Genomic DNA, 120347 nt, shown 5'->3' with positions numbered 1-120347 from the left:
AAGTAAATATATTAGCAAATTCCACAATTTTAGATATACTTCATAGACATTAAATATTTACATTACATTCATTTTCAATATTGACAAAAATTTTAAAGTATTTCAAATTAATACTATTTAATGCTCATTATGAATTATTACGTCAATTCGCAACCAAACTTTTCAAGAGGAATCTATATGAAATAAGTTTAAGAGGGAGAATATGAACCGAAGCTGATTTTCCGAAAACCAGTTTTCGCGTCTTGAAAGGAAAGACTCAAAGGCTTAACAATTACCGATTTTACTTCGTTACTTTTTTAGTTTTTTAGATTTATGTGAGTGTTGAGAGTATTTTATTAACAAATGGACGTGACAGATGTAGGAAAATCAATTATGTGCTGAAAAAAGTAACTTACAGGTGTAACTTTGGCCTAGTAGAGGATAATTGATTATTACGTAACAAATGGCAAATTTTAGCAGAATATAAATAAATACCTGTATTTTCATAATTGGGGATGGTTTCGAAATCGTTTGTTTAGAAATGAGAAGAACACAACCAAATTTTTAATTTTATTACCCAGGTCTTTGGCGATTTTAGGAAAAAGGTGTAATCGAACAGAATTTTAAAAACATTGTTGAAACAATAAACTTGCAGCATTAAAAACCAATTAATCAATAGATTTAATAGTAAACATGTACGGGAACATGTCGAGAGCGCCTTTTTTCGTCCTAAAATTTAACGCGTCTTCGAAATATGGAGTCGCGGTTTCGTTTCCCCCACATTCACTATTTTTGATGCGACGCTCGCGCCACCTATTGAAACTTTTGGTTGCGAATACGGTATTATTATTTATAACAATTATTATTATTACTATTTATTTATTTAAATTGAGTTAAGTTACGATTTTATGAAAACAAATTTATTTAAAAAAATACTAAACGTACAAGTACTTAAATTAAATTAACGCCTAAGCTTTAAATGTAATTAAAATGATTTAAAATATAGAATATTTGTTTCGCGTTTGGTTTGAAAAATGTCCTGGAATCATTTGGCATGTAGGATTAGGAACGGGGGAAAATACGCGTGTTGATTCTGAAGAAAAAGAAAAAAGTATTTTAATAAAACTGTGAGCGCTTAAACCTCCCCATATAGATGACGCTGCCATCTAGCGCTGCGCAATAGAAACAAAATGTCGGGATTAAAATGCCTTATTGTAATTTTGTAAAAGTGGAATAATAAAACACGCGGTCGAAATCTCAAATCCTAGATTCACGGTGTTCAAACCCGTATTAATATTTACATCTTTACACACGAAATGCACCGAGTATCTTTCTCATTTCACCTCAATATTGTGATCCAGGCTTGAAATAATATCTCTAATATTAATGTTTCACTACAACTATATATTATTAATATTATATTAATGTAAAGACATTGTGTTCAATAAATTAATAAAGATATTCAGGTAGTTTCTCTTAATTTTTGGTTTTCTTAAATCGATGCTTAAATACACTTCAGGAGGAAATTTAATATTAGAGAGGTTAGGCAGAGCGCTCTAGAAGTTTGAACGATAACGTCGAGAGTCAAGTGATAGTTCTACACGGTTTTCTTTTCGGCTTTTTCGCGTTTATACTTCGGAGGTGCAACCTTTATGACTTGAGGACTACGCCATATTTTTGTCGAGCTAATGTGAAAATTACAATATCTATAGCGTTTAAATCAAAATACTTTACAATACAACAAATCGAGAGTAGGCAGGTTGTTCCTTTTCTAGCAACTTGTGTTTTAGCAAATTAGCAAACGTAAATACTGCTTTAAATCGAAATACTTCTAAGCCTTTGATATTTTAGGCGAAATTGGATTTAAAGTAAAGCAGGGTACACGAAAACAAATGTTTGTGTTTAGGCAATGCTCCCAACCATACATAAGGCGTGTTTTAGTATTGGTTAATCACGATCTCATTTTCGTCATGTACCCGGGTTAGAAAATATTTTTAAAATGTGTTAAAATGTTATTGTAATTGTACATGTTTTTCTTGCTCAGTCAAAATGAAAGAGCGCTTAACTGAGTTAAAAATAAATTAATTTCACGAACGTCTAGATACTCCAGACGTTGTCGTTCAAACTTCTAGAGTGTCCTGCTTAATGTCTCTATTAGGTTTTCGTCTTAATTATTTAGATTGAATCAAAAATGTTCTTATCGTGGTTTAATAGGTGATTATGAAAAAGAATTGCGCGCAGAGGCTCACGGGAGTTGGTTATTTTTTGACAAAGCGTCGGCTGCTTAAATTCGTCTGCACCTACCGAGGCCCGCGGTCGTCCGCGTTTAGTAAAAAGCGCCAACCATGGATTGATTGTTTGAAAAGTTAGTATTTTTCTAAAATTATTAAAAATACATAAAGTTAACAAATTTATTATATATTTTTTTATTTCTTATAGTTCGAGACCAAGTATTGATAAGAAACAAGCCCAATTTTAATAGAAGACTCAAGGTTATATTTACATACATGTTTCCATTATTCCTGAAAAAGAATTAAAATCAATTTGTATAGAATTTAAAAATATTTCATTTAATAAATCAATTACCTTAATTTAACGACTTTGCGTACTTCTCTCAAAACGAAAAACGAAAAATCCTTTCGATTGAACAATGAAATAATGGAAATCTCGCTAACCCTTCCCCAACTAGCCAGACGAATTTACAAAAAGGGCCAATTTTGATACTTTCAACTTGGTAGTACTTAACCAAATCACGTGACCACCGATATTTTTCATAATCACCTATTGGAATTACAATTTTCCGTTTCAGTCTCTATAAAGCGGCCTTTTTACATGTACATTTAAATCAACCTCATTAAGGTCATTAATATAATTAAACCTATGGGCCAAATTATAATCATAATCAGTTAGGCTAATACCCAAGGCTCTACCTTAGGCCCAAGTCATCTAGTGACTTTTAATACCTTTAAACAGGTGGCCGGGTTACAATGCGTAGGAGTGTGGTGACAAGCCCTTCATGCCACGCGAGCCAACAGCTCCCTACACTCACTCTTATGAGGAAAATTGTAATACCAATAGAGTAATTTCACTTCGTAGCTTTGACTATGGCCACCATTTTGTATGTTTTTTTTTTCTCTATGCGAAAAAGCATGGATGACGTCGTGTCACGTGAGACTGAAATCACTGAATAGGAACATTTTTTTCGATTAATCTTGTAAATTTATTGAAACTTTAAAATAGATGGATCCAGAATGTTCCGTCTGGGATGTCACTAACAAGTAAGTATCCTCTAGAATTTCGACACACGGTTACCTCTACAGGGTATTTCAAAAGGTTATGTAAACATTTTAAGGAGTTGTAGGGGTGAGTTGAGAAGTATGCCTGTTTTTGTCTCATTTTCCTTGGATGAGTTAAAAGAGAGCTTCAAAGTGTGGCCCCTGGAAGTAGGCTGCAACAAACCCCAAAACCAACTGAACATTGCTGGCAACTCGTGGTCGACCTTCTTCGTTCCTGTTCTGTAAAACGAACAATACGTTTGTAACGAACCAGTAGCAGAGAAGTTCAAGTAAAAAATTAAGTAACGTACCCAGAATGCAAGGGCGTATCCAGGATTTTTTTTAGGGGGGGTTTTGAGGGAAAATTTCAAGGGGGGGTGCGGACGGAAGTTTAACTATTTTTATTAGGCACCCCCCTAGTCATCATCATTTCGGGGGGGTTTGAACCCCCAAACCCCCCCCCCCCCCCTTAAATACGCCCTTGCCAGAATGTGCCTGTTTCACGTAATCGACGATGGACATTGGTAAAGGTCCGTGAGACGGGGATGCGCCGATTCGGGTACCTTTCCTGGTAGAGACGTTGAGCAGCCAAAGCATTGCCATCCGCTAGTCCATACACGAAATGAATATCCGCCAGTTCTTCCGAAGTTAACTCCGTTGTTGCAGTTTGAAAGTGATGAGAATTTGCGGTCCATCACGACTTTAAATACTGTTTAAGTTTACTTTTTACACTGGTTTTATCGATTTTTACTTATCACACGAACCCAAACCTCAATGTTAGCGTTTCCCTGCTGCTTGGTTTCGCGCTTGTTGCAGACTATTTCCAGGGGCTAGTACGCCATACTTTGAAGCTCTCTGGCGCTTTTTGAACTCATCGTAGGAAAATGGGAAAAAAACATACTTCTTAACTCACCCCCTACAACTCCTTAAAATTTTGCATAACCTTTTGAAACGCCCTGTATATCCGCTTTAAATGTATTTTCAAGCTACGCCTTTTTTTAACTAAAAACTAATTATATGTAAGTAATACTTTACACGAGTGGTTTCGAACGCATGATTTTCCTCACCGAGATTAACAAATTAGCGGCCGTACCTACCAAGCCAAGCCCTTTCATTACAGCCCTCCAATTAAGTAGTACACATAATTTTTTTTAATAACTCGAGCTTAGGTCGGCTATTTTATTTATAATTATTGATTGTTGATGGACTAAGAAATAAAACCAATCAGTTCAGAACAAGTTCGCTAAAGATTTTAGCAGTGGTAGAAGTATCGCCATCTGGTATATTTTATTTACAATAATTATCTTTAAATTTCATTTTCAGTGCCTTAATTAATTTTATTTAAAATTCATATAATTATCAAAAGGCACACCCCAATACTCTAAAGAATATCTATGGAAAATTTCAAGCTTGATTGAATCTATAAATTTCGATCCAAATTGTCTAATTGGAAATTTGATTCAGATTGTGGTAAAAACTTAAATACCAGAAGTGTTACCAGATGGCGCCAACAGTCTGTAACGTAGAATTTTTAAAGATAAAAATGCTTTCTTGTTTCTTTTTTATGCTGAATCTTTTTTGAGTTGAGTTTTTGTTCATAAGACCCAAAAGTGTGCTAGGAGCCTAAGATTACGTTATCCAAAGCTTCAGGGGCGTAGGAACGTTCTAGAAGTTGGAGGGGCAAAGAGAAACGAAAAGGGGTCTAAAGAATGGTTTTGAATTTTTAAGGGAGTGTAGCTTCTCCGAGTGCATGTGTAATTTTTACTTCTATGTGAATTGGTGGGAAAAGACTGAAAATTAAACACAGTTGTGGTTCTATAAGTTTTATATGCGTTTAAAATTAGCATTTGAGCCTTTTGAAGATTTCAACAGACCAAAACGTTGGAGGGGGCAATAACATTAGTTGCCCCTCCCAGCAAAATTCTAGGGAGGGACATTGCCCCCCCTGCCCCCCTGGTTCCTACGCCCCTGCAAAGCTTAATATTTTCTAAACTTCAGCGCATCATCGAATTTAACATTTGTACCACCAGGTTAAAAGGAAGTGGTAGCGCGTGTTGGCAGTTTGTTTTTCTTATGAAGTTGATACTCCCTTTAAGCATCTATACCTTTGGGAGACTGGGATAAATAATAGTAGCCTCCCTGTTCCCCAATTTCCACCTTGGCCCCGTACAATTATTTAGTTTAGCAGGCCCGTAGCCAGTATTTTTCAGTTGAGGGGGCTGGAAAATTCTTAGGGGGCACCCTTATAAATCAATTTCAAGACCAAAAGTAACATAATTACCAAAAGTGTGTCAATCGGACCTATTTCTTAATGAATGCTACGAGTGAAATACAAGTTGGGAGGAGAGAAGGGTAAGCATGCCTTGGAGAGGGAAGGAAGTTAAAACCAACAAATAACGCCTCGTAGTGAGGCAGTGGCGTAGCCAGAAATTCGTCAAGGGGGGGTCGAAGTAGGTGAATGTTAAGAGGGGGGTCGAGAAGGGGATGGAAATTTAGTACAGTCAAAGGTAGGCCCAGGGGTGGGTGGACACGGAACCCCCCTTGTCTACGCCACTGTAGTGAGGAACGGAGGAACCAAGTAGCACTGGTCAAAGTTAATGTATTTTTGTATTTTTCGTCGTTCTGTGAAGATGCTATCGCCATCTACCGACGATATAATAAAAAAGATCCAGAAAGGCGACAACAAATAGTCTTTTATGTGGTCGATCTCGAGTCGAGCATTAATTAAACCTTAGCATACGAAAGTACAGGGATTGTCACACTTTTGGTAATTATGTCACTTTTGCTAAGACCTATGAGTCTATGATTATTTTAAAATGAGCTTATAGGTTCACACGGACCACAAATTTATCCATACTTAGACTTACAATGATTTGATTAATCTCACGCGAGCCGATAAAGAAACTAAAATGGTGCAAGCTGAGAACAAATTGAGAACGTTCTATTGTTGTGAACCATAGAACGTCACTAAACGGAGGGAATAAAGTGAAATAAGCTTTAAATACATTTAATAAAGACAATTTAGATTTAAATATCTTTAAAAACATATATTAAACATTTAACTGAAATATAATAGTAGGATCAAAGATAATTTAAACTCGTACCTTAGATTTGAATACTGAGAGCTTTACCATTGACGGTTTCGTTACGAAGCGTTTACCCTTTTCCGGCACGTGACCTCAGAAAAATCGGGCTCCATCGGTTGCGGTAAGGCGCAAACCATGGAGCGAATTTTTTCTGAGTTCCGGCGGGAAGTGGGTAAACGCTATCGGCAACGCGCGAGAGAGTGATTTCGAATCTAGGGTACGAGTTTAAATTATCTTTGGTAGGATCCTACTAATTAGTTTCAAAGCTCCTATATCGTGATAATAGGAACAACTATCAATTAAACCCAAGATAATTTAAACTCGTACGAGTTTAAATTATCTTTGATTAAACTACCCGAGCTGTTAATCTCCGATTTGGTTAAAATTCGGGGCGTTAGTAGAGAGGTTAAGCAGAGCACTCTAGAAGTTTGAACGACAACGTTGGGAGTATCTAGACGTTCGTGAAATTAATTTCTTTAAAATCAGTTAAGTGTGCTATATAATAATAATAATCAGCTAGGCTAATACCCAAAGCAACACCTTAGGCCTAAGTCATCAAGCGACTTTTAAAGCCATTAATTCAGGCTAAAGAAAACAGTTACAAAATTACAATAGAAATTGAACACATTTTAGAAATATTTGCTGAACCCGGGTACATGACGAAAATAAAAAAGTGTTTAACTAATACTAGGGAAATATAAATAAATATGGGAAATTTCAGGCAATTTGATAAAATTATTAAAAGCCGGGGACCATCTCTCAAAAATCATATATTTTAGGTTTATTGCTTTTAAATAGAAATTTTTGCAAAGAAAAGTACTTCTTTTTGAATTTATTTTTTAAAACTTTTTTTAATTTTTGGGTAAAATCCGAGCAAATATTTGGTTAATTTAAACAAACCTGCATTCATATGAGAAAATTTGCGTAAATATGATAATATTTCCGGATATGCGATAAATTCTTGTGTATGTGTCAGGTCTAATTTTCATTCTATTTATATAGTTATAAAAAAGTCTAGGTTTCCGACATTCTCGAATTCAATTATTCGCGTGTGCCGACTGTTTTCCAACGTTTTCCTTTTGGAGTCCGCAATTCCGACCTAGCTAGGTTTTAATTTTTATTCCCATTTTCCAACTGTTTTCCGTCGGTAAATAAATTAAAAGAGTCAGGGTTTGCGACATCCTCGAATTAAATTACAGGGTTGTTCAAAATGCATATTGAAAATGCAAATTGGCATTTTGCATTTTGAGTTTCTAGGAAACTATTTTGCATTTTGTCGGTTTGATATGTAGAAAAACATTTTCAAAATGCTTTTTCCAAATGTGTTTACTCTTGTAGATAAAGTTCGTCTGTTATTTACTCCCATGTAATCTTATAGCGTTTTCCATTTGACTGCTCTCGAGTGCTCTAGATCGCTCTGATCAACATTTTATGTTCCATTTGCGTGCTCGGATCTGCTCCGATCAAGTTTCGCGTGTTCCATTTCTAGCTCTCGTGTGCTCCGATATCGCCCAAAACCGATTTTACCGATCTGCCGATTTCGACAGATCAACGGATCGAGATCGAGATTGGAGCAAATTTATGCGTGTTCCTTTTAGATTCTTTGGCAAAATGGCAGACCAAGACGCGAAAATTAATATTACTAGCAGATGAAAAACAACAAAGCGCGGGGATATGTTAATGTTATGTTCCATTTGCTGTTTTACTCTAGTTGAATGGGGCGAGATCTATGACACCAGAGACAGATTCGGAGTGAATCTCGAGCAATCAAATGAAAAACGCTAATAGATGGCGATACAGAAGCAGACGAACATTCGTGCAGCGCCAACGCTTTATTTCCCACGCTGGCTGCGAGGGTTTCAATTACTATTTACTAATTAATAATAATTATTATTTAGTATTTAAGAAATGTTTTCCGCGTGTACAAAAAAGTCATTCTAAATGTATGCGACTAATAACAAGTTGGCAAACTTGCCAAAATATACCTCTCCTGGAAGAGTTTTTAATTTTCAATAAAGCGTAATTGTATCCGTGGTTCTGCGGTAGAACGCTCACCTGTCATTAAAAAAAAACCGCTCACCTGTCGTTCAAGAGGGCTCGGGTTCGAATCCCGGCCGATTAAAAAATTATACTTCACCCAATGACCAAAAGAGGTACTTAAATTTAACTAGTAAAACGGAATAAACCTATGTTATACGAGGTTACCGAATTTCATCGATTTTCCAAATTTACGTAAATTGCCTGTTAATATTTATAATGAAACCTGGACTAACCCAAATTTTTAAAGTTTACACAAATTTATCCTATTTACCCAATATTTTATGGATTTTACCTGAAATTTACTATAATGCTTGAAATTTTCTAATTTTTATTAAAAAAAAATAGTTAAATCATAATAAACACAAATTTTGTGAGTTTACCCAATTTTTCCAAAGCAGCTTTCTTTCATTTTATCTAAAATGCTTGAAATATTTATTTGAATTTATAAAATTTTCCTTTGATAAACTCAAATTTTAATAGTTCATCCAATTTCATAATTTTATTGGATTTCACCCAATTTAACCAAAATGCTTGAAATTTTGCATCTCAATTTAAATAATTTAACATGAAAAACATGAAATTGTTAACATTTACCAATTTTACCCAATTTTATCTGTTTTCCCTAATTTTATCCAATGTATCCAAACTAAATCAATATAATTTAACATTCCAATATTTTTAAGAGCCTATAAATACGTTTACAAATTTTACTTTTATAAACTCAAATTTTAAAAGTTCATCCAATTTCATAATTTTATTGGAATTCACCCAATTTAATCAAAATTCTTGAAATTTTACATCTCAATTTAAATAATTTAACATGAAAAACATGAAATTGTTAACATTTACCAATTTTACCCAATTTTATCTGTTTTCCCTAGTTTTATCCAATGTATACAAATTAAATCAATATAATTTAACATTCCAAAATTTTTAAGAGCATATAAATACGTTCCTGACATGGATGAGGGTTATTAGTCACGTTACCTGTAATAAGTGTTATAGTTTTGATGAAATTTCAATTTTAAATATTTAATATCTATTAAATGGTTATACTATATTAAACGTTTTTATAATTCACCAACTCACAATTTTTTACAAAGAAACAATTTAAACAAACATTTATAGCGAAGCCATTAGAGGTTCAATTTTTATTTTAATTACACTAGATGGCGCCAATTTAAAACGTTTGGCGAAAAAAGCAATAAATATTTATTGGTTTATTCCAAACACCACTTTATTTTGAGCGATGTGTCAACAAAAATTAACTCCAACAGAAATTATTCATAAAAGAAACTCGAAAAAATTGAATTTCTGCGTTTCAGACTGTTGGCGCCATCTGGTAACATTTCGGTTATTTAAAAATGGACCTCTAATGGTGATTTCTTAATAGTCTTCTCCCTTATCAATTATGTAATGGCCTACTCAAAACCGTGGATTGAGACATATCTATCATTAATTTTTTTACATTGTTCCCATCTACGGTAAATATAAGAACGTAAAAATTGAACCTGGAATGTTTGTTTCCCTGTAAGAATTAATGAATTTGTCTACTGAACAAATCTTTATTATTTAATTGAAGCGAATGGTTTTGTGTAAGGCGTATTTGCCAGTTTTCTGAAACAATTCCCATCTGAGTGGTAATAATAATAATATAATGGAACTCCAAAGACCGGAACACGATTTGAGAAATATTTCGTACGTTTTTAAATAATTATTTTCTATTTTTCAACGGGGAATAATTTAATTTCTACTCTTTGGAGTCTTTGTTCCGTTTTGGACTAATCTCTTTAAGTACCAGCATATTTTTATCTATCTCTTAAATGGCACGAACCATAACGTTGAAAAATAACAATACCTTATTGAGCGCTAGATTACGTCACGAAAAATAGAGGACGGGGGGAAATTTATTGCGAAGTTAAAGAGAGGGGGGAAGAACTTTTTCTTTCTACGCGCGTATGCCCGTAAATTTTCGGTTTTTGGGAATCAGCCGAGCGACCGCGTACCTCGGCGAATTTCGTCTTCTGCGAAACAGTTTTGGCCGCGATTTATTTACTTTTCCCCGAGTTGGTAGTCTTCCGATTTCGGTGTATCAATGACCGTTGACTGACCGTCGGTTATAACCTTTTAAAGGACGTACATTGACAACCAGTAACCGGGAAGACGCCTTCGCCCAAAAATTCCTTCGTAGAAAGTGAAAAAAAAGTAATTTCGGTTAAAATAAGATCCGTAGGCGAAGATGTAGGAAATATTCCCGACTTTTTCGCCGTCGTCAATGTCCACCTACGTTTTTTTCCTCGAGACATTTGGCGTTCGTTCGATACCAGGTACGTAGGTCGGACTATTTATTCGGCAGTGAACGGCGCGTGGGATTTGAAAAGAAAAACCCGGGAAGGGAGACTGCAGCAGCGCCACGCCAAGATAAAGCGGCCTTTTTCGCGTCGTCTCGCATCAAATTACTGTTCGTCGGCGACTCCGGGAAACCTCGAAACACGGTTTTAATTTTGCGTCCGCGGGCCTGAAGAGGTACCGCGAATGAAAGTAAAATTAATAATAAGGACCACGGATTTTTTGGTAGTCGAGTAGGTGTTGTATACGTTATTGAGGCCATTTCTGGTGGGTTTACTGCCTTCAACTTTGACGGGAAAGACGCGAAAAAAGCATTCACGTAGGAGAGAGTAGAGAAGGCGATTTGAATATTCAACATGCATATTCATTAGTAACTCCACCGTTAATCGCGCCAACTATCTGTTACTCGGGTGTAAAGTCAACGGAAAAGAACTAATTACAGGTATGTGCTATTTTTTTCTTGTACCGGAAAGGGGTGAAATTTTAACGGATGGGGGAGTGGTGACATCAATAGAGATGGCTATTGTTTCGATGATTGTCATTATCTATAGGGTTTTGAAAACATTTCGACAAACTAACTTCTCACTGCTGTCAACTTTGGGGCTGTTAAATCTTTCCTTATTGAATATTCATATAGGAACAGGGGATTTTTAATGTGCTTTGAATATTGACGAATTTAAATTGGTTTTAACGCCGATAAATTTCACTTTTCACGTCATGAGTAAAATCGTTACATATAAGTGTGACACTTCCTATTGTTTAATGCTTATTTTCTTACCGGGTGAAAACTCTTCGCAACTTTTTCCGCGTTGAGTTTGCAAGTTCTCTCTCCACTGATTAAATTGGGTTTTCCCCCGAATTCTAAACAATAAACAGCTAGGCTAATACCCAAGGCACCACCTTAGGCCTAAGTCATCATGCGACTTTTGAAGCCCTTAATTCAGGTGGCCGGGTTACAATGCGTAGGAGGGTGGTGGCAAGCCCTGCATGCCACGAGATCGAGCCAACAGCTCCCTACACTAACTTTTACCGTTAACCTAGACAAGTTTTTATGGAAGGGGAAACCGAAGAACTCGGGGGAAAACCCCTTAAACCATTTCCATAAAAACTTGTTTAAGTTAAAGGTAATAATAATTATAGTAAGTGTAGGGAGCTGTTGGCTCGCGTGGCATAAAGGGCTTGGTACCACCCTCCTACGCTCTGTAATCCGTGTACCTGAATTAAAGGCATTAAAAGTTTCTGGCTAACTTGGGCTAGTTTTGGATATTAAAACTAGCTGATTATTGATTAGTAATAGTTCGGTTATAATTTTTGCTGATTGGCATACTTATAGTTTATATGTTACTTATGGCACGCGAATATCATTTTATTATTTCGATATAGGTAATTTCGAATCGGCTATTGCAATATCGAAATAAAGGCCGATGCGGTGGGCCACGGTTTGTCGAATTTCCCGAAAAATCCGGTTTTGTTCCACTCACACTTTCATCGTAAACATTTTTTTAATGAGACGGAAAGAAAACTAGGCTAAATATTTGTTGTGAGGTTTTAATTTTGATAGATTCGTTAAATTGTTGACCGAGTCGCCCAAAGAAACTGAATCTTATTCAGTTATAATTGTAATTTATAATCCTGCGAAAGAACTCGAATTGATCCCGAATAAACCGGTTTTAATTGAATGCGCGTGGAGAGGTTAAACGACCGATGTTGGCAAACAACGTATTTTCATTTTGGTTTTTCGTCAATCTAGTGATGTTAATTTCAATAGACATACGCTTTTCCGTTACCCGAAGACGAAAACGACCCTGAATCAGATCCAGTTTTTTCCCACATTGTTAAAATGGAACAATGCGCGGGTTTTCGTTACTGCAGCGGCTCAATTTCCAAACTAGATTCGAATTTGAATGTACACGTACAGGTAGTTTTATGAAAAGACAATCTTCGAACCTTTGTCGCGTATTTAAAAGAGAATGGTTTATTTATTTTACAGTTTTTATAAAACAGCGATACACTTTGCACATTCCTATTTAAAACGGAGATCATACAGACTTGGAAATATCAGGGAAATTACATAAGATTGTCGACAGAAAAGGCATGGAAATTTATGAGGGTTCAGAAATTTTGCCCTAAACTTAAAGAGTGCAAATTTACATAAATAATTTTTTTTTCAAGATATAATTATATGGAATAAATTTAATTTGAATGTTAATCATGAAATGAGTAACCTTATACCTCTTCACGAAAAGATTAAGTTTGTAATGACACGTAGAGTTACACATTGGATGTTCTGGCACCTGGAAAAAACAGGGAAAGACCAGTGAAAAAACAGGTGAAAATCAGTTAAATACCAGGAAAATTGGGTTTGCCAATAGTGGTATGAACCTTGTATAATAGGAAACTGGCAGCAACAAGAAATTTTTGTGGACCATTAAGTCAACTAAATTAAAAACGTTAGATCTGGAACAATTTGTCGAAAGATATATTGTTCTCTTATTTTCCGCTCTCTTGATGGTACAGACGGAAATGAGGAAGTAAAGGCTAGACCACATGTTTGTTTACACATCAAGAAGTTCGTGGAAACCAAACCAAACACTTGTATTACATGTGAAAAGTTACTGTTACAACACGTGTGTATCTTTCCAACACGTGTCCACCATATATGCACGTGAAACGTTACACGAAACACACGTTTACAACCAGTGTGTATTTTTCCAACACGTGTCCATTCTATATGCAAGTGAAACGTTACACGAAACACACGTTCACAACAAATGTGTATTTTTCCAACACGTGTCCATCTTATATGCAAGTGAAACGTTACACGAAACTCATGTTTACAACAAATGTGTATTTTTCCAACACGTGTCCAACCTATATGCACGTGAAACGTTACACGAAACTCACGTTTCTATTAACACATGAATTTTCCTATACATAAAAAACGCACCCAAAATAACGTCAATAGGCAAAGCTACGAAGTGGTAAAATAAATAAATAAATTGATATAGTTGGTTTTTAATAAGGATTTTCAAACGAAAATAAAAAGCTCAATGCCGTGACTATAAATTACATGCTCAAGGTCAAAAATCTTTCTCGTCGATAATTTATTCAAATTTGGGAAAGGTAATAAAGCTCACGCTGCCTCTTCCTCTAATTAAACGCGCGCATGCCGCCAGTCGCTCCAGGAAAGCTTAATCAGTTAATGCACTTTGCAGTAAGTCGAATGTCCTCTGGTTAGTTCTATCTGTTGGCATCACCCCTCCCGAGAGATTCCCATATATTTGTTGTCGTGGTGGTGCTGGTGCAATGATGCGTGATATCGTTCACGACTATTACCAACGTTGACAGCTATACCCTATGAGGAAAGTGAATCATTTTCGAAGTCATCATTTTCGTTTCATTGACACACTATTTAGTATTTACTTTTACTTACTGACATGGTTCTGACAATCTCGCGTTTTAGATACCGTCCCTTTCACTGTTAAAGTTACTTTGTGTTTGAATTTTTTGGCAGTTGATTTTTGACGCTCATTATTTGGGGAAATGTTACAGAATTGTCTAAGATATTTGACGCTCATTATTTGGACGAAATTGTACAGAATTGTCTAAGATATTTGACGCTTATTATTTGGACGAAATTGTACAGAATTGTCTAAGATATTTGACCGATATTGTACAGAATTGCTTAAGATATTTGACGCTCATTATTTGACCGAAATTGTACAGAATTGTCTAAGATATTTGACCGATATTGTACAGAATTGCTTAAGACATTTGACGCTCATTATTTGACCGAAATTGTACAGAATTGTCTAAGATATTTGACCAATATTGTACAGAATTGCTTAAGATATTTGACGTTCATTATTTGGGGAAATTGTTCAGAATTGCTTAAGATATTTGACGTTCATTATTTGGGGAAATTGTTCAGAATTGTCTAATTTATTTGACGTTCATTATTTGGACGAAATTGTACAGAATTGTCTTAGATATTTGACACTCATTATTTGACCGAAATTGTACAGAATTGTCTAAGATATTTGACCGATATTGTACAGAATTACTTAAGATATTTGACGCTCAATATTTGACCGAAATTGTACAGAATTGTTTAAGATATTTGACCGATATTGTACAGATTTGCTTAAGATATTGGACGTTCATTATTTGACCGGAATTGTACAGAATTGTCTAACATATTTGACCGATATTGTACAGAATTGCTTAAGATATTTGACGCTCATTGTTTGACCGAAATTGTACAGAATTGTCTAAGATATTTGACGCTCATTATTTGGGGAAATTGTTCAGAATTGTCTAATATATTTGACGCTCATTATTTGGACGATATTGTACAGAATTATCTAAGATATTTGATGCACATTATTATGCTGAAAGTGTTATTACGAGCAGTATTTTCATGAAATTTACTAAAAGTATTGACCAGCTTGATTTTTCCAAATTGTACAGAATTGGTTAATATATTTTATATAATAACAAAATTTTCCAACAGTAAACAACATTTACCGAACATTACAAATAATTTTTATAATTAGATAGCAAATCTTTTTTAAGTTTTGTGACATTTCACTAGATCATGTATAAATATCAGATGACACAAAAATATAAACTGTCAATTTTATTTTGCAATTGTGAATTTTAATTACCAATATGTCAACAATTTAACTTGTTTGAACTTGAAGATCGGGCCAGTATTGAATGAAAAATTTCTAATTTTCCGCTTTTCAAAAGAAATGGAAATTATTGATCTCTTTCAATATTAAAATTGTTTACTCAAAAAATTTAAACAATTTCTTAAAAAAAACGAGTGAAACCGAAAGTCAAGTTGGCATTCGCGCAAAACGGAGAATATTTTTTCCATTTTCAATCTAGTACTTCCTGAAATTTCGTAGTACCGGGTAATTACTTCCTACTTGGAAATTTCTCTTTTATTTCTCGGAATTTTCTTTTTTGATCTTTCGGGTAACAAAAGAACCCGGGTGGGGCGCGTGCTGGCGTCGGTAGAAGTAGAAAAAACGAGAGGCGCTCTGTTCGGGTCAAAAGACACCCCTTCGCAAAATCGGCTGCCCCGATGCGATTATCCTTTAACGCGATCACGATCCTTAAACGAAAAACAATCAATCCTTATAAAGAGGAGCTTCGTAACCTCGCCGACCAAAGAATTCAATTCTTTTTCAAGCAGAAAGGATATTTAATTCTCCAAACCAAGCGAAGAACTTGTTGCTGGTCGGTGTATCGGGCTGTAGTGTAATGCTCGAACTGTTAACTACAATGGGAGAACGGAGTGCGCGTTGTGTTTGCCCGTACGGCGGCTATACTTTTACGAATTTGCCCGTAAAATCGCTCTTCCTCGAAAGCGGAAGAAGACAAGTTGACCCTGACACGCTCGCTTCCGACGCTTTCAATTCAATCAAGGAGACCGACCTGACCTCTTTCATTGTTAGCGTCGCTTAACCCGCCCCTTCGCGTGTTCGTCCGCACTCGAACAGAATTCTACTTATTATTCTATATTTTTTTCACAACTCTGTTTTCTAATTTCGAGGTTATTTTTGATTGCTACCGGTACTAAATTTAATCGAAGGATTTTATTTTTTTAAATTTCAACGGGGTTTTTATTTGGAAGCACGCATTTCGGAAACACCTGGCCGGTAGTTATTCACGCTCGTCGGGATCGATTCGCATTGTGTGGTCTCTGGGAAAGGCGTTATTTGACCCTTTGTTTGTTATCGCGGATGAAAGTAACGTCTGCTTAATGAGGGTGACGAATTATCCACGTTTATGAGTTGTTTGAACCTTGGATTTACGAATTGGATTTGTTAATATTGTACAATAGTCTCAATGAGAAAGTTTAACGGTGGTCATCCAAAATGCACTTGTCGCCTTGAAGCTGTTACTAATATTTATTCCAGCGCACGTTTTGTGATTCGAAGAATCTTTTACTCTTGGAATTATTACTACACTTTTGTAATGATGATTCTCGTTTTCATGAAATAAATTTAACGATTTCTAAATTATTCCTTAAAGGATCGTGCACGTATTCATGTTTAATTTAAGTTATTTATATATATACATATTTATTTATACAAATATTTGCTGAAAATTTATCTACGCAACACTTCTCACTTATATTTAATGACGGCGTGCGACGCACGCTCGTTGTCAAGTTTTAATAGTTGATTTTATAAAATGTCTTTACGCTTGCCCAACTTGTTGAAATGTTGCCCTGGAATAGTTCAGCCAATGCCTAAGAATGAGTTCATAAGCTCTTTAGTGGGAGAGAAAACGGATCCACAGCTGAAGCGGGGAGGCAACATTTCAACAAGATGGCCAAGGTTATTTTATAAAAATAACTATTGGAATGCAAAGCGAGAAAGCCACCTATAATGTTGTGTCAGGGTATATAAAGGTATATAATAATCAGCTAGGCTAATACCCAAGGCACCACCTTAGGCCTAAGTCATCAAGCGACGTTTAAAGCCATTAATTCAGGTGGCCGGGTTACAATGCGTAGGAGGATGGTGACAAGCCCTGCATGCCACGCGAGCCAATAGCTCCCTACACTAATTATTACCTGGAAAAGTCAGGGAATTTTAAGAACTAGTGAAAATGGCGTGGAAAAGTGAGGCAATTTAATTTTGTTGCAAGTCGAAAACGTTTACTAAAATATAGATAAAAATTGTCATATTTTTTCAGGGAAAATCTCTGAAAAGGTCAGGGAATTTTAACCTGAAAAATCTGTGGTAAACCCGGATGTAGCGCCAGCTTAGGCATAGTCCTCTTAATTTAATTGTTGGTGTTACCAATAATCTCGAACCTTTTCAAATACTTGAGATACCAGCATAAATTAAGTGTTTTATTTATGGGCTGAATGTAATATAGGTGGAGATGAATAATATATTTTGTGACGTCAAAATAAAATTTAAAAAATCAGATCTGATATTTATGGGCTAACTAGCAACGTGAAAACTATAATCGTTAAGTTTCGGGGAACAGCTAATCTCTTAAATTCTAGCCCGTAGACGGGATATTAGGAACCTATTACGAATATTCGCGAGCATTTCCTCATAGAGTAAACTAAGTTGATTCTTTATGATCGCGTCGGGAGATAAGCTTCGAACGAATATATCCATCCCTTATTCCGGACACACCCTGCCTGCCTTACCAGCTCATGTCCGAGAACTTATTATTCGCCGAGCGGCTCCGATATTTTATGGCATAATGCTATCAAGCCATATCTAACCATCTTATTCTCTGCCGCTGCTGTACAGGGTGGATGGATGCCACTTGATTCACGTCTCAAGTTTACACATTTTCCAAATATATTCAAAATTAATATTAATTCGTTTATTAACAATGAATATTAATTCATTTAATATTAATTAATTTATTAAAAGTGAATATTAATTCATTTAATATTAATTAATTTATTAAAAGTTAATATTAATTCATTTAATATTAATTAATTTATTAAAAATGAATATTAATTCATTTAATATTAACTAAGTTATTAAAAATGAATATTAATTCATTTATTCAAATATAATATTAATTCATTTATTAAAAATGAATATTAATTCATTTATTCAAAATGAATATCATTTCGTTTATTAAAAATCATAAAAAATGGATATTAATTAGTTGATTAAAAATGATTAAAAATGGATATTAATTAGTTGATTAAAAATGATAAAAAATGGATATTAATTCGTTTATTAAAAATGAATATTTATTCGTTTATTAAAATTGAATAATAATTCTTTTATTAAAAATGAATATTAATTCGTTTATTAAAAATGAATATTCATTTATTAAAAATGAATAATAATTTATGTATTAAAAATGAATAATAATTTATGTATTTAAAATGAATAATAATTTATGTATTAAAAATGAATAATAATTTATGTATTAAAAATAAATAATAATTTATGTATTAAAAATGAATAATAATGCGTGTATTAAAACTTAATATTAATGCGTGTATTAAAAATTAATATTAATGCGTGTATTAAAAATGAATATTAATTCGGTATTAAAACTTAATAGTAATTTATAAATAAAATTGAATTAAACAAATTTTGTGTAAACATAAATCAGTGGCGTAGCTAGCTAAATTGTTCCTGAATTCTTAATTTTTGGAAAACAATGAAGGTGCTACCCTAAAAGTATTAATACATGATTTCTATTTATCACAGGAAATCTTTAAAAAAATGTTTGTTGCATTTTAAAGGGCCACTGAATCAATTGGAAAATTCTGCCCGAAATTCATGTAGCTCCTCCTCGCCCGTATACTCGTGATAGCAGATACGACCAATCAGAATTTGGGTTATTTAGCGCGGGAAACAAGTTAGCTTATAAATATTTTGTGGTCCTTTTATGTATTTCCATTTTAGCAAAAAAAAAATCCGATTTAATTTCTTATTTAAGGACAATAATACATTTTATTAATTCAGTTGGCCTCTTCAGTTTATAAAGAGCTACGTGGTGGCCAATGTCTTAGCTGCCAAACACCGGACGGTTTTTTTTTAATAAAATCCTGCATAGAGCTCGAGGAAACGGATAAAATAAACGCCAAAATTTCAATTAAACATAAAAAATTCGATTAACTGTTTATTTATGAATATTTTCCACGACTATTATACGATTTAATATGCAACAAATAAGTTTTTATTCGGATAATTTTCGGATATGGATATAATCCGAACGCCGAGCCCTAATCCTGCACAACTAAGAGAGCTTCTTGCGCTGACCGCTTGGTGGCTCTATAGAATTGAAAAAAGGCTTAATTTATCGTAAAAAGGATTTAATGTAGGAGCTAGCTGTGTGTTTAGATGAAAAATGGTTCTTGTTGAAAATACTTTTCCCAGATTTTCCACCGTGTTCTACAATTTACTCCTTGAAATCTGTTAATAATAATAATCAGCCATGCTAATACCCAAGGCACCACCTTAGGTCCAATTCATCTAGCGACCTTTAATGCCCGTAAACAGGTGACCGGGTTACAATGCGTAGGAGGGTGGTGGCAAGCCCTTCATGCCACGCGAGCCAACAGCTCCCTACACTCACTATTACCGTTAACCTCGACAAGTTTTTATGGAAAGGGGAAACCGAAGAACTCGGGAAAAGCTCTCGGTACCGATGGGGTGTGGGCAGGGGGGGGGGGTGGGGGAGAGAACTTGCGAACTCAACGCTGAAGGAGTTGTTCCGAGTTTCCACTCAGTGCCACAAGTTGGGATCGAACCCGGCTCCTCTCGCTGCGAGGCGAAAAATATATGATTTTATCTAGGGGTCGCACATTTGGTCAATTCCGGAACAAAATTTGGAAAAAAAAACCACAAATCCAAGAATTTCGCTCCCATAGACTTTGCATGATAAAGCCACAATAAAAAATCCTGGATTTTTAAAAAATCCAAAATCCCGTCCACAAAAGAGGCAAATGTCCGGCCCGTCAAATTTTTGGGTTGTCGGAAATTGCAACACCCTGTACGTGTGTGTTATAGCATCGTTTGTATCCGGCTCCACGTTTAATCTTATTTCACGAAGACCGGTATGATATACCGTCGACGAGGGAAATGGTGCCCTTTCATTTCAAGCTGTGAAAGGAATCTTACGCACCCGTTCTGGTCGTGCTTCCGCAAACGTTTTTGCTCGAAATCTCCATTTAAAAAGAGTTCATATCAAAGTCCCTTTTACAGCGTTTATTTCAAAGTGAACCCGTGCTTTTAACGGTATTATCTTCAGGAGAGATATTCACATACGGCTTTCTCCGTTAAAGTTATTGCCTTGAATTGATCTGATTGGTATAAATATTGCTTATAAAGTTTTAAATTGATCTTCGTGCAATAAATATTGTTTATGAATAATATTGATATTCTTGGTATAAATATTGTTTATAATGTTTTAAATTGATCTTTGTGCAATAAATATTGTTTATAATGTTTTAAATTGATCTTTGTGCAATAAATATTGTTTATGATTAATATTGATCTTCGTGCAATAAATATTGTTTATGATTAATATTGATCTTCGTGCAATAAATATTGTTTATGATTAATATTGATCTGCTTGGTATAAATATTGTTATTAATGATAATATTAATCTTCATGAAATAAATATTGTTTATATAGCTTTAAATTGGTCCGCTTAGCATGAATATTGTTTATACTGCTTTAAATTGATCCGCTTGGCATGAATATTGTTTATACTGCTTTAAATTGATCCGCTTAGCATGAATATTGTTTATACTGCTTTAAATTGATCCGCTTGGCATGAATATTGTTTATACTGCTTTAAATTGATCCGCTTAGCATGAATATTGTTTATACTGCTTTAAATTGATCCGCTTGGCATTAATATTGTTAATACTGCTTTAAATTGATCCGCTTGGCATGAATATTGTTTATACTGCTTTAAATTGATCTGCTTGGTTAGAATATTGTTTACAATGATAAATATTGGTTTGTTTGGTTCAAATATAGTTTATAATGATTTTATATTGATATCCTGGTATAAACATTCTTTGCAATCTAAATATTCATTATGAGATTACATTTTAGATTGAAATATTTTAAGGGAAATTTATTTTTCTACTTTATTCTGATCGAAATTAATATTTTTTTTATTTAAATTTTTACAGGCATTTTTATCTGAAATGTTTGTTAAAATTGTAGTTAAAGTTTATCCATAGACACCGTTCTTAAAGTTTCTTATGGTGAATCTGAAACGAACCTCGGGTATTTTGAAGTCCATTTTGAAAGAGATTCCTGACTGTCGTTACCATGAAGTTACATACAGCGACAATTTGGTTCGCGGCGTATGTGTGAACTTGAAAACCCCGTCGCTATTTTTTCAAATGTCAAGGAGATTTATTACCCCTTTAATCTCTCTATATTAATAAAATTAATATTAATTAATACACTGTTTAATATACCACGCGAAATCTTATTGTTATATCCTTTCTTTAAACATCTCGCTAATAAATGTTTGATAGATATTTCCCACGCCCAAACATTAATTTTGGAGGCAAATTGGAAAATAAGCGAGACAATGTTTTTTACCGAATCGTTTGGTATTTCACAAAGGAGAGTACCTGGTAATAACTGCGCTACAAGAACCGCAGGTGGGCTGCCAGCCATCTTCCTTTTTTGCCCGAGTGAAAATACAATAGATTTGATGGTGGCGAGAGCAAATGGTTCTAGATCTGACGGTGGTATTTCGGTGGGGGTACTGGCGCGTAGGGGCTCGAGGAACCGGATTGAGCCTCTTCGTGATCTCTAATTTGCAATTGAGGCCATCTAACTCCTCTGCTGAAAATACCATTCTAAAAAATAGAAATATTTTCGCAAAGTGGTGCCTCTACCGACTTGGCCGTTTCGTAAATCAGCTGGCGATTATTTTTTCTTCCATTTTCAAACTTATAAACATAATGTTATTTAAATGCGAAATTATTCTGCCTATTTACAGGAGAGTCTGGTCTGTCTGGAAATACAAGAAATAAACAATAAATAATACATTATAGGCTTAAGAAAAGGTATTCTTTATGGATATTTCTTACCAGCTTTAAGACACTCCCGAGTTCTTTTGAACGATTTTTAGGAAATTTTAATTCCCAATTATTTTAACTTTATTCGAAACTAGTTAACAAAATGAAAATATTATTTAATAGTTAAATATTGAAATATCTGGTGATTATAAACTTTTTGATATTTTGAAATTTCGTAATTTTCTTTTACTTGAACAGAGTTGCCACACGTCAGGGGAAATCAGGGAATATAAAAATGGGCGTTAAAAGTCAGGGAATTTTAAGGATTTGTAAAAGGTTATGGAATTCAGTTTTATCTTGACATTTTTTTAAAGTAATTTTACTCTAGATCTATGGCAAATTTTGATATTATTTAGATCTATGAAATTTTTTTTAACGTTGAAATAACATTTGTTCTGAAATATAAGATGATTAAATTTATTAACTTCTGATAAATGTAATCTAATTTTGGCCTTAAAAAGTCAGGGAATTTGAATCTGATAATATTGTGGCAACCCTGTTGAAATAATACCAAATTTTTATTTAATTTTAACATTTGTGAGTATATTTGAAGTATTTTTTTATATTATTGAAAAACATCGAGTGATAAATTTTACATGAAATTTCGTGATTAACATCATGTAAAATTATTTTATTTTGAAAAATACGAAATTTATATTTATTTGTAAAATTTGTAAATGTATTTTTAGGTTTATTGTAAGATGAAATAAAAAATAACGAGTGAGAAGTTTAACTTGAAAGTGTACTAAATTTAAATTTCATTTTAAAATTTAAATTATTTTTAGATTAATAATCGTTCGGTCCTCATAATTTAAATTAAAAAATGTAAACTTTGTTGTGTTTTAAAAACAATATTTAAAATACAAATATTTAAATGGGAAAGTCAACATCGACAAATAATAAAATTTACTGAAAATAAATCAAATCAGATTTACTTTAATCTCATTCTTAAGTAAGCGTTTCTATGACTCAAAAAAAATTATTTAAAATTAGCGTTGTAGGATAATTTTCCGTATTTTTCCGCAAAAAATAAAAAAGTTTTCATTCCGTGATTAGTCTAATATATTGTTTGCAAATTTAAATAAAGCGGTATTTTCGCCTCAATTTTTCGAATCTGAAAGTAAAAATAAGCCTCTAGACTAGTTTTAACTGATTAACTATGTAACACTATTAATATTTTGTAGTATGTTTAATGATATTAAACATGTTATATCGATAAAAAGTTAAAAACATTAAAAACCCTTAAAAAGTAATTTATGTTTCAATTTTTTATTTTTCCGATTTGCGGAAAATTTTCCACATTTTATTTTTCCGGAAAATTAACAGCACTATTTAAAATACAAATATTTAAATGGGGAAGGCAACATCGACAAATAATAAAAATTAATTAAAATAAATCAAATCAGATTTACTTTAATCTCATTCTTAAGTAAGCGTTTCTATGACCCAAAGATCTTTATTCATTATTCATAACGAAGAAACTGTTGAGTTTCGTGTAGACGGCGCTGCTGTCTCTATTTGAAGTGGCGTATTCAAAGAAATCGGAGGGCGGTCAAGGCCCCCTCCCGCGCGATTGTCCACTACCATCGTAACCTATTTCAGTTCTTTCAAAGCAGTCGTACCGCCTTGAAAAATGACCGGTAAAAATAGCATTGTGGAGTTGCGTAATGTATTTTTGTCCACATTGGTGGTCGGCCGAAGCTCGAGTTCCTCTTGGCCAGTCATCCACCCCCGACTTCTTTCTCTCGAGGCGTTCCGCTTGACCAGCCAGCGTCAACACTTCTTCTACCTGTAGCTGAGAGTCGGTTTAGTGTCTCGTTAAAGTACTTCGCAAAAAGGTTTTCTTTTCGATTCGACTACGCGCTCGATCTTTTGTTTATAATTAGACAGCGTGTATTTGTACCTCTACCGCAAAAAACCACTAACCCGCCTTTTAAAATACATCAGTGGATGTTCTCGGCTAATTTCCTCTATTTAATATTTTTAGAATTATTATTTTATGACTTTTTTACAATTTATTATCTCTTTTAGAAAATAATTTACCGTATTTGTTGAACTGTGCATTTATTTTTGCGCGTTGTTAGATATACCAAAACGGAATGATTCATTCTTTTTCCGGTTAAAAATAATTTTAAAATGAGACTTAAACACATAAATGAAAAATTAAACAAACAGCTAATCGCTTGGTTTATTTCTACAGGAATGATATTGGAAGGTTTTATTAGTACTGTTAAGGTTATCCAGGTCGTAATTTTCAGATAGCACATTAATTTTTTAAAATTAAATATAATATAATATAATATAATATAATTTAAAAAAATATAAAATAATATAAATTAATAAAAAATAATATAATATATAATAATATAAAATAATATAATATATAATGTATAAAATATTTGTTAAAGGCCTTATGAAGCATTTTACACCCGAATTTGTTAAATAAATTATAATTTGACAATCCACGCGCTTCTTCTTTTAAAGTATTTAATACCACGACCCTTTTAATTAAATTAAATTACATTTTATATTAACTTTATTTAATTTGGTATTAACTTTATTTAATTTTGTATTAACTTTATTTAATAATGTATTAACTTTATTTAATTTTGTATTAACTTTATTTAATTTTGTATTAACTTTATTTAATTTTTATTAACTTTATTTAATTTTGTATTAACTTTATTTAATTTTGCAATAATTTTTTTAATTTGGTTTTAATTTATTTTAATTTAATTTTATGTTTTAATTTTATATTATTTTATGTTTTAATTTAATTTTATGTTTTAATTTTATTTTATTTTGTTTTAATTTTATTTTATTTTATTTTATTTTATGTTTTAATTTTATTTTATTTTATTTTATTTTATGTTTTAATTTAATTTTATTTTATGTTTTAATTTTATTTTATTTTATTTTATTTTATGTTTTAATTTTATTTTATTTTATGTTTTAATTTTATTTTATTTTATGTTTTAATTTTATTTAATTTTATGTTTTAATTTAATTTTATTTTACGTTTTAATTTAGTTTTATTTTATGTTTTAATTTAAAATTTATTTAATTTAATTTAATTTTATGTTTCAGTTTTATTTTATTTTTGTATTTTATTTTTAATTTTTTAGCATCTCTCTCAAAACAATTAATACAAATATGTCTTGGAGTAGAATCGTGATTATAATGCTGTACTCAAGATTTATAATTTTTCGGCAGGTTTTTTTTTGTTACAGAAACGGGCTAAATGAGATTATAATATCAGGTTCAAAAGCATCTATTATAATCTTGAATTAAATTTATGCTTTCACTATAAAAAAACCTTCGTTTGAAACAAGAAACCAGAATAATATTTGAAAGGTTACGGAGATCCTTACCGCAAATTGAAGGACACAGACCCCAGCAAACGAAACGCGGCCAGAGAGAACTGGTGGTGTATTCTGTACGGGTACTCTCGCTTAATCTTACAACGTCTGGGTCATGAACCTCCCCAAAAATACTTTTTTCGAAGATCTCCCCGAAATCCGTAGGCGGATCATTTACACTGAGGTTTTTAAAGATTTCCCCGTATGTGCTATCCATGAGGTATTATCTTTAAAACCAGACGTAAATAATATATCTCTTACGTGCGAAATAGCCATCTGAACTTTAAAATTGTGAACTATGTATCTTCGCAGAGGGGTTCGACATTCGTATAAAAAAAATGATTTCTGAAATCTTGAAATCTGGGCGAAAATTGGTTCCAAAATTGAATATCATTTATAGTATAGAGAGATCAGAAAGTGTATATACTTCTGTTAAAACCAAAACTACGAAATACTGCGTCTAGTTCCTACTCCCCTTTAACCAAGAATGACTATAAAATAAAATATAAAAGGTATTGTTGTCCATGGTTTAATATAGTGTTGTTAATTTTCCGGAAAAATAAAATGCGGAAAATTTTCCAGAAAATTTCCCGCAAATCGGTAAAATAAAAAATTGAAACATAAATTTTTTTAAACTTTTTATCGGTATAAAATGTCTAATATTAATAGTGTTACATTGTTAATCCATTAAAAACTAGTCTAGAGGTTTAGTTTTACTTTCAGATTCGAAAAAATGAGGCGAAAATGCCGCTTTATTTAAATTTGCGAACAATATTAGACTAATCATGGAATGAAAATATTCCGACTTACTACGCTAATGTACACTCTAGAGCAGCGGTTCCCAAAAGGTGTTCCGCGGAACCCTAGGGTTCCGTGGAAAGATCACAGGGGTTCCGAGAATTCGCAGCGCGGCCATCTTTGTTTATGTCAAGAGTCTTTTAAGATAAGTAAAAAAATTAGTTGGGGTTCCACCAGAATTAGGTGGATAATTTAGGGTTCCATAGCAAAATAAATTTGGGAACCGCTGCTCTAGAGAAACATTATTTTAGAAATCTTGAAATCAACTTGAAAATTCCGAAATCTGGGTGAAAGTCGGTTTCAAAATCTCGAAATATGCCTAAGAAACCCGAAAATTGTGCTTTGAAATCTCAAAATCAGTTTTTGATTCCTGAGATCACTTTAAGACTCAAATTCCTGTACGTAAAACTTGCAAATGTCGGAACCTCTATCTGCGCCGGCTTCGTGAAGTTTAAATTTAAGCTAATTCAGCGGGAAATTGAGTATGTTTACATCGCATCATGTCTTAAAGGCCTAGTATTTCTTCTGCCTGTTTTCCTTTAAGTTTACTTCCCGCCGCGCAAATATCCTGGTGGTAGGCCAACGTGTTCTGCGGTTGGCCTACCACCAGGATATTTGCGCGGCGGGAAGTAAACTTAAAGGAAAACAGGCAGAAGAAATACTAGGCCTTTAAATTTACCGTCATTATTACTGCTTTATACCCTATTCAGACGGGGCTAATAAAACTGGGTTCAGTAAACCAAAGTTAAATTTTTATAGCACATTTCAGTATAGCTAAATAAGCTCTGGTTTCAAAAACGGGATCTAAACCCGGGTTTACAAGCCTCGTCTGTAAAGAGTATAAGGATGTAAAAAATTGAAAATAAGTGTCGAACTTATTGTTATTATATTACTTACGCTATAAATACATTCTTGCTTCAACGAAATGTTCAAAAACTTGTCACTTCGAATAAATTATTTCTAAACAGGAAATACGAAGTATAACGATCAAAATAAGTAATTAAGAGTGATCGTACTTCAGCAATAATTAAGTCCGTTACAAATTAACACCTTTTTCCTGACGCGTTTCAAATCCCAATATAGCATTTTGAAGGGAATTGTTTTACGAGAACAATTTGTTTGACTTCCTGATTTTCTCGAGAAAGAATGTGGTTTTGTCGAGGCCCGTTTTAGAGACGTAGTCGTTTTTATCGAGGAGAAGAGCTAAAGACGCGCGCTTCGGCACAAAAGAACAACTACAAAGCGAAAGCCCGTTTCAAAGAAAATAGCTCGAAAAAAAGATTAAAGTAGAGAATCGGCGAAAATAATGAAAGAATGAGAGAGAACTCAACTCGTTCTTTGTTACATATTCTTCCCATCTGCTCAACCAAGAACACATTAAGGTTAACGGAGAATACAGGCCTGATTCCGAGTAACTTTTCTCACTTCAAATCACCTTTTTTATAATCTTTCATTAAAAGTCACTTTTCCAAAAATTAGTTACTATCAGTGTTCCTAAAATGTCACTTTTTTCGAATATAGGCCATGTCACTGGTAAATAGTGACAAATAATGGCATATAATGACAAATAGGGGAAACAAATAATTTTCTACTCTTAGAACACTTTATTTGCTATAACTTTTAGCAATGAATAAAATAAAATAAATATAAAAAATAGCCCAATTCTTGGCAACCCCGCGTAGGATAATTACAAAAATAGCCTAAAAATGCTTTTATGGTATTTCATACGAAAACTTTATTAGTATTTTTACTTTTTCTAATATTTGCCACTATATGTCAATTTGTCACTAAAAATCATTATTTGCCATGTCACTTTTTGCCACTATTTGCCACAATAAATGTCAGGTGGTATTTACCACCCGGGAACACTGGTTACTATTTATCACTTTTTTCGAATTTTTAGATTTCCTTAACAATGAACGTTAGAAATAATAATAATAAAGCAAAATCAAACTTCGTTCGCTTTCAATTTTTTAATTAGCAAATAAAAGCTATTAGTGATAAAAACTTTGTATAAGTGGAATTAGCCCAAGCCATACTTGTGCTTTAGTCCCATTCGACCGAAATCCCATTCAACCGAAGGCGGTTTTTGAGGTGTCCCATTCGACCGAATTCCGCCGAAACGTGCGGTTTTTATGTGTCCCATTCGACCGAACGCTTTTATGTGTCCCATTCGACCGAACGCTGCTATATAAATTGGCTTTTGCTATGTTTTCAATTTAGTTACTGAAGTCGTTTGCAATGGAGCGGATAGCTAATAAAGGAGGGTATTTATACATCAATAATAATTATTTATTCCGTCTTAATAAAAAGAAAGATACAAATTGCTATTTTTAACCTAACCTAACCTAAGCTAACCTAACCTAACCTAACCTAACCTAAACATGGATCTTCGATAGTACATACCTTATAAATAAAATACCAAATCACTCCGCCAATTGGGCTACATTTTAAAATTCTTTCGGTCGAATGGGATTCGGTCGAATGGGATTTCGGTCGAATGGGAATAAACGATACTTGTAGGTGTTATGAAAGTTGAAGAAGTTGAAAAGAAATACTCTGATGCCATTCAAAAGAAAATAGATTAAAAAAATCTAGTCTAATTTCGTCTTTTCTAAAATTAAATGAAAGGAATTGATCCCGAGTCATATTTATAGCAGGCGGATTGTTAACCGCTTAGCCACTGACTTTCATATGGCTGTGTAGAAAATAAAAATATCACCGGCCAATTCTTACGAGGAGAGGTGTATTTTTGGTTGCCAACTTGTTTTTAGTACTTCAAGTGAGGCATACCAAAATAAAATTCCTTTCGTCGGGGTCAGGGTAAGTATAGAACGGGTAATGCCGAGATTACCACGTGCGATTTGATGATTGTTTCGGAGCATAATATTAAAAATTCGCTATAATGAAGCTTAAAAATAATTACCTTAAATATTTATTGATCACTTTGAAATTTACGCAATTGACATTTCTAAAATGGGTTTAAATAACATTCGCAGGAACATGTCGGAATTGAACCGAAAATCGAAATTCCCGCCGCCGATTTACCGGAAATTCATGCTAGTATCTTTCCGCCAAATGTATTAGATATTTTGCATTTCTTAACCTGCAACTGAGTATATATAGCCTCTGTTTTCGTGTTTCCTGGAAGCTATTAAAGTTTCCTAGAACAATCTCTTTTATGGATATTCTCCACCTACGCGCAGAGAGAGGCTGCGATTGTACCGGGAAGATTTCGACGCCGCCGCCGCCGCCACCGATGTTTTCCCGGCACATCACTGAGGGTTTAACATATTTTTTAACAGGGCTACCACATTTTCCGTTGATATCAGTCTCTTTGTAGCTTTAACAAAAATGTAGTTCTTTCTTTATCACATTTCAATTATTACTTTGGTGGTGCAAATATAAGACAGTTTATTTTCTACGAAATTTCATATAAACGCCGCGCCGCCGCCACCGTTAAAGGCCTAGGTATTCTAATAATAATAATAATAATAATAATAATAATCAGCTAGGCTAATACCCAAGGCGCCACCTTAGGCCTAAGTCATCAAGCGACTTTTGAAGCCTTTAAATTTACTTTCCTTCCAATCAAATACCCTGGTGGTAGGCCAACATGTTCTGCGGTTGGCCTACCACCAGGGTATTTGTTTGGTGGGAAGTAAACTTAAAGGGTGACCTTACAGAAGAAAACCTAGGCATTTAAATTTTTGTTCGCCTACAAAAAAGTGGGCGCACGCCGATCGCGCTACCGCCGCCGATGTCAAATCACCGGATCGTCGCCACAGGTCAAAATTTCGCGGCGTTGGGGTCTAAGAAGATTACGCGGGCGAAGGTAGAGGGGCGTGGTTTTCCTTCCGGGATTCACGACGCGACCACATTATCTCTGTTTACCTGAATACGTTCTTGGGTCAACTTTTTTTTCCTTTTGGGGAAAAAACGCCGGCGAAATTGGAAAAACGGACATCTGTCTAATAAATACAATTAGGTTATTACCAAAAATAATTCTACGCCGGGGAGTGGTATTTGCAATATTGGTATTTTTAACATTACCCGTACAAACATTTCCTGATGAAAAAATTAGTATACTATAAAGTTATGTCTTAGTTATTTTTATAAAGAAACATCGTAAAAATAACGATCGATCTAAATATCATTGATAGGTCATAGCTCCATAGCAATTAAATAACTTAAGGATTATACATAGGCCATTGAAATGAAACATGTAATTTCGCCGGCTCGAAGTACTTACCTTTCAATATTAGCAAATTGGCTATAATATAGTAAGAATAATAATAATCAGCTAGGCTAATACCCAAGGCTCCACGTTAGGCCCAAGTTATCTAGCGACCTTTAATGCCTTTAAATATGTGGCTGGGTTACAATGCGTAGGAGGGTGGTGGCAAGCCCTTCATGCCACGCGAGCCAACAGCTCCCTATACTAACTTTTACCATTAACAGGGTTACCAGATCGAAATTTTAACGCCCACCCAATAAGTATATGAAAACCGCCCAAAAAATAATAATTTGTCTGAAACAAGCCTAATTTCCGTCCAAAAAATATAGAAAAAATAGTATTGTAAGTCGGAAAATTTTCCGGGAAATGACTGAGTCCTTTTTTCCGTAAAATTTCCGTATTTTTCCGAAAAACATAAAAAAGTTTTCATTCCATGACTAGTCTAATATTATTTGCAAATTTAAATAAAGCGGCATTTTCGCCTCATTTTTTCGAATCTAAAAGTAAAACTAAACCTCTAGATTAGTTTAAACTGATTAACAATGTAACACTATTAATGTTTTGTAGTATGTTTACTGATATTAGACATTTTATATCGGTAAAAAGTTAAAAACATTAAACACCCTTAAAAATAATTTATGGTCCATTAACATCGGCAAGTATTTATGGAAAGAGGAAACCGAAGAACTGGTGGGAATACCCCTTTAACCAGAGGGGAGAGAACTTGCAAACTCTACGCAGTAGGAGTAGTTCTGAGTTTTCACCCAGTGCCACAAGCTGGGATCGAACCCGGCTCCTCCTGCTGCGAGGCGAAAGCGCTAACTCCAATGATATAAAATTACATAAAAATTACAAACTACCTATATTAAACTTGATATTTACTGTACGAGGTTTTTAGCCAAAAACGTATTTTGTAAATTTCTAGCAAATAAACATTATTTATTATAAACATTATTTTACTAAACATTATAAAGTTAGTTAGATGGGCATAAGAGATATATTGTATACTTTTGGTACAGAAACACAAGGGAACCCTTTCAGAATAACTTCCTGTATAAAATGTCTCTACGCTTGCCCATGATGTATATATATTACCTCTAGGACTGAGGTTAGCACTTATTACTTGGCTGCTGTAAATGGAATCTGATTTTTCAAATAAACCAAAACAATAATTTTTTTTCACACTTGACAAAGGACTTCGTTAATTCCGAAACGTTGTGTCTTAACGCTGATGTCTTTTTCATCACGTTTCGTATTTTGTATGTTTATTTTTAAAATGTTTTAAAATTATTAAAGTATTTTCTAAATAGTACAATCAATCTCATGAGTTGTCCGTAATAAATTCATATATTTTTATTTATTTTTTTTCCTTTTTTTAATTTTTAAACCCGTTTTAAGTAAATATTGAAGAAATATTAAATGTGATAGAAAAAATTAAAGTTTTAAAGTATTTGACTTTTGTTAAAAGGGTTTTTATGGGGAAGATGTTCCTATATAATCCTAGTTTTTCCAGAGATTTGTACCTATAAATTCCTATAATTCCCATAATTTAAGAAAAAATAATCTCCGGGAGCCCTGAACTTCCTATAAAGCTTTTTTTTTATAGAAATTTCTATAAAATATTCTAAAAGCGATAGAAAACCATAAAACCAAACTTGTACCCCTTGGAAAAGACAATCTATTTGGTATTTTAAATTTATTTCATTTTTCTTTTATAATTAGGATTAATAAGTAACTTTCATATTGATAACGGGAGTAGCTGGAAAATTATAAATTATTTATACAAATTATGTACTAAATCTACATTCTAATGAAGCAAAATATGAAATTTCACAAATAATCTAATACATCAAAGCCCGCGAGGGGTCGGATACTTGCCATTATTTTGTACGGGATTTCGGGATTTAGTAGAGATTTTGGCAATTTTATCATTTCTTTTTGAAGTGATTTTGGGATTTCAATGTTAATTTACCATAGAGAGAGTTAAAAGATTTTGCGATTTTAGACAAAGTGTACGGGATTTTGGTAAGTGTCCGACCCCTCGTCAAAGACTGTCGATACGCAAAATCCAGAGAAGCGTATCTTCCATAGTAGCGTTTTATTTAATTTCAGCCATGACCACCCATTCATAGCGGCTTCGCGCTACAACGACTCTCATATTGAAAGTTTTCGCCTAATTTCGTCTTTAAAATGTATCGGGTATCTTCGCTTTAACGATACGTAAGTTACCCGAAACGTTAACAACCTGCCCCCCCCCCCCTCAGCGTACCTGCGCGGCATGAAACAAAAAGGACCTAATTTAAGGTCTTAAACACATATTACTTTTTTCTAAAAAGTCAATGGAATTTTAATCTTTTCACGCGACGTAAGATCGGGTAATTTGGAAACCGTTTAAAATCGGGAATCTATTGAACCCAACGAGATTATTGTAAGGCGGGTATTTCGGTAACGAAGTATGGCCCACATAGAGGTATGGGGGTACGTTTGGAAGATTCTCGCCCACCAATTTGTCGGGATTGGAATGAGACCACGCTCCAAATAAGAGGAACTTTCCCTCGGGGACTTCTAATGACACTGACGCTCTTTTTAATTATAAATTGTATCCATATAGTCCATGCACGTGCGCGGGATTACACTCGCATTTTATAAAGCGGTTATGCAAAGTTTATAAATTTTACGAGTGGACCAGCTTTTTAATATATTTCGGTAAGTACCGTTTTGTAAATTTTTTAATTCACTTAACTCGAATTAATAGAAATTTTATTACATTGATGAGAGTTTTTGAATATTAATTATGAATTATGTTTTTTTATTCAGTAGTGTTATTGGGTGAACGTTTTTAAAGCTTTACGATTGCTTCATTATCACGAGATAATTAGAACTATGATTTGGTTGGACATGATTTTAATTATATTGGTTTAAAAATTAAAATTCATCACGAATATTAAATATTTATAAAATATTTTTAAACTCAATTTATACTGTGTAGAAATTTTCATTTAGTATAATTTTCATAATTTAAATTCTTCTTTAACTCATGGCGAATATCAAATATATTTTAAGTAAATTTATACTTTGTAGAAATTTTCTTTTAGTACAATTTTCTAAGTTGAAATATTTCATTAATTCATATTGATTATAAAATATTTTTAAACTCAATTTATGCTGTGTAGAAATTTTCAGTTAGTACAATTTTCATAATTTAAATTCTTCTTTAACTCATGTCGAATATCAAATATATTTTAAGTAAATTTATACTTTATAGAAATTTTATTTTGGTACAATTTTCTAAATTGAAATATTTCATTAATTCATAGAATATAAAATATTTTTAAAGTTAATTTTACTTTATAGAAATTTTATTTTGGTACAATTTTCTAAATTGAAATATTTCATTAATTTATATTGATTATAAAATATTTTTAAAGTAAATTTATACTACATAGAAATTTTCTTTTTGTACATTTTTTAATTCGTGTTAAATGTCGTTTTTAACTAAATTTATACTTCATAAAAAGTTGCATTTAATACAACTTTTTTAACAAATTTGATACTTTCTATAAAGATAAATTTAAATGTTTCTTTAATTCAGGTCGAAAATAAAATATATTTTCACCATATTTACACTTTATAAAAAGTAAAGTTCAGTACAATTATGCTTCAGACGGTAGTTTTATTTTGAATGAAGTAGTGAAAATAAAATATTTAGGGGGGAAAACGGAGATGTAGTGGAATTCGAGGCGTAGATCCTATCTATTTGGTTCAAATTATCATCGAAATAAAGCGAAAATTTATTGGTTTGTAACTGACGCGAGTGGTACGCGCAGATTTTCGAATAAAAATAAATCTCGCGATATAAAAGATCGATTTTTATAGAAAAAAAATATAAAATGAAACGAGTTTTGGGCCAGAAGAGAGGTTCCATTAAAAGCCCTCAAAACCCTCTTTTTCTGGGCGAAAGAAAGAATCGCGGGGGATTAGCAACAAGTGGCCTCTTTTTCGAGAAACCCGGCTCGCGGTTGGGGAGCGAAAATATCAAAGAAATAAAATGAAACGAAAAAAATCAACTCGTTTGATAGAAGTCGAAAGCTGCAGCCGGCGTGTCCTTTTAAAGCGACTCCGTCTCATTAGATCAGAAAGTATCTCGCGCTCTCTCTCGCCAAACAAGACGGCTCCGACACACTATTGACACATTCCTCAATGTTTAGAGAATTAGAGCTATTCTGAGGTAGGCTGTAGATATTTTTTGAGCGGGTCGAAATAGTTCTAGCAGGGGTCTTAATTAATCGGTTTTAAAATGTCATAAAACTACCTCAATATATTCTAAAAATAGCTTCAAAATATTCTAAAAATGGGTTAAAATATTCTAAAAATGGCTTCAAAATATTTTAAAAATGGGTTCAAAATATTCTAAACATGGGTTCAAAATATTCTCAAAATGGCTTCAAGATATTCTCAAAATGGCTTCAAAATATTCTCAAACATGGCCACAAAATATTCTAACATGACCACCGAATATTCTAAAAATAGGTTCAAAACATTCTCAAACATGACCACCGAATATTCTAAAAATGGGTTCAAAATATTCTCAAACATGACCACCGAATATTCTAAAAATGGGTTCAAAATATTATCAAACATGACCACCGAATATTCTAAAAATGGGTTCAAAATATTCTAAAAATGGTTTCAAAATATTTTAAAAATGGTTTCAAAATATTCTCAAAATGGCTTCAAAATATTCTCAAAATGGCTTCAAAATATTCTCAAACATGGCCACAAAATATTCTAACATGACCACCGAATATTCTAAAAATGAGTTCAAAACATTCTCAAACATGACCACCGAATATTCTAAAAATGGGTTCAAAATATTCTCAAACATGACCACCGAATATTCTAAAAATGGGTTCAAAATATTCTCAAACATGACCACCGAATATTCTAAAAATGGTTTCAAAATATTCTAAAAATGTGTTCAAAACATTCTCAAACATGGTCAAATAATATTCTCAAACATGGCTACAAAATATCATAAACAACATGGCCAGAAAACATTCTAAGTAAATGGTTAGATAATATTTAAAAATGGCCAGAAAATATTTCTAAAAAAGGGCCCTCGTAATGAATATTTTTCATAAAAAAATTTAAGATTCTAAAATAATTGGGCTTCTAATTTCGGAAAATCCCTAGTGGCGCCACCGAAAAAGAACACTTTTCCTGCATAATTAATTCTTTTTTAAGGGCTCTGTAGAATTTTTATTGTTGTCACAGATGAAGTAATGCGGATTTAATATATAGAAAGTTAAGGTAAAATACACTTAAATATTTTGTTTTATGTAAATTTAAAAAAATAGTTTTTAGTTTATTTATTTTTGTGTTGTGCTCTTATAAAAAAGGGGTAGATGCTTAAGGTGACATTCCATTAAAGCCCTGGAAGGTAACATTTACATAACTACATTTACATAGGAGGCCGTAGGGTATGTACCACGATGTATTTTAATTTTATGCAATTTTTTTTTAGAAAAAACGAGGTTGTAAAACAAGTTTTTACGTCTAAAATGTTAGTATCCCGAAGACCCGATTTCATGTAATATTTCAATGCCACAATTGTTAACATTGATATTGAAAATTAATAAAATAAGATAATAAATAAAATAAAAGAATAAAATAATAAATAAAATAAATTAATAAATAAAATAAAATAATAAATAAAATAAAATAATAAAATAATAAATAAAATAAATTAATAAATAAAATAAAATAAAAGAATAAATAAAATAAAATAAATTAATAAACAAAATAAAAGAATAAATTAAATTAAATAAATTAATAAATAAAATAAAAGAGTAAATAAAATAAAAGAATAAATAAAATAAAAGAATAAATAAAATAAAAGAATAAATAAAATAAAAGAATAAATAAAATAAAATAAAAGAATAAATAAAATAAAATAAAAGAATAAATAAAATAAAACAATAAATGAATTAAAAGAAATAAAAATTAATAAATAAAATAATAAATAAAATAATAAATAAAATAATAAATAAAATAATAAATAAAAAAAATAAATAAAAATAATAATACAAATAATAAATACAAATAATAAATAAAAATGATAAATAAAAATAATAAATACAAATAATAAAAAAATAATAAATATAATAATAAATAAAATAAATTAAAAAGTTTATAACTGTAGACAACCATAGTTAATGGCTGTACCAACTGCAAAAATATGGTTATAATAAAACAAATACAGTTCAAAAACAACTTTAAATAAATCACGCTTGCTTTATAAGATCGTCCTACGTCTACCGTAAAAAAGGCGTATTGTATGAGTTTCTCCGAGACCTTGGCCAAGTGGTAGGTTGAAAAAGTAAAGGCGCGTAGGCGAGCGCGGCTGCAGTTCGGATTTTCGAACCACCCACCACGCGACATCTTACGACACTGACTGCGGAGAGCGCGTATCCAGCAATGATAAAATGTACTATATCAACCCTAGTTTGGGGAAGAGGTGAGCCCACGTCTAATGGCACGCGGGGGGAGAGAGAGGGGTGTGGTCGGATTTAGGAGAGTTGAGATTGAAGGGGGGAATTCAATAGGGGGATGCCAAGGTAATTTTCGGCGAAACAATTTTCCCAGAGTGAAGTCGCCGAGAGTGACTGTTTAGTGGCCCGCGAGTGCGTTGCGTTCGGACAGTCGCCGTGTGTTATTCTAACTTCCAAATTTGTCAAATTTACGTGAACAAAGATGCTCCTATATTAAGTGATTATTTGTGGATATACCGTTTGAACTCTCATTGGATATTTCGTCGATGTCATTGACAATTATTGAGTAAGTTTTATCTCCCTTCGCAACCACGCTGAGTGTCGACATTATTACGGTTTAAATGTTAATCTGACATAATTCAAACGTTTGGGAATCAAGGGAATTTAAAAGATACGAACTAATTTGGGAAATCGCCTAACAAATTTATGATATTTTAAATTATTAAAATTCAGTGTTTTCGTTATAACAAGATAATAGTAAATATTAAGTATAATATTATATATAATATTAAATAAACTAATTTGTGAAACCGCAAAGTATCAAATTTATGATATTTTAAATTATTATAATTCAGTGTTTTCGTTATAACAAGATAATAGTAAATATTAAGTATAATATTAAATATAATATTAAATAAACTAATTTGTGAAACCGCAAAGTATCAAATTTATGATATTTTATATTATTAAAATTCAGTGTTTTCGTTATAACAAGACAAATAATTAGAAGTTTCTTTTAAAAATAGTAAATATTAAATAGAATATGAAATAAACTAATATGAAGGGTTTTTATAATAATAAAATGACAGTAAATATTTTATCGTTATAACAAGATAATAGTAAATAATAAAGATAATATTAAATAAATTAATTTGATAAACCGCATTGTCAAATTTATGATATTTTAAAATATGAAGGGTTTTTATAATAATAAAATGACAGTAAATATTAAATAAAATATTAAATATTAAACTAATTTGTGAAACCGCCTAACAAATTTATGGTATTTTAAAATATTAAAATTAAGGGTTTTGGTTACGAGATAATACCAAATATTAAATAGGATATTAAACTAGTTTCTGAAATCGCCTAATTAGAAATTTATGGTATTTAAAATATAAAAAATTAGTTTTCGTGATAATGAGAAATATAACGTATTATCGTCTAATTAAATATCCTATAATATTGTTATATTATTGAATACGGTGTAGCAAAATACGAATAATACTATGTAAGTTTTTGTTAATCTCAAAATCTTGACATTACGTTAACTAATACCATAAGTGAATAATATTGCGTATAATTGCAATAGTATATCATCGTCAATAACAACTAACCAGATCGAAATAGAATTTAAAATTGTTTTAACGCACGCAGCGACTTATAACGGTTGTAGTAATTGGTGGAATGTTTATTTAAAACTCTAAACAAGGAATACTGGTATTGGCGATTTCAAAGATTTCCTCCGCATCAACGATGCAAATTTATTAAGTGGCAAGTATTTCAGGAAGGTCATTTAAAACCTGTAACGCATAGGGAAGTTTTAACAGACCTTAAAACGCTATAGATATTAGCAAAGACTTTTATAGCGATAACCTAGTTGCGCGAAGTCGCACCCTCCTGTAAAAAGCTGCGGTAGAAAAGTTACTTGAAATACCCCTCGAAATAGGCCACTTTAACTTTCGGCGGAGCTTTCTTGCCTTGGATATTTCCTCTTCTTAAGATTGACCGAGAATCAGAACGTATTATTATTGAATTGACGTAAATAAGCTTGTAAATGACTGAATTTTTTGTTGGATAATTAAGGGAGACTAAATTTTATTTATAAATTAGGCAGAATTTGATTTTTTGTGGATAATTAAGGGAGACTAAATTTGATTTATAAACTAGATGGAATTTGATGTATGGTGAATTAAGACAGAATTTGATTTATAGTAAATTAAGACAGAATTTGATATATGGTAAATTAAAACCGAATTTGATTTATGGTAATTTAAGACAGAATTTGATTTCTGGTAAATTAAGACAAAATTTGATTTATTGTAAATTAAGACAGAATTTGATTTATGGTAATTTAAGACAGAATTTGATTTATGGTAATTTAAGACAGAATTTGATTATTGTTAAATTAAGACAATTTGATTTATGGTAAATTAAGACAATTTGATTTATGGTAAATTAAAACAATTTGATTTATTATAAATTAAGACAGAATTTGTTTTATGGTAAATTAAAACAATTTGATTTATGGTAAATTAAGACAGAATTTGATTTATGGTAAATTAAGACAGAATTGGATTTATGGTAAATTAAGACAGAATTGGATTTATGGTAAATTAAGACAGAATTTGATTTATGGTAATTTAAGACAGAATTGGATTTATGGTAAATTAAGACAGAATTTGATTTATGGTAATTTAAGACAGAATTTTATTTATGGTAATTTAAGACAGAATTTGATGTATGGTAAATTAAGACAGAATTCGATATATAAATTAGTCATGATTTTATTTATAATAAATTAAGACAGAACTTGATTTATGGTAAATTAAAACCGAATTTGATTTATGGTAATTTAAGACAGAATTTGATTTCTGGTAAATTAAGACAGAATTTGATTTATGGTAATTTAAGACAAAATTTGATTTATGGTAATTTAAGACAAAATTTTATTTATGGAAAATTAAGACAGAATTGGATTTACGGTAAATAAAGACAAAATTTTATTTATGGTAATTTAAGACAGAATTTGATTTATGGTAATTTAAGACAGAATTTGATTTATGGTATATTTACTGCCATATGTATTTTAACATTAACTTATCTTATTTCGAATTATAATTTAAATTTCGGTAATATAATTCCTGTTTTCGTTTTTAATTTAATTTAATTTAATCACATATAAAGCTTAATTAGTGTATTATCTAAGTTATTTGCCTCTACCGCGTAATACAAATACGGACGCTAAACAAAGGTTTTTAATATAATATAAACACCTTTTTAAAATAGAGTAACAGTAAATCACAATTTTGGACAGTGACTATAAATATTATTTAGACACTACACAGTACAAATCGTGTGAAATATTAATTCTAATCAAGTCAGTTCTTGCGTCTAAGGAAAAGCTAAAGAAAATGTAGTGATTGAAGCCAGTATACCAGTTTTTGCTACTATTCGCAAACCACTCTATTAGTTCAATTTGGCAGATCTGAACTTTCGCCTCAACGTATAAAAAATTTCCGCGAAAATCAAAAACTAGCAAACAAACACGTTAACCCGGTGATACTCGATATAAACTCGTTGGAAACCTGTCGTTTTAATATAAATAGCTTTGGAAGAAATCCGTTTTCTCGTGTTGACTTGGAAGGAATTTCATTCCCTTCGGAATTGAATAAAACATCACGTTGAAAAATGTCTAAACGCTCTTTGCCGCCAATGTTTCGAGGAAAATTACCGTCGCACGAAATAACAGCGAAATTACTTTCGAAGCCATTACCGCTCGCTCGCGGCTTTTCTTTACCGGTATATTCATTTATAGTTTCGTAATTTTAGCATCAGGACGTTAGCCATTGATTTTCTAGCCGACATTGCTCGTAGGCAAGTGACGTCAACGCCAGCTAAATGTTCGATTGAAATAATTACGTACAATATTTCAAAAAGGATTAAATAATTCACTGAAAAATTTATAAATACTAATTTATAATATTAGCGTTTCTTTAATTTAAAATTGATTAAAATATAAACTTGGTTTCCAACGGAAATTTTTTTAAATACTATTTTATAATTTAATAATATTAAAGTTTCTTTCATTTCAAATTTGTTAAAATATAAACTTGGTTACCATCTATAATTATAGAGTATTTTATTTAATAATATTAGCGTTTCTTTCATTTCAAATTTGTTAAAATATAAACTTGTTTACAAAACAAATTTCTAAATACTGTTTTATAATTTTATAATATTAGCGTTTCTTTCATTTCAAATTGGGTAAAATATAAACTTGGTTTATATAGAGTATTTAACTGTGAAATTTGTTTTTGAAATTTAACACATTGTAATTTTAATTGGTAAAATACTAAAAACTAACTGAAATTTCTGCTTATTTTACTAGTAAAACGAGGGTTTAGTTATCTTATGTTATTGGTAATTTTTTAGTAAATTATTAATTGAAATTACCGCGTATTTTACTTGTATTCCGATTATTGGTTTGTAATTTACCATATCAAATTTGTTTTTGAAAATTTTACAAACAGAAATTACCGCGTACTTATTGCACTAGTATTTTTTTTTACCAATCTAAGTAACCGCTTATTTTACTGTTAAAATAGTTGTTATAAAACTTAATACATTAGTAATTTTAATTGGTAAATTTCAAACTGAAATTTCCGCGTAATTTTTTGTTGAATTATGATTTAGTAAAAACATGTAATTAGCCAGTAATTAAATTTAGATTTTTTAATTTACCAGAACGGAAGTTTAACGTTTTTGGTTTTCGTTGGAATTTATTACGTGATTTTTCGACTAATTTAAAAGTGAACTTTGAAAATAAAGTATCTGAACTTTTCCGAGTACATTAATCTAATGACTATTTTGAAATTTAATTAAATTTTTATTTAGAAGATAAAATGGTTTGACATTGATGTTATACACGCGGAATGAAACTGGTTTATCGTTTCTATCACTGGGGTTTTCATGGCGTTGTTCTGTTATGTTTTATAACGCGTACGTTTCATTTCTCGACGAAAGAACTCCGTTAGCTGGGAATTCGTGGTCCTTCGTAAAAATGGTCAGCCTAAGGCGGAAAACCAGAGTATATTTAAGAAGTAATTAACTTCGCGTAGAATACTTTTCCCGAGTTTTGCCCTTTGGCGGTTTCGAATCTTGATGGTAATATTGCCCGGGACAAAAATGTGTCTTGTATGGCCGTTTACGGTTTGCCAGATTCACGAAAACAAAATTGAAAGTTATCATCAATTTTCGTCTCTCACTCAAACCAGGAAAATTGGTCAATCTTGGGAAATAGAGCTTGAAATATATTAAGCGTTTTGGAATGTAAAGGAATTCGTGTAACGTTCGTTTTCTAGGAAATATTTTGACGTTAGCGATCATGTTTTTTGGCAGATTTTTTTGCATATTTGTTGTTCAAATTCTATTAGTCGATAAAGCGATTTTCTACTCGATTTATTGAATCGTTATTTTTTGCTCCTCTTAAAAATACTGACAATGAAATTTTCGAAACTAGTCGATTTCGTCAGCAATATTTAAAATAATTTATTCGTTTCAATTGTTCGATTTATATCAAAATAATCAAGACAAATTGTTCGATTTATATAAAAATAATCAAGACATAAATTGTTCGATTTATATAAAAATAATCAAGACATAAATTGTTCGATTTATATAAAAATAATCAAGACATAAATTGTTCGATTTATATCAAAATAATCAAGACATAAATTGTTCGATTTATATCAAAATAATCAAGATATAAATTGTTCGATTTATATCAAAATAATCAAGACATAAATTGTTCGATTTATATCAAAGTAATCGACACATATATTGTTCGATTTATATCAAAATAATCAAGACATAAATTGTTCGATTTATATCAAAATAATCAAGACATAAATTGTTCGATTTATATCAAAATAATCAAGACATAAATTGTTCGATTTATATAAAAATAATCTAGACATAAATTGTTTGATTTATATCAAAATAATCAAGACATGAAGTATTAGAGTTATAAAATAATCGGATCAAATAATTTCGAGCTATAATAAAATAGCGGAGTGGTTAGCACTTTCGCCTCGCAGCAAGAGGAGCCGGGTTCGATCCCAGCTTGTGGCACTGGGTGAAAACTCGGAACAACTCTTTCCGCGTAGAGTTTGCAAGTTCTCTCCCCACTGGTTTAAGGGGTTTTCCCCCGAGTTCTTCGGTTTCCCCTTCTATAAAAACTTGTCTAGGTTAACGGTAATAGTTAGTGTAGGGAGCTGTTGGCTCGATCTCGTGGCATGCAGGGCTTGCCACCACCCTCCTACGCATTGTAACCCGGCCACCTGAATTAAGGGCTTCAAAAGTCGCATGATGACTTAGGCCTAAGGTGGTGCCTTGGGTATTAGCCTAGCTGATTATTATTATTATTATTATTTTTTAAATATTAATTCGAGACAAAAATGCTTCGACTAATACCAAAGTAATTGATCGACACAAATTTTCCGAGCTACACCGAAATAATCGAATATTTTTTTCGAAGTAGAACAAAATAATCGAGGCACAAATTAATTCAGAAATATCTTGTGTAAAATTGAAAATAAATCACTAAAAACAGTTTAATCAATGTATTTTCTGTTAAATATAAAAAAGTTGTAAGGCAATTTAAGTAAATAACGTGCGTTTTAAGATTCAACAACAGATTTTCTAAGCAAGACAAAAATAATATTTCGTAAAATGCGATTTCTTAGAAAAATTGGTTGTATGAAGGTTTGATCATCTACTTAAAATTGGGTTTTTATAGAAATGAGGGTAAACCACGTTGTTTAAGGAACACATTTTATTTGTTGAAAATCCGCTTCTTAAGGGCAGAATACGCATCTTTCCTCAAACAAAAGTGAAAAATTGTCTTCGGGGAGAGTACGAAACGGATTAGGATCCATCGGGACATCCTGATCCCCTGCCCACGTGCGTGCCCATTTCGAGTGTCTAATTGGACGCCCGACATACCAGGATATTCAGTGTCGTGTACAGTGTACTTTATCCTCATTTAAAGCCCACAATCCCCATTTTTTTAAATTTTACTAATTTAGCTTGATATCTACATTTTTTAATATACAATAAATTTAACCTAAAATACTTATTGCTATACATTAAAATCTTTATAAATTTAGTTAACTTTAACTAACCAAATCATTGAATTCCTCAATTTCAAGTTATTTTAAAAATACCTATTATTTAAACAAATACAATTTTATCAAATTATAATCAAATGCTATTGGTTAAATTAATTTTTTTTTAAATTTTGATTAAATGCTATTTGATAAATCAAGATTTTATCAAATTCTGGTCAAATGTTATTTGATCAAAATAAATGGGTTCCAATTTCGATCAAATTATATTTTATCAAATACCTTTTGATAAAATTATAATAAAATTTAATTAAAAAGACCATTTTATTTAGTTCATTTAATTAATTTTCCAAATTTTTTTCAAGATACCCGTTGACTTTAGAAAATTGAACGGGCTTCCCACATCGCCCAAATTGTTTCTTGTGTTTAGAAATAGGTCACAACGTTAGTTAGAGAAATAATTCATTATTTCATTCTTGTACGAATGCGCAACGGAAAATACTTCGCTACCATAGTTCCAAACCCAGCTATCTCAAAATAATTCACTCAAAAATTATCAAATATAAATGTAATTTAAAAATTATGAAATATCAATGTAATTTAAAAATTATAAAATATAAATATAATTTAAAAATTATAAAATATAAATGTAATTTAAAAATTATAAAATATAAATGTAATTTAAAAATTATAAAATATAAATGTAATTTAAAAATTATAAAATATAAATGTAATTTAAAAATTATAAAATATAAATGTAATTTAAAAATATTAATGTAATTTAAATTTATAAAATATAAATATAATTTAAAAATTTTAAAATATAAATGTAATTTAAAATTTATAAAATATAAATGTAATTTAAAATTTATAAAATATAAATGTAATTTAAAAATTATAAAATATAAATGTAATTTAAAAATTATAAAATATAAATGTAATTTAAAAATTATAAAATATAAATGTAATTTAAAAATTATAAAATATAAATGTAATTTAAAAATATTAATGTAATTTAAATTTTTAAAATATAAATATAATTTAAAAATTATAAAATATAAATGTAATTTAAAAATTATAAAATATAAATGTAATTTAAAAATATTAATGTAATTTAAATTTTTAAAATATAAATATAATTTAAAAATTATAAAATATAAATGTAATTTAAAAATTATAAAATATAAATGTAATTTAAAAATTATAAAATATAAATGTAATTTAAAAATTATAAAATATAAATGTAATTTAAAAATTATAAAATATAAATGTAATTTAAAAATTATAAAATATAAATGTAATTTAAAAATTATAAAATATAAATGTAATTTAAAAATTATAAAATATAAATGTAATTTAAAAATTATAAAATATAAATGTAATTTAAAAATTATAAAATATAAATGTAATTTAAAAATTATAAAATATAAATTAATTCAAAAATTATAAAATATGAATATAATTTAAAAATTATAAAATATGAATATAATTTAAAAATTATAAAATATAAATGTAATTTAAAAATTATAAAATATAAATGTAATTTAAAAATAATAAAATATCAATGTAATTTAGAAATTATAAAATATAAATGTAATTTAAAAATTATGATATATAAATGTAATTTAAAAATTATAAAATATAAATGTAATATTGGAAATATACGGGCACTATTAAGATGCGGATGTTAAAAAGTTATTCTTTGCAAACGAAATTGAAGGTTAGCATTAAGAAATTGCGATATGCGAAGGATTAGATATTGATAAATGCTTGTATTTTAAGAGACATTTCGGGAATTTTTCTAGAACAATTTTAATAAACAACATATATATTAAAATATATATTGAATGTTCAAAAATAATTGCCATGATTTTCCTTAAATTTTAAAGATATATAAATGTGAAAACAAAAATAAATTACGCTATGCTTTTAAAAAAAAATACAGAATTTATAATTTTGGAAATTGTATGGGCACTATTTTGAAATTTTTCAGTTGAAACGAAGGTTGTAAAACTCTTTCGCAAAACGCCACAAAAAAGCAAATTCGCGTAAGTCGAGTTACGCGGTTTTGGAACTGAGTTAGTAAAGTTGATGTTCCATAAGCCGTATTACCTTTTTGAACCTTCGCCAAATTGGAGAAACGTACGTTAACGAATAACGAGTTCGCATGCCAAGAAAACATAAATAATACATGAACGTAAAAATTATAATTTAACGAATCGAAAAATTATAACGTTTTGAGTTCTGCGGGGCGTATTACTCGAGGAACTTCAAGGCAATCAGTTGTTCTCGACAAATGTAAACTTGCTCACATCCTGTGTGTCATTTCTCAAATATTTCCCCAAAAATCTAAAAGGAATCGGTGGGTGTCCGATAACTACAGCTACGAGTCATTTTTTTCGATATTTTTAAGTAATATTTGTAGTTACACATTTCAAATATTTTCTACTTTATTTCGCAGAAATATCTCGATGAACTTGTGAATTCTGTCAATTGAAGTGGAGACGGCTGAGAAAAGCCTCTTCAGTCAATCATTCTGAAATTCGAATCGCAAAGATGACCGCTTTATTCCGAAGAAATGAACAGGTGTCCACGACAGTCCTGCTGGTGACACTTCTAGCTCAAGCCATTACGGTAAAAAATCATTTTATTCTAACTTTATAAGCGCAATGAAAATTGCAATATTGCTCATCGTGGTAAAATTATCCATGAATAAAAAGTATGGTTTGTCTTGGGTCTATGTAAATTAATAATAATAAATAATAATCAGCTAAGCTAATACCCAAGGCACCACCTTAGGCCCAAGTCATCTTGCCACTTATAATGCCTTAAACAGGTGGCCGGGTTACAATGCGTAGGACGGTGGTGGCAACTAACTATTACCGTTAACCTCTACCAATCTGGTTTCACTTCACCCGACCCTGGATTTAAAAAAATATATACAAACGCCTAGAAATCCTTTAAAAAGTAAAATCTAAAATAATGCAGGGCCTAAAATAGTGGGCAGTTTTGGGCCATGCTAAAACTCGGATTTTATCGTGAAATTATCGCAATTATTATGTTACTATTGTTAGTATTTAAAAAGATATTAAACATAAAATAATTCCAAGGCTAAAACTGCTTTTATAGCTCATAGAGTAATATCGGAAAAACTGCCCTCAAAATGGCGGCCATAGCCCAAAGCTACAGAGCGATACTACTCTATTGAAATCATGTTTTTCGGGGTTTAGTATGTTATTTTTTTAGGAAGTTCTAAAAAATCCTTATTTTAGCCCCTGAAATAATGTAAGCGAGTATGTATGGAATATATGGCTCAAATTGTAATTTTTGACAAGATGTATTTAACAGCTGATTCGAAAACGATACTACACTTTGATCTTCGTGAAAAGACAAAGAGGCGTATTAAATTTTATTTTATTTTGCACGAAACCGAAATATTTTACAAGTTGTCTATCAAAACATAAATTGGTTACATACGTTTTTCAAATAGTTTGTTATGCAAAACTATGCTGCAAAGGAAGTACGTTTATAAGCTGATGTACGCTAGCATTAGTTAAGACACCACTTGGGCTATCACAGTACTTGGAATTCCTGGAAAAGTCAGGGAATTTGAATATGGTCTTTAAAACTCAGGGAAATGTCAGGGTATTTTAAAAATTAGTCTAAAACTCAGGGAAATGTCAGGGTATTTTAAAAATTAGTCTAAAAATCAGTGAATTTTAGAAATTAGTTTGAAAATCAGGGAATTGTGAAGGAATTTTAGAAATTAGTCTAAAACTCAAGGAAAAGTCAGGGTATTTTAAAGGCCTTTTCACACGAGCCAACTTTTCAAATCAAAATGCTGAGTCAGCAAAAATGGATCAGTGATCCATTTTTTTCTCGCGTACTTTTTTGGTGGATCAACTCATCGAACTTTTATTCACACGAACCAACTAGTTTACTCAACTCAATTTGACTCATCTAGTTGGATCAAAAAGTTGGCTCGTGTGAAAAGGCCTTAAGAAGTAGTCTAAAACTCTGGGAAATGTCAGAGTATTTTAAAAATTAGTCTAAAAATCAGGGAATTTTAGAAATTAGTTTGAAAATCAGGGAATTGTGAAGGAATTTTAGAAATTAGTTTGAAAATCAGGGAATTGTGAATTAATTTTAGAAATTAGTCTAAAACGCAGGGAAAAGTCAGGGTATTTTAAAATTAGTCTAAAACTCTGGGAAATGTCAGGGTATTTTAAAAATTGGTCTAAAACTCAGGGAAAAGTCAGGGAATTTTAAAATTAGTCTAAAACTCTGGGAAATGTCAGGGTATTTAAAAAAATTGTCTACAAATCAGGGAAATGTCTTGTAATTTTTAAAAAAAAGTCTAAAAATCAGGGAAATGTCATGGAATTTTTAAAATTAGGCTAAAACTCTGGGAAATGTCATGGAATTTCAAACATTAGTCTAAAGTCAGGGAAATGTCAGTAAATTTAATTTCGGTTCCAATTAGGAAACATTAACTAAAAATAAAGGTTAAAAAATACAAAATTTGGTCATAAAATACGTCAGGGAAAATCTCCGGAAATGGTAAATAAAAACCCGGAAAATTTAGGGAATTTGAATCTGGAAAAACTGGCAACGCTTTCACGCGGATTTCGAGCTTCCTTTGATCTGGCAAGCAATGATTTTATATTATTATCGTACAGAGTAGTTATTTTCGCCATACCTACTAATACAGTTAAAGGAAGGGTATTACTATATAAAGAAATACTAACAATTGTGACGTGAAATTAAATCATTGAACTTCTGAGGAATACAGTTAATAAGAGTTCATCAACCCCTTTTAAAATCGTAAGCTAAAGCTTCTACCAAGTGTATTTTTATCGGAAGATCGCCAAGTGGCGGTTCGATAAGATCGTTAATTTAACGGGGAATCTTTTCAATTTTAACGACTGCCGATACAATAAGGCCCAGATAAAAAACTCTTTTTACGGGTCTCCGTTGGCCCACTTTCGCGGAGAGATACCGTCGCGCCGCCTACCGACAATGAAAATAAACGCAAGCGGCGGTATTTCGAGCAGTAGGACGAAAGTAATTTAATTTTGAACAATACGGGAAATGACAACTGCATTATTTCGCGAAGGCGTTCGGCAATATGGTTCTACCGTATTTCAAAGTCACTGGAGCATCCTAAACGAGTCATTCCCGCGTCCATGAATGAACATCTTTAACAATTCTGGGAAAATTCGCCAGTAGCGCTGACTCGGGTTGTTAAACCTCTTCTAGGTGCCGTTAAAATTAATTATTTTGTTTCTTTTTTCAATTGGGTAAAAATAAGGGTCGCGTTAGACTCTTTATTCGGGTTGTACCTCTATCCGTTGCGCTATTGCCCAAATAAGGGGGCGGGGGTCAGCCCTTCGTGAGAAAAAATGTATAAGACGGCAAGGTGCCACATTTGACCCACATTCTAAGTACTGGCTCTTTCGCCATTTGCCAGGTAAAGAGGACCACGACTTTTCATGCCGTTTTTAAAGGATTTAAAAACCTCGTTGTTGTCCCTCGAGTAAAAAAGAAAACGCAACGGGTATATCATTTGAATAAAATGATAAACAAATAGCGTTTCAGTTACGCCTTGGTGCCTTACATTTTTATCTTTGTAACCGGTCGTTTCGCTTGAAACGTGTTTTTGACATTTTTACAATACGTTCGAGTCCGAACATTTCGAAGAGTTGCGCCGTGTTTGTTTGCAATTGCTAATGTGTTTAGATTTGGAACATTTTTCGCTGTATATTTTTAAACTTTTAGATAGGATAAGTTGTTAAAAGTCACGATATTTCGCTTTACAAAGTTTCAGGGTTGTCCGATTTAAATTAGTGATTTAAATCACGTATTATACTTGAATGTATTTATGAAAATGTACGAAATTAGGTTCTTTAGAAATTTCAATTCATAGGAAATGCAATTAAATTTTATTATTAATTAATAATTCAATTTAATTAAGATTAATTTAAACTATAGTTTACGTTATCGCTGCAGTCAAATTATTTATCAAATTGTCAAGAAAAACATGCATAAAACCTTAACAAATTAATAAAACAATCCATTAAAATAAAAATCAGATTTAAATCAAATAACTCACAAGGAGACTACCCGAGGTGATAATCACCGATTTGGTTGAAACTAGGTGGGTATGTAGACCTTAGGGTAAAATGAAATTTCACCAAGGGAAAAATTGCAATGGGCTTTAGTTTTGCCATGGCAACCGAAAATGTTTTTGACAATACAGTATGTATATTTTATCATTGAAAATAACATGGGAATCTGAGCACTTCTAAGGGTACCTACCCCCTGTGAAAAATTTAAAAAAAATTTCAAATTTCAAAACCAAAAAAAAATAGATCAAAATTAACAAATGAAATGAATTTTATGATATTTTGATGAATTTTGGTCAATTTGATCAAAATATGTAAAAATTGATCAATTGTTATTTTCAATGGGACATTATACAGACTGTGTTGTCAAAAACATTTTCGGTTGCCATGGTAATACTAAAGCCTATTGCAATTTTTCCCTTGGTGAAATTTCATGTTACCATAAGGTCTACATGCCCACCTAGTTTCAACCAAATCGGTGATTATCACCTCGGGTAGTCTCCTTGTCAGTGAAGTTTAACCTAAAACGTTAGACAGGTTTAGGCAGACCTCGAAAACGTGTACGGGAAACTTGTAGGAGTGTAGACACCTACCTTGGTGTGTACAGCCTGCACTTCTTTTCCTGGCATGTCTAATACAATTAGCCCTTTTTAATTTACGTACAGTCCCTTTACGGTCAATACAATAATTTCTTGAACTGCTGACTTTTGGCCTGTTAAACAGCCGCAAATACTTCAGTGGGTGGCGAAGTGGTTAGCACTCTTGCCTCGCAGTAAGAGGAGCCGGCTTCGATCCCAGCTTGAGGTATTGGGTGAAAACTCGGAACCACTCCTTCTGCGTTGAGTTGGCAAGTTTTATCCCCACTGATTAAAGGGGTATTCTGAGGTTAACCGAAATAGTGAGTGTAGGGAGTTGTTGGCTCGCGTGGCATGAAGGGCTTGCACCACCCAAGGGGGTCTCGATCAAGAAGATGTTTGAGAAAATATCTGTACGAGTTAAAATTGATGACGTCATCCAGATGAGCCTCCGTTGATTTTCAATACGATCTCATCTGGGTGACGTCACGATTTTACATAGCAACGCAAAACCCGTAATATTTTGATACAAAACCACGCGATCGAGGCAACCTTATAGTTCCCTTTTTTACGAACCTTGACCACCACCCTCCTTAGCAATTTAACCCGGCTTCACTAGTCGCCAGTTGACTTAGGCCTTTGGTGGTGCCTTGGGTATTAGCATAAGTGTATAATATTGTTCCATAAGTTTGTCACTTTGGGGAATATTTTACTGAGAGCTAGTAACGGAGTGACGTCATCACAAGGAGAAAATCTCCCCCTGGCGAGGCGCTGTCAAAGGCTACGTGTGACGCGTTAGCGAGCGGACGCAAAACGGCGACGAAGTCCGTAATGCAGTCTGTCTTGTGAATAGCTCTCAGTAAAACTTTTGCATGTGAAGAATAGGAAGCGTCACACTTATGTAACAATATTATACACTTATGGTATTAGTTAAGTTGATTATTATTAATTAGCCTTCAAATAAACTTAAGATTTAACTATTTAATTTAAAATGTATCTACCGTAAAAATTATAATTTGATTGGTATTTCAGTTTGGTGTAATAGGTGTGTTTCCATAAAACAAAAGAATAAAAAAATTAAAAGTATAAAATGTTTTTCTCCGCGAGCTTAAGCTTTTTAGTACTTTATTGGCACGAGCGTTTCGCACGTGGTCTTCAAATGGCAAAATTTTTATCGACTCGAGCGCGCGCTCTCTATCTTCAATGACTATAGCTAGTGACGTAGCAAAAACATTTACACGTGACTTCCCGTATTTTATAGAAACACCTATTGCTAGACCCGGCAGAGATTTTTCAACGTATTGGCTTTGATTATGAAAGTGTAACGGAATCCAGACAAGCTGCTATTTGTTTCGCACGAAATTTTCGTTGTTTGAACAAAATAATTATATATTCTTTTTAAAATGTCGATGAATCGTCGAATTTCGCAGGTGTTTCATTGTTTTCATCGAAGCGAGGTTCGAAATGGTCCATCGCTCTCATTATTACCTCGTTGTAGATTCGCTTTTTTCGCGGTAGCATTGGCCGTCAGCTCTGGGTCGTGGCCCTCTGCCGGCAATTACTGTCATTACGAACGATTTTCACTTCCACGTCGGGTCATCAGCGTCGCGTACTCCTTTGTGGGAAATTCCTGCCGACCATATTTCTGCGTCTGTCGACTCCGACGAATTAACCTACATATTATACCTTTATTGTTTTGTCGCTATTAGTACCTATTGTTACTCGGGGTTGGACCCACTAATTTCCCTGGTGGCTGGCCCCGAACACGTGTCACGTCTGATATTTTTTGCCCATTTGCGTAATACCCCAATAAACAGTCGTACAACTTTGCTCGAAATGCGTAGTGCATATTTAATCATAATGACCCCTGTTGTTCTAAATATTTAGGTTTTCGGGGTTTCGGTCTTTGCGCTTAGCCCAAGTGGAAACTCCGCAAGGAGAGCTTACCCCTTTTTTGAAAATGAACTCGTACTGTCAGGCAAAGGCCCAACAAACAGAGAAAAGTAGTAAAACTGTAGTACAATAAATATTTGAAACTGTAAAACAGCGAGAGAACTTAAATCTTTGTTAAAAGAACACATGGTTTCAAAGAACACATGGTGTCAAGCAAAAGTAGCAAAGCAGAGTAGTACAATATATATATATGTTAAGACATAAATGTAAAACAATAATAGTTCTAATTAAAATCAAGATAACTTTACCCATTGTTAAATGAACACATAGTGTACGGCAAGGCTTTAAACACCAAACCAACAAAATTATAGCAGGGTTGCCACGGTACCTGGAAAACCTGGACTTCTTGGAAAAGTCAGGGAATTTGAATATGGGTATAAAAATCAGGGAAAAGTCAGGGAATTTAATTTTGGTTGCTTTTACTAAAATATAGGTTAAAAAAACACAAAATCTTGGCACAAAATAAGGCATGGAAAATCTCCGGAGATGGTCAGGGAAAACTCAGGGAATTTGATTGTGAAAAACTGTGACAACCCTGTATAGTTAAATAAGCGAAAAGGTAGAAAAGTCCATAATAAAAAGGGTGCAAAAAAAGCTAAACACGAACAAATTTATAGTAATGATAATCTTACGAAATACTCGGAAGAATAAGTCTACGAGAATAAAATTAAAACGCGAACCTCGGACCAAATAGATCTTCGAGTGAAAAACAAATTGAAATGGAATAGTTGATTTTATAAAATGTCTTTACGCTTGCCCAACTTGTTGAAATGTTGCCCTGGAATAGTTCAGCCAATGCCCAAGAATGAGTTCATAAACTCTTTAGTGGGAGAGAAAACGGATCCACAGCTGAAGCGGGGAGGCAACATTTCAACAAGATGGCCAAGGTTATTTTATAAAAAGAACTATTGAAATAGCCAGAATTTCCACCACCCTCCTACGAATTGTAGCCCGGCCACCTGAATTAAAGGCTTTAAACGTTGCTTGATGACTTAGGCCTAAGGTGGTGTCCTGGGTATTACCTAGGAGCAACAAACACAAGGAGAACGCAGCTAGCCTTTAAACGCGCTAACGCAGTGTTGCGTACAAATTTCATTGGGCGAACCTTTACGCTGAAAGTTTTACGGAAAGGGGGAAGACAATTTCCGAATTTTCCCCTTCCGACGGCAGCAGGCGCTAAAGCGTCTAACCAAGGACAGTAAACTAAACGCAAGGAGAGTTAGTTGTAAACCAAAAAAATGGCGGTCACGTAATTTTAGCGGTTCTTGACGAGGCTTATTTTTTTACGCTTGTAGTTTTATTTTTAATTTAACATCAAAATGGTAAAAACTAACTATAATAATACTGTCCATGGTGAACCACGTCCAGGGCCGGCGCTAGGATTTTCGGGCCCCGGGTAATTTTTACTACAAAATTTGGTTTTTTGGAAATAGTCAGAAAAATTTAGTTAGGCACCAGTTCCGGCGGGCCCCTTTTGGAGACCCGGGCCCGGGGTACTTTTGCCCCGCTTACCCCCACCTAACGCCGGCCCTGACCACGTCTTAACAATGGCCGCGGTTTGTTTGAATATGAAGACGTGTAAAATCGAAATTTTTTTTCCTGCTTTCTCGTCCCTGTATCTACTGTCCTTGGTCTAACCCATGAAAACTGTACACCAGAAAATGCACGACTTTTGACGGGTTGCGTTCTCCTTGTGTGGGGTGTTGTGTTTGTTGCTCCTAGGAATTAGCCTAGCTAATTATTATTATTATTATTATTAACCTCTACAAGTGTTTATGGTGTCTCTAGCAAGACTGCGTCTTAACCAAAATTCTGTTTTCGATGATGTATAGATTGTGTGTGGTCAACACGCGGCTCAAGCCCCGAGTCCGAAAGTAGAGTCGTCGCTGGCTCAAGCCTTCCAGCCCAGGAGGGACGACAGCCACGTGGAGAATGTCGTCAAGCAAGCCGTGGCCGACGAATTTAGCAGCGAGATCAACACCAACAGAACCAAAGGTAAGAGCTAGACTAAAGCGCGAACTCCCTCGAATAGTTGGAGATCGAAACACATTTCATATAGATTCTTTTACGCGCGTATTTCATGGGAGTCGCCATTACCGTGCTACACGCGAGAGAACGGGTTTTGGGGGAAAGAACTTTCCACGGTAGAGCTACGTGCAGTGCTTTAGTCCCATTCGACCGAAATCCCATTCGACCGAAGGCGGTTTTTGAAGTGTCCCATTCGACCGAATTCCGCCGAAACGTGCGGTTTTTATGTGTCCCATTCGACCGAACGCTGCTATATAAATGAATTATATTTTTATCTTCACCTAGTCAAGAAAAGTAACTGAACCAAAACTGAAATAGTAAACTTAACCAACTCTAACCTAACCTAACCTAACCTAACCTAACCTAAACATGGATCTTCGATAGTACATACCTTATAAATAAAATACCAAATCACCCCACCAATTGGGCTACATTTAAAAATTCTTTCGGTCGAATGGGATTTCGGTCGAATGAGAATAAACGACGTGCAGTACGTCTATGGCAGCTAGGAGCAACAAACACAAGGAGAACGCAGCTAGCCTTTAAACACGCTAACGAACGGTTGTGTACGAATTTCATTGGACGAGCGTCACGAGCCTTTACGCTGCACGTTTTACGGGCGGGGGGGGAGACAATTTCCGAATTTTCTCCTTCCGACGGCAGCAGGCGCTAAAGCGTCTAGCCAATGAAAAATGTACGCGAGAAAATCCACGACTTTTGACGGGTTGCGTTCTCCTTGTGTGGGGTGTTGTGTTTGTGGCTCCTGGATGGCAGCCAGTGGCGTCGCTAGGGTGTTTTAGGCGGCGCTTGAGCCACCTGAAAAATTTCTGAAGCGCCACCTAAAATTTCTGAAAAGCGCCTCCTAAAATTAAGACTTTTTCCAATTCACTTTGCGAAATGTTTCTTTAAACTTAAAAATGGTCATCAAAATTTCATTTTTCCTAGTCGGTATAAATGCCTCAAACCTTTTTCGGAGCCCCCCCCCCTCCCCCATATCACTCAATGGGACGCCCCTGACCAGTGCTTATGGCTTAAGCGCCACCAGTTTTGAAATCCTGGTGACGCCACTGATGGCAGCTACCTGTGGAGCAAATCGTGGGAGGGTCATTGATGGGGGAAAGACGCGCGTAAAAGAGTGTATAGGATTATTGCACCGGAGCTAGCGCCATTAAAGGCCGATTTTTAAATAACCAAAGACCTACCAGATGGCGCCCACAGTCTTAAACGTACAAAGTTTAAAAATCCATAAACCGCCAATTTTTAATATTGATTTTCTTCTTTCACGTTCTTATTCCAGTTTATTTTTGGTTGATATACTTTCGATTAAAATAGTGTTAAAAGTGGTTTTTGTAATAAATCAATATTCATTACCTTATCGCCAAGAAGTTTAATTGGCGCCATTTAGTATAAATAAAAGTATTGAAATCGACCCTCCTGTAAGCAGTAACGACTGAGGTAGGCTATAGCCAAGCCAACCTGTAATTTAAAAAGGGTTTGATGAAATGCGGTCATATTTTAATGAACTTTATATGGGCAAAACATTATAAATTGAAAATAAAAGCAAACACTCAATGAAAGTACCGTAACCAAATCAACATTTAAAGTTTAATTGCCTCTCTTTAAGTCAAAAATAAGCTTATAAAATATTATAGGGACCACAAAATAACCCTAGCGCCTCTACTTCCTATAGACAATTACTTTTAATTCAGTTTACGTAGAGCCACATAGCAGCCAAAACGAGAAACTGCTGGTTTTCGTCAACCAGGGCTGGAAAAAAATACGTTTTTTTTTGTTTAAATCAGGTTTTTTTAAACACAGTTTTATTTTACTTTTAATCTATTTTTCGCTTTTGTTTAACCGTGCATACATATTACCAATCAACTAAAAATTAATATTTGTAGTAAAAAATATTCCTATTGCACAATCTCTTTGAAAACAATTGTTTTATTTTCTTTGTTTTTGTTTTAGTTTCATTTTGGGTTTTGGGATTTTGTATAAATGCAGGGTGATCAGGAAAATGCCTCGAGTATTTAATAGGAAAAATAGGAAATTTTCTAGCGAATTAAAGGAAAATATATAGGAAAAACCATGAGCAAAAATAAGGATTATTATCGAAAAACAGTAGATAAAATAAAGTGAAATATAGGATGAAGAAGGGTACACGACGACGGAATGTTTTCGTGTTACATACTACTTGAGAAAACCTTAGGAATTTATAGGAAGGTATTGAAAATATAGGAAATGTGGTCCCCTTGTAAATGTTTTAGAAATATATTTATTTCGGTAAGAAAATATACAAACATTTTGGAATAATTTTTAGTTAATTAAAAAATCTAAATTATTAAAAAAACCATTGGTTTTTTGAAAAATAACTTGGTTTAAACCAGCGAACCCTGTCGTCAACTAGGCACATTCTTTGTGTTTTAAAAATGGCTAATCGCCCTTTTAGCAAATGAAAATCTTATATTTTCCTATATTTTTAATGCCCCCTATAAATTCCTTTATTTTCACCTATTTTCCTATAGTTCCCTATAATTTAACGGTCTTTGGAAAATGAAAGAACTTTTTGGTACGTGTCATAGAACATCTGGTGAAAACACGGCCACTTTCGAACAAAATCTTAAAATGTACGGGCTTTGTAAATCCGCTAAGTGATCCAATAATACCAGACAGCGGTGTACAGTACAAGAAATTATCAATATTCTATGTGATTCGAGTCAAAGTATATCGATATGCAATAATTACCTTATTAATTTTCCATATATCTTTCTATTTAGTGTCCTATATTTTCCTATAATTCGCCTATTTTATTTCCTATATTTTCCTATAATTTGCCTCTCAAATTCCTATTTTCGTATAAAATTTTCAAAGCCTTTCCCTGGTCACCCTGATTACGTAAATAGTCCATTGGAAAAGGCGCGAACAACCACGTGTTGAACAAGTTATATTCGGGGAATTGGCGTCAAAGCGCCTCCCTTACGGTAACATTTCTTCGCCGCGAGTAATTAGGGTTAATTGCGTGTCTCTGTAATACTCTAAATGAGCATCAGCGTGTGTGACATCCCGCGTAATTAACGTTACTTTCACTTTACCCAGTAATTACGCGCGTCTCGCTATTTATACCTGCATTACGTGCTTCCCATTTGTGCCACGATAGAGTTTCACTAGACTCTATAATAATACCTTCATCAAATTGCTCGCTTTAAATATAGAGCTCCAATATTTTAATAACTTACAAGGAGACTACCCGAGGTGTAACACACTGATTTTGATCAAACTCGGATGTTTGGTAGACCTTCATGTAACTTGAAAAACCCTGAAGCGAAATGTCTCCATAGGCAACCGTTTTGCCATGGCAACCAAAAATGTTTTTGACAACACAAATAGGAAATTTTCCCATTGAATATAACATGCGAATCTGACCAATTTTAAGGGTACCCCGTGTAAAAAAATAAAAAAATTTAAAATGCTAAAAATAGAAAATATAAATAAAAAAATAATGCAAAAGTTCGAAATTGATTAACATTTTTACAGAGGGTACCCTTAAAATTGGTCAGATTCCCATGTTATATTAAATTGGAAAATTTCCTATTTGTTTTGTCAAAAACATTTTTGGTGGCCATGGCAAAACGGTTGCTTATGGAGACATTTCCCTTTTAGGGTGTTTCAAGTAACATGAAGGTCTACCAAACCCCCGAGTTTGAACAAAATCGGTGTGTTACACCTCGGGTCGTCTCCTTAGTTGTAGCATGGCTGATTTTGAAATTTCAGGGCACGATTTTCGTGTTGATTTTTGGTTTTTTGGCTGATTTTGAAATACCAGGGCACGATTTTCGTGTTGATTTCTGGTTTTTTGGCTGATTTTGAAATATCAGGGCACGATTTTCGTGTTGATTTCTGGTTTTTAGGCTGATTTTGAAATATCAGGGCACGATTTTCGTGTTGATTTCTGGTTTTTTGGCTGATTTTGAAATATCAGGGCACGATTTTCGTGTTGATTTCTGGTTTTTAGGCTGATTTTGAAATTTCAGGGCACGATTTTCGTGTTGATTTCTGGTTTTTTGGCTGATTTTGAAATTTCAGGGCACGATTTTCGTGTTGATTTTTGGTTTTTTGGCTGATTTTGAAATTTCAGGGCACGATTTTCGTGTTGATTTTTGGTTTTTTGGCTGATTTTGAAATTTCAGGGCACGATTTTCGTGTTGATTTTTGGTTTTTTGGCTGATTTTGAAATTTCAGAGCACGATTTTCGTGTTTATTTCTGGTTTTTTGGCTGATTTTGAAATATCAGGGCACGATTTTCGTGTTGATTTCTGGTTTTTAGGCTGCTTTTGAAATTTCAGAGCACGATTTTCGTGTTGATTTCTGGTTTTTAGGCTGATTTTGAAATTTCAGAGCACGATTTTCGTGTTGATTTCTGGTTTTTAGGCTGATTTTGAAATTTCAGAGCACGATTTTCGTGTTGATTTCTGGTTTTTTGGCTGATTTTGAAATTTCAGAGCACGATTTTCGTGTTGATTTCTGGTTTTTAGGCTGATTTTGAAATTTCAGAGCACGATTTTCGTGTTGATTTCTGGTTTTTTGGCTGATTTTGAAATTTCAGAGCACGATTTTCGTGTTGATTTCTGGTTTTTTGGCTGATTTTGAAATTTCAGGGCACGATTTTCGTGTTTATTTCTGGTTTTTTGGCTGATTTTGAAATTTCAGGGCACGATTTTCGTGTTGATTTCTGGTTTTTTGGCTGATTTTGAAATTTCAGGGCACGATTTTCGTGTTTATTTTTGGTTTTTTGGCTGATTTTGAAATTTCAGGGCACGATTTTCGTGTTGATTTCTGGTTTTTAGGCTGATTTTCCTACAGATTTCAGGATTTTCAAGTTGATTTTAAGATTCCTAAAATCATTTTCTCTAGAGTGTACGGGGTTGTTCAATCGCGTCGAAAAGCGTCAGTTTTAGGAAACCAATGAGATTCTCTGCTGGTTTTATTTTTTTGAGGGGAATAACTTACTATTTGTGGGAGGCACTATTGGGAGTCCCGCTAAAAATCATATCGACATAGTCACGCTCCCTAAACACAAATAAATAAATTATTGTTAAAAGTTTTCAATGTAGCGGCTTTAATGTCAAGAAATTAAACTATGACGTAGGCTGGAACTTTACGGTATTTGCAAATAACTTAAATTGTCCACGTTAATACAAAGTCTTTCTTAAAACTAAGTCGATCAGAAACGAGTTTGTCTTTTATTGAAATGAATTAGCTCACGTTTCGTAAATAAAGCCTAGCATCCCGCCGTGGGCATATGCAAATCTAGATCGTGTTTTGCCAAGAAAAGGATTTGGAAGCCTTATAACAACGAAAAAAACTCTCGACTAAGCCCTACTTCAAAACGAGCTTTCTCTCAAATGGAACGAGCGAGAAATTTTCTCAAACAAGGTCATCAACTCGCGCGTCGGTGTTTTAAAACTGCCTGCTGCTGGCTGGATTTATTTTCTCGAGCCTCAGAGTCGGAATTCAAGCATTTACCCCCTTCCAAAGCCGAAATACACAGACACACCAGAGACTATCTTGTCCTACGCTTTTAAATCGACGTTTTTTAGCTTTTCCTTTTCTTTCCATTTTAGCGCGTTAGAAAGTCTTACAATCGGTACTGTACTTGCCGTTGACGTCGTATAAGAATGAATGTTACTCGCTTTAAGGACAATTAGGAACTGAACGTTGGTTGGCGTTGTAACGCGATTGAACTAACGCTCGTGAAAGCTGGTCATTTGATTTAATCAGCAGATGTCGTAATGAAATTGAACTATAGTCAGTTGCAGGCTAAGAAAGACAAAATATGTAGTACAGTCGGCGCAAGGATACCTCAGACCATTAACGGCCAGTCGACCGCGCGTAATTTAAATTTGACCACTTTACGGTCAATTTCAAATTTCGTGAGTTTCATCGTTTTTTCGCGCCATCTAGGAACCGAAATTGGAATCTATTTTTAATTTCATGTTGTCATGAGTTTAATTACTGAATGCAGCTAAAGAAGGTTCGATAATTGAAGCTCCAAATATTTTAAATAGCCCAAGAGGTTACTATAAAAAGCATGATTAAGGTTTATTGTTAACAAGTAAAGATAAAAATATAATTTTAAACGTCTATAGCTCATTAAGACAACGTTACCCCCAAGAAAGCGTGGAAACTATTTTTAAAAAACTGCCGATTTAACTGGTAAGACGTAGAAATAAATTTACAAAAATAAATAATTATTCATACTATTTTAAATTTAAGAATGATAGGAATGCCTTATCTTTTAAATTTGCTCGCCACCAAAATTATGAAATTAAAAAATAAAGATTCCAATTTCGGTCTCTAGATGGCGCTAAAAGACGACAAAAAGAGCAAAATTCGAATTGTACTATATATTTTGTCTTTCTTAGCCTGCAACTCACTATAGCCAGGGAAGAATTTCTAAAAAGTCAGGGAATTAAATTTTATCTTGGCACTTTCTGCAGGTAATTTTACTCTAGTTCTCTGACAAATTCTCTGATTATTATTTTTTTTCGTAAAACATAACCTTTATACTGGAATATAGGTTGATTTAAAATTTTTAACTTCTGATAAGAGTAAAATATAAAGTTACAGGATTCGTACTACCTGGAAAACCTGGAAAAGTCAGGGAATTTGAAAATGTTTCCAAAAGGTCAGGGAATTTGAAATTAATTCCAAAATGTAAGGGAAAAGTCAGGGAATTTGAAATTAATTCCAAAATGTAAGGGAAAAGTCAGGGAATTTGAAATTAATTCCAAAATGTAAGGGAAAAGTCAGGGAATTTGAAATTAATTCCAAAATATAAGGGAAAAGTCAGGGAATTTGAAATTAATTCCAAAATGTAAGGGAAAAGTCAGGGAATTTGAAATTAATTCCAAAATGTAAGGGAAAAGTCAGGGAATTTGAAATTAATTCCAAAATGTAAGGGAAAAGTCTAGGAATTTGAAAATGGTCCCAAAAGTAAGGGAATTTTAAAATGATCCAAAAAAAATTAGACCAATAAATTTTTGAAAGAAAATATTTTTCAAGATTTTTACCTCAAACCATTCATTTATTCTACAAAAATGGCCAGGAAATATTGGGCAATTTGGTCAGGGAAAACCTGTAAATGTCAGGGAATTTAACACCGGAAATTTTGTACGAACCCTGAGTTAAAAACTTTCTAAAATTTCTTAAAATCGTCAGGGAAAACAGTCATGGAATTTGAATCTCAAAATATTGTGGCAACACTGGTCGAGATACTCTTGACGTTGTCGTTGAAACTTCTAACTCCTACTTAACCTCTCTATGAACGATACGTCCCGTCAACGTGAAACGCTAAGCTGTTTTCACACTCGACGGAAAATATGCCGGAAAGACGATAATAAACGCCGAGCTGAAAATTGATTCCCATTCGATATACCGCTAACGTTCAACTTTACGCAGCTAATTTTCCGTCGAGTGTGAAACCAGCTCAAGCCGACTTGGTGAACTTGTTATTTTTTTGTCCAAGTGCCGATGCCCACGCTGACGGTATTTTTTCTGCTCTTTAAGAGAGACGTGTTTGCGCCCGTTCGTTTTTCCTCGGAACCTCTCAAGGCTTTTTCTCGGCAGATATTTGAGCCCACGTCTTCCAAAAACGGGCGTTGCTTAGAACAGATATGGCCAACGAACGTTGGCCAGTTTTTTACCCTCATTCCATTTATTTCGATGAATAGCCAATCTGCCAGGCCTTTTAATAACCACGCAACCTCATTTCGAGCAAATATTAATGTTCTATTTCGTTGCCGTAGCGACGGAAATGTGTTACCAAAAGTAAATGAACTAAAGTGTGGACATTTTCCATAGAAATGAGAGTTTGGTCTCAATAATACCTTTAATAGGTACTATAATAATTAGGGGTAGGTACATTTGTTCGAATTTCATTCGTCCGAACCGCCGAAATAACAGATGTTTCAATTGTTCGAATTGGACAACTTGTTTGTTTCATTCGTCCGAATCGGTAGCATTACTTGTCCGAATTCTGTCGCTAAATTAGTATTTCTTATTGCTGTTTTTTTGGTCCGAATTTTCTATATATATTGAAATATAATATATTTCAATAATAAACGGATATAAGCATAGTTAGTGTAGGGAGTTGTTGGCTCGCGTGGCTTGCAGGGCTTGCCACCACCCTACTACGCATTGTAACCCGGCCACCTGAATTAAAAGGCTTTAAAAGTCGCTCGCCTAGGGTGGTGCCTTGGGTATTAGCCTAGCATTATAATGTCTAATCATTTTATCCTATTATGTCCATTTTTCCTTTGGCCGATATAGTAAGTGGGAATTGCGTTGAATGTTGTGGATATTTTAGGTTAGGTTCACGTTAATGTTACTATTTTCTTATATTAACAATATTAAAAAAAAAACAACCAATTCCTACTGTTCGAAAAAACGGACAAATGAAATTCGCCAGTAAAGTTAACATAAATTGAACGACTAAATCACCAACAAAAGTTGTGATAAATTTTTCGGGCAAATGAAATACGTTTTCGGACATACGATCCTGTTTTCCGGCATTCGTACAAATGATCATTCGGACATTTGTACCACCGTTCGGACGAATGAAATTCGAACAAATGTACCCAAATCAATAATTAGCTTGGCTAATACCCAAGATACCTCCTTAGGCCCAAGTCATCTAGCGAATTTTATTCACCTTTATTAAGTGGTTATTTGATTTTATACGGATACGAATTTCCTGTCTAGCGTAGTTTCGTATTTTCGGTTTAAAATCGACTTTTAACGAAATAGCAGTTATTGGTCGGTCATATAAATTTAAATTTTGCTGGGTGGGTCGGCATTTTTACCCACCTTTTAATATAGGATTTCCTGCTTGTCTTTTTAAATCCACCAGATGGCGACGTCGGGCAACAATCAAGACGTCACTTTAGTTCCTTCAGAAAGACATCTGGAGTTTTCGTTTATTATATCTTATTCAAACGATCTATCATAATATTGTTTGGTTTGGTTTATCATTAGCTAAAAAATCAATGGCGCAGACAAAGGGGGATTCCGTGTTATCCCCCCCCCCATTGGGCGTAGCTTTAACCGTCCATAATTTACACCCCTCTGAAATGTTTTATAGTTTGACGATTTCTTGACTACGTTTCTGTAAGAAATTATATAGTTATAGTATATTATTATTATACCTGGTTTAAAAATTAGGGTCTGATCACTATCATCACTAGAGCTCGGCGGAACAGATAAATTAACCGCCAAAATTTCGATTATTCCTAAACATTTCGGTTAACTGTTTATTTATGGATATTATTCCCGGTTTTAAAACGATTTTATATGCCAAAAACAACTTTTAATGGATAAAAACAAATAAAACGGATATTTCTTATCCAAATCCCGAGCTCTAATACATCACTTACATTGTTAGTTGTTCTGTACACCGATTACATCGAGATTACGCGAAGTACACAGATTACGCCAAGATTACGTACTCTTTGGAGGAATCTTGTGCACCGATTACACCGAGATTACGCGAAGTACACAGATTACGTCAAGATTATGTACTCTTTGCAGGAAGCTTGTAGACCGATTACACCGATATTACGTGAAGTACACAGATTACGCCCAAATTACGTACTCTTTGCAGGAAGCTTGTACACCGATTACACGGAGATTACGTGAAGTACACAGATTACGCCAAGATTACGTATTCTTTGCAGGAAGCTGGTACACCGATTACACGGAGATTACGTGAAGTACACAGATTACGCCAAGATTACGTACTCTTTGCAGGAAGCTTGTACACCGATTACGCCAAGATTACGTACTCTTTGCAGGAAGCTTATACACCGATTACACGGAGATTACGCGAAGTACACAGATTACGCCCAAATTACGTACTCTTTGCAGGAAGCTTGTACACAGATTACGCCCAAATTACGTACTCTTTGAGAGGAACCTTGTACACAGATTACGCCCAAATTACGTACTCTTTGAGAGGAACCTTGTACACAGATTACGCCAAGATTACGTACTCTTTGCAGGAAGCTTGTACACCGATTACATCGAGATTACGCGAAGTACACAGATTGCGTCAAGATTACCTACTCTTTTCAGGAAGCTTGTAGACCGATTACACGGAGATTACGCGAAGTACACAGATTACGCCCAAATTACGTACTCTTTGCAGGAAGCTTGTACACAGATTACGCCAAGATTACGTACTCTTTGCAGGAAGCTTGTACACCGATTACATCGAGATTACGCGAAGTACACAGATTACGTCAAGATTACCTACTCTTTTCAGGAATCTTGTAGACCGATTACACGGAGATTACGCGAAGTACACAGATTACGTCAAGATTACGTATTATCTGGAGGAATCTTGTACACCGATTACATCGAGATTACGCGAAGTACACAGATTACGTCAAGATTACGTATTCTCTGGAGGAATCTTCTACACCGATTACATCGAGATTACGCGAAGTACACAGATTACGTCAAGATTCCGTACTCTTTTGCAGGAAGCTTGTAGACCGATTACGCACAGTAAAATTAACTTTTGTTCAGATGCCATTAGAAGTGGAATTATGATTCTTTACTTCGATTTATTTACTTTTGGTGATATTGTTTGGAAAGGAAGTGCGAGTTCAGGCGCTGGACGCGCGTTGGTGTCCTTTTACGGGCGCGTTTGGTCTCGCTAATTTCATTACATTTGTGTCTGAAGTTTTGTTTTATCGTCGGATGCAAATGAGGACGCGCCTGTTTTTGGGTGTGTCGCCGACTCGGAAAAGTATTCAAAATAAGCAAACGCAGATGGGATCTTGCGCGGGTAATAAATGTAGAAGTCTACTTTTGGAGAGATGATTCCCAGCGCGGCTCGGTGGGCGTTAATAGACTCTCCTTTTGATAAATGACGCCAGAGATGTTGTATGCAAAACGACAGCGAAGGTGCGAACGAGTTGAAGCCTATTCGCACAACATGATTCGCAAACCAGGTTTGCCACAGTACCTAGAATTCCTGGAAAAGTCAAGGAATTTTAGAAATTAGTCTAAATATCAGGGAAATGTCAGGGAATTTTAGAAATTAGTCTAAAAATCAGGGAAATGTCAGGGAATTTTATAAATTACTCTAAAAATCAGGGAAAAGTCAAGGAATTTTAGAAATTAGTCTAAAAATCAGGGAAATATCAAGCAATTTTAGAAATTAATCTAAAAATCAGGGAAATATCAAGCAATTTTAGAAATTAGTCTAAAAGTTCGGGAATTTAACTTCGGTTGCAAACAGTAAACATTTACTAAAATATAGGTAAATTCTAAATTTTATTACAAAATAAGTCAGGGAAGATCTCCGGAGATGGTCAGGAAAAACTTGGAAATGTCAGGGAATTTGAATCAGAAAAAAACTGTGGCCACCCTGGTATTTGTGATTTTTGAAACCAATTTAAACAACTTGTTAAGATACAACATTTTAGGCCAACTTTGTTTCATTTTTGTTCACACGTTCCACGAAAAGTTGCTGAGATGTTTCGCGTGAACCTTGAAAGAAAATGACCCTTAATTCTTAAAATACTACCTCTACTATTACAAAATATGTAAATTTCAATCAATAAAGGTATTTTATGTTAGTATTATCATTTAGTTTTGTTCAATCATAAGGATGTGTACGCAAATTATTAGATTTAAAAGTTTGAAGCTAAGCCTCGGTTAGAAAAACTGGGCGTTCTGCAAAATTTAGCCAACAAAAATGTGTGTGGCTAACACATTGCGGAATTTTTATTCTAACATTCACACTTAGCAACTCGTGTTGAACAACAATGTTTTGAAAAAATGTTACCTCGTGTGAATTATTTAGGCCTATTGTACTTTGTGACCGAGGCTTAGCTATAAAATTTTTAAATGAAAATTGACATTATTTTAGAGGTATTTTTTTAAGATTTACTAGCTATTTTCTTCGTTGGTTAACGCGTGAAATATTCACCAACAAAGTTGTTAAAAAGTGTAGTCCCGTGTGAATAGGGCCTTAAAGGAAGGCCCAAATAAACCAGTCCTTCAATTTTGTTTCGTTTTGTAATCAAAAAGAAAAAGTCGTGGCTTTTAATGTTTCCCAGACCGCGTGGGAAGACCCGCGATTTTAGCTTTTAATGGTCTCGTCTCATAAATCCTGTATATTTTACCTCGCAAATTCTAAAGCTATAAACAAAATTCTATAGCTATAAACAATGTCTACAACGAGGGCAAGCGAACACCAAGTATTTAAAATTTAACAAAATATTGTGACGGAAACAATTTCATTTTGTACACCTAATTATTGATTTTCGACAAACATTTAGTGATTTTAAGTGATTTCCAATGATTTATGGTGGATCATCTAATTTCAGGTTTCTGCCACCAGGTGTAGGTGGGAAGGAGTTTTTTAAAATCTAAATGTTACAAGGGGGAAGTCGCTCAAATGTTACGTCACCGAAACCTTATTTGTCAATTATTTAAACTTACAGTCGCAATTTAGTACTTGTTTTTCTCGTATTATTAATTTGCTAGAGTTAAAACAATAAATAAATATAGCTTAATATTGAAATAAAATTAATAATTTTATTGTTTATTGTGATATTACAACTGAAGGCGTTTGAATGTTTTTCACGTAAATAATTATAATTGTTACTTTTCGAAAAAGGAAATATTTTGCGTTACGCAGTGGTAGGCCAGGTAGGCCATGGTCTAGTTTGAAATTTTAAACGGGCGGAAACCTTTAAATTCCTTAAAATTTATTATATTAAAATTTTGAATATAAAAACATGGGGGAAATTCCCATTATTTAGCAAAAATCGGGGAAATCAAGGAAATTGATGGGGGTTCAGAAAGTTTGCCCTGAAGAGCACGAATTTACTTGAATAAATTATTCTTAATTAAGATTTTCCCTTTTTAATTATCTTAAGTATAATAATATGGAACCAGTTTAGTTTAGTATACACGGAAAGTTACATTAGGTAAGTGTTAAGTTAAAACACAGGGTGCTGTTGCATCTGGAAAAATCAGGGAAATATCAATGAAAAAACTCAGTTTGCCAATAGTTGTATGAACCCTGTTCTAAGGGGTCACAAAAACATAGTGGACCCAAAGAACCAGACCTACCTGACAGGATATTCCTGGCGCTACGTAATTTGTGAACCGCCATTACCCCCTCTTAACTGGCTCTAGTTACGTCGTTGCGCTTTTTTAAGATGCCCAGAAATGAAAAAGGAAGTATATATCTTTTCCGACAATAGATGGCGAATCTTTCTACGCGCTTGCAACAACGGGTACTTGCTGACGTTGCTTGTCAATACAGATCGATCAAAACAGGCCTTATTTGAAAAAATACAGAAATCGTAAACAGTTAAAATAATTAGTTGCCTTGGAATTATATACTTTGAAACAAGGCGTTACTAAGAAATTATTTGTATCTAATAAGGGATAATGACTATTTTGTAGTGTATACGATAAAATCATTGTAAAAGACGGTTCAGTACACTGTCATACCATTTTATTCTAATTTTTCATTAAATAAAGTTTGCGAGAGCATATCCGAATATGTTTCTTTTCATTTTACGTGATACATATTTTCTATCACAAATCGAATATCGTTGTTTTTTATTCGTTTAGACTCGTAACCCCGTGTCTAAAAAAGGTATGATCTAGCTTCTGAAGTCTGGCGTACGTGGCGCGGACAATCAAATTAAATATTATCATTCGTTAATCGATAATTTTCTTATTTTTAAATGTTTTTCTGAAAATATTTTTTTGAAATCGCTATCGGCCAATATCTGCTTCAATTAAGCCGATATTGGCTGATACCGATTTTAAAAAAATATTTTCAGAAAAACATTTAAAAATAAGAAAATTATCGATTAACTAATGATATAGGTCGATATATCGGTACATCCCTAATCGCTATTCATTCTATATCTGCTTTGCATGGTTAAATAATTTTACCTTATCGTTGTAGATTTTTGATATATACTAACCAATAATACAACCACAAATATAGTCTTTGTAAAATTGTAACGCCGGTTTAGAATTTGAGTGTCTTTAAAGTGGTGATTTTCCAATTGCAGCGTATCTGTCGTGCGAATCTGGAGAAATGCTGGTGAAGATCAATTTCTCGGAGCCATTTCGCGGAGTCGGTTACGCCGATTACGACCGCTCTAGTCCTTGTCGCTTTTACGGCGATGGTAGCAAGTACTACGAGCTGCATATCCCGCTGAAGGGCTGCGGAACCAAGCAGGAGGCGCCGAGGCTGTTCATCAACAACATCATCGTCCGCTTCCATCGCTCGTTGGAACTCGAGGAGGACGAGATCAAAACTATCATCTGCAGATATCCTCCACCCTTCGCTCCTCTGCCCAATAATGTCGTGGCCCCTATGTAAGTGTCTCATTATGTTCTGTAAGCCGTGTTCCGAAGTGGTAAATGTCAGGTGTCAAATAATGTGGCAAAAAGTGGTAAAGACCGACATGGCGAATAATACTTTTACTGGCTAAAATGCCAAATAGTGGCAAATAATATATTTTAATAAAAAAAAACATACCAAAGAAAAAATATATTTGTGCTATTTTAGCCAAATATACTGGATTAGTTGCCAGGTTTTGGGCTAGAAACTCAATTATAGCCCAATCTAGTTATTTCTTTTGGCTATTTTTCAAAGAATTTTCCTGAGTTTGAATTCGTCTGCTATATATCTTTTAGAAATTAGTTGTTTTTAATGGTTCTTTTGTGAAAAATTGAAACACTATAATAATCAACTAGGCTAATACCCAAGGCACCACCTTAGGCCTAAGTCGTCAAGCGACTTTTGAAGCCTTTAATTCAGGTGGCCGGGTTACAATGCGTAGGAAGGTGGTGGCAAGCCCTGCATGTAAGTGATGCTACATAGCTGAAAGATATTATTTACATCATTTAAAGGCATTTACTGATTATTAGTCAATATTTGTCACTTTTTGCCACTTTTTGCCACTGATATGGACTTTATTCTAAAAAAGTTACATTTAGGTAACACTGTCTGTAAGTGTGTCAGTTATTACTGATTGCTGCGTGAAGTGACTTCGAGTTGGCGTCATAAACCAGAGATAAAAATACAATAATAACCATAATAACAGAAATACATGTATTTCTGATAATAATAATCAGCTAAGCTAATAGTCAAGGCACCACCTTAGGTCAAAGCCAGCCGAGTGACTTTTAATGCCTTTAATTCAGGTGACCGGGTTATACTTAAAGGGAACAAGTGGCCAACAATTACAGGTGGCCGGGTTATACTTAAAGGGAACAAGTGGCCAACAATTACAGGTGGCCGGGTTATACTTAAAGGGAACAAGTGGCCAACAATTACAGGTGGCCGGGTTATACTTAAAGGGAACAAGTGGTCAACAATTACAGGTGGCCGGGTTATACTTAAAGGGAACAAGTGGCCAACAATTACAGGTGGCCGGGTTATACTTAAAGGGAACAAGTGGCCAACAATTACAGGTGGCCGGGTTATACTTAAAGGGAACAAGTGGCCAACAATTACAGGTGGCCGGGTTATACTTAAAGGGAACAAGTGGCCAACAATTACAGGTGGCCGGGTTATACTTAAAGGGAACAAGTGGCCAACAATTACAGGTGGCCGGGTTATACTTAAAGGGAACAAGTGGCCAACAATTACAGGTGGCCGGGTTATACTTAAAGGGAACATAACCACCAACGAGATCTTTACGGAAGTGTCCAACAAACCACTAAGCAGCGCTGAAAATGTTAAAAGGCATATGGGAAAGAGTTAACAATATTGGAAACCTTTTGGCTGGGTGACATAAATACAAGAGGTTATATTCGATTTAAAACAAATAATTACGCAGCACCTCTACGAGTAATCATGGACTGATGCTTGCGCTCATTCTAACGGAAGAGCCTAATGACTTGGTCCACCAAAACCACGTGGTCATTCTAGAAATGCTTCTAAGTAAAAAGGTGGGGTGGCGGAGTGCTTAGCACTTTCGCCTCGCAGCCAGAGAAGCCGGATTCGATTTCAGCTTGTGGCACTGGGTACTCTACTCACTGGATAAAGGGGATTTCTACCGAGTTTTTCACTTTCCGCCTCCATAAAAAACTTGAGATTAACCGTTGGCTCGCGTGGTATGAATAACAACAACAATCAGCGAGGGGTAAGTCACTCTCGGATGACCTGTACACCGAGTTCGCGTACTTAGTACTGTTAAAGGTACGGATTTTAAAGAGTTCACGAACTCTTATTAGCACAGTCAGAGGTATGACAGTGTACACCGAGTTCGCGAAGTGACCAACGGCTCGACAATCAGCTAGGCTAATACCCAAGGCACCACCTTAGTCCTAAGTCATCAAGCGACTTTTAAAGCCATTAATTCAGGTGGCCGGGTTACAATGCGTAGGAGGGTGGTGGCAAGCCCTGCATGCCACAGCTCCCTACACTAACTAACCACCCCCATCCTATACAGACCATCGTAACTAAAGGCTTTAAAAGTAGCTAGATGACTCGGGCCTATAGTGGGGCCTTGTCTGATTATTATTATTATTATTATTAAAATTGAACTCGTGGAAAATAAGGAACTGACACACTTATGTGAAACAAACTTGTGAACTGACGCTAATACGTGACCGATTTTGTCCTCCATAGATTGGCCCCACTGCCGCCAGTGCCCGCACTCCTGCCCGCGAAATTGTCAGAAATAGAACTCCTGCTGATCATTTGCGCCCTTCTGTTCCTGACGTTGCTCTTGCTGGGTATCGGAATCGCCTATTATTGTCTGAAGAAGCGAAATATCAAGGTGGTCAAGAAGAAGAAGGCTTTTTCTTCGGCTCCTGGCAGCGAGATCACCAAGCTGAGCGGCTCCACGCTCGGGGCCCCGGCGCTGTCCATCTTCGAGCCCATCCGAATCCCGCGAGCCCAAGCCGCCCTTTCGACCTCGGGCTCCGAGGCGGCCCTCTTGACGCCTTCCAGGTCGGTGTCGCAACAGGAAACCATTCCTTCCGACTACCCCAGCGAATCGCCGTCTTCCGTCAGTTCGGACGTCGAAGAAATGGTCGTGGACAGCAGGAGAGCTCTGGTTGTAAACGATGTGGCGACCATGAGACAGGATAGGTAAGATGTCTTTTTGCACCCATTCCTCTCGCGTCAAAGGGTGTATGAAGTGTGATGTTTGATGGTGGATAAAGGTTTTTGCCTTTAAGGGGGAATGTATCCGTGGTTCTGTGGTAGAATGCTCACCTGACGTGCTGGAGGGCTCGGGTTCGAATCCCGCCCGGTACTAACGCAAATTGAAAAATATTTATACTACACCCAATGACAACCAAAACGGGCCCTTTTGGAAAAACATTTTCCCTAATTCTAAGAAACTGCGAACGCAGCGATTACCCTTTGCCCCGAAAATGCGAACGCGTTCGCAGGCCTGACAGACGGACCCACAGACGGACCCACAGACAGACAGACAGACACGGTGGTTGTATAACCCCTCCTAGGGTACAAAGTCCCCTCGGAGAGGTAAAAACTTATTTTTCGTTCAAGCTGAACGTTTTAGTTTTATCAATTACACAATCGAATTATATTTTTAGTTGGAAGTTGATTCTTTCAAGGAATATTCAGCATATACACTGCGTATCATAAGACAAAAACTCCTGTAGTACTATAGACTTTGTTTCGAGGGTACAAGCTATGACTAGTAATTTAGTATCAGTTTTTATAGGTAAGCAGTATATTTTCTTCGCTTCTAGGTACAGCGAGAAAAGTATTATTTAATTGGGTATTTTCCAAATGACCAGTTGGAAGGTCGATTTCTTGTACGTAGCTAAGGTGACCTGCGGACGAAGCTAGCGGTAATGACGCGTCCCATGTTTTTGCCTCGAAACAGTCTATACCCAAAAGTGACATAATTACCAAAAGTGTGTCAATCGAACCTATTTTTTAATGAATGTTACGAGCGAAATACAAGTTGGGAGGGGAGAAGGGAAAGTATGTCTTGGGGAGGGAAGGAAGTTAAAACCAACAAATAACGCCTCGTAGTGAGGAACGGAGGAACTAAGTTGCACTGGTCAAAGTTAGTGTATTTTTTTTCCGTCGTTCTGTGGAGATGCTATCGCCATCTACCGACGATATAATAAACGAGATCTAGAAAGGCGACAATAAATAGTCTTTTATGTGGTCGATCTCGAGTCGAGCATTCATTAAACCTTTAGCATACGAAAGTACAGGGATTGTCACACTTTTGGTAATTACGTCACTTTTGCTATACCTCCGTGCTAATTTTAATTGAGTGTGAAATGGGTTAATGACATTAAGTCAGTAGCCCCGCCATTACTCCCCAATTGTCGATTCACTAAAATATTTAAATTAAAGTCAGTGTGAAGCAAACACAGCACCCCACACAAGGAGAACGCAACCCGTCCAAAGTCGTGTATTTTTCATTGGTTAGACGCTTTAGCGCCTGCTGGCGTCGGAAGGGGAAAATTCAAAAATTGTCTTCCCCCTTTCCGTAAAACGTGCAGCGAAAAAGCTCGTCCAATGAAATTCGTACACAACCCTTCGTTAGCGTGTTTAAAGGCTAGCTGCGTTCTCCTTGTGTTTGTTGCTCCTAAGCTAACACGATCTATTTATCAACGTAACTGGACCTAATCACTCCAAGCTTCTGTTAAACCCGTTGTCAGAAATGCGAAACTCGTGGATCCGCCATACATATCGAAGCTCATACTACCTTTAAGTGTTCGCGAAGAATAAAATGATAATCTAAATTAAATTTGATTTTCGTAGATACCGATTCGAAAACCTGGCCTTCATTCCGGATGAAGCCAGCATTCGTTCCGGATATCCGGTCGACCAAGAACGCGCCGAGAGCGTGTCCTCGATGCCCATCTTCACCGTCCCCAAACCACCGACCAAAATCGAGATGCCGAAACCGAGATTGGCCAAAGAACAAACGCTGACCACGATACACGAAAGAGAAGACTCCTTGATGTCCGACAAATGGGCCGCCAGGTAAAACTTGTTGAGGTTAACGGTAATAGTTAGCGTGGCATGAAGGGCTTGCCACCACCCTCTTACGCATTGTAACCCAGCCACCTGTTTAAGGCATTAGGTGGTTTCTTTTCGCCTGTTCTCGGACTAAAAGTGTACTCTTTTTAGCCTAAAACGTTTTATTGGCCAGTTCCGGGAATGATAATTACTCCGGCCCATAAACTATTCGTTTGTTTCTGAGTATCAGGGCTACTCTTTTTACTCCTTCTGAAAAGGAGGTGTAAAGAGACTAAATCGGATTTGGTCGTCTGCTAGCCAGAATGTATCTGCTAAAAAGGCCACAGGCAGCCATTTTGGAAAAACTTTTTTACCCCAACTCAAACTATTCGCCACCACAGAATCGGAGTAAAATGACGTCATAGCCTTACTGTTCTTACCCTACTCCGAAATCCCGGAACAAGCAAAAAGAAACCACCTATAAAAAGTCAGTAGATGACTTGTGCCTAAGGTGGTGCCTGCCTTGGGTGTTAGCCTAGCTGATTATTATTATTAGAACCTTTTGACGTTAGTCAAATGTCCCACATAACGAATTATTTTCCGTTTAAAGCCACGCCCACACGACGATAATCGAGCGCGACTTGCTTCCTCCGGTTCACATCCAGAGGACGAAAGTGAAGCACAAGAAGCCTCCACCAGCTCCCAGTGTGTCGTCGTACGCGCCTTCGCTCTACGGCAGTATCCCGGACAACAACAGCCGGGCCGTGTCCGACATCATGGAAGTCACCGCCGAGACCACCCAGGCCGCTTTCGCTCCGCCCAGCGTCTCGTCTTACGCGCCATCCCTCTACGGTAGCATTCCCGATAATGATATTTGCTCGCGATCCGAAGTGATGGACATTGTGGCCGTCGTGCCCAAGGCCCATACGCCCAAAGTGCAGGTACGTCATCTTCAACGCTGAAGAAATGGCCGTTCACAAATTACGTCACGTAATAAAGGGGGGAAGGCAGGGCTCGCTGGAACGCTTAAGTCAAATCATATGATAAATAACTGAAAAACGTTTTTTTTTTAAATGTCAAATTAGTGCAAAATTGAATCACCTTGAACCTTGTCTTCAAGGTCATTCAAAAACTCTAGAACCGTTGGGTTTACGGATTTGGTTCCAATTAGAAAGTTGATTGGTCAAATTTGGTCAAATCAAAGTTATTTGGACTAATAACAGTAGCGGCGCTAAGGGTGGGCTGAAGTGGGCTTTAGCCCCCCTGCATTTCTGAGAGGGGCCACATATTTATATTGAAAGGGTCATATATTCATAATTAAGAGGCCACATATTTTATTTATGAATTTTCATTATCTTTAGAAATTTTTTTTATTGCGAAGAAACGTTTTTCTGGAAAAAATCTTTCAAAATCAATTTGTTTACTCAAAAAGGTAGTAGACCATAAACATATAGATTCGGGAGGAAGGTAGCGGAAATTGAGATAAAGTTGAAAAGAAAGGGGCTTATGGGAATTTACGGGAATATCCCAGGCATGCACGTGTCCCCTCCCGGTCAGATTCAAGGTCAGTAGGGGTCCAAAAAACGCGACGAGAGCCGCAACCATAAAACGACCTTGCTCTTCTCGCTTCCTGGAAAATTTTGGGTTTTTTCGATTTCAATCCATAGTTCCCGCTAAGGGCCACAAAATTCTTAGGGGCCACAAAATAATTAGCCCACCTGTGAAAAAACCTTAGCGCCGCTACTGACTAATAATATGGCGAGCAACAACTTTCTAATTCGAACCAAATCCGTAAACCGTTCTCGAGATAGTTTTTGAATGACCTCAGGAGATGGTCAGGGAAAACCTGGAAAAGCCAGGGACTTTGAATGTGAAAACACTGACTGTGTCAATCCTGGTATTTGTGACGTAATTTAGTCTTCCTTACAAAAATTATATTTTTTGAAAAGCCCCGAAGTGTCATACAGACATAATTAAAATAATACTTTTTTTAACTTCGTGTACAGATGGCCACTTTAACGGATTATTTCGTGGACACCCAAAACACAACGGATATCCGAGAAGACATAACGAGACACCGACGCCACGAAGAATACCCGCCTCCGGTCCCGAGAGAGATCCCGGAAGAAATAACGGAAGTGACCGAAACGACCATCGTTCCCCACAAGCCCAAAATAACCGTCAAGAACATCGACGACGTGTACGTCACGACGCTGACGGAGATCGACGCGTCGGAACACATCACCCGACGAACCAGAGACACGATCGAAGAACACGCCAAGATCCCGTCCCCGCCGCCACTGCCGCCCACGCCGCCTCCGACCACCTTCGACGTCACGATCCGAACTTACCCGAAACCGTCGCCGCCGCCGTCTTCCAGCGGCAGTCTGGTCCCGCGCGAGCCCCATCTGACGGAGAAATTAATCAGCACGACCAACGTGACGTCCACGACCGACGTGGAGAACACCACGATTGATCAGCGATATCGACGCAATTGGGAAGACACTTTCTCGGAGGTCAGTGAAAGATTCAGCGATATTTCGGAGCCGGTGCCGCCAAATTTGGAGATTCCTCAGCCGCGCAGCCCCAGTCCGCCGCCGCCCCCGTCCTCGCCCCCGCCGCCCGCCGTGTCGCCCACGCCACTGCCAGAACGAAGCCAAACCCCGGACACGGAAGTGCACAGCGGCATTCACCCCATTGAGCCGGAGCCGTACACGGGCACCACCCCGAGACTGCCCGTCTTGGAGGAGACCCCGACGCTGCCAACGACGTGGAGCGTTCTAGTCAGAGTGTTGAAGCCGCCTCCCAACACGCCAGGCGTCGAGGAACTGACCCCGCAGGTTCGGGAGAAATGGCGTTCCGTCATCACGACCGACTCCGTCTTCAGATCTCTCATTCAGGAATGCACCACCACGGAAGAGTACGTTCGCGTCACCAGAACCGAAAGATACTACCATCTCTTCAGGCCAACCACTTGGCAGGTTATTATACGAGTATTGGCGGCGCCTTTGGAACCCTCTGAAAGGGATCCGGTCGGGTATTCCGGACCAGCCGGACCGGGTCGTAATCTCCCGCCCAGATACAGAAGGAAGAGCGACACTTCGGAGCCGAGCAGACCCAGGAGGAATTCCTTGCCTCCGGTCTACGAGGGGGATAGTTCCCGCCCTCCCTCCGTGGAGGCGCAACCTTCGTACCCGTACTACACACCCGGAAGTCCAAGATCCAGACGTACTTCCAAGTAAGAAAGTTTTTGAAATTGCCATAAATTAATCAGACACTGGTTGAAAGGGTTTTCAAATATACACTTTAATATTGGTGCCTATGACCAGAGTTGGACATAAGGATATTGTTTTTAGTAGTCAGCCTGACTAGTGAGAATCCTATCTTAATTTATTTTAGTCACTGACTAGTGGGGGTAAAATGGGGGTATAAAACATGAAGGACATCCAACATTTTGCTTAAATTAAATTAAAATAGGAGTTTAGTATCACTTGAGTTGCATGATGTGATGAATGAAGAATTTATGATACGCCATATTCGCCATTATTTATGAATAGTAGGTAAATTTTTCACTAGTCAATTTGACTAGTGAGCCCCTAGATTTCGATTAATTTTAGTAGTCAGAGCATTTTTTTTAGTAATCAAATGCCGTGACAATGTCTTATGCCCAACCCTGCCTATGACAAACTACACTCGTTGTTCGACATATAGATGGCGCCAGGCTCTCCGTATAAAATTACGAAAGTCTTCTAACCTATTAATTATTTAAAAAGATTTGATTTTTCGGTAAAATGTAATTTCGGTAGGTCGTTTTATCATGTTTTAAATACTTCTGGCGTTTATACTGAACCTTTGGATATTGCTAAAAGTTATTATCGAATTTATGTACAATCATTTTCTTCCTCCGTCACTAGATGGCGCCAGGCCCTCCATAAACGTATATTCTTCACATTTTTTGATCCATAACCAAAATAGGTTTATTTTTATAACTAGGGGAAAACCCGTATATCCAGGTTTTAGTCTGAGCCCATGTTGACTGGCTGGCTATAACCCAAAAGTATTATCCAACTAAGAAAGTTTCAAAATTAATTAACTCGAAAAAAATTTTAAAATTATAATTATTAAAATTATAATAGAAAAATAAAATTAACGATATTAATGAAATAATATGGTAATAGCACTATGTAGCTTTAGCCATCGCTGCGATGTTAGTATACTACGATTGGTGACGTTCAATGAAGTCATAGTGCCAAGTCCATATTTCTTGTTGGATTTCGCCAGACTGGAAATTAGGGGCAGTGCGGGCGTCATTGACTTTCAAAATAAATGATGGGACCCTCGAAATAGATCATTCAAAATAAACTGATTATTTTTGTTCGATAGGGCTGGGTCAGTATGGGACTACGATGTCCGGTCAATGACGGAAGAGGACGTGGACTTTACCAGGGCGGACAGGGAGTCCTTGTGGAGCGTGGACACGGGCTACACGTACAAAACGGGACGTAGCTTCGCGGAAAGATCGACCTCGGAATTCTTAGAGGATGTGCCAACAGTGAACCGACGCTTCAGTCAAAACCCGCCCTCCGAACCCAGGACGCCCATGTCGACGTCGGCGCCCAACCCGACCTACAGGGTGCCCATGCACTCTGACCCAGAGGATGACGACCACGACGAACCTCTAGAGCTTCCAATTTATCCGGTACAACCACTTTTCAGTACTTGGGTATTCCTAGTGTGCTAATATACAGGGTGTTTCAAAAGGTTATGCAAATGATTTGAAGGAGTTTATAATAATAATAATAATCAGCTAGGCTAATACCCAAGGCACCACCTTAGGCCCAAGTTGTAGGGGGTGAGTTGAGAAGTATGCCTGTTTTTTCCCATTTTCCTACGATGAGTTAAAAGAGCGCCAGAGAGCTTCAAAGTGTGGCCTACTAGCCCCTGGAAGTAGGCTGCAACAAGCGCAAAACCAAGCAGCGGGGACTTTAAATACTGTTTAAGTTTACTTTTTTTACGCGGGTTACCTCGATTTGTTTACCAAGTCCTTTTTTACCTATCACACGAACCCCAACCTTTGTTCGCATTTTCCTGCTGCTTGGTTTTGCGCTTGTTGCAGCCTAACACACGCTACGACTTGTTTCTAGCGTAATAAACGCCAATCACATCTAGTTTCTATTTCACCTGGTGGAAGAAATGTAAAATTCGTTGATCTAGCCCCTTTAAAAGGAGCTAGTTGATTGGCGTGTGTTAACAGGCGATTTTTCGATTTAGTTTCTACTCCCTTTAGAGTAAAATACACAATTTTCGCCTGTTCTGGGATTTCGTGGTAGGGTAGCTATTTGTAGAACTCTGACGTCATTTTACTCCAATTTGGTTCTTACGATTCCCAGCAAAAAAAAAACGCGGAAATGGCTTAATTTTGTAGTGGCATGATCTAAAGCTTAATTTTAAGTCCAAGCCTTCTGTTGACCGAAATATAACTTTAAACGTCTTTTTAAAATACTGAATACACGTTTAATTAATATTTATATTAAATAATTTCAAAGTTAGAATTTAATTTAAATAATAATTTAGTTGTAATTGTGTTAAATATAATGATTTACATTAAAATAATGCATTTGAAATATATTAAATATAATGATTTACATTAAAATAATGCATTTGAAATATATTAAATATAATGATTTACATTAAAATAATGCATTTGAAATATATTAAATATAATGATTTACATTAAAATAATGCATTTGAAATATATTAAATATAATGATTTACATTAAAATAATGCATTTGAAATATATTAAATATAATGATTTACATTAAAATAATGCATTTGAAATATAATAAATATAATGATTTACATTAAAATAATGCATTTGAAATATATTAAATATAATGATTTACATTAAAAATAATTCATTCGAAATATATTAAATATAATGATTTACATTAAAATAATGCATTCGAAATATATTAAATATAATGATTTACATTAAAAATAATTCATTCGAAATATATTAAATATAATTTTAAATTATAATAAATTAATCTTTATTACAAAAAATTATAAAATCATATTAATTTACAATATAATTGTTTGTAAATATAGTAGTATTATTAACCCTCCTACGCGTTGTAACCCGGCCACCTGTTTAAGGCATTAAAAGTCGCTAGATGACTTGGGCCTAAGATGGTGCCAAGGGTATTAGCGTAGCTGATTATTATTATTACCCACAAATAACGACTCAATGGCGCCCACGAAAATTCTAAAAGTAGTCTAACATTGAAACGTGAAGATATCGGTTTGCATGTTCTCAGTTACATCGATCCATTCTTCATATTAAATAAACAGATTACCTCGATTTGATTAATTGTATCGAGTATAGAGAGAAAACTATCGAACGTAGATCAGTCGCGAGTCAGTTAGCAACAGGATTTCAAAAGTTATATCGATTATTCACTCGGGATGATTATGATATGTTCATCACAATTTTAATTTACCATTTTTCAGGTGACTGCAATTTCGAACCGTTCGGATAACATGTATTCGAGCGACTCAAGAGCCTACACGCGGGTCAGCCAAAACGTCCAGTCATCGTATTCCGCCCAGTCGAGCTCGCAAATTCGCCAAGAACAGCAACACCACCATCAGCACAGGCAACAGTCTCAGCGAGGGGGTCCGCGATCCATCGGCCCTCCCCCGAGCAGCGTAGGCGAACGGGAAGAAATCTATTCCGTTACCGAAACTGATATATACGATTGGAATCGGTAGTTTCCCTCCGACCCCTCCCCGTTTGCTGATTCGGACAAATTCATCAGCGTCATTATAATATCCTTAGGCCTGTACGATTACTATCAAAAGAACTGTTTTGAACTCAACGAAGAGTCACTGCGTGTTTTCGAGTTGCAAAGTATTTTTTGTCAAATTATTACATTTGTGCAGATTCTTTGATCATTTTTGTCCGGAGGACCTAATTACTTTTCAGCCATGGATGTGTTTAGATTATAATTTGCGAAATGATCAAGTAAATAGTTAAATAATAGCAATAATGAATTTATTTCAAGTAAAGGGGAAAACTACGTTGAGACTAAACTTATACATCCTTTAAAAAAACAATTTCATTGGTTCCTTAAAGCTCTTGATGCGTACACCGGTGTCGTTTTTCCTTCCCCCCTTTCCCGAGGGCCCCCGGCTCAAGGGGGTCCCAAATTGCTTATAATACATTTTTTATAATTTTCCTTTAGTCGCGTTTGACTTTTCAAATTAATGTGAACGTAGAATCTAGTACACTTTAAACGTTATTGGTTGTCCTATAAATAACCATTTAGATTTTTATTCCATACCCCACACCTACCGGTAAGGGGGCCCCTCTTCAGTCTCTAGCTGAGGGCCCCCCTTCAGTCTCTAGCTGAGGGCCCCCAAAGGAGTCAGTCCGGGCCTGAGAGTGAGGCCCGCCTATCGTGTCAACATTGTTATTCTCCTTTAGCATAAATAAATGCATTATTGATAATAGCAAATTCGAATAAACCATTCGAATAACTTGTTAAAATCACGGACAGTTAGTTAACAGTGGTTAGGTAAGGGTATTTATACCCAAACGAAGTCTCTAGTAAAAGCATAAATAACATAATTATTAGTAATTATTTTATATATGGCGAGAGTATTATGGAACAAGCAACTTCTATCTGAAACTTTTGCGCCAAACATAAAAAAAATCAATGCTCGGTCCACAAATACTCTGCTTCTAGGCTAACTAGCCGTGATTTAACAAAGCACTAGTAAAACAAAAACTTTATAATTTTATAATTTAACGTATAAGGATATTTAGGATAAATGTGTAATTACCCCATTTAAGGAAAACTTTATGATTGAGGTTATTTTTTTCTGGTTTCGACCTGAAAATCAATTACTGATCGATACAGTTTGATTTCTAAATCAAATATTTCCTTTTTAACATAAAGAATGTATTGATTTTATAGATAGATTATCACGAACCCGGTGTAGTTATATGTTTTTAATGATATTCAGTACGGTTCGGTACTGCTTGGAATTTTAACGCGATGCTACTAATAAAATGGCAGTAAATGGAAATTATATATACACTTGGAATATCTAAAGGCTGTGATGAACGTGATTGCTTCCCATAGAAAAGGGGCGTGGTTTATCGTAATTATTTTCGCCTTGAGTAAGAATTAGAAAATCATATTTTGTTTATTTTAAAGCAAGTGGCTGCTTTATCAAAAAAAGTTTAATAAAATGCTTCTAAAAGCGTTTCTAGGTGGCAGCACCTACCGGGGACCTAAAGCGAAAGGCGAGTTGTCTGTCATCTATTGGCTTCCCGAAACCACGTGTTTAATAAGTTAATAATTACGTGATTCCGAAAAACCAATCAACGCGAGAAGCTCCCAATTTGCCACACCTTCTAGGCTAGATTTTGTTGTTTACTCAACTTGTTTTGATTTATACGCTAACGACATCTAGTGCGAGCGAATGCAACTAGACAGGAGCCGCCACTTGCTTTAACTACACAAAAACGTTAATTTTAATAGGAACAATTTCATTGCAAAAATTTTAAAAGAACCTTTTTGGTAAAATGAATCCGATCTATTTTCTAGTAAATTTGGTTTTAACAGTGAACGTCGTCCATTTTTCGCGGCGGTTTAATAAGCCAATGCAATTAGTATGTTCCGTTAAGGTAGAGCCATCTATCGGTCAACACTAGAAGCTCGAATAACTTCTTGATTTTCATTTGTTACGCGGATGCTTTGTGTTTTAAAATTTCAAATCGTCTGCTATCCAGCGAATAATTAACTTCACTATAGAAAAAAGCTAAGTGAAAATACGTGTTACAAATGAAGCCTTAGGCATTCCAAGTGCACGTATATAAATTCCTGGGAATAATAGTCAGCTTTAACACAAATATACGCGCGAAATCTAAAGGATATAACGTCTTTATTTAGGCGTAGGATGGTCAAAATTTAAAGTAAAGAAACCAAACGAGTTTCTCTAGTCGTGGTCTGAATAAACGTAAATTTTTGTGAAAATAGCCCTATCACTGCCTTGTTACCTTCACGTGTTTCAACTACTTTCTCAAGTTTTATATTTATATCGGTCAGTTTAAAAAAAGGTTGTACTTTTCAGAGTTTTACTTATAGGTAAATTTGTCTTTTTAATCTATTTTTTTACGGGAAAATAATCTCTATTTCAATAAGATCAAAAGTAACATAACGTGAAAAATGCGAACAAACAGGGGTAACAAATTTACAAATGAAAAATAGATCCATTTTTCAACGTTATGTTAGTTTTGATAAGATTAAAGCGCCGTTTTCAGCGCCACCAAGTGGGTGTTTGTGTAAATAATATCGCGTATAGACAATTAACTGTAACAAATTATTTTTTAACCGTGAAAAATAAAAACACGTTTTTTCATAATGAATTCCGCATTCAATGTCAAATAATGATATCTGTGATATCATAAGTAACCTACAACCAATAAGTATAACACTTCTTATTGTTATAATGGTAATTTTCTCATCAAACATGTCATCGGCAATGACACTCTCGCTAAGCTCCGACTTGGACTTTCAACCCAACTGATTTGTATATTATAGTCCTTGGTAGTAATATATTTAGACACTAGAGGGCTCTCTGCTGAACTTTTTCTTAGTTTCACAAAATCTCTGAAAATCCGTTCGGTGATAATTTTTACTAATTGGCATACTTATCGTGATTATGTTACTTATGCTTAGGTGTTTCTCAAGTGAAATATATCTAGTATTTCATTGTTACTAGGTGCTACGCTAGGAAAAATAATAACAGGATAAGTAGTAATTCCTATAAATTCCTTTATTTTCATATTGATCCTATTTTTTCCTATTTTCAAAAATTATACCTATATATATCCCTATAATTTAAAACAATTATCATTAGATAGCTTCTTTAAAGTACCCGAGGTGTTTATTGCCGATTTTGTTCAAGTCGGGCGTAATGTAGACCTATATGAGATATGAAATTTCCCAAAAGGAGACGTTGCACTACCAGTGGCGTAGCTGAGAACTCAGAGGCCCCCCCCCCCGCAAAAATATCTATGAGGCCCCCCTTTTTAATTTTTTTATGGTTAGCGCCCCCCCTGAAGCTCGAGGCCCCCCCGCACCGCGGGCCCTGCGGACCATCAGCTACGCCACTGTGCACTACCCATTTGATTTGCCATGGCAACCGAAAATGTTTTTGACCACTTAAAACCAAAAATCTCCATTTAAAAAAGCATGGAATTTTCTCGGTTTCACAGGATACTTCCTACGAATTTTTTTTTTTTTTTTGAAAATCTCGAAATGGGTAATTTGGACCACATTTAGGTAAATTTCATAAAGTTTGGGTAAATTGGAACCTTTTTGGGGTAAAATTGTAACAATTTTTGGGTAAAATAAGGAAAAACTCTTACTTTTGTTTTAAGTAGTCAAAAACATTTTCGGTTGCCATGACAAATCGAATGGGCAGTGCAACGTCTCCTTTTGGGAAATTTCATATCTCATATAGGTCTACATTACGGCCGACTTTGAACAAAATCGGCAATAAACACCTCGGGTACTCTCCTTGTTAGTGGGGCTCTTACTTGACCATAATTATGTATATTACCTCAAGGACTATGGTTAGCACCATAAGTTAATGGTATCATTAACTTATGTTAGCACTTATTCCCTAGCTGCTGTAAGCAGCGTTATGACATTCTTATGTAATCTTATTTTTGACCAAAAAAAAACAAAAAAATAAAAATATTTCCTAGTTTTAACTTTGAAACAGGTTTTAAGTAAATATTGAAATGTGATAGAAAAAAAGTTAAAATTTTAAAGTATTTGACTTTGGTTTTAAGGGTTTATATGGGGAATATATAATCCTTTTTTTTTCAAGAGATTGTAGTTCCTATAATTTAAAACAAAATAATGCGTTTGAGCTGATCGCATATTCTAGCCGTGGACCAATAAACTAATGGACGCGTATCATAAGGAAGAATCCTATTCTTCAAATTCGTCGCACCACCCAAATTCAAATAATCTAGATTTGGGTCAAGTAGTTCTTCCTTCGAAGTTCCGTTGTGCAAATAGAATTGCAGCAAACTCGATCACTTTTCTAAAGGTAAGAATTTGAAAATCAGTGAATGTAGTTAAATTAGTTTTAAAAACGTTAAATAAAATCAGATATATTTTAGCAAAGAAAGAAAAAATTGTGCATAAAATTTGTCAGGAATCCATAGTTCTACTTGGAGTGCTTATCGCGGCAGATTTTCGTTTAGATGTGGCTGGCGGTTTTTATGACGTCACTATGTTTAACTTAACAAACAACAACGTGAGAGGGTTGCGCGCGCAGAGGGAATTGGTTCTCTCGTAGGCGGGGCCAAACTGCCGTGCAAAGCGCAAAAGCATTAACGACCAAATTTTCGATTTACAGATTTTGGTTTTATTTCTCCTTATTTAATACGTTATATTCAATTTTGAACTAATTTTCGAATTTTAAATTTTTGTTCTTAGAGAAATGACTTGTTGCGCATAAATGTGTTTATTTTCTTTAAGAGTCAAATCAAAACGCATTTTTTTCGCGTTTTAAGACATGGTTTTAACGATATTTCTGAAATATCGTTTGGCCTGTAAATTGTTTAGTACCAGAATATAATTTGAGTTGAAAAATCCAAATCTACTATATAAACTTGAAAGAAGTAAGTTGGGGTATCTTAAGGCAAAGAAAGTTTGAATTTCGCGGGTTTTCTACATATTTTGGTTTTGGTCGTTAATGCTTTTGTGCTTTGCACGGCAGCAAAGCCGTCACAGTGATCTTACCATACGCGATACGGCAGGATAAGCATTCCAAGTAGAGGTATGGATTCCTGAATTTGTAGAATGTAATTTTTAAACCCTTACAAGTTTAGTTCTATCTTATAAAAATCCTAAAAAGAAGGGGTCTACTTTTTACGGCGGCGGAGTACACGTTTTGATAAAAATCGGCATAAACAGGTATGGAGGAAATGGAAAAATGTTTTTCACCCGAAAATATCTGGTCGCGCTAGCAGAGCCAAATCCCCGGTGGTTCTTTTTTATTTACTTTTGATAATAGTACCTAGAACTATTCCTGGAAGATATTTGAAAAATGTGAAATGGTTTTGTCTTGCCAAATTCAAAAGAATCATTAAAGATTCAGATAAAGAATATGGGGAAGCATAAATCTCGCATTCTTTGAAGCGAAAGTTCGTCTGCTTACGGTATTATTTACCCTCTCACTCGCCATCTGTAAAGTAGTCTGAGAAAAAAAGCAGACGAACTAACAATAGAAATATCTGAGGATGCTACGAAAGGCTTACGCTATTCTTCCACACTAAACACTTTGGACGCGTTTTTAACCGTTTTAGAACGGTTTCTAAAGATCAAAGTGTAATATTTTGGTATTGTATGTATTTATCGTATACCTATACATATAGTTTGCATCCCTACGTCATCAATAACGCAGTTCCAAGTATAGATATATGCACCAAGAATAAATAAGTAATATTTGTAATTTGAGCAAGAATGAACCGTACAATAACGCCATTTTGCTGGTGTAGATTTCTTACTAATACACGAGGGTTAACAGTTTCAATCGTCTGTTTGCGGATTTTAATTATTTTAAAATGATTAAGAATTTAGTTTCACGTTAAAAATGGTTACCTGCCTTGTTAAAAATTGTTCGATTAGTTCAATTAGAAAGAGAGATCGAATATTGTCATTTTATTCGATAACGAAGGTAATTGTAAAAGAGATCACCACAAAGGCCTGATTTGATAACCTTTGCCAACCTCTTTTCGTAGATATTCCGGTCGTAATTTGCTATTTATTTAAATAACCCGGGTTTAAAATCTTATCTGGTTTTGCTTAAGGCCCATAACGATATTATTTTAAAAACTTTAAAGCATATAAATCTAATTTTCGTCCGTTTTGTCGCTTCAATGAGATAACCAACAATATAGATACCTATTTAGTAGCTATCGGCGAAATGTTTTGAGTTTTCGACCCCCCTCCCGGTTTCCATGGAGACCATAGGCCCCTCCCTTCGGTGCAAACTATGTAGTAATGCAGTTGACACCGTTAATGTTAAATTTGATCTTTTGAACCCGTTCTAAAACGTTTCCAAAGTGTCTAATGTGAACTCAGCTCCCTGTAGCCGGCGTACCAGCTCCCTGTAGCCGGTGTACCAGCTCCCTGTAGCCGGTGTACCAACTCCCTGTAGCCGGCGGACCAGCTCCCTGTAGCCGGTGTACCAGCTCCCTGTAGCCGGTGTACCAACTCCCTGTAGCCGGCGGACCAGCTCCCTGTAGCCGTTGCTTTGGCGCTACCAAAGTGATCACGTAACACCATAAGTAACATTATAATGATAAGTATGACACTCCCTATTGTATTAACGCTGGTAGAATTGTAGGGGTTTCTTCCAAGGTATCTAGCAAAACCCATTATATTAAATTAATTAGACTGAAGTTTTAATTGGTTGAGCTGGAGAACTTTAGTAAAAAGTAGCGAGACGCGCTTAATTCGAAACTTTTAACTATTTCTATAATTAATTACTACAGGTTTTTTATTTTATTTTGAAGATTTAGTTTGGGTTGATTACTCGACTTGTTAAAATCAAAAGTATCTATAAAATTTCCTAAAGAATTCAATTCAATTAAAAAATAATCGAAAATAATCAAAGAAAATCCAAAATAACCGAAAATAATCCTAGAAAAATCCACAATAATCGAAAATAATCCTAGAAATCCCAAATAAACGAAAATAATTCTAGAAAATCCACAATAATCGAAAATAATCCTAGAAAATCCACAATAATCGAAAAAAATAATCCTAAAAAATCCCAAATAAACTAAAATAATTCTAGAAAATTCACAATAATCTAAAATAATCCTAGAAGATCGAAAATAACCCTAGAAAATCCAAAATAATCGAAAATTATCTAAGGAAAACCAAAATAATCGAAAATAATCCTAGAAGAACCAAAATAAACGAAAATAATCATAGTAAATCTAAAATCAGAGAAAATGCAAAATAATCGAGGAAAAAAAACAAAAAAATCGAAAATAATCAAAGAAAATCAATACAAATCAGAAAATAAACCTAAAAATAATCGGGAAAAATTTAATGGTTATCTTAAAAATCAAAGATTATTTTAGAAATAAAACTCATTTGGAATGAAATGGAATCCATTATTATTTTCAAAATCATAAAATTACAGATAGTCGAAATGAATCTTTGGAAATCGGAGAAATCTTTGATGAAAAGTTTAAAATCGTGAAAATCATCGATTCGACAAAAAAATTCGGGATATCTTAAAAATCCAAGATTATTTAAAAAATCAAAAAATCACAGGGAGTCGAAATAAATCTTAATCAGAAACCTGGTGCACAATTTTTACTTGAGTGATTGTCCCCTTGTTTTGGTTTCTGCCTCTGTTCTGACCTCTCTTTAGCAGAGTTGCCCAATCGGAAATTAAACTAGCCCAAAAAAGTTCCCACCACAAAAATATTTTTTCTAAAAATAGCCCAAATGCTTGCCAATTTTATAGCCCAATCTTCAGAGGCGTACAAACCCGGGATAATGGGATTAATATTTAACAGGCGCCAAGCTGGCTAGCACGCAGGGGGGCGCCAAAGCACTCTTATCTTTAATGTCCAATTGTTCCTTCAACCAGTGATAATTCTGATTCTTCATTCAATATAATTCTAATTTTTCAGTTGTTCAGATTTCTATCTAAAACAATTTCTAGTTTTTACAAAATTTATCACAATATTTCTCATATCTATGATAAATACAGAACAAAATTTAACTTACGAAGGACGGACTAATGTTGTGGTTGGTAAATTAGTCGGTAGGTTATATAAAATTTGAAGTTAAAGGCTTAGGATTTCTTCTGCCTGTTTTCCTTTAAGTTTACTTCCCGCCGCGCAAATATCCTGGTGGTAAGCCAACCGCATAACACGTTGGCCTACCAACAGGATATTTGCGCGGCGGGAAGCAAACTTAAAGGAAAACAGGCAGAAGAAATCCTAGTCCTTTAAGACCGTACTAACGGTGAGAGGTAGACTAAAAACACGGTCTTTAATAATAAAAAATACAAAGCTTTTTTAATTTTTTTGAAACTTTTTAGCCGGGCGCTATATACCCTTGGTACGCCACTGACGTGTATTCCCTACAAGGCTACACCGCTTGCTAGCTGCTATTTGGTCGAAACCACAAAAATCCGCCTCCCGCCCAAACCATTTTCTCCCGCAAAACGCTTTGAAAAATAGCCCAATTGGGCGAGAAAACCGCCCATCTGGCAAATCTACTCTTTTAGGAGAGTTAACCCTCCTTTGAAAGTGCCCTCCGCGGGGATTCCAGCCGGGCTGGCTCACTGGCGCGCGCATTGTCCGGGGGCTTATTTCCGGGATATTCCCATGCATTTACCATGCAGTTGGCAATCGGACTTGTTACAAAGGTTTCGAAACGTCATTTTTAAAGAAACACGATACAAAAGAAAGGAAATTGCTCTTTTCCTCAAATCCTCACAATAAATGGTTTTCTTTTAACAATTATTTTTAAACACAAAATTTTACTAAACTAATTTTATACAATAATTAATAGGCCTTTCCATAAATTCGCTACGACTGCCCAGCTGGTTCTGGAAATTGTGCAGTCAAATGTTTGGACGAATTTGTTAGCTCTCTTTAGTGGGAGAGCAGGGGAAGCATTGTAGAACTGAGAAAAAATCAGTAAACAAGAACGCCACGTTAATTTATAGAAAGGCCTATTTCGGCCGTTTTAACTTTACTAACCTTTATATTTTTTAAGCTTTAAAATTTAATTTTAGTTTAAGGGAATTTTGCAACAACGCTAATTTTCGACACTGAACAGTGGCGTAGCTAAGACACCCTAGGCCCCCCTAGTGACACTCTTTTCGGGGTTTTAGTCTATTATTTGATAGGGGGCCTTATTTACGCCACTGACACTGACACTCTCTCTTAGCTCCAAGTTGGATTTGCAAAGTACACGAACTGAGTAGTATACAGTGATTTCAGTATCACGTGACACGACGTCACCTATGCTTTTTCCCATAGAGAAAAAATCCCGCACAAAATGGCGACCATAGCCAAAGCTACGAACTGAAACTACTCTATATTATCGTCCTTGGTAATAGTATATTCGACTTGGGTATATTTAGACACTAGGAGGCTCTGTGCTGTCCAATAACTCTGAAAATCAGTTCAACGATAATTTATTACAATTGTCATACTTATATATATTATGTGATTTATGCTTATAGGTCTAAAATAATTTATCCCTGCTGCAATCAGTTTGGTGATAATTTTTGCTGTCATACTTATAAATGTTATGTTACTTATGGTAACACGGATTACAAATTGAACGTTATTCGAAAAATCAGCTGGAGCCTGGCCTTACTATAAACGTAATGATTTCTTTCCGGTGTTTCTTTAGGGTACTACGATAGAATCGATGACGTCATTCTAAGACCGCACCTAGTGATCGCCATTGATTTTACGAGTTAGGATAGGCCAGTAGGAATCAGAAAATACCTCACGGCCACAGAATTCATTGATAATTAATTTTTTTTGTTACTCCTTTATAAATATGCTTTAAACAATAACCTATACTCGAAGTATCTGTTACCTGCGACCGCTACGAAAGGCGGGGATTGTTCGGCTTCCGCCGGAAAAATAGTCCGCTAAATAAAGTTATCTGTGAAAAAAATTATTAATGTTAGGGGAAATTTATTTCCTGCCATTAATATGAAGTGAGCGCTTTGAAAAAATTTTATTTTCATAAAACTATTTTTCAACTTAAAAATTGTATTTAAAGTAACACCTTGACTTAAGTACCTCAACCACGGTCATTCGTAATAACATCCACTTTTACCTTAAAAGGTTTATGGCAACCCTGTTTTTAATAAATTTACAACTAATAACCTTTTCATGAATTTGGGGCAATACATAATTCCCTCCCCTCATTTTTCTAACCACGTGTTATACGTATTGTGAAATCCAGTGGTTTTGGAGGAATTATCCCACTGAAAGTATCCCCGCTGTGGTAATGCTTTAATTTCTCATATCTACTAGAACGCCTTTCGTGAATCTAAAACCACGTACCTCATTATTAAGAAATTATATTTGAATAAATATCCAAACTATTATGAAAATAATTAATTTATAGCTCAGATATTGTTGTTTATATGTTAATTAATGGTGTATTTAAAAAATAAACACTAAATATGAAACAATAAAGGTTTCAAAAGAGAAAACGTCTTAAGGAACGTCTTAAGGGCGGGCACGCTTCCTCTAATAGAAGAATAGACCTTTCTATAAATTCCTAGCTAATCATGCCAAACACTTTCACAAAGACAACATAGCGCTACTTCAGTAGGACTAGCCAACTTATTTATTCTTTGGTTTTAAAAATTAGACTCGATTTTCAAAAAATAGCTAAGGTAGCCTACGTGAAGGTAGTATATTTCAAAATATAGTAAGTCCATAAATGAATTATTTACAAAATTAATGAGATCTAGTTAATTAACAATTTATAATGGTTTGTATAAAACTATAACCGTTAAATGAGTAGGATTTTGATCAAAAATTCCCTATTTGTTTAGACAACTAGGTTGGCAGGTTTGCCAGACAATCCTTTTTGAGCCTCCCTGGTTCATGAAAAATCGGGCCCTCGAATCGGGCCAAACCTTCTGCCTCCCTATACACAAAAGTAAATAACCACATAAGTAGTATTTTATAGAATGGTCTATTGAGTGTTTCTGCTATCGTTCTAGACTAGAGCCATGAGCGAGAAAAGAGAGAAGCTATGGCGCACCCTACCAAACAAGGAGGCTTCTACTCCCTTTAAGGCATGTGCCAAGTGTGCCATGGCTCAGGGGCTCCCAAGGATAGGGGGCCCCCGTCTTCGAAATAAAAGTTTTTCCATATCTTTAATATTATTATTTGAAGTCAAAAGGTAAGGTCTGAAATTTTTTAGGGGCCCCAAATTCTACTTTGCACAGGGCCACCAATAATGTTAATCGGGCCTTGCGTGGGTGTTCTTATTTGAAAATTGAGCCTTTGAGGAACGGAAGAGGACTAAGGCCATCTATTGGTCAGATAATGAAGTTAGTCGGAAGTTTATTAATAATGGCGACCGCTTTAGTTGTCTCAGATAATATTGATTTCTATACTGAGTTGCAGCCTTGCGGGTTAAGAAAGACAAAATATCTAGTACATTCAGTGGCGGACTGGGTCTAATATTTTCGGCTGCCAGAAGACAAAGGGCCCCCGCTTTAACAACTATAAGGCTATCATGTTTGAGGGGCCTACTTCATGAACGGTCCGTGGGGCCCACCTGCCATTGGGCAGGTTCACTCTATGGCCAGTCCGCCACTGAGTACATTTGGAGGAAAGATACTAGCACGAATTTCCGGTAAATCGACGGACTGAATTTCGAATTTCGCCTATTTTATGTTGAATTATTAAAGATTCCTGCGCGTGTTATATTATTATAAATAAATAAATTATAAAATATTATAAATGTCTATTGCGTAAATATCAAAGTGATCAAAAAATATTTAATGTAGATTATTAATTTTAAGTCTATTTATAGCGTATTTTCAGCTCTTAGACAATCATGAAATCGCACGTTTATGTACGTCAACGTGGTTATCTCGGCATTACCCGTTCTATACTTACCCTGGACTCGTAAAACCGAATTTTCTTTAGGTATGCCACACTTGTAGTACTAAAATTAAATTATTACAACTGTTTTTAAATTTTATTTATGTTAATTAATTAATTATCACATTGAAATATAACGCAATAGACGGTATTTTCCAAAATTATATAACGCGCGCGGGTATACTTAGAAAATCAACCGTAAACTGGCCAAATTCTAAATTCCCGCCGTCGATTCGTCGGAATTTCGTGCTTGTATCTTTCCTTCATATGTACTCGATATTTTACAATTCTTAACATTAATCTATCTTTCAAGTTCAGAATATGTTTACAAAATTAATATGCCTTAAAATTGACACTTTGGTTGCGGTCTATTTTTACAATTCAAATATTATTAAAAAAACACCAATAAGTATATAATATCAAGAATGCATTGAGGTACTTGAGAATATAAAACTTCAGCGTTTCCACTATTAATCTAAATACAGACTTCGAGTGCGGGAAAGTAGCGCCATCTACTTTCATACTTGTCAACTAAATGTAAATAGCAGACGACATTTAAAGTTTCACATAACCTTTGGGTAAAAACTCGGGTCGAATTTCAAGTAGCTCCTCGTTTATCGAATTATCGTCACGTGACTCAGATGAACCTTCCCGCTTCCCAAAACACGTGATTCTGTAGTTGCACCCCCAAAATTCAAACTATTATCTTTACATGTTACTAGGCTGAAACTTTAAACCGTTGCGCAGTTAGTATTTTGATTGAGCAGACATCTTTAATATATTTAATATCGTATTTCTACGTACCACTCCTTGTGATACATGCGCAGTCGCTGATATGTGGGAATACACGCTTGAACACTTGATAGTGAAATTCAGTGGCACCCCAGGGCCCAGTCTCGCATGTTTTACGTGGAAAGTTCGTCTGCTTTCGATTTTTCGTGACTCAGACACTTTTTAGAAAACAGATCTAAATTTAGTTTTTAGAATTACAATATGGAATAAATTTCTTAACGAAGTATGTGAGGGTGATTATGATTAAATCTAATGAGGTTCTTGACATGATTTAGATAAAAGGGGGCGCTGCGCAGCATTAGGGGACCGAATCTGCCTTCGGGTTTGTATAAGCCGCACGAGACATCGGGCGCCGATTTTTTTTATTTAATACCCGCGCTCTGGGTTGGACATAAGGATATTTTTTTTTAGTAGTCAGCCTGACTAGTGAGCCTCCTATCTATATTTATTTTAGTAGTCACTGACTAGGGGGGGGGGGGTAAAAACGGGGGTATAAAAACCATAAGGACATAAGTATATGTATTTGTACCCCGCTGCTCCGCCTTAAGCACTACAGCGGCCACCTTAAACAACCAGCCCTGGACAAAAGTGCGCTTTGCGAAACAACGTTCGGCCAGTGAGACAGCCATTTTGACCGCCTCACATATAGCAAACAAACGCCCTCATCACGGCCCAACAAAAGGCGACACCATGGGCTGCCCGAGACCCACCCTCGCACAGCTGAGGACTAGAGTGGCTTCCTCTTCCACTGCAAACTACCCTCCTTAGTAGGTCACAGAATGACGAGTGTGGAACACCCATGAGGTTCCAGTGACCCAGCGCCCCGATCACATGACCTTGAGAGCCGGGTATGGAGCCCCCCACAGGCTCCAGTGACCCCATCACACCACTAGATAGGGACAGTGGGAATAACCATAAGGACATAAGTATATGTATTTGTACCCCGCTGCTCCGCCTTAAGCACTACAGCGGCCACCTTAAACAACCAGCCCTGGACAAAAGTGCGCTTTGCGAAACAACGTTCGGCCAGTGAGACAGCCATTTTGACCGCCTCACATATAGCAAACAAACGCCCTCATCACGGCCCAACAAAAGGCGACACCATGGGCTGCCCGAGACCCACCCTCGCACAGCTGAGGACTAGAGTGGCTTCCTCTTCCACTGCAAACTACCCTCCTTAGTAGGTCACAGAATGACGAGTGTGGAACACCCATGAGGTTCCAGTGACCCAGCGCCCCGATCACATGACCTTGAGAGCCGGGTATGGAGCCCCCCACAGGCTCCAGTGACCCCATCACACCACTAGATAGGGACAGTGGGAATAACCATAAGGACATAAGTATATGTATTTGTACCCCGCTGCTCCGCCTTAAGCACTACAGCGGCCACCTTAAACAACCAGCCCTGGACAAAAGTGCGCTTTGCGAAACAACGTTCGGCCAGTGAGACAGCCATTTTGACCGCCTCACATATAGCAAACAAACGCCCTCATCACGGCCCAACAAAAGGCGACACCATGGGCTGCCCGAGACCCACCCTCGCACAGCTGAGGACTAGAGTGGCTTCCTCTTCCACTGCAAACTACCCTCCTTAGTAGGTCACAGAATGACGAGTGTGGAACACCCATGAGGTTCCAGTGACCCAGCGCCCCGATCACATGACCTTGAGAGCCGGGTATGGAGCCCCCCACAGGCTCCAGTGACCCCATCACACCACTAGATAGGGACAGTGGGAATAACCATAAGGACATAAGTATATGTATTTGTACCCCGCTGCTCCGCCTTAAGCACTACAGCGGCCACCTTAAACAACCAGCCCTGGACAAAAGTGCGCTTTGCGAAACAACGTTCGGCCAGTGAGACAGCCATTTTGACCGCCTCACATATAGCAAACAAACGCCCTCATCACGGCCCAACAAAAGGCGACACCATGGGCTGCCCGAGACCCACCCTCGCACAGCTGAGGACTAGAGTGGCTTCCTCTTCCACTGCAAACTACCCTCCTTAGTAGGTCACAGAATGACGAGTGTGGAACACCCATGAGGTTCCAGTGACCCAGCGCCCCGATCACATGACCTTGAGAGCCGGGTATGGAGCCCCCCACAGGCTCCAGTGACCCCATCACACCACTAGATAAGGACAGCCAACATTTTGCTTTACCCCACAGAATTAAAATAATTATAATAATAATAATCAGCTAGGCTAATACCCAAGGCACCACCTTAGGCCTAAGTCATCGAGCGACTTTTAAAGCCTTTTAATTCAGGTGGCCGGGTTATAATGCGTAGGAGGGTGGTGGAAAGACCTGCAAGCCACGCGAGCCAACAGCTCCCTATACTAACTATTGCCGTTAACCTCAACAAGTTTTTATGGAAGGCGAAACCGAAGAGCTCGGGGGAAAACCCCTTAAATTTATTTATTATCACTTGAGTTACATGACTTTGGCCCAACACAACTTTTTTTAAAATAAAATAAGACTGATGTATGATGAATTTATGATACGCCATATTCGCCATTATCTCTGAATATTTAGGTAAATTTTTCAATAGTCAAATTGACTAGTGAGCCCCCAGATTTCGATTAATTTTAGTAGTCAGAGAATATTATTTTAGTAGTCAAATGTCGCGACTAGTGCCTTATGTTCAACCCTGCCCGCGCTGCCTCGTGCGCGCGAGACCGCGAGTGGCATAAAAAAGCAAAGGCTGATTAAGTCCCCTAATTTTGTGTAGTGCCCCCTTTTATTTAAAAACATTTCAAGAACCTCCTTAAAATCGAAACGGTAGCGTTGACTGTATAGAGATTAAAATTTATTAAATCATGTTTACATTTTTAATCTTGATTATTAGGACACCCTTTAAGCTCAGGATGGTAGCAGAGTCTAATAGCTCGGTTTTTATATAATTAAATATTAGGAGTATTAATTTTATAATTTTTAAAACGTTATAGCTCGCTTTGAAAATTGCTTCAATGTTTTGGAATAAAAAATAGTGCGGTTAGAAATACATTTTAAATTGGAAAATATAATTTATAAATAAGAAAATAACCATACAAAGTATAATTTTTGCATTTAACATCTGGAGTAATACAGGAGGTAAATTTTTAACTGTGATGTGGTGTACACATCCGCGATTTGGCGGGAAAATAATTCCCATTGTAGAAAACATAGTGCGGGTAGAAATTCGAAATCGCGCGAGCCACAATCTACTAATAATATATCGAGAGCGCGCACTCTTTTATACATGAATGTGTCGTTATTATATTTAAGAATTAACTATTGAAAAAAAGCAGTCCCTATTGTTTTATTTTTTTCAATTTTGCTGCCCTGAACCCTTCTCTAATAAGAGATATATTATAATCTGCTGGTACTACTTTAATAATATTACAGATTAATGTTATCATATTATCTACCGTAACGCCTCTGGAGGACTTCATAATCGTTTGGCGTTCTTGTTTTTCTTAAGGTAACCAAAATTTGCTTTACAGACCAATAGTAACAGGTACTAAACGACCCAAAGAACCATTATGAAAATGCGAATTGTCACGCGATGCTCTTCGATTAAAGCTAGCGTGCCCAGTAGTCTCCCGATGTCTTTAAACTTACTAAAACTGTATCGTAGACCGCGCGAACATTTTGAACGAGCTCTAAGAAAAACACTTAAGTCACCAGAGAGCAAAAAGCGTAAAATACGGATGATATTTTAGCCTCTGTCGATAGTAAGAGGTAAGGTTTCCATTTCTAGTATAAACAAATCCAAGGTTTTCCTTTTATTAATAATTAAGCGTTCGACGTAACCAGCGCGGGTAAAGCGCGAATAATTAATACCGTATTTGTTCTAGTTTAGTCATAGCCAAACTAGGTCGTGCTTTCGCTAGTAATACGAAAGAAATTAGCATGCAAAAGGTATAATTGCCATATCTTACATCGCAGAGTGTATTGTTTCGTGGGAAAAATAGTACCGGTTAATCGACGCCAAACAAAGGCCGCGCGTGGTGCAAAATCTATTTTCGCGCGGAAGTCTTCGGGGATTAATTTGAATAAAAGCGCGCGCGAGAACCTCATCCTCCCGATTTTGACCCCGCTAAAATTTGGTCGTCGCGTCCGGGACCGGTCGAACGATTGCCCAAGAAATATCGGATATCGAAGGTAAAATTGAGTAGGCCTAGGCTAACAAGCGTGGCGTATAGTAATCCGTCGTTTCTTAGTATAAGCGTGACGCAAAAAGGGGGTTTCGAGAGAGATAGCATTGGACACAGCCGCATGACGGCCACGCGTACGCGGTATGAGGAGATCCGCAACGAGCCTCCATAGAGCTGGCGCATTGCGGGTGACGCTCTGCCAATCAGAGGCCCGCGTTGAAAAATTCGGCGCAGTGTTTCCCGCGCTAACGGCCGGTAAACAGGAGGCGCAGTACCCAACTAGCGACGGCTAAAGTTTACGCATCGAAACATAGAGCTGTTATATTATCGGCGTACTACGTACACCTTGGCTTTCGAAAAAAAAGTACCTTTTTTTAACGACCGGGAATTTCTCGAACGCTATCTCGCGTAAAAGCTTGGTATTTAATATTATTTAGTTTAGCTATTTCTAACGTTCAATCGCCGTGGATTGATACAACGGCTTCCCTCCCGTATTTAGGTGCAGGGATTCGAATCTCCAAATCTGCCTATTCTAGCGTCAACTTTTGCCGGTATCGGAGCTTCACGTAGGATAGCGCTTAAAGTTCCTTGGCCATGGTAAGTGTTTTCGTTTCTTTGTTTACGGCCGATCGAGTAGCGCATTTTAGAGGCGTTAAACGCTCCGAAAAATATACGAAAAAGGCTAAATTCGGCTAGGCCTTTAGGGCCTAACCCCTTGATATCCGAGCCGAAACTCGTTTGGACGAGGCTTAGGCGCGGACACGCTTTGTAATCGGAGATAATGGGGCTGGATCGAGTTACGATCGACGAAGAATACTCTAATTAGACTATAAAGGAACCCAACTCTATGTTATCGTTTTAAACCCGTTGAAAAATGAGATTTATTCCATATTTTTCCGAGTTATTAATTCGAAAACTCACGTGCGCGCGTCCCGCCATCGTGTGGCCTATTTTGTAAACGATGCTTCGTATCCAGCGAGGGGAAGGATGGTGTTTCACTGCCATTTGCTTATAGCCCAATCCGATAGCTCAATTTATGTACTTATTGGACACGGGCTCTAGTATCTTACGCCGGATTAATGGTAAAAATTGCACCGTACATTGCTGTTATTTATAACGCGTCTCCCCCCAGTTATAATCAGGGTAGCTGATCATTTTTATTGTATTTAATATAGTGGAGCATAGCCCTCCGAAACAGGAATTTCAATATTGAATTGATCTCAGTACTGGTAGGCCATTTTGCTACCATTAGCGATGATTGTTGTGAACTATTGTTCATCATTATGTATATATATCTCTATACAATGTATATTCGAATCGATGGGACCCGCTGTTCTTTCGCACTTTCTTCCAAGTTGACCTTTTTCTCTTGAGCAAAAAATCCGTTTCAATTTGGTGTGGTGTGTAATGGAATCATTACTGTTGTTTGTTTGGCAACGCTCCAAAGTGATTCAGTTTTCGTTAATAATGTACAGTAACGTTGTCAGTAAGCCATGCCTGTTTTCTTGGCAGCGTGGCCTCCTTGCGAACCCAGGCTGCGTTTTGAAAGTAATGAGCCGACACGTGTGCCTGCTTTCTTTGAAGGGGCCTAATTCTCGATGCTAGAAGTTTGCCTTAATTTTGTCAAGAGGCGCGTGTGACCTTTGTCTGTCGTTAGATGGCGCTTGTAAATCTACCGTTTTCTATGGCCAGCAGCTGTACTCCGGGGAGAAAAACAATAGGCATATTAATATTCCACCCTTTGTTACCCGCCTGAATTGTCGTTTTGGATCGAATCAAACACGTGTTTTGTTCCATACTCCCTCGTCTAATATAAGGCCTATTTAAGCAGGTGTTTTCTTGATTCCCAAAAGTGTCGCAGGCTTATTGCATATCTTAAAAATTGTCAACTTTAACTTCGGAGTACGATGTAAGTAAGGGTGCTTAGGCGAACAAATGGTTTTAAATGCGTTTGTATTAAACAATGGCTGAACGCCAAATATTTCTTAACGCCCATCTTTTGTTCGTATTGAAATAAAATATTAAATAACCAAACTATTTGGAATGGCGTAAATAAATCTTAGGGGTGTTGTTTATATTGAGAACGCACCTGCATTCTCAATTTTCACTCGGCTCGAAAATAGTATTTTATGATTTTGGCTTTTATTGACCTTTCCTAATCCGTCGACTATTTGTGCAATAGCAGCGAAACATTTTATCAGATTAGCGAAGCCTCCGCTGCCCCGGTTGAAAGAAACAGTGACAACGCCCAGGCAACCGCAAACTCCAATTAATTAACGCTAATTGACCAAATTGTTTTCCTGTTTTGATAAAACTACTTAAAAAACGCTCCACCAGTTGGACGTTTTATTGTTTTGTAAATTATAGTTTAGGCTTACTGGCAATTTAATTAGCGGAGCGTTTTGGTACTGCTTGGTTTGGAAAACCTTTTATATCGAAATCATGTTATCTACTAAAAATAAAAAGGAACATTCAATGAAATATTACGTAAGATCGTATTTTGATATCAATTTTTTTTATCCTTTTTTTTAGTAGGGCCCCTAACGGGTGTAAAATGTATTAAAAGAAATATTTAGTTTGTACCTCTCCAGGATAAGATTTCTCGAAAAGTAAGTTTGCCTGATAAATATGAAAACTTTTGTTTCGCTGCGGGGTAGTTGTGAGAATCTGAAAGAATTTGTTAGTGGTGCGAAATATTTAGGGTAGAGATTTCATTACGAAGGTATCTTTCATTTTAAAAAATACTTGGTATTAACTTTTAATGATTTATTAATTATACAAATTTAACTCTTAAATATTTAAACGTAAAACTACCATTTACTAGGAATATTTAAATGTTATCTTATTTAATAAAAATTAATGAAATTTGAATATTTTCCCACAGATAAATTATTCTTCCTTTTATCCAAAATATTAATTTTTGTTTCCTGTTTTTTATGTAAAATAAGGTTACTGACTGCCATAATACGCGAAATCATTTCCCCCGTAGCTTCAAAGAAATAACCAACTCATTGTCATAGGCTAATACAATAGCTTATTGGTAACCTTTTCCTATAGGTCAACAATTGCTTATCAATAATTTTTTCCCCAATTTGACTGATTGAGTCGAAAATAGTGTGTTTACTCGTGGAAAGAGGACCGAAAGAGTAATCGTCCGATATTCCCCCGGTGCCACAGTTTTTGCTCATATCCGGTCGTCTTTGGCTGGCTTGTGCCACGCCTTTGGAAACAACGCGCTGCGAAGGGAACAAGACGTCAAACGCGTTAACATTCAGACACCCGTCTTATCGGCTAGTATTTCTCGATAATTTCAAATAATCAAAGTTAAGATAATCAAACTTCATTCACGATGACTGCTTGTCAATTACTTCAGTTAAGAGGTTTTCGCCTCCACTTGTTTATCATCCGCAACTATCCCCTTTTCCGGTGAGATCACCATCTTTAGGAGTGGAGGAACGGGGTTCTCGACTAATGCATCGCTATCTTTTTTGTTCAACTCCCACGAACGCGTTTTTCAAGGTTGAATATTAAGTATTCTCTGATCGTGGGGTTTTTGCCAGATTCAAGGCTCGGGTGGAAAACGCTCATTACAATGAATCTTAACTGTTAATGCTTTTGGTTTGTTTTTTTCCCCATTAGAGAAATTACCATATTTGTATCTGAAATAAAACTGCTTTTTTTACTCATTAGCCTTATCCAAAACTAGTCAACTATTGTTGTTTTACTGTTTTAATGGGTCTTTATTTCGAGGTCTGTTTAAGTGGAATGTTTTAATTATATTCACTTTAAGTACGAATTATGTCTATAATTTTTTTTTATAATTGTAGATAAATATATATATTTATAAAAGTTAGTGGCCTTGGTTCGAAGAATAGTTGGGGATAAAATCGTATTTTCGGGTGAATTGCGAAACTTAGACCGGACAGACACGGATCCTATTGACGTAAGACCGCCATTCAATTAACGGAGAAAATCCTGGTTGGCGGACAGGGAAATGAGGGAAACTCCCCAGGAATTCCAATTAAAGCTTTCGTGGCTCCATCCTGTTGCAATATCCACCACTAAAACTTCCCGGTTTTGTTTTTTTTTAGCTTTTCCTGTTATTGCACCTACAAAACGTAATAGACAGCGCGATAAATAATCCTGGGATTTTTGGTAGTAAGCCCGTATCGAATAATGGCCGCCATCTTTACTGATTGTAGACCATTCGACCGAAAAACCGCGTTTTGCGCGCTTTTCATTCAATATACCGTTAGTGATATATTTATATATCGTAGGTTACGTGACGATAGTATATCTAATTTGGACTAAACTATGTCTTAAATATTTATTATTCCGTACCGACGTGTATTTTTAGACCTTTTTCCCTTGAAATTTGATATTTTCCGGGTTTAATTTTGGAAAATAACCTTGATAAGACCCGACGTGAAATAGTTGCCTACCATATCTAACCTAACCTACCCGAAGTGAAAACGAACCAGATTTAAATTTCCCATTCAACTGAATCCCGCCATGTTGGGCTATAAACGAAAATACTTTTCGGTCCAATAGTATACAACCTCTTTACTCTTCAAAAAATGGTCGAAGTTAATTTTTATACGTATCGATTAGAAGCCATAGACGTAAAAATCCTTATTTTCAGATTCGTCTCGCGGTGATTCAATCGTTTTTGTTCATTACGTTGGCCGATTTCGATATTGTCAAAGGTAATCAGCCATTTGAATTCGATAGTTGGCAACGAGCCCAATATTTGTCATATTCTAAATAGGCGTATTTGACGAAGCGAGGTTACGCTCGACTTCGCTAAGTTTTAAAATCGCCGCTACTAGTCATTTGTCACGATTCGACTGCACTCCCCTTATTCCCGCGCCCCCTATCTAGCCACGCTGGTCTCTTGAAACGTTTAACTTTCTATCCTTTTCCGCTAGTGTCTGTTGCTTGGCTCGTTGTGGTTCAAATCATTAAATCCGCTGACAGATAGTCTACGAAGTGAAGCTTTTTTATTGACTTCTTTTGAAACGTCGAAATGTATTTCCCAAATGATAGCGCCGATAGAGAGGGAATGCGCGCCTTGTTGCTTGCCACCAAATCATATCTGACGTTCTTATATCTAAGCGGATAACGCTAGATCGTTGTAAGCTATTCTGATTTTTTACTCTCCAAGGTCTTACCTTACCACCCCTCCACCTAGTAAGAGTTAACGATGATAGTGAGCTTAAAATAATCAAAACTTTTAGTGCTTATTCTCAGGGTATAGGCAAAGATAATATAGACCTCGTACCCTAGTTTCGAAATAACTGCCTGCCGCGTAGTCAAGAGCGTTTACCCACTTACTGCCGGAACTCGGAAACAATTGCCTCCCTAGTAACCGCGTTCCATCAAAGTTGGCCGTAATAGGACAATACAGCGACCTATGGAGGCGGATTTTCAGAGGTCACGTGGTCAAAGAGGACAATACAGCGACCTATGGAGGCCGATTTTTCAGAGGCCACGTGGTCAAAGAGGACAATACAGCGACCTATGGAGGCCGATTTTTCAGAGGTCACGTGGTCAAAGAGGACAATACAGCGACCTATGGAGGCGGATTTTTCGGAGTTCACGTGGTCAAAGAGGACAATACAGCGACCTATGGAGGCGGATTTTTCGGAGTTCACGTGCTCAAAGAGGACAATACAGCGACCTATGGATGCCGATTTTTCGGAGTTCACGTGCTCAAAGTGGGTAAACGCTTCGTTCGAAAACGGTCGATCAGAAAACTCTCAGAATTCGAATCTAGGGTACGAAGTTCTATATTATCTCGATATATGTCATTTCAGTTTCTTTTTATATTATTTTTAATTTCCTTGATACTGTAACGGAAAGAATTAATTCGGATACTGAAAAATATTTTGCAATAAGAGAGGGCTAAGTCGGCTACGCGTCCCTAACTTGATAAAATGGGACGACCAAATAGTGCAGCTAAAGCCCGAGTGAGTCGACAGTAAATAAAAGGGCCAAGTTACTTTATATTATCGCACATAGGGACCTCGAAGAATGACGTCACGTTGTATCTACCTTTGGCTATGGCAGCCATGCACGAGTGACGTATCATCTACGTCATGCTGCCTAGTCCCAATTGCATTAGCTTCTGGTTCTAAATCGAAAGAGTAGCGAGCGGTTGGCATGAAGGGCTTGCCAGCACCCTTCTACGCAATTTAACCGGCTACCTGTATGATATAAAGGTAATAAAAGTCGCTCGATGACATGGGCCTAAGGTGGTGCCTTGGGTATTAGTTTAGTTTATATAAATAAACTTTCGTTACCAAGTAGGCCAACTTTCCATAGTGTGCTTTAGATTATCCGCAGTAACTTATTCTTAACTAATGCAAAACTCGGCAGTTGACATATTTTGATATGAATAACTTGATGTCTTCGTTATATTAAAAATAATTCAGATAATTAAATTGCTTTAATAATTAAATTGCTGGAACTGTTCGAAAATGCTATCGCCATTAGTTCAACCTTTTTGACCCAAAAACACCGTCCGATATATTGGCAGCATGACGTATATAATACGTCACTCATGCTTTTTCCAATTGGAAAAAAATTACAAGCATGGCGGTGGTTAAAGGTACGGCGTGACGTCACGCTACCAAGTCCTTATTCTACAGGTTTAGTAGATCAAAATTGATTTTATTTTCTCGCTCCGCTTCGCATTGGGTGGTGACAGAGACAAAACAAAATAGAAAAATTGGAAGAAATAATCAAATGAAATTTTACGAATATGCAAATGAATACGGAGAGAAATAAAGTCGCGGCACCCAGTCCTGTCCTAACCGTTGCGCGTTACCCAGCTAATTTGAAATGAGGAGTTGGGCGCCAGTCGACGGAGGCTCAACAATTTTCCCTCCCCCCCCCCTTCAACCCCTTCCCCCTGTTTCCTTCCCCCAAATCCGCCGCGGCTTCCTTCCGATCGATAGTAAAGGTGGAGGGGGGAGTTGGGGGTCGGCATCGGAGGGGAAGGAAGAATCGCGCCTGGGCCTGCCTTCGCGATTCGCTCCCACCTGTCCAGGCAAGCCGCAGCGCGTCGAAATCCCTGGCCCTAGTTCTACGCTGGCTAGCCTGTATTAGCCTAGATGGCTTTTTAGTAGGTCATCCTCGCTGGTGCTAAATGCGGATAGCGGGTATTCATGGGGGCTCGCTCTCACCCCTTCCCTCGCACCTTCGCCGGTCACGCGGTGTGTGTCTTATAGAGAGCCGCAACCGCTGCCGCAGTTGGGTTATTAACACTTGCTTTAAACCCCTCCCCCTCCCCCGTTCCGTAAGAACAAATTGTCACGCGAAATCCCGTTTTTATATCGAAACCCTTTTATCCGGTAAACTGATGCCGTCTTAGAAGAACATGCTCTGGCTGCTATCTCGGGTTTCCATCGGTAATTCCCATTACTAGTTTTAAAGCTTCTTTATGGTACTGAAAAGTAGCTATTGTCGTTTCGGAGAAGTTTCTTTGAAGTTTACTTAGTAAACCAATCGGCCTTTTATGACGGGGATTTGGCACCCCTTACTCCCTTAATGACGTTATCCTAATAATCACCGTACTGGCCTCCCAACCCACACTACTACCAATAGGTGAAATTTTACATATTGACAGGTTCTGTCCCGTCAAATACTCTCTTAAGTAAGGTGATACGCTTGTAATATTTATCTAGCTCTTAAAGTGCCACAACTACTGGTATTTTCTGATCTTGATCAATACTTAAGTAGCTTTTTATTTTTTAATTACTTTAAGTTGATAATGTATATCTTACTAAGTACTTTTCGATGGGAGCAATTACCAGTTTAAAAAATTAATTTATATTTACTTATAAAAACCGTGGGGTCCGACATTTGCAAATTATGCGAACTGGATTTTAAATCTCAAAGTGATTTCTGAAATCAAACTAATTCAGAGCGTATTTCTCATGTTGATTTCTGCGAAAGTTCATGTTTCAAACAGAATACTACTAATCTCCGTAATAATGTACTTATGGTTTTACGCAGCGCGCATATACAGATAGTCCGTAGTAGCTGAAGAATAGGCGATAGCATAAATTGCAAGGAATACTGGGTAAAATTTCTTTCGGGAAACATTTGAGCGCCATCAAACGGTAGAAACGTTAAACAAATCTTTAAAAGTTTAATTTTTAAAGAAAGTCCTACTTAAAATTTTGTGGTATGTTATGTTTCTAAATATTTATACTTTTTTAATAGAAAAAAATATTAATTTATTTAAATTAATTTAATATTATTGTGATAGTGTTGTTAATTCTCCGCCTAGAAAATTGTATACAAAATTAAATTTCTAGACTAGAACACGTTTTTAACCTAGGCTTAGTGAAGAAGTCCTTATATTTGGACCACGGCCAACCTCGATCGCGGAAGCGCGTTATAGAAGTTGGCAGTGCTATGACGAATTTCCGGGAACATTTTAACAAGTTAGCTAAGATCAAAACAATTCATGTTATCGCCTATTACTGGTATAGGTCTTTCCATAAATTCGCTACGACTGCCCAACTTGTTCTTGTGTGCAGTTACGGAACTTGGTAGCTAATTCGAAAGTGTCCCGAGTTTTCGTGACAGCTGACGCGAATCAAAACTGAATTAAAAACCTGTTTACTAAATTAATTAGGATGATTATGGGATTTTTTTTTAAACTACTCGACAAATTTTAATCTAAATATTTATACATTATCTCGACTAGTAGACGTGGAAAAGTATTTTCAATCTGAAACGGATTTAGAAAAATTTAGACTATTTTAAAATTGATTTTCAGGTTCTTTCTAGAGCACAAATTCTGACCCGTTTTTCGATATTTCAATACGTTAAATTTATATTTTAAGCCCCGATTTTAAAATATTTTGGCCTAGGAGTAAAATTTTAAAACCGGTTTTAAATATTCCAGTACTTTGTTATTTGGGCCTTGATTTAAAGGAATTCGGTTTTTGATATTTCAGTACGTAAATCGGGGTGGAAAATTAAAGCTTTAGATTTTTTTAGAGTACGAATTTAAAACCGGTTTTTGACAGTTCAATGCGTTAATTCAAAATTTCAAGCCCTGATTTCAAAGATTTTGGAGTAAGCTTTTAAACCGGTTTTAAAATTTTCAACACGTTAATTCAAAATTTAAAGCCCCGATTTCAAAGATTTTGGGTTTTTTTAAGTACGAATTTAAACTGGTTTTCGGCATTTCAGTTCTTTTAATTTTCTAGATTTAAAATATTTTACTCCGGTTTCTACTTAAAATTCAAGATTTTCCAAATTATCTCTTCCGCTAACTGTGGGTTGGGATCATTGTTGCCAAACGTACGATAACTTCAAAGGCGTACTATATATATTATTTTCAACTTACCATAATGTACGATAATTTCAATTTTTGTATAAAACCCGTTAAAACTTTAATCTTTTAAATATTAGATTTTTGTCGAACCTAATTTAAGCGCTAATAAAATTTTTGATTACTCAAGTTTAACGTTGATATTGTCAGGCGTTCTGAAATCGATAATATTTTTAATACGGTACAATAATTTGATATGATGGTTGGGATAATATCGTAAACCCTTCGTGGCTTATTTTTGCTTCGCGAATTCGAGTTGCAACGCTGACTTTTCTCGTGGCAGAGTCCCGTTGTAAAGCTAGTATGAAACTCGGGTCGTTAAAGTTCTAATGAGCGCACGTGGGTTTCGCTACACTAAATCAACGTTGTCGAAAACCGATACTTTGTCAGAAACAATCGGGACTCTCAATAAATGCCCTTCGCGCGGGCCGGGGGTCCGAGGGGCGCTCGCTATAAAAACGCTATAAAATCAAGTTAATTGTGAAAAACGCGGCCAAAAAAGAGGGGCCATTCGCTGGAGGTACACTTTTTAATAGGCCAAGTTTTGCGGCGACTCCTTGGTCCTTCGCGTCCTTTTAACTCGAAGCCCCCCACCCCTTCGCGACCCCTTTTCCTCATGGCGCGTTGCGCGGTCCCCCCCTCTGGCGCTCTCCCTTTTGACGCGTGTGTGTGCGCGACTATTCCAGCTAGTCCGCGGTGCCGCCCAGCAATGCAGATGTCCGCTCTGCAGTGAAGCATGCGCGCGCTCAGCGGTGAAGCAGACTTCGCCCGCATTGAGGTTCGTGCGCTTGCCCGACAGTGAAGCCCTTCGGTTCGCCTCGTCGGCCGGCACTACGCTCAGCTCTCTCTGGCGAGAAGGAATGAGATGAGTCTTCGCTAGGGATTCTTCTCCACGATTATTATTATTCGACGAGTCTTCCCCGAGACGACGGACGACAATATTAGCTAATACCAGTTACCCCGAGATTACTTCTATTTTAGTAATTTTATAGCGCGCCAACCACCCGAGGTCTTAAGAACTTTGAATAATCGGTAACAGTGCTTTAACACCTGACATCAACCCCCGGTCACTCGCTCCTCCGTAGTGCCATCTCAACATTCTTCCAGTCTTCAAGTCCATCTAGGGTCTTGCGTCTACCTTTTACATGGAAATGGTAAATTATTCAATTCGCCCGCGTCGCGATAGTTGGCACGCGTTATAATCCCCGACGTTATTTCGCGACGGCCATGACTTATTATTTAACTTAGGCGTGTTTTTGTTTCTCTATTTTGTGGTCTAATTGCAATTTCTACGTTTCAGGCTGACCAACTAACAGAAGAACAGATTGCAGGTATTTTGTTTTGTAACATTTTGAGCGTGTATGAAATAAAGGAAGACGCGACGTCTCTAACCGATTGCGCGTGTTTGCGACAGAATTCAAGGAAGCCTTCTCCCTTTTCGACAAGGATGGCGACGGCACGATCACGACCAAGGAATTGGGAACCGTCATGAGGTCCTTAGGTCAAAATCCCACGGAAGCGGAGCTTCAAGACATGATCAATGAAGTCGACGCTGACGGTGAGGATTCGCTTTATTTTACTCTCAGCTACTCGATGAGTAAACGATTACCCAATTATCGAAAGTAAATTAACTGGGTTGCGTCACGAGAAACCCCGATTTTAGTTGGTATAAGACTGAAATAGAATTGCGGGCTGGAGATGAATAAGGGACTATGAAGTTTTCCGGAAATTAGGGGTAGCTTTTTAAATTCGAATGCTGCACTCCGGTTTATTAAACATGAAAGTGAACAGAATCTTCGTTGAACGAATAATCTTAGCCAATAAGCTAGTGGGAACGCGTAAGGATGGTAGGAATAGGGGCTCCTATAGATCTTGCATCCTATAAGTCCAACAGCGCTCCTTGCGGGAAAAATAAGAAATTCGTTGAAGCACTATTTTATATTCCTTTGAAAGATAGTGTCTGCGTAAGGGTAGACTAAGCGGGCTGTACTGTGATTTTATTTTCCTTGGAGGCCCACAAAGATTTTAAGGGTCCCGAGAATCACCTCCCTTATTCAACCCGTGGGTAAAAGGTCAAAATGAGGGCCCACTTTTGAGAAAAAATAAAAGTCCTGCTAGTTGCGACAGGGAGCTTTTTACGATGCGGCGTTGTTTAAGCCGCGATCCTTTGTTTGGTATCTTCCTCGTCGCAGGCAACGGTACCATTGATTTCCCAGAGTTCCTGACAATGATGGCAAGAAAAATGAAGGACACGGATAGTGAGGAAGAAATTAGGGAAGCCTTCAGGGTATTCGACAAAGACGGCAACGGTTTCATCAGTGCGGCCGAGCTTCGACACGTGATGACTAACTTAGGCGAAAAGCTGACGGACGAAGAAGTAGACGAAATGATCAGAGAAGCCGACATTGATGGTGATGGTCAAGTAAATTACGAAGGTAAGTCCGAACGCGGCCTACCCCCTTCCATGTCCAATATTCCTGGGGACAATAAAACTAAAATCGGGCTCCCGGGGCACTTACCATCTGGCTTCATTGGGCAGTCAGCCCTAAGCTAGAGTTGGTATGGACGTTAGTCCCAAAAACCACGTAACTCGTCTTAAACGAATTTCCTCTTAACGAAAGAGCTTATCAACATTCTTTTATAGCCAAAATATGTAAAATAGTGCCACTATATTTTCAAATTTATAGATTTTTTTTTAACCATTTATAAAAAGCAATGGGTAATACCTTTTTTAAATATAAATAATTATTTAATTTTTTGAGATACTTTATTTTGGAACTAAGGCTAAGGTAGCTTAAAGGCGAGAGCTACAGGGCTGCCACGGTACCTGGAATTCCTAGAGAAGTCAGGGAATTTCAATATGGGTATAAAAGTCAGGGAATTTTAAAAATCAGGGAAATGTCAGGGAATTTAATTTCGGTTTCAAATAAGAAACTTTTACTAAAATATAGGTAAAAAAATACAATCTTGGCCAAAAATAAGTCAAGGAAAATCTACAAAGATGGTCAAGGAAAACATGGAAAATTCAGGGAATTTGATTGGAAAAACTGTGGCAACCCTGAGCTAGGTTTCGCGCCTTTAAAATCATGGATTAAAATCACGTATTATACTTCAATGTATTTTTGAAAATGTACGAAAGTAGGTTCTTTAGAAAATGCAATTAATATAGATTAATTTAAAATATAGTTAACGTTATCGCTGCACTCAAATTATTTGTAAGTTTTTCGAGAAAACAGGCATAACTTTAAAAATCAATTAAAATATTATTTAAATCAAATCAATTTTTTTTTCATAAAATAAACAACCCTGGTAACTGATTTAAATCATTTTTAACTTAAAAAATCAATATATTATTTAAAAGGGCGAAATAATAAAAATTATTGTTTCTGTAGCAACTCTTAAAAAAACAATTGGAAATTAAATTCAGTTAAGATAATTACATTTTTGTTTGTATTTCGATACAAGCATGTTTATCAATCAGACGTGTAAATATTGCTTTAAGTATATAAAAATAAATTCAACTTGATCTGTGACGTCACCCTAATGTCATGGCGGTCGTTTCAAGGCGGGTATAACTGAGCAAGCACCCAATTTAGCAGTTGAATGGATCAACTTGAGGTTTTTCCTTCTGATCGACACATATTTTGGTCTTAGAGGCATTTAAATGCATTTGGGACCCTAATATGTAGTGGTATTTTCAGGGTGAAAATTATCTTAAAACTTATGTTTTGGTTGCCAATGGTGTTCAGGGTCGATTTCGCCAACTGAGCTAGAATTTGCCAACTAAGGGCCAAAGAAAATATAGAAGAGGAATTGAAACTGTCGTTTAAAGGGCCACAGAATCGTTTGAATTTTGAAAAAGGGTCTGAAAAATGTCCAATTAGGATTGGTCAGATTTTCTATCACGAGACACAGAAGGGGAGGAGTTACCTAATATTCGGGCTGAATTTTTTTCAGATGTTTCTGTGGCGTTTTAAAGGCATCGATGTTATCGTGGCGGACTTATTGTTTATAATATTTTAGATGAGGTTTAATTATAGAAAGATTAAGTAAATTACCGGGAGTTTTGTCTCCTCAATAAGCTTACCGTAATCGCCATATTGTGAGATTTTACCCGAAATAGCGCGTGACTTCACTATTTTTGCGAATAATCAATAATGTAAAACTTCGCCTTTTTTCTCTTTCAGAATTTGTGACTATGATGACATCAAAGTGAGCCGGGGACAGTTGGTTGCCTTTGGCTGTAATTAAAAAATCTTTTTACTTGGCATTTCTTGCTTTTCCATTTTAATGTTTGGTGTTAGCTCTTAACACCCATTTTTCGTCTCACGGCTTTTACTGCTGTAAAGTAAAAAAATTTTGTACAATATAAAAATGAGCAGGCGTGGAATGTCATTCTGTTATCTCTTCCCTTCCCTCCCCATTTTTGAATTTTCATGACTTTTAAAACTTCTTCTCTGATGATTGTAACTGTATTTTTCGTCTAAAAAGCAGATATTTAGATTTGTGCCGTTTTTGTATATTTTTAAACTCTTCATTAAAACCAAACGTTTATTAATTAATTAATAAATTAAAAGAATTAATTTATTAATTAATAAATGTTGTCGTTTACGTTAACATTCGCCTTTAGGTTCCTTTGTCTTACAATTTAAATAAGAGAATAAAAATAATACACCAATTGTTTGGTTTTCAACATTCCACAATGTAACATAAAAAAGTTTCTTTGTGTGAAATGAGCGATGTAAATGACTCTTCGAAACTTAAAAAAAAAACATTATTATCCACTATCCCTGTAATATTAAAATAATATTATGTAATAAATTATTAAAGAACCTTTTTTTCATTCCCTTTATTATGCTTTAAAAAAAATGTGAATTGTACAAAATCGGAATCGTAATTTCTGGAGGATTTTGTGGGCTGAAAAACTTTTTTAAGAAAAATATGGAAGATCTCGAATGATGTTTCTTGGGACTGGAAATGTGAAAAGATGTTTTAGTTTCTAAATGGGAAATGTTTGAACTTTGAAGCCTGGGTAAAAAGTGACCAACCAGAAAATGTATTTGTAAAAAAAAACTGAAAAATAAATAAAAAAAGAACTTGAAAATGGCTCTAAAGTTATTTTAATGTCACCTATTTTCATATCAGACATTTAGTGTAGAAATTTTAAACCCCTTTGTTTTGTGTTTTGTTAGACCATCTCATAAATTGTATTTTTTTGGCTTGAGATAGCGAGAAGCTCAACTGTTACCATGGTTTTATGACCCCTACCTATAAATTCTACTGCAAAAATAAGGTAAGGGAGAGTGAAAAGAAATGCTATAAACGTGGAGAGTACTTTTGGGAAGGCAACGTTTACGGGTTTTTGCCACATTTTCTTATAAAGTGAGCTAGGAGCCCATTTCATCGCCAAGGTGTGAAGTATTTCTAACTTTCAGTAGTTTATATGGGAGCGGGGGGGGGGGGCGTAAAGAACAAGGTCATTGAGGGGTTAAATCATTTTTTATCACTGGCTTAGGAAAGTGGGTCTTTCACAATATGTACGTTTCCACATCAACTTTATTCAAAATTATATTAATTCTTCTCTAAAAGGAGAATGACTGTCGTGTTGAAATTAAGGTATTTTATTTCTGAATTTTAATTTGCCAAAGTTCAAAAATCTCATTGCAGAGAGCCCCGTATTCCCTCGGTTATCGAAGGTGCTAGTCCGAAGTGCTCTGTGTGGTTTGTATCCTTTAGGAGAAACGCTAGTACGTGTAGTCTAGGAAACTGTTGTGTATGTTTCCGAAATGTTCACGAATGAATAAGTTTTTCTGGGCTAGTCAGTTTTAAATAAATTCAAATTTTGTTTTGATTGGAACCATGAAAGTGTTTTTATCGGTGTTGGGAAGTGATGTTGAAAAAACTATTGATATACCACCTGGAAAAACCGTTCTGGGAAGAGGACCATTCCTAGGGGTAAGATAAGCCAAGGCCTTAGGAATGTAAACAAATCACAGAAATCAGCTTTAGCCTTTAGGCTTAAAATAGGCTTGCTCCTTGAACTTCCTTCCCTAGTCTAGGCCATATTACTAAATAGTAGATTCCTGGCATTTCTGACCATGTTAAGACATTTGATAAACCTTAATTTAATAGTAGGAGATGCACCATAGAATCAATGAAAATAATACCTAGTAACGTAGAATAAATTGCATAGATACTATATATTACAATTTTTTTAATTTGAATTGATTGCAACTGAACCACTAGGATCCCTACTACACATCTTCAGAAGTATTGACCATGACCATATGAAATAGCCTTTTATATTAACCACTACTGAGTGAAAAAAAATATCTTAAACGTTGTGGTAGAGGAATCCTTTGCGTTACTGTAAAATATATATAGTGCGCAATTAGTGAGAACAGTTGTCTATTTTCCATGCAAATTTCTTTGGTTCGCACTTTTCTTAAACTTAAGATGCTCTTAATATGAATGTTTCATGTTAAAATGTAACCCCGCTGCCATGACTCAATGGGAGGGCAAGATGGGGGAAAGGTGGAAGGTCAAAGGCTTTCATTATAGAGATGATGTCAGGTGATAGAAACCTGGCTATAATTAATTACCAATTTTCATTATACTTTTTTCCATAGATAAAGCTAGGGTTCCAAATTTATTCAAAACGCAAAAACAAATTGTTCTTGCACAAGCCAGTAAAATGCACTGGCAGAAGCCCGGCTATTTGGTATTTCGAGTGCCTTTGCAAACCATGCTAAAGAGCCTACAATTACATATCGCTTCACAAACTATATGAATCATGTTTTTCTGTGGAGAGGATAGTATGGAAAGCAGAGAAATAAGCCCAATAGATTCACAATATCATGTAGTTGTTCTAACAACGGGATGGCTTTAGCTTTAACATTGTGTGTCATTAAATAGCATACTGTAGTATAATTAATGATTTGACTTATGTCATAAAATTAAGGGTGTTAATACAAATTATAGGTCCATACCAGACCTGAAAATTCAATTAGCCAGTTTCAATAATGTAAAGGTATTTTCAAATACCACAAGTATCGTCAACTTCAATAGTTTTGACACACACTTTTATTTTATCACGATTGGCCAAGGTGGTACTTTTACGCTAGACGAAAATACAGTGTAATTTTTTAAACCAATAAATGGCGGTAATGTTATTGAAACTGGCAAGTTTTAAAGCTCTGAATGAGCATTGTTTTTCAGAAAAAAATCAGTTAAAAAGCTAAAAAAAAACTTACATCTGGCATGAGCTGTCCAAAAATATTATTTTTTTTTTCTCTTGGAGAAAATACTTATTTTTTTAACGAAAAGACTGTTTTATTGAATTTTTTTGTTATTAAAGTAGTTCTTTATTGGCATTTGAGAAACTGATTTCTCTTGAAATATGAACAGTCTGAACTATTCCATTGATATGTATAAATGATTTCTTATCGGAAAAATATTTATGATGAAAATAATCACCGATTTCAAGCAAAGAATTGTTGTTTTTTCTTTCAGTGCTCAGACAAGAAAGTATCCAGAAATCACGCAGTTCTGGAAGTGCAAGCCAATGGCGATATCTTTTTAACTCCTGTAAGTGAAGGGCGCTATTAGTATCAAAAGTAACGTAATGAAAAGTAGCGTGTCACTTCATAATCGTACAGTGCTGAGAATATTCAAGGCATTTTATTGGCGCAAACCATTTATTCTGAAACCCTTTTTATCAATTGACCTAGTCATTGGTATATGCCAATTAGAATGAGCATTGATACTTAAATGCTGCTTTGTGTCAAATTGCAAGTTTAATTATCCTGAAAGTGTGAAAAAGTTACAATTACAGTGGCACTATATCTTGCCCTTCATTCTACCCTATTATCCTTCCCAAGCTCTGATTTAGAAATGTAAAGTTATTGGCACGCTTTTTATAACTTTGCTACTTTCGGAAAAAGTAACTTTTCTGGTAGTAAAATTTCCTCTAAATATCGTGTGAAATATACTAGATTAATAAAGAGGCGTAAAAAATGGTTTAGGTTCTCAATCATATTTATACATAAATGAAATACGAAAAAATTAATTTTCCATACCCATGTGAATCATTTAAATTTCTAAGATTTTTATCACCTTAGAGTTCCATAAATTTAATACCCTTTGCAAAAAAAAATTATTTTGGAAGAGATAATTAAAAAATTTCATAAAAGTTGATGAAATAATTTTCTCAAGAATGTATTTATTTATGCTCAGGAAGAATGACTATATAGAAACGATTTATAGCATTTCTCTCAAACCCCTCATGTTCTAAGAGTAAGCTCTAAAATGAAATAATTAAATCAGACCAGTATCTCATTGGTTCCCTAAAATTTACGTCCTTCGACACGATTGAAGAACATTAATGTACTGTAACATTTTCATCCCCCAGCTCTCTTGATCATAGTCATTCTCCTTAATTATAAATAAGTTTTTAATTTAATATTTACTTGGTAATTTTGATTGGTTAATTTTAAATTTGTTCCGTATGTTTTTCTTGACAGACTCACGTTAATCCTTGTTTTTACCGTACCGCTTGTGAAACATCTCTACGGATTATTAAAAAGGATGTTCCCCAAAAACTTCAACCTGGAGATGTATTTTCCCTTTTGCCAAACAGCTTTCAATATGAAGTACATCAGAAAACACCAGATGGAAAGTGAGTTTAAAGCTGCTCACTTTTTTTATGAACTTAAATATCTAATTGCCAAGTTAATTTTTTAAATATTTAAGAGTTCATTAAATATTAACAGAAGTTAATCAACCCAAGTTATCGGATAGCAATAGAATCTCTTGGCTTATCGCTTCCGTTTAGTAATATCTAGAAAATTTTCTCCGAATGCAACGGCTCTCACAAGCACCAATATCCACAAATCAGTTTTACACTGCCACTGCAAGCCTCTTAAATGCCAATCGTAGCACCGGCTACATGTAGGAACCTTTTTTGTTGAATGGAAGAGCTAGAATTGGATCCTCTCCATTTGTGTTAGAATAATTTCGCATATAATTTAAAGCTTATCCGATAACTTTGGTTCAATAGCTTCTAGTATAAGTATGACGCAACTGTAGTTGGATTTTACTTTTTTGTTGAAATAGAGTTTTGCCACTGAATGAGTCCTTGAATAAAGGGAAAAGTAACACAGTGAGTGTCTCTGAGGAGGATCCAATTACTAAGAAATCCGATAGTAACCACAAAAAAACAACAGAAAATGGAGAAGCAGTTGATGAACAAGTTCAAAATAAGACAACCCCTTCAAAAATAGATAGTACGTACTCTTTTCTTTACTCAAATGCAGCACTGGTTTTCAAACCTTTTCGACCTATGACTTCTACTAGAATAAAGTCAAATCTGTTGCGGTTCTGCCGCTATTCATTCAACTTTTGAAATTAAGTGTCATTTTTCAGTGGAAAATGTTCAAATTACACAATTCTTTGTATTTATAAAACCCTATCCATCCTAGTCTATTTACAACACAGAAAATCTCACCATGGGTGTTTCCTAGGTAGTGTGAAATTTGTTCGCCATGACTTTTATTTCCCAAATTAGTGTAAGTTTTGGTGAGCTAGAGCTTAGTATAGTCTTTCAATTGTGGTGGAAATACGCCAAAACATAATGTAAAAATATCTTTAATCAATATTTCGAACTAAAAAGTTTTCTAATATATAGATGTTATTATTAACAGATTATTAACAAGTTTAATTAAATTTTGATTAGTTGGTAGTCTAGAGTAAAATTGTCATTTTGGAAGATAACATATTCATGACCAAAAACTATCACTTCAACCCCTTTGGTTCGCCATTCAAACCTAGATAGGTAGCGGCTAAAGCAGCTTAAAAACCCATCATTTTGATTTTAGAAACAATGATGCAATGATTGCAACCCAGCCACCGGAATTAATGGCTTTAAAAGTCGCTTGATGATTTAGGCTTCAGATGGTGCCATGGGTATTAGCCTAGCTGATTATTATTATTTATTATTATTATTACTTGCATTTTAATATATATTTTTTTATTTTTGGCTTATATTTTGATAAGTTTATTTAAGATAAAACGTTCGTAGAACTATTTTATTTGTCTGTAATCATAGGCGCTACCTCAGAGAAGCTAGCCACCTAAACTCGTTTGGGTCATCAATTAAAAGTTTTTAATGTAATTTCTAGCTGGGAAAAAAGAAGATAGTGTCAAGATTCCTGATGTTGAAACCACGAAATCAGAATCTTCTAAACCTTCTTCCACAAAGCCGGCGGCTTCCGAATCATATTCACCGCAGAGAAAATCTCCAGAAACAGTAAATGACACGACTAATAAAGTAAGATAATCTTTCGTACGATTAATGGTGTGGGCTGTGGTTTCCATTTAGATTGGTATTTTAATATTACCTCAAAATATATTAAATCCCACTTTCAAATTTCTTACAGTCCAGTGCAACAAAACCTCCGAAGACTAGTCAATTAAATTGTCCCAGGAGAAGAACATTACCTGATTGGCTGGTTAAAAGTGCTGTGACAGCTTTGAAAGGGAATAAAAAGACAGATACGACAGATTCTGTTAATAATAATGGTACTTCTGTGTCGAACAAGAAAGGCGGGGCTACAACGACCCCGAAAAGTGCTAAGGCTACCCCTCCAACTGCACTATCTAACAACAGGGTGAACAGTAGCACTGGAAGATCTTACACTGGGAGACAAAATAGACAAACTATACAAAAAATATCTCTCGGTAAGTTAGAGAATAAAGAATTTGAAGGTTTAAGAGTAATGACTGAGATATTGCTCTCTATTCTAGATGACTTTGTAGTTAGTGATGACGAAGAGGTGCAATGGAAGAGCCCAGATGAATCTGATGATTCAAGCCAGAGAAGCAAGTCAAGAAGAGGTGGCAGATGGCAAGGAAGAGGGGGTAGAAGGGATTCTGATTCTGGGAGTGACTGGGAAGTGGAGAACAGAAAAGCCAAAAAGAATTGGCGGTCTAATGACGCATCGTCCGGAAGTGACTGGGAAACAAGTCGCAATACGTTGACCCAGAGAAAAAGACGAGGACGTCCCACTCGGAAGAGTTACAACAGTGACTCTGGTAGTGATTGGGAGAGTGATAAGAAAAGAAGCAGTAGCAGGAGGAAATCAACAACTATATCTAAAAGGCCAAGGAGAAGTACAAAAAGGAAAGCTTCGGAGGATGAAGTGGATGAAGTTGAAGAGGATGGTGACGACGTCAAAAACGAATCTGATGATAATAAAAGGAAACCTCGTAAGAAAAAATCAAAAGCTGAGGAGGAGGAAGATGATAATGACGACGAAGATGAAGAAAAATCAGCAAAATCATCACCAGCTAGATCGGAAGGAGGCCGCAAAAGAGAACCCTGTCTGTATGCAAAGAAATGTTACAGGTAAATGGTGTTAAAAATTCAGTTTCCATCTAGAGATATTTGGAAATAACTAGGTATGTGCGAGTCTTGATTTTTGCGTTTCAAGGCGAGATTCGAGTATGAAAAATTTAACTTTTCGAGTATCGAGCTGAGCTTTAAAATCTTATCTTGCTTTCGAGCGTTTAGGCTTAGCTTGAAAAGGGGATTTCAGGTACTCGAATAATTAGGCATAGCTGTATTTCATCAGAACTTGTAGAACTTCTACTTTCATCAGATGAAGAATCATTCAAACTAATCTTCACTTTCATCACTAGGTTATACTATTTCTTCAATAAAAGAATATTTACTGCCAGAGCTTTTACGTTTATTTGAAGCCATATTTGTGAAGTCTAAATAAATAAGTGGCCATACAAGGGATAACAACAAGAAAATAATGGACTGATGAACCTTCAAACTGATAATTAATAGCTGGGGCACCCTACGTTATGTAACTTGTGGTTTTGGTTTCGGTTTCTACACCTAATGAGAGATCTTTAGGCGGGACCAAAGGGAATTTTTTAGTAGCTTTTCCCGCCATTTTTAAAAGCATGCGAGTAGCAAGGTTCCTAGAAAAATCTCTTATATGCGCGAGTAGAACCTTGGTAGGAATAATAGTCTAGAGTACTCGAAAGTTAAGCCTAGCCCTCAATTTGAGGCTCTAACCATTTTTGAGCTTTTCAACTAAGGCTTTTCGCGCTACGAAGCTCGATCGAATACTCGCACATGCCTAGAAATAACCCATTTTCAGTGCACTATGGCAAAATGATCATTAAATGAATTAATTTTTTATTGTTAATTTAGAAAAAATGCATCACATTTTGATGTGTATAGTCACCCAGGAGATTCAGACTATACAAGTCCAAAAGAAGATGAAGACGAAGAAGAAGAAGTAAAAGAGAAAGCGAAAGATGGTGATAAGAAGGCTTCACCGCAAAAAGAGTGCCCGTATGGCATTGATTGTTTTAGGTTCGTAGTAAATTGATAGGCTCAATAAACCCTCAACCACTTTGCGTTAACGTATTCTACTTTTTCAGAAAAAATCCCCAACATAAGAAGGAATATAAACATACAAGAAAAGTACGACCGACTCGTGAGGCTTCCAAAAAATCAAGTACGCCTCAAAAGAAATGTATTTTAACGCCGAATTTACGAAAATGACTTTATTTGAAGTCAATACAATACTGAAAAATATTAATTTACTTTTCCTTTTTTCAGGTAAGTACAATGAAGAAGATGAAGATGAAGACATCAGTTTTGAGGAATCGGATGAATACTGTCCCGTGAAAGAAGATCTTGCAGATTGATAAAACAAAAAACTCTATTATCATGTCTTGTCTCTCATCTATGTAGACTTGCTCTGTGTATCACTGTCTTACATCTTACAGAACCTTCCCTCCCTGACGAAACTCTTTTCCCATCTTGTTTTTATTGTAAAATGAGATATTGCTTAAAATTTTATGATTATTGTCTTTACAATATTACTTTTTATTGTTTCTTTTATAATTTCAAAAAAAACACCCGGTTCTCTTTGTGGTTTTGCCATGGGATAACAAAATCGATCATTGCATAAAACTCATTTGTGGAGGAATATTTTTGTTTTTCATAAATATGAATGAAACTCCCTTTACCACTACCTATTTGACCAATCCATCTCGAATAGTTACTGATTGGTGAAAATTAATTTGCAGTGTAAAAGAGCATGCGAATAAGTGACATCTACTGATTTGTCACTTAAATTGGTTTTGTTTGTTACTTGATGGATCTGTCATCCAGGTGGTCAATTTTAGAATACAAACAGACACATCCTTAAATATTTTTGTCTCTTTTTAGTTCTAGAAATATTTTACCTAGCCTTATTCTCCTCCCCCCCTCGCCATGAAATTTCATAAGAACTCATTGAATAAAAATTAAAAACTTTATTATCGGTACTCTTATCTTACTCTGAAAGCAAACTAATTATAAAAATATTGAAAAGGGTTTTGGCTTCAGTGGATTTTTAAAAACGTTACCTCACTTATATCTCAGTTATAAATAATTTTAGCAAATTTTTTATTAAGGTTAAAAGAACGAAATAATTTATTAGAAGGGGTGAAACCTATGGATGAAACAACTTTTTTATATGAACTCTCGTAATTCTTCAAAACTTGAAA

At 35.4% G+C, this 120347-nt stretch overlaps 3 protein-coding genes across 9 annotated transcripts; all 3 read left to right on the top strand.

The window, feature by feature from the left end:
• The first annotated feature begins 10777 nt into the window (after window positions 1-10777).
• Window positions 10778-80861, top strand: LOC149943436 (uncharacterized). Of its 2 annotated transcripts, none has more exons than XM_090175216.1 (10): window positions 10778-11171; window positions 46548-46720; window positions 54572-54734; window positions 68876-69185; window positions 71449-71913; window positions 73576-73800; window positions 74387-74717; window positions 75783-77014; window positions 78160-78475; window positions 80288-80861. In XM_090175216.1, the coding sequence occupies exons 2-10, from the start codon at window positions 46643-46645 to the stop codon at window positions 80546-80548; spliced, it is 3381 nt and encodes a 1126-aa protein (XP_090031342.1). In that variant the 5' UTR covers window positions 10778-11171; window positions 46548-46642; the 3' UTR covers window positions 80549-80861. The 2 variants fall into 2 exon arrangements, with proteins under 2 accessions (XP_090031342.1, XP_090031343.1); XM_090175217.1 differs by lacking the exon at window positions 10778-11171 and adding an exon at window positions 37499-37524.
• A 16128-nt stretch (window positions 80862-96989) lies between these two features.
• Window positions 96990-111582, top strand: LOC149943435 (calmodulin). Of its 3 annotated transcripts, none has more exons than XM_090175804.1 (6): window positions 96990-97007; window positions 97923-98020; window positions 108076-108106; window positions 108190-108333; window positions 108968-109210; window positions 110963-111582. In XM_090175804.1, exons 2-6 carry the CDS (start codon window positions 98018-98020, stop codon window positions 110989-110991), a joined length of 450 nt encoding a protein of 149 aa, XP_090031930.1. In that variant the 5' UTR covers window positions 96990-97007; window positions 97923-98017; the 3' UTR covers window positions 110992-111582. The 3 variants fall into 3 exon arrangements, with proteins under 3 accessions (XP_090031930.1, XP_090031929.1, XP_090031928.1); XM_090175803.1 differs by lacking the exon at window positions 96990-97007 and adding an exon at window positions 97646-97842; XM_090175802.1 differs by lacking the exons at window positions 96990-97007; window positions 97923-98020 and adding an exon at window positions 107566-107929.
• Window positions 111583-111975: 393 nt separating this feature from the next.
• On the top strand, window positions 111976-119685 carry LOC149943434 (uncharacterized). Of its 4 annotated transcripts, none has more exons than XM_090175104.1 (10): window positions 111976-112068; window positions 114288-114362; window positions 115298-115452; window positions 115890-116059; window positions 116954-117102; window positions 117212-117512; window positions 117579-118179; window positions 118999-119163; window positions 119232-119326; window positions 119413-119685. In XM_090175104.1, exons 1-10 carry the CDS (start codon window positions 112033-112035, stop codon window positions 119499-119501), a joined length of 1836 nt encoding a protein of 611 aa, XP_090031230.1. In that variant the 5' UTR covers window positions 111976-112032; the 3' UTR covers window positions 119502-119685. The 4 variants fall into 4 exon arrangements, with proteins under 4 accessions (XP_090031230.1, XP_090031229.1, XP_090031228.1 ...); XM_090175103.1 differs by lacking the exon at window positions 111976-112068 and adding an exon at window positions 112393-112730 and having other exon boundaries at window positions 119232-119308; XM_090175102.1 differs by lacking the exon at window positions 111976-112068 and adding an exon at window positions 112394-112730.
• Window positions 119686-120347: the final 662 nt, after the last annotated feature.

The sequence above is a fragment of the Leiobunum rupestre genome, chromosome 5 (assembly GCF_980474605.1).
Source record: "Leiobunum rupestre chromosome 5, qqLeiRupe1.1.hap1, whole genome shotgun sequence".
NCBI classification, from domain to species: Eukaryota; Metazoa; Arthropoda; class Arachnida; order Opiliones; family Sclerosomatidae; genus Leiobunum; species Leiobunum rupestre.
The sequence above is the reverse complement of the archived record's forward strand: the minus strand, read 5'-3'. Positions and strand labels throughout refer to the sequence as shown.

Bases quoted from the DNA above. Each gene is read 5' to 3' on its own strand.
- LOC149943434 (XM_090175102.1), top strand. From the start codon at position 112,635: ATGAAAGTGTTTTTATCGGTGTTGGGAAGTGATGTTGAAAAAACTATT. The intron at 112,731-114,287 runs GTAAGATAAGCC...TTTTTCTTTCAG, and splicing joins GAAGAGGACCATTCCTAGGG to TGCTCAGACAAGAAAGTATC. The intron at 119,327-119,412 runs GTATTTTAACGC...TCCTTTTTTCAG, and splicing joins AAGTACGCCTCAAAAGAAAT to GTAAGTACAATGAAGAAGAT.
- LOC149943436 (XM_090175216.1), top strand. From the start codon at position 46,643: ATGACCGCTTTATTCCGAAGAAATGAACAGGTGTCCACGACAGTCCTG. The intron at 77,015-78,159 runs GTAAGAAAGTTT...TTTGTTCGATAG, and splicing joins AGATCCAGACGTACTTCCAA to GGCTGGGTCAGTATGGGACT. The intron at 78,476-80,287 runs GTACAACCACTT...ACCATTTTTCAG, and splicing joins TAGAGCTTCCAATTTATCCG to GTGACTGCAATTTCGAACCG.
- LOC149943435 (XM_090175802.1), top strand. The intron at 108,107-108,189 runs GTATTTTGTTTT...TGTTTGCGACAG, and splicing joins AACAGAAGAACAGATTGCAG to AATTCAAGGAAGCCTTCTCC. The intron at 109,211-110,962 runs GTAAGTCCGAAC...TTTCTCTTTCAG, and splicing joins TGGTCAAGTAAATTACGAAG to AATTTGTGACTATGATGACA.